At 47.6% G+C, this 142,162-nt stretch overlaps 4 protein-coding genes across 14 annotated transcripts in view; 3 read left to right on the plus strand and 1 right to left on the minus strand.

Annotated features, from left to right (window-relative positions):
• Window positions 1-9,332: 9,332 nt before the first annotated feature.
• NEDD4L (NEDD4 like E3 ubiquitin protein ligase) lies at window positions 9,333-91,098 on the minus strand. Of its 11 annotated transcripts, XM_084225671.1 has the most exons (32): window positions 90,987-91,098; window positions 66,587-66,660; window positions 57,397-57,478; window positions 55,247-55,285; window positions 53,782-53,835; window positions 33,965-34,015; window positions 32,774-32,835; window positions 32,555-32,657; window positions 32,168-32,334; window positions 31,166-31,298; window positions 30,479-30,655; window positions 29,143-29,217; window positions 27,668-27,727; window positions 27,143-27,274; window positions 26,563-26,682; window positions 25,724-25,921; window positions 25,247-25,324; window positions 23,829-23,883; window positions 23,683-23,739; window positions 19,906-19,964; window positions 18,536-18,601; window positions 17,843-18,072; window positions 17,100-17,221; window positions 16,261-16,331; window positions 16,063-16,158; window positions 14,900-14,973; window positions 13,829-13,889; window positions 13,470-13,529; window positions 12,887-12,994; window positions 12,475-12,571; window positions 12,124-12,196; window positions 9,333-11,185 (listed from the first exon to the last, which is right to left on the minus strand). In XM_084225671.1, the coding sequence occupies exons 1-32, from the start codon at window positions 91,032-91,034 to the stop codon at window positions 11,083-11,085; spliced, it is 2,985 nt and encodes a 994-aa protein (XP_084081797.1). In that variant the 5' UTR covers window positions 91,035-91,098; the 3' UTR covers window positions 9,333-11,082. The 11 variants fall into 11 exon arrangements, 10 of the variants coding, with proteins under 10 accessions (XP_084081797.1, XP_084081798.1, XP_084081793.1 ...); XM_084225672.1 differs by lacking the exon at window positions 23,683-23,739 and having other exon boundaries at window positions 9,334-11,185; window positions 90,987-91,097; XM_084225666.1 differs by lacking the exons at window positions 66,587-66,660; window positions 90,987-91,098 and adding an exon at window positions 64,299-64,315 and having other exon boundaries at window positions 9,335-11,185.
• Window positions 91,099-109,831: 18,733 nt separating this feature from the next.
• ATP8B1 (ATPase phospholipid transporting 8B1) lies at window positions 109,832-126,051 on the plus strand (the record flags this gene model as incomplete). Its single annotated transcript, XM_084225639.1, has 22 exons — window positions 109,832-109,852; window positions 109,959-110,055; window positions 113,108-113,166; window positions 113,469-113,661; window positions 115,835-115,932; window positions 116,243-116,356; window positions 116,846-116,944; window positions 119,051-119,241; window positions 119,325-119,533; window positions 119,953-119,996; window positions 120,143-120,299; window positions 120,881-121,069; window positions 121,294-121,406; window positions 121,638-121,802; window positions 121,898-122,009; window positions 122,193-122,268; window positions 122,376-122,508; window positions 122,745-123,009; window positions 123,590-123,813; window positions 124,218-124,301; window positions 124,564-124,813; window positions 125,678-126,051. 22 exons carry the CDS (start codon window positions 109,832-109,834, stop codon window positions 126,049-126,051), a joined length of 3,267 nt encoding a protein of 1,088 aa, XP_084081765.1.
• A 1,116-nt stretch (window positions 126,052-127,167) lies between these two features.
• On the plus strand, window positions 127,168-133,742 carry NARS1 (asparaginyl-tRNA synthetase 1). Its single transcript, XM_084225848.1, has 15 exons — window positions 127,168-127,225; window positions 127,844-127,926; window positions 128,110-128,175; window positions 128,281-128,373; window positions 128,535-128,624; window positions 128,774-128,852; window positions 129,189-129,259; window positions 129,515-129,601; window positions 130,470-130,691; window positions 130,794-130,993; window positions 131,151-131,286; window positions 131,882-131,995; window positions 132,434-132,565; window positions 132,752-132,883; window positions 133,014-133,742. Exons 1-15 carry the CDS (start codon window positions 127,183-127,185, stop codon window positions 133,143-133,145), a joined length of 1,680 nt encoding a protein of 559 aa, XP_084081974.1. The 5' UTR covers window positions 127,168-127,182; the 3' UTR covers window positions 133,146-133,742.
• Window positions 133,743-136,009: 2,267 nt separating this feature from the next.
• Window positions 136,010-142,162, plus strand: part of FECH (ferrochelatase) — a 13,198-nt gene continuing 7,045 nt past the window's right edge. The window contains exons 1-4 of the mRNA XM_084224999.1: window positions 136,010-136,089; window positions 138,760-138,865; window positions 140,001-140,120; window positions 140,462-140,610. Of these exons, the coding sequence (XP_084081125.1) occupies window positions 136,041-136,089; window positions 138,760-138,865; window positions 140,001-140,120; window positions 140,462-140,610 (424 nt within the window). The 5' untranslated portion in view covers window positions 136,010-136,040. The remainder of the gene's footprint in view (window positions 136,090-138,759; window positions 138,866-140,000; window positions 140,121-140,461; window positions 140,611-142,162) is intronic.

Raw genomic sequence — 142,162 nt, forward strand, 5'->3', positions numbered from 1 at the left:
CCCTGTGGAGCCTTGTGCTGCCCCGGGGGTTGTGGCACCGGCCTGCTTAACGGGGCCAGGGTGACCTGGCAGGCTGCTGCTTCTGGCCCCCGGGCAGTGAATGCTGCTGCCGATGCTCTGCTGGCATTAGAGAACAAAGAACGGCCTCTCCTCTCCCTCGCCGTGAAAACAGACACAGTCACTAACCTGCTGTTCCGTGTCCGCCTTTGTCCCGCACACCGTGGAGATGTCACTGGGCAAACGGGGCTGGCTGGGGCCGAGCTGGGCTTAAAAGGACACAGGTTCTTGTTGGGTGGGGAGGGGAGGAGTGCCCAGTTCTGTAAGGAAACATCTGGCTGTCTTTAACCACTAGGAACTGCATGCACGACCTGCCTGTGTAATCACATACCAGTTCAGCTCACCAGAGCTTGAAATCTATTGCCATAGCCTCACATGGTTTACCAGTTACACAATGTTGTCCCCAGAATACAGTTAAAGAAAAATTATTTTGAGAATTCCATTTTTTGTGTTTCATTTCTTACCGTTTCACAGTGTTAGTAGTATTAGTATTTGAGAAAGGAACTAGTTTGCTGGTTAAAATAATTTTCTCTCTCTCTTTTTTTTTTAATGGAGAAATGAGATCCAACAGTGAAAAACTTTTTTAAAAAAAACCCACAAAATAAGGGGAAGGGAGGAAAATTCTGTTTGATTTCCAGCAAATGCCCACTTTAAATATCTATGTATTGCTATTCTTATTTGGAGATATTGCTAAGGTGTTTCAGTAAATTTTTTTTTGGACCAAAGGTACCTGCTCTGTCAATCTGTATCAGTCTCGTCAGGGGTTATATGGCACAGCCACTGTAGAGCCTGTTAATGCTGTATGGGACCCCTCTTTTGCTCAATTATTAGTATCAGCTTGCTGTGTTTGGGAGTGTTTTTATTTTAAAAGCTAAAACTTTCTACTGGCTCTAAAACATTTTCCAGCCTCTTGGACTTTTTCTGTTGTATTGGATTTTCAACACATGCAATTCTTGTTTTAGTGATTTTGGTGAATGAATCTTTATTTTCATTAAATAGGAGGTAGAATGTGCCCATTTAAAGATCAAGAAACAATTAGTGAATTTCATGTCCAAGTGAAGACTCTTAAACTATGTAATTTGCCGTTGTTTCAACATCATTTGCTTCCAAGGCTTATTCAGGGATTCAGGTATTATTCTCTCTGCTTACCAAGAAAAAAGCCCAAGTTTTAATTAATGCCTGCAAGGATTAATTCTGTATGAACTGAAGTTTAGAAGCCACCTGCTGTTCCTAGAATACTCATGAAAACTTTGTTTTCTTCCTCAGAAGTTTATTATGACTAGAAAAAAACAAAACACCACATATACAAATCTGAATCTTTATCCACAGTGGGAAGTGAATTATTTCCTCCAGATATCAGCTGATGCTTTTCCAACTTATGTGAGAGCTTCCTCCCGCTGCCCAGGCGGCTGTGGAGCTGTCTTTGGCATGGGATGGGGTGGCCCTGGTCCCTGCCAGAGCCTCCAGCCGCGCTTGTGGCTGGAGCTGGGCTCTGGGAATGATCCCAGGAGACTGCCCCGGCTGTGGCTGTGCCGTGGGTGCTGTTCCCAGGGCTGGCACCTGGGCTGCTCTGTGCCCCGACACGGGCTGTGCCAGGTGGCACCTGCAATGGACAGCCCGTTGCACAGGAGGGGCCGGAGCTGTTGGATCGCAGCTGCTGGGGACACGTGGATGGAGATCCTTGGGGCCTGGCCGAGAGGGGCTCTGGGCCCTGACCATGGGCCAAGCCGGGCTGTGCTCAGCTTGGGGTGGCAGGGACACGGGGGTTTGGGTGTGGTGACACCTGCCTGCTGGTGGCACAGCTCATGTGTTGCCAGTGTACCTGGTGAATTAAGGTACCATCTGCCCATGGCTGGCATGTTGGAGCTATTTCACATATGTGAGCTGGAGCATGTTAAACATTAATCATTCATCTCAAGCCTCTGTGGGCGTGGGCCAGGGCTCTGCTTTACCTAGGTCAATGAACAAGACTCTGGGGCCATGTTTTAAGCTAAGTGGCTGTGTGGCAAGATTGTGTGTTTCACAATTCTTAAATGCTGGTAGAACGTTCCTGAGTGCTAGTGGAATGTCATGTCTGATTTTAATTTAGGATTGGTGAGTAACTTAACTAGACATGAGTACCATACTGCTGTGACTAGCAGTCTGGGAATTCCTGAAGTTTGTTGAGGATAATTTCTCATCACAAGTGCTCAGCGAACCAACTAGGAAAGGTGCTCTGCCGCAGGGGTTTGTGAATAGAGGACTCATGGCAGGAGTGATGGTTCTGGTCACAGTGACCATGAAATGGTTGGATTTAAATTTTCTGGTGTAGTTACAAAAAGCAGAGTTGTTGCCCTGGATTTCAAGAGAGCAAATTTAAGCTGCCAAATGGGGCCCAGAGTGCTGGCCAGGCTTTATTTAAACGTGCTGGAGAGGCAATGCCATTCAGGCAGAAGCCAGGTGGGTGGAGTAGGTTACCAGCTTGGCTGAACAGGGCCTACTGCTCTTAGCTCTCTGGAAGCCAGGCCAGGTGCCACAGGAAGAGGACAGCTGTGGTTTGCCAGCAGAGTGCTTGGGTCTCACTCCAAGTGCTCGTACTGTTCAATGCTGTTATCCAGGATCTGGGTGCAGGAGTGTGACACACCAGGAGTGAGTTTACTGAGGATGCTGAAGTGGGAGGTGCTGTGGGCTCAAGGGACCAGAGGCCTTGCAGAGGCATGTAGAGAGGTGGAACACTGGGCAGTCATCAGTGGCGGGAAATCTAACAGAAACAGCAGCACTGCTGGCAGGAGAATTGCTGGTGGTTTCTGCAGGGCCTGGATTTCACCAAGTATGTAGTAGTGCAGCACTTATTGTGTGAATTATAGGATTTTGCTGAAAAGCATAAAGATTAATGGCTGTACTTGCTGGGAGCATGGGATGGAGTTCTCTCGAAGTCAGGCAGTGGCAGCCACAGGTTTGTGAGAACTGGCTGACTCACCTTTACCCCAAACTGGGAATTTTTCATCAAATTAAGTTTTCCTGAAATGCATAATTTGACAAAATATTCCTACTTGGCTGAAATGGTAACTTAAAAAAAACTTCTATTTAATTTGTAACTGTATTTTTATTTAACTCCTGAAAGCTGGCATGAGTATGGCAGTTTGAATTAATGTTGCTTTTTAAGTGTTGTTAAAAGTCATGCTTTTATTTACATTAAGTCTTGGGGTTTCGTGGTTGGGATTTTTTTTTAAGTCAGCTTTAGATAGTACAGTTTGAGCATAAGAACAGGAGGAAGCTGAGTGAGGGTTGCTATGTATTGCTTATTTCCAGTCTCCATCTCCTGTTCTCTCTCTTTCCTCGCAGCCGCGGGGCACGGGGTGCCGGGCAATAATAAAGCCCAGAGGGCCGGAGCCCGGCGCCCCCGCCCTCGCTGGGGTCCCCACACGGGGCCGGACCCGCTCTACGGGTCCCCCCATTCCAGTTCAACACACTGCCCGACACTGCCGGGGCTCCGGCTTTCCCAACATCACACTGGGGGGGGTCGGGGCTGGGGTCAGGGAGGGCTCCCTCCTTAGGAGGGGGTCCTGGGGGGAGGGGGTGCGGATAAGTTGGGGAGGGCCCCCTCCTTCGGACCCCCCCCCTCCATAGGACAACCCCCCTTCCCGGGAGGGGGCTGGGGCAGGCCCCGTTCGGTGGAGGGGGTTCGGGGAAAGGGGGCGGAGCGGAAGGGGTCCAGTCCGACCCCCCCACCCCGGGACCCTCTCCTCAGCAGGGCGCCCCCGTGTGACGGGGGAAGCCCGAGCCCCGGCCGTGTCCCCTGCGTTCGCCCCGTGGCAACTGCATGGGGACACCGCCAAGGGGCTCCAGCGGGGTCGGGGGCGCCGGCCCTATGGGCTTTATTATTGTCCGGCACCCCCAGCCCCGCGGCTGCGGGAGGAAAAAGGAAAGGGGAGAACGGGAAGAGAGAAGGCATGGCAGGGGATGAGAAAGGACAGGGAGGGACGTCGGGCTGTGCAGGAAAGCGGGAGGGGAAGGGAAAGCCCGCGAGGGGGGAAGAGTAATTATAGCTCATTATGCTTAATTACTCTTTACCTAGTAATTAATTTTAAAATTAAGGAATAAAAAATTCATTACATTAATAATTAATAATTAGTAGCCGAGTTTAGCCGACAGTAGCCGAACCAATCCGAGTTTAGCCGAAGGGCCGATTATGGCCGAGTGTAGTCGAGCCGAGCCGAGTGTAGCCGAGCCGAGCCGAATTTTGCCGAACTAACCCGAGTTTAGCCGAACCAATCCGAGTTTAGCCGAAGAGCCGAGTATGGCCGAGTGTAGCCGAGCCGAGCCGAATTTAGCCGAACCAACCCGAGTTTAGCCGAAGGGCCGAGTATGGCCGAGTGTAGCCGAAGAGAGCCGAATTTAGCCGAACCAATCCGAGTTTAGCCGAAGAGCCGATTATGGCCGAGTTTAGCCGAACCAGTCCGAGTTTAGCCGAGTGCAGCCGAAGCGAGCCGAAGAGCCCTGTGGGGCGGGGCCCGGAGGCGGGCGGGGCGGGGACGGGGGGGTACCGGGGGCGCGGCTTCAGGTGCGGGTGCCGGGGCCGGCTCAGGTGCGCGGGGCCCCAGGGCGGCTGCGCGGGGCGGGGCCGAGGTGATTTAAGTCCCGGAAATCGCCTCACGCGCCATTTGCTCGGTCTGAGCGCGTTGCGGACGGGTGTCTCCTCTCCTGGATCCCCGGGCTGGGGAGCCCGGACAGGAGGTGCTGCGGGCTCCCCTCCTGTCCCCGCCTCTGCCTTTCCTTCTTCCTCCTCCTATCCCCTTCTTTCTCTGCCTTTCCCCCCTTTCCCTCTCCTTCCTAAAGCCCTCTCCTTTCCCTCCCATTTAGGCCCCCCTCCTTTCTTTCTTGTCACTTTCTTTCCTGTTCCCCTTTCCCTCTCCTCCTTTGTCGGTCGCCCCTCCTGTTCCCCGCTCTGCTCTTCCTTCCTCCTCCCCGTATTCCCATTCTTTCTCTCCTAAACCCGACCCCCTGTCCTGTCCCAACACCGGTACTCCCTTCTGTTCCCCCTCTCTCCCTCCTCTGTGCTCTCTCCCTCTTCCCCCCCTCGCGGGCTTTCCCTTCCCCTCCCGCTTTCCTGCACAGCCCGACGTCCCTCCCTGCCCTTTCTCATCCCCTGCCATGCCTTCTCTCTTCCCGTTCTCCCCTTTCCTTTTTCCTCCCGCAGCCGCGGGGCTGGGGGTGCCGGACAATAATAAAGCCCATAGGGCAGGCGCCCCCTACCCCGCTGGAGCCCCTTGGCGGTGTCCCCATGCAGTTGCCACGGGGCGAACGCAGGGGACACGGCCGGGGCTCGGGCTTCCCCCGTCACACGGGGGCGCCCTGCTGAGGAGAGGGTCCCGGGGTGGGGGGCTCCCTCATTAGGAGGGGGTCCTAGGGGGGGGGTGTTAGGAAGGGCCCCCTCACTAGGAGGGAGTCCTCGTTGGGGAGGTGTTAGGAAGGGCCCCCTCTTTAGGAGGGGGTCCTCGGGGTGGGGGGTTAGGAAGGGCCCCCTCTTTAGGAGGGGGTCCTCGGGGGGTGGTGTTAGGAAGGGCCCCCTCATTAGGAGGGGTCCTCGGGGAGGGGGGTTAGGAAGAGCCCCCTCTTTAGGAGGGGGTCCTCGGGGTGGGGGTTAGGAAGGGCCCCCTCTTTAGGAGGGGGTCCTCGAGGTGGGGGGTTAGGAAGGGCCCCCTCTTTAGGAGGGGGTCCTCGGGGTGGGGGGGGTTAGGAAGGGCCCCCTCTTTAGGAGGGGGTCCTCGAGGGTGGGGGGTAGGAAGGGCCCCCTCTTAGGAGGGGGTCCTCGGGGTGGGGGGTTAGGAAGGGCCCCCTCTTTAGGAGGGGGTCCTCGGGGTGGGGGGTTAGGAAAGCCCCCTCTTTAGGAGGGGGTCCTCAGGGTGGGGGGGTTAGGAAGGGCCCCTCTTTAGGAAGGGGTCCTCGGGGGGTAGTGTTAGGAAGGGCCCCCTCTTTAGGAGGGGGTCCTCGGGGTGGGGGGTTAGGAAGGGCCCCCTCTTTAGGAGGGGGTCCTCGGGGGTGGGGGGTAGTAAGGGCCCCCCTCTTTAGGAGGGGGTCCTCGGGGTGGGGGGTTAGGAAAGCCCCCTCTTTAGGAGGGGGGTCCTCAGGGTGGGGGGGTTAGGAAGGGCCCCCTCTTTAGGAAGGGGGTCCTCGGGGGGTAGTGTTAGGAAGGGCCCCCTCTTTAGGAGGGGGTCCTTGGGGGGGGGTTTAGGAAGGGCCCCCTCTTTAGGAGGGGGTCCCTCGGGGTGGGGGGTTAGGAAGGGCCCCCTCTTTAGGAGGGGGTCCTTGGGGGGGGGGGGGGGTTAGGAAGGGCCCCCTCCGGAGGAGGGGGTGTCCCGGGGAGGGGGGCGGGGCGGGCCCCCTCCGGAGGAGGGGGTCCGGGGGAGGGGGGCGGGGCGGGAGGGGGCCCACCCACCTCCAGGCCCCGCCCCCTCCCCCGGACTCCCTCCTCCGGAGGGGGGCCCGCCCCGGCCCCCTCCCGGGGACCCCCTCCTCCGGACTGGGGCGCCGGGGGGGGAGGGGGGGGGTGGGGGAGGGGGGGGGTGGGGTGGGGGGGGGGGTGGGAGGGGGGAGGGGGGGGGTGGGAGGGGGGGAGAAGCAGAGGGGCGTCACGTCACTGTGCTGCGTAAACAGACATTAAAGAGAGGAAAAAAAAAATTAACAGGCGAACGAACGGCAGCCCCCTTCCTGTCCCCGCCCCCCCCCCTCCCCACCCCCCCTCCCCTCCCACCCCACCCCCCCGGGCCCCAGTCCGGAGGAGGGGGTCCCCGGGAGGGGGCCGGGCGGGCCCCCCTCCGGAGGAGGGAGTCCGGGGGGAGGGGGCGGGGGCCTGGAGGGGGGTGGCCCCCTCCGCCCCGCCCCCCTCCCCGGGACCCCCTCCTCCGGAGGGGGCCCGCCCCGCCCCCCTCCCCGGAGACCCCCTCCTCCGGAGGGGGCCCTTCCTAACCCCCCACCCCGAGGACCCCCTCCTAAAGAGGGGGCCCTTCCTAACACCCCACCCCCCCCCCCCCCCCGAGGACCCCCCCCTCCTAAGGAGGGGAGGCCCTCCCTGACCCCAGCCCCGACCCCCCCACAGTGTGATGTTGGGAAAGCCGGAGCCCCGCAGTGTCGGGCAGTGTGTTGAACCTGGAATGGGGGGGACCCGTAGAGCGGGTCCGACCCCGTGTGGGGACCCCAGCGAGGGGCGGGGGCGCCGGGCTCCGGCCCTCTGGGCTTTATTATTGCCCGGCACCCCGTGCCCCGCGGCTGCGAGGAAAGAGAGAGAACAGGAGATGGAGACTGGAAATAGGGGGGCAGAGGGGGCTAGTCGAGGGGAGGATGAGGACAGAGGGCAGGTGGGGAGAGAAGAGGGCCGTGGGCGTGCAGGGCAGCAGGGGACGGGGCTGGGGGGAAGGCAGGGTGCAGGAAGGAAAGGAAGGATTGAAGGCAGGTTGAGGGGGAGGAGGAGGAAGGTGTGGGGGGGAAGGTATCATGGAAAGGGAGCAGGTGGAGCCGGGGTTGGGAAGGGAGAGTGGAGGAAGAAGGATTGAAGGCAGGTGGGGAGAGACTGGGGGGGGAAGGCGAGTAGGGAGAGAGGGCTTGAGAGGAGCCCGTTTGGGGAGGGAAGGAAGGGATGAATCAAGAGGGAGAGTATGGAGAAGTAGGGTAGGGGAATAGAGGGGTGGGAGTGGGGGAGGAGCGGTAGGGGGGGAGGGAGGGGAGGGCTAGGGGGGAGAGGGAGGGGGGGGGGTATTGGGGGGGGGGAGGGTGTAGGGGGTGGGGGAGGGGAGGAAGGGAGGGTAGAAAAGAGAGATATAAAGAAAAAGAGATATAAAAGAAATGAAACGCATTAGAAAAATATAGGGAAAAAGAAATAGAGCCCAGCCGGCCGCAGCCTCACTCACCAAGCGCCGAGGAGCAAATGGCTCCGCCGGCCCTCCCCGCAGTTTAAATCACCTAAGGCCCCGCCCCGCGCAGCCGCTCTGGGGCCCCACACACCTGTGCCGGCCCCGCCCGCCACACCTGTGCCGGCCCTGGCCCCCGGGGCCCCGCCCCGCCCGCGCCCGTAAATCCCGGCGGATCCGCACCCGCCCTGCTTTCTGCGGTGGCTGCTCGTCTTGGCATGTGCTGGGATCGCCGCTCGGCGTTACGCGAAAACTCGGACCAGGGGCTGCTCCCGGCGCTGCGCGGAGCCCGAGGCGCTCCCCTGGGGCCGGGATCTAGGCCCCGGGATTCGGGTCTATTGTGGAAGCTGGGCACAACCACCTCTTCCTCGGCGGTTGGTGTGTGAGTCCTGGGGCGGGACGATCGAGGCGGGACTGGGGCTGGGACCGGGAGCGGCATTGCCGCAGACGGGAAGAGCCACTCTAAGACGGGTGCTGGGACCAAGCCCCGCTCCGGCCGGCGCGGGGCTGGGGTCCCGCCGGGGGTCCGAGGCCGTGGGGAACCGGGTCTGTGCCGGTGCCGGGCCCGCCAGGAGGACGGTGCTTTTCCCTGGAACAGCCACTGGATCGCGCATGGAAGCGGGCGGGGCTCGGGGCCCGCCCGTGCCAGCCCCAGGACCCCACGGGCTCCCAAGGCCACCGCACCCCGGGGGACGCAGCGGAACGAGCGCGGCTGGATCGCCGCGGGCAGAAGGAACTGTTCCCCCCCGCCGCTCTCAACCGCGCCCAGGGTGATACCGGGGCCCTGCTCGGGCCGCTCCTCCGACACCTGGCGGGTGAGACCTGATGCTCTCCTTCCTCTCCCCCACTTTCTCTGCGGCTCGCTCTACCCAAGTTTGGGGGGAGAAAGGGGCAGAAAGAAAAGGAATACGGGGAGAAGGAAGGAGGGCTAGGTGGGCTGGGCGGTTTTGGGAGGCAGAGGGATGGGGGAGAAGGAAGAAGAATACGGGGAGGAGAAAGGAGTGGTAGGAGGGGGGGAGGAGCGTTGTTTTTGGGGGGGCCGAGGAAAGGGGGTGAAATAGAGAACGGAATATGGGGAGAAGGAAGGAGGGCTAGGTGGGGGTGGGGAAGGCGGGGAGGTTCTGGGGGTAGAGGGAAGGGGGAGAAAGAAAAGGAATTCGGGAAGAAAGGAGAGGGAGAGATGGGGAAGCCGAAGCCCCCAGGACTCACCTGGGAAGCCGGGACAAGGAGCTCCTATTCTGACCGCGCTCATAGTGAGCAAATGGCCGACGGGCAATTTCCGGGGGTTAAATCACCTCGGCCCCGCCCCGCGCACCTGTGTCGGGACCGCTCCTGAAGCCGCCTGGCCCCGCCCCTGACGTCGCCTGGGCCCTGCCTGCCGGGACTCTCCGGGGTTCCGCGTTAGAATCAGCTGTGCTTAATGTACAGGTCAGTGGGAATACCTGGATTTATCTCTTCTATCCCCAGAGCCAAGCAGTCAGTCTGGCATTCTTGTCTACTCTGATGCCAGTCACTGTCTTGTGTTCCAGCTCGCTCCTCAGATGGAAAAGGTCAGGCAGGAATGTCAGGAAGCATATTTAATAGAGAGGGAATCGTGGACTGCACTCAAGTACTGCCCTAATCTTCCTCAGGATGGGACCATAACTGCTGAATGCTACTGGCAGTGAGGCTTCTTCCCAGCTGGGTGATGCTGTATCCCAGGCTCTGCAGCGTGGCTGGATGCAGGTAAGGCTAGGGCTCAAAAACTGTTGGCAGTGAGGTGGAAGTTTGTTTTGGCAAGTGGTGTCATCTTGCTTGGATGCTGGGGAGCAGGCTGGGGCAGAGCTGCAGGTCAGTGGAACCAGCCCTGCTCCAGCAGTGCTGTCACCATGTTACTGCACTGGGGCAAGCACAAATCTGTCACCTTTAATCTGCCAGAAAACAGATGCAACTCAGACATTATAGATTAGGCATGCAACAGGTAACAAAATCGATTAGATAGCAGTGTATATTAAATAAATCTTTGTAAGTAAAAAAAGAAATCACAGAAACAATTACTGAGGAACATGTCTGCAGGCTCCAGTCTGGAGCTGGTGGGGTTTTCTCTTACACAGCAGCAGCCAAATTCACCATAGAAGGACATGTGTAGTGGGAAGGAGTAGAATCCCATTAACTTATGCTCAAACCAGGTTTGCCTTCCTGGCGGTACAGAAAGTACCTTCAGAGTCAGCGCTGTTAGAAATGAACAACCCCAGTGTTAATTAGGTTCATTAGCAAGTGCACACAAACAGGAGCCAGAACAGAGCTGTGTTCCAGAGTGCCAGATTTCATTTGGAATGCATCCATTGCAAACTGGAATGCAGAAAGGATGGCAAACGAATCACTGTACAGAGAGAATGACAGGGTTCAGCATGTTCTCCTAAAAGGGTTAAATGCCAGCCCCAGCCCAGATGCTTTGTAGCACATGTACAGCTTGGCAGTAACGAGGCAGTTTCAGTAGAACAGAGATCTGGACATGCTGTGTCAGGGCTCTGCTATGCCTTGACACTCTTCTAGTACTTATACAAAAATGCAACATCCAACCCATACTTCTGGATACAGAACAACAGTGATGTGCTTAATGAAGAGAGTTGCTTTTGAGAGACAGCCCGTGGAGAGAAAGCTTCCAACAGAGCTTTCTCCTACTCTCCTGGTTTAGGAACACAAGGCTCAACGTGCTTTGAAAAAAAAGTCTGGTATGAAATTAAGAAAAATGCTCATTTTTCCAAGTATATGATATTTAATTGTAATGAAATAAAATCTGAAAATGCTTAAATCAATTAAGAAGTAAACATGAAGTTGTAATACTATACCTGTAAAATGATTAATTCCGTTCATTGCCATTAGAAATTGTGTAAAATGTTTATTAAGGGCTTTGCCTACAGAGGCACAACATAAATAGAGTAAGTCCTGCTGAAATGTGATCAGTTCGCAACTGGTGCGGGAACATCAGCAAGGCCACCCCAGGTGACAGCCCCAGCCTCGGGGCTCGGCTCCCGCACTGCCGGGCTTTGCTCCAGAGCCAGCGCCAGGCAACTGCTGTGCCACGAGCTCTCGGAGTCCCTCGGGCAGGTGCCAAAGCCAGCAGAACGTGCTTGGAGAGGGAATGGCTGCTGCAAAGTTAATCCACCCCTTCAAACCCTTGGGCATTCTCCACAGCCATGAGGAGCTTCTCCCGCAGGTCCTCGAAAGATTCATACAGAGGTAAGTCTAGGCGATTAAAGCTGGAAGGGACAAAGCAAGGGTCACTCAAATTCACGGGAAAACAGAGTTTTAAAGAACTAGAAAAGATTAAATAATTAAGGGTCTTGATTAAGAATGCAGCTTGTGGTCCACAGCGTTCCCTGCATATTTCACACCTGCCCAGGGTGAGCTCTCCAGCTCTCTGTGTGCTGCCTTTCTTTGGAAAGCTGGAAGCAGGAATTTGGTAACAATCACTTTGGAGAGGAAAAAAGCCAACAGAAAGCCCTTCACTGTATTTAGATGATGGAAAACAATCTTTGTCAAAGGACTGATTTCTTGAAGCTCAGCAAAGATATTCTGGATTTAGAGCACAGATCCTTTGCTCTCTAGAGGGGAAAAAGATTAAACATCCAAGAGTAAATCTTCTGAAGGTAAAAGCTAGCAAAGAACTGGAACCCAAAGAGGATGGGTTGATTTTGCAGTGTGTTCAGGGTAGTATTGTTGTGTTTGGTAGGTTTTGTGCTTTTGTTTTCAGGTTTGTTTTTTTTTTTTTTTTTTTAATTAAAGATCATTATTCTATAGAATTATTAGTTTCACAGAAAGATTCCCCAGTCTGTACTGATAGTCTATTCAGCACCATTTTTCTTTAAAAAGCCACATTCCTGAAACGTAACAGAGCAAGACAAATTTGTACTGGATGCTTTCAAAGTTTGCAAAATTTATAAAAAACCAGGGTTAAATTATCTTATAATCTTACATTTTGAATTATCCAATGATTTATGGGCTTTTTATGGCTGGTGATGTTTGACTTGCTGTAGTTCATTACACACTTACTAGGATGTGGGAAATAAAATAATATCCTTCAGTTTCTCAGTTTATGAAGGCACTGGGCACCCACAGGATCAAATGCTGTTTGATGCATGGTCAGCAGCATGGCCCTTCTGGCAGGAGCAGCACTGGAATTTATGCTTTGACTTACCAGGTGTGAGCCCGGGGCAGCTTATCAGGACTTCCCCACTGCTCTATTGTAAACAGTTGAGGACCATTTGAACCTGGGTGAAAATGAAAACCATATGAAACAGAAACTGCTGGACACTACAGAGACTGCCTCAACATTATTTTTAACGTGAAATATGGCATCAGCTGTGGGCTGGATTCTTCACCTGTAACAGGTACATTAAAGCCACATGAATGTGGTTCTTTCTTTCCAAGCCCAGTGAGCTGGTTTCAGAGCTTGCACAATGCCAAGGAGGTCAGCTCAGAGATCAGCATTTCCAGCTGAGTGCCACATGTGGGTCAGAGGCTGGCTGGATTGCCGTGAGCAGCTCACCGTAAAGTTCAGCAAATCCGTTCATAGGCACGCGTGACGTCCCGGTCACAAACTGCAGGAGCCGGATCCGCTTCTCAGCATCCATCAGCAGAACAGCCTGTTGGCAAATGGACGCCGTCAGCCTCAGCCTCCTACCCCGGCCTGGATGGGCCCTAAGAGCAGCCCAAAGCCAGCAGGAATCACCTTTTGTGTGAGCCAACCCTCAGGACACAATGGATTGTCTATGCTCCAGGTGCCATCCATGGGCTGCTCCAGCAAGAGTTACACCTGCCCTCACTGAGCGAGATGGGAGCAGGTCCTGCCCCCCAGCACAATACCCCCCCTTCTTAGCAGTTTTCATGAAGAAAAATGATTGCATAAAAGGGCAATAACTTTCACTTACAGGACCAGTCAGAGGTGGTGCCAGTCTTACCTTCCAGAACCACTGGATAACAGGATGATTTGGGCAGTAACCATTTTTGTAGATGGTGTGTTGTCTCCAGTCATTGACATCTACATCACCAAGGCCACACATCAGTAACTGCAGGGAAACACAACGGTGGGATGTGAATGAGTGTGTGTTTCCCTGCGCTCACGGGGTGACAAGGTGTCACTGCCCCTCAGGGCTCTGACCTTCAGTCATCTATGCACATACAGGGGAGAGTCAGAGCTTCTTCACAGAGTATTCCAGTCACTGGAGAATCGCTGCACACCGCCATAATGTGACAGCAACTTCCACGTGCTTGGCTTAAATGTGACTGGCAGAGGCATGATGGCACTTATCCACTAAGCTACTTCCAGGCTTTAGAGGCACACCCTCAACCACTTCCCTGAGTGCAGTTCTTTGCATGTCATGAATAGATTCATTAATTAGGAAGAAACATCTAATTTCCAACTCTGAGCAAGACAGCTGTGTCTGCACATTCCCTAAGGGAGAGAGATGGATGACTGAAGAGCTCATGACACATGACACATCTGTCAGAGAACTGTCAGCTTGGGGCACCAAATTGACTCACCTCCAGTTCATTTTCATCAAAAATTTTAATTAGATCAATAGGAAGCAGTTCTGTGAATCCCTAAATAGAAAAAGAGCAAAGTTAAAACTCTCATCCCACATAAATCCTAATTAAAAACATCAATGACCAAATTACTTCAAGCTCAAATAATTAAACTTGAAAGAGCATGACCTTATTCTCATAAGGGAAAGATGACATATTCTTACACAAGATAAAATGAAAAAGCATAAAGGTAAGTATTCTATTTTCATTCCCTGACAAGCTCCCTGCTCCCTTTTCAGAGAAACCAGTGGGTAAGAAATCTGTGTTAGAAAAAAAAATCCCTACTTTTGTGAAAGAAAGGAGCTAAAGAGCCTCACCTCCAGAAAGGCATTCATTTGTTTCTGCACTCTGTTGACAAACCTCCACTGGATGACCAGGCTGCAGAAAGAAACAAAACCCCATCAGAAAAACAAACTCATTAGCAGGTCTCAGCCAAGTGTTCAGAGGTTTCAGCAACCCCAAGTGCTTTCACTTTGTCATTTACAAATTCAGCAACTTCAGGTAACTAAGCAGCTTTCACCCGTTGTTCCAATTTATTGGCTAGTGACTGATGGAATTTTGAAGAAACAAACCAAAAACCCCAGTGACTGTGACCAAATCACAGTGGGACTATTTTTGCTCCTGTAGGTACCTACGTGAGCAGACATTTTAATCTTCCAGAGCACTGAGTAATTAAAAATTCCCAGCAAAGTCTGCAAGCTCTGAGGAGAGCTGTCAGGACAGCATCTCACCTATAAATAAAGAAATAAACTGCAGCATCAAAGGGACACCTTGCTTTCAGTAGCAGTCAACCACAGCAGAAACACCTCACAGGTGCAAGCATAAAAAATCAGTTCCAAGCATGGAATTGGTCCAGGTCCAGGCACTGGAAATTAATTCCTAATTTCCATGAATGTATCAATTTTAATGACTTTCACCTTGGAAAAGGCCCTCATTTAAAATGCCAGCAGGTATAAGTGAATTCAGCATTTTACATCCTGGTAGGCAAAAGAACTGGGAAAGCTGAAAACAAAACCTAGTTTCAGATTTGGCCAATTTTTGCTAGGAATGCTGGCACTGGAATCCTGGCTCTGGTCTGTGACTGGCAGAGGAGGACAATGGGATGAGGGTCAGGCTGGAGAGCACATTCTGGCTCATCTGAACTTGAGCCAGATGTTGGAGATGCACATTTCCATGGGGGGGAATTTCAGGAGAACAAAAGATGTAATTTAATTTACTCTTTGTTCTTATGTCTGACTGGATATAACCAATGATAACAGTAAGATTTTTTTTTTTCCCAGTGATCCCTGATGCTCTTGTGCAGTACAAAGGACAGGAATTGCAGCAGGGTCAATTGTAAGTAGAATTGCTCCTTCTTACCCCCAGGCATGTTCCATAATGATACTTACTCAATGTATTCCCGCTTGTTTTCATTTGTTACCATGATTTCAGACCCATTGGGCTTCAGGTCCACTTGATATGTCTATATTTCAGAAGACCAAAATACCTCCTGTTATTTGAGGACATCTGGGACTTTCTCCCAGAACCCACTCTCCCTAAACAGCATTTTACAAGCAGTATCAGGAAATCATTAGTAAATTGATTTACACTTTTGAACAAATTTGCGCTGACAGAAGAGAAAACTGGCAGAGAGAGGCTGGCCATTTACTAATAATTTTATTCAAATTATTATTTATAATAATAAAATTATATATTTATATAAAATATAACCACTAAGTACGTACTTTACATATACAAAATTATAAGGTTTTATAATAAAAGAAGCTAAATCACATCTTGAAACTGCCAAAGCCAACCAGTATATTACAAAACCTCTCTATTCTGTGGCTTCAACACTCTCCCTAGTTCTCCATGTAATCCATAACCTTATGTTGCTTCAGGAAAAAGGCAGTACACACTGAAAAGTGGATCAGAATGTTTTTGACAGGACATTGAGTGCATAGTTTGAATTGTTGAAGTAAGTTTTTATAAAAGGCCCTATAGTCCCCAGGTCCAGTTGTACCTGGAGCCAGGATCCAGGTCTGAAGTAAACAAAGGGAAGACACTAAAAGGTCTTAGTGTCATAAAAGCCTCTAAGCTTTTAGGACATAAAAGCCTCTACGCAAATTAATTTAATGTCTACAACATTTTCATTTGTAATGGCAAAAGTTACCCATTGACTGTGACCCTTTTAAACCTGGCAGCTTCCTCCTGTCGTACCAGTTGCCGCTGTAACAGGCACGACAGAGAGGACCTCCCTGGCATCATTCTGCCACTCTCCTCTGAGAACACCTTCGACCTCAGAAAGCCAAGCAATCCCTGGGCTTGCACCATGTCCCCATAGACTGTGGGTCCCCTTTATTCCTCCTCCTTGCAAGTATTTTACTCAGCTACATATCCAGCTTGTCCCAGGGATGTTGTGGCTCCCTGGCAGGAATGTGGCACCCCCAGCCCCAGCTGGGAACACAGCGAGGTGAAGGCTGATCAGTGCATTCACCACACAAGACTCTGCTCAGTACTGAGGTACTTGTTGGCAAGAACCAGTTCTAAGATGTAAATAACCTTTACATACCTGTCCAAAGTTTTCCTCGTCTATGCAGAACATGAGATCCAGCTCTGTAGGGTCGTTTTCCAGGATCCACTTCAGAGAGTTGTAGTATTCGCTATCCTAGGGCAGATCACAATTAGGCAGTTTGAAAATGGGCAGTTAGTGCAGAGTTGTAGAAACCCAGGGCCTGTGAGCCCTGGCACGGGTTAAATGGAGTCTTACCACTGATTCCATGTCCTTCAGCGTTATGGGCTTGCCCAGCATCATCTTGTAGAAAGGTCTGATGAAGAAGCCTGCGCGAGAGAGGAGAGCATTACATGCCCTGCCCTGCACATTCCACAAAGGTATGACTGCTTGAGGGCACCACCCCTGGCATTTCCTCTTACCTCCTGACTGTAACAGTCCTGCAACTGCAACAGCATCACAGCAGCTCAGGTTTATTGAGGCACAGAAAGCCCAATTTTTCAGTGTCTGCAATTATCCACTAACTACCATATTCCACTGACTACCCTAATATTAATGGCAGAGAGAGCTGGCGAATTCAGCTCAGGGCACACTATCCCATTTAAAATCACTGCTCCTCTCTCCAAGGAGTTGCTTGAAAACCAGGCTGCTGAGCTTCCTCTGCTCAGGATTCCTCTGTTTCCTATTCTGCACCAGGGCTCAGGAAAATCTGATCAGTAATGTCTGCCTGGTGTGAGATTTCAAAATGCAGCAGAAATTGTAATCAAATCCTTCAGCAATAATTTTACATATCAAAATATGCTGCATTTGACCCCCCTAGTTTGGCTGCAGGTTTGCATGGGAATGACTGATACAAATTCCATGCTTCTCCTCCATGGACAGTGCTCATGCTGGTTCTAGAGTTTTAACCTGAGTGGAGAAAGGAGCAAAACTTTGTATGAAACCCACTTGTTGAGTAAGCCACCGTAATTTTGTGAATCACCATTTAAGTCTCAACAGTGCCAGTCTCAGACTGTCCCCAGAACCCAGGGCTCTCAAGCAGGTGCATTTCCTTCCCCAAAGCCCAGTGGCAGCAGCAGAGCAGGAGCAGGACTCACCGTCCAGCAGCTTCCCGTGGTACACGGCCAGGCCGGCCACCCGGCCAATGAACGTGAAGTAGGACAGATGGTCTTCGTTACAGAGACCTGAATTAGGATTAATCTGAAGTGTATAGTTGTCCCTTTTTTGGGGAAAGAAAAAAAATAGCTAAAGAACCAAGTCTTTAAATAAGCACATACTCAGATATGTTAATAAATAACCTGTGCTTAGGGGCATGTCCCTTCAACAGCGCCATGGGGCTGTGTCCAAGTCCTTTCCAGTCTGCCCCACCACGGAGCCACTGAGGGCTGAAGGACTGACCCAGCAGCAAACCAAACCCACTGTGAGCAAGAGATGCCCTCTCCCCTTGCACTAACGGATTGCTCCAAGATTTTAAAGCTGGGCAGGCCCCATTTTACAGTTCTGGGAGGCCACTGCTGTGTGAACGAGCAGCTGCATTCTGAGCAGTGCTGGAGCTCTGGGTGGCAGAGGAAAGGGGCTTTTCTGTGGCATTGGTCCCTTCACCATTACTGGCCTCAAAAAATGCAGTTTTGCTGCCCTGGATATTGTCTGAGCAGTGGAAATGTTTTCTAGGTTCTCAGGGAGAATTCCAGAGGCTCTCTGAAGGGCAGCAGGAACAGGGCTGTGGGGCTGCCCAGGGCACCCTGGGAAGGAGGAGCTATTTCTGCCCAGAGCAACTTTGCCTCTTATGCAAAATGTAAAGTATATCCCTTGAGAATACAAATACTTAATGGACACTTACGTTGCTGAGTATTCAAAGAGACCATAGTAAGGGTTAAACATCTCCTTGGACAAGAGAAAAAACCATTCTCTGGCCACACCTCCATAGTCAAGTCCTTTTTCTGACTCAAATTCAATCCAGAGCCTGGCTTTTAGTACATCGGGTCTCTTCACGGACATGATTCTTCTGTAGGACTCTTCAAAAATGTTATTTCTGTGTAATTTCATCTCAAATCTGTTGGGTATGTCAGCCTGTGTGAAAGAAGATTAGATTACCATTGTTAGTCTCAAGAAATAAGTCTTTGGGTAAATTACTGGTTGACAACAGCCCAGTGACAGCTCAGAAACCTGGTGTTCCAGTACCCCATGGTTTTATTTCCCAGTGCTCTCCCAATTCACAGGCTGAGAGCATGGGGGAAACTGGGCCAGTTCCAGAACAGTGCTGCAGACTTCTATGGTAAATATTTGATGAAAATGACAAGAAAAGTATCAAACGAACAAAACAAAAAAGGAGAAAGATTGACTGTGCTCTATTTTAAGGGCATTTGCATCTATCTAGAATGAGTCTTAAAGACTTAGAAAAGCTTTTTGTTGAGAAACCAATCAAATTCAAACTTTGCTTCATGATTTTGGCTCCTACTTGAGCCCCTGATGAGCAGCCCCCTGCAGTAACCTGGCAGGTGTGTCCTGCAGCCCCTGAGCTGATTCTACTCACAGGTTTCTTCAGCTTCTTGCGGAAATAGTCGTACTTCTGCTTGAACTCCCTGGAGTATGGCACTGCCTGTTGGGAGCAGTGGGAGGAGGTGTCATTCCTGCTACTCAGCACTTTGATACCCCACAGCATTCAAAAGGGATGTACAACCCACAGCCTGTGCTATGGGCTCCCCTGAACCCACCCATGAGGCACAGCAGCCAGGAGAGATTTAAAAATCCCACAATATGACATCATTTTACTCTGATCATTTTACTGATGATAATATGACTTTACTACAGCCATTAAATAATCTTTCTATGTGTTTCCTTTATTTAAACACTACATGAAATGCAATTGAAGTAATTCTGTTTGTCATGCCACCAGAAATATTATTGAAAGTGTTCAGATGGATCCTTAGTGCCTCTGTGAAATTGATTAGCTCCTGCTTTCCGTTATATACAACAAACAAACCACTGTCAGTTGCTCAAGCAGACTGTGATAATTTCATTTCCTTCAAACAAACTTTCTCAAATAGTCTCTCTCATTTATACTCTGCATTTCTGGGGAGAAGCCTATTAGCAATTTGCAGAGTGCTGTGTGTGAGGATCTCCAGTTTTAAATGCCTGATAAATGAGTAAATCCCTCCAAAACTAACTATGGTCAAAAAGTGACTACTATTGATATTATTACTAAGCAATTGGAATTTAACCATGCAGCAGGCTGATCTGCTGTGTCCTGAAACTCTCAAAGGTCCCAAGGACTTATGCAGAATAAAAAGGTACTCTTGGCACCAGGAAACATCTTGGGATTGGAAGTCTCATCACTCAGAATACCATAAAATGGCATAAATTGGCATAACCCAGCGAAAAAAGTCAAAGAATCACTCTTTGATATGTTTAAAATTTGATACTGAAGTAAAATGCTGTGTTTATTTTTTTCTAAGGCTGATATTCTGAAACCCCTGTTTATCTGCAGGAAGCTTTATGTCTCTTAAACTGAGAGACCCTTTTTTTTTTGGTCTTTTTTTTTTCACCCTTTGAATCTACATAGGCCCACCTCTCTCCTCCCAAGTGTAAAGAGCTTTTCATTGCCCACAGATCCCAAAATCAATAGAACGATGCATCAGCTCAGTAAAATCCTACTGTCAGTAATGACCCAGGCAATGGGGAAATAGGAGCACTTCTCCATGAGCACCCCAAACCCTGGACAATCTGGGAGACTGCCCAGAGCTTGGTGTGACATTCCCAGCTTTTTCTGACTTAGGATGTGGACTGGCAGAGCTCCTGCTCTCCAGGCTGCCCACCCCTGATCTGGGGAGCAGGCAGGGCCTGCTGCTGTTCCAGCTGTACCCAGTCTGGGCATTTCATGGAAGATCCCACAGCAGTACTTACTGGGCCTGTGATGGCTGGGTTCTGCAGCCTGGGGTCTTCCCACTGGGTAATTTTGTTATCTGCAAATAACAAAAGAAACGATCCCATGGCTTCTCTGGTACCACACTGTAAATTTCTCCCTAGCACTGCTCAGGTCTGTCAGGGTTAGCAAAGGCTTGTGTCTCCCCACCCTCCCCAGCTCCAACACACTGTTTAGTTGAAAACATCCACTCAAAAACACAGAACTACCCCAGAACCCAGGGAACTTGCACTGCTTTGATGGCAACATCTGCAGGAGTGAGTGAACATGTTCATTTGAACATGGGCTGGGATTGGAAAAGCACAGCCCGACAGGTAAAGGAACCCAGAACTTTTGGCAATGACACCCTAGGTTACTTTGGAAATTTTGCATAGACAGCTGAAGTATCGTACTTCTAGATTTGGAGGGAGTAACATTTTTCCTAGACTCTGATTTAATGAGAAGGTAAAGGGAGGCAGAACTGTCCTGTTTTGGTGCAAGAAAATCACCCAGTTATGACCAACGGAGATGCTGGCAGTGGCACAACACAGCCCAGTTCTTTCCATCTACAGCTTTGAAGAGCACCAGGAGGATGACAGGAAAGGTTCTACAGGACCATGGTGGGACTCCCCTTCCCTGCCTCCAGACAGCTGCTCCTCCCAAGATTCTGAACACAACAGAATCACAACAAAACAATGGTGTTGCAACAATAAGACAATGCTCCAAACCCCATCCCAGGTGCCACCTGCAGTGGCAAGGTGTTGGTCACCCTTGGCCTGCCACCCCTCTGTTTGATACAGACACTGCTCTAGGTTAGGAACTGGGTATCAGGAATCAAGATCGCATTTTCCACATCTCTAGAACTGGAAAAAGGGCTTTAAGTTTAAATCCGAAGCTGGTTTAAGAGGGACTGGGATCTGAAAGGTGTCATTCAGCAAATGTTAACTGGAGAAAATTCTAAATGATTGCACGTTTCAAGACACTTGATCTATTAGTTAATTTAATAGTAAAATACTATTTTATTTCCCTTCACACATTAGAGCTATTTATCACTTATAGGAATGCTGGAGGGCCGCCAGCCTGAGCTCCAGACCCCAGAGATGCATGGAGCAGAGCTGCTGCCAAGGTGGACACCCAGCCCCGCCCTATCTGTTTTCAACCCCTACACTGCAATTCCCTTCTACAAAGTTCTCTGGTCACCTTCTTGACACCAGCAGCCACAAACCAGAGTGCCAGTTTTCTGTGGAATCAGAGGTAACTCAAGTGGAAATGACTGACAGTGTGTCACCTCTTTGCTCTCTGTACTTCAGGGTGTGTGATGACACCAACGAATTTCAGTCTAACTTTCTTTTCAGAGTCTTACAGGGACCCCATATTAAAAATGGTGTTCCAAGGATACAAGGGTCTGGCATGAACCACCTCACCTGGAACTGTAACTCAGGATTCTCTGTCCTATCCCAAGTGGACGTGAATAACAAACTCATTATTTTTGAAGAACATTTTCAAAAGTCTCGACATTTTCAAAAGTTTCAAAAATTTGAGTCTTCCCACCAATACAAGTCTCGGTCATAAACCAGGCTCTCAGGCCTTTGAGGATTCCCTCTTCTCCCTGCCTTTCCAATGGGGCCACTATTTCCCTGAAGTTTGGCACCCCCTGCCAGATACAGAACTCTCACAGCCAGACATTCCCAGGTCTGACGGCATCAGAAGGGTTACTCCAGGCTGGATTTAGGCACTCCTGTCAATACATCACAGGGTGAGATAGCTCATGACCAGGTGATGGTATTTTTCATGCCCTTTTCAACCCAAGTTCTGCTAATTACTCCCATTCTGAGCAACACTTTGCAATTCTCTTTCCACAGCCTCTTCCTGCACACTGCAGTGGCCATTTGCCAGACTCACTCTGACTTCCCATCCCATTCCAGTGAGCCCCTCTCTCCTCCTCCCTGCCCTGCTGCTTCCTGCTGAACTAAGGAGTGCTTCCCCCTAATTCCTTGTGTAAATCACTGATGCATATTGTGACTATCACCATGTGCAGGTGGATGTGAACAGGCTTTGAGGAGAGCCCATTCAGTGTATTCATCCCCCCTGTCCATGAGTCACTGGTTCAGAAAATGGTTGCAGAATGGTTTTTCCCTTCTGATCCCTTCCAACAGGTAGACAGCACATTCCTGGGAGGCTCCCAGGAATGGCAGCAGTGTGCAGGGAACAGGAAACACCGGTGTCCATGGAAGGTAAGGGCCCAGAGAGCCAGGGAGAGGGGTTCACTGTCACACCCAGCCTCTGGCACCAGTAACACGGGTGTGCTGCATCAGTACTCAGTGCTCCTGGGCCCTGTGCACAGCAGAGGGGCTGAGCTGGGTGCAGGGGACTTCGGCACTTTCTTCCAGGGATGGGAAAAACATCTCAAAAATAGGACAAACAGCACTGCAGAACTATGCAGCAGAGGTACAAAACATAGCAGGGGAACAGGACATGACCAGCAGCTGACTCTGTCAGACTTGTCCTGCTGGTTTTGTGTCCTGGCCGTGGCACAGCCCCTGGCCCTCCAGGCCCCCCAGCCCAGCCACCACAGCAGTGCTGAGGCACCAGGCTAGGACCAAAGGGACATCTGCTGGAAACAGGCAGCATTACCAAAAGCTTCCCTGAACTTTTGTGAAAAATGCTATATATAAGAAGCTAAATCCACTCAGTTCAAAAGAGACTAGAGGGAGAATTCAGATGCACATAAATTTTGCTTCCTAACAAATTCTTTGAGGAATTCTAATTAATGTATGACTTTAACGTTCCATTTTAGAGACTAACACATGCTCAAATAGCTTTAGGAGATTGAAAAATTAAAGAGTCTTAAAAGATTGGGAGGCTCAGCAGTTACACGTATGTTTTAAATGGGACAGCTTTATCCTGTGACCCCTTAGTGGCAGCAGTTAAAAATCATTGGCCATAGTTATATTTCCAGATCTCTGTTGGGAAAAACAATTACAGAAGGGATAAAGGATAATAACTCTGTACTGAAGTTTGGAAGATGTTCATTGGGTGCTTGACAAGTGTATTATTTCTAATGTTTAGTTAAAAGTATTTATACCATTTCAAAATTGGTATTACTTTAAAGGCAGTCTTTTAATAATGACTTAATATTGTCATCTCTAAGGACGAGCGTGGCAGTCTGTGATACTGAGGGACAAACCTCATTCTGTCAAACATGGGTAAGTTTAGGTTTAACTCTGTGCACGCTCCTCTGATGGTTATGAGAGTTAGCTATGGCTGTGAAGAAATGTCTTATTATAAAAAGACCCAGCCCAGCCTTTGTGGGCTGCTTTGTTTCCAAACACCAACAAAACTCACACAGCAGTTCTGAGATGCTCTAGGAAGACAAATCTACAATGAAACATCACTTACACTAAAACTCCACTAACAGAACTGGAGAATATTAATGGGCTGGTGCAGTTTCACATGCTCTAAATAGGAAATAAGATCAGAATCAGCACTGCCACAGACCTGAAAGCAGAGGAAAGTACTTCTCAGTGCTAATTGCTCCACTGCCTATATGTGGAGCTGTGGCTACAGGATCTTTTCTCATCTTATTTTCTATTCCTAGTTTATATTTTAATTTATTAAGTGCAAATAAGCCATGGGATCATCAACAACAACAACAACAAATCCAAAATATCAACAAGAACAAAATAAACCACAGAGAGGAAATGTTAATGCTTCACAAGTCAGAGAGGGACAAAGCTTGATGAGCCAATTAAAGCAAGCTTCCAGTGAATGTACAGTACCGTAGGAGGGCACTAAGTCTCTGGTATCAATGTCTCCACATATCAACACCTGGCTTCCTAAATGAAGAGTAAAATCACAAAGCTTTCACTTCAATACTTAGTATCTCCCTTTTTCTATTTGCTCTAGTACCTGAGTGCTTACTTACTATGGTCTATATAAAATGTTCTTCCATCCAGGTGTATTCTTTCCTCCCAGCCAGGCTGGAAATGGGAAATAAAAACAAAGAAAAGAGAGAGTAGGTGAAATAGCATCAGTCTCACACAGCCTGAAGCAGTGCATTGCTCACACCTACTGGACTTGTCTCAAAGATGCTTATGAGGTAGGAAACCCCAAGTGACCAGATGCATAAATGGCAAGGCCACAAATCCACACAGACTCAGACCTCGCTCTTATATAGGTGACTGCATCCTGTGCAGGGAATATACTTTATAGTGGAAACCTCTTGCCTCAGGATTCCCACCAATTTCCTCTGTGAGCCAACAATCACAGGGAACACATGGCCCATCATGGCTCAGTTTGAAAGTTTCTGTTCCTGAAACCCACTTCTGAAAGCCATGTGGGTTATTTACTGTAAATGTGTAACCCAGGCTCCCTGTACAGTGGGATAAGAATGTCCTAACCTAGTCCTCAGTGCTTCCCTTTTCATCCCTTCCCTTTTCTCATGTCCCAAGCGCCTGCAGTGCAGAAAGGAGAGCGGATGGCAGGCTGTAGGGACAGGCAATGCTGGCCAGCCTGGGCTGCCAGAAAATACAGAGGAGAAATTATTTCACTTCAGTCTTGTTGGCAAAACCTGTGTTAAATTCTGTAGTCATCCCACCCTCGCTCCAAAGCAGGAGGTTTAACTGAGGTGAAATCTGTTACTAACAATCTGTTGCTAGTGATAGGTCAGGCTACCCTGGTTTCACTGCATGTTTCGCCCCTTGCAGTTAACAGAACAAATTGTAATTGGGCCTTCAGTGCCTCCAAGGCTAACACACACCCTGTGTACCTGGACAACTGCAAGAGCACGGCTGCTTCCTAAAGCCAAAGAGCATTCCTGCTGCTGTGACCAGGAATGTGTCAGCTTTCACACATACTCTCTACCTTTAAGGGCTGGGAGTATTTTAAAAACAAAGCAAAGCTCTGCATTTGACATGTCTGTAAATCCCCATTATACTTTGATTACAAGTATGACAAAACTTCTGACATTAAACTGATGATTTGCTCTGCAAAAGATGGAGGTTTCATTGAAAAATGAAAATTTATTCTGATTTCTGAATGCTAGAATATGCTGGTGCACTGATAGAGCTTGCTTGGCACAATCTGCTCTGTTTTTCCTAAGCAGTGATTATGATTATCTAAAAGCACAGTCAGACACAGCCCAGGTAAGAGTGTGCAAAGCTCAACACTTCAGTAGCACAGAAGAAGGCCATGAGTTAGAGCCTCCTGGGCTGGCTCTGGAAGGCCTGAGCAGGCCCCAGGGCACAGCAGGGCTCCAGAGCCTCCAAGAACAGCTGCAGCAGCCTGTGCCCAGAGCCCTGGGATAGGAGGTGTAGGTTAGAACACAGGCACAGCATCACTTACAGGAAGAGGGCCCAAATCATTGGGGTTCAGAGACGCTTTGGATCTCAAATGCACTGGAAACTTCAGCCGTGGATCCTCCTGGAACACAGGTATGCAACTGTAAATCCAACAGATCAAGACAGATCTACAAAGTCAAGCACACTTATCTGGAAATCCTCCCATGTTACAGTTATTCTTTTCTTTTTGGAGAATAAAACAAAACATGCCTTATTAGGATTTCTACAGTGCAATGAATTTTCCAGTGCTGAGCGATTTAGGGTGATGTAAGATCTGACTCCATTAAATGTTTGCTACATCCAGGGATATGCTTCAAAAACCACAGGTCTGTTCTTAGGATGCACTCTACAAGGGCTTTTACATCCACATGCACATTTTTGGCTCTTAAAAACACAAAGACAAGTGCCATGCTGAAATAGGGGCATGCAGCAGGAAGACAGAGATGGGACCGTGGCCCTGGGGCCTCGGCTGCGCCCTTACCCAGGTGGTGGTCTTGGTGTTGTGGTCGATGAAGAAGGGGCGGCCGTTCGGGGCGATGCGCATCTCCCAGCCCGGGGGCAGGAAGCTCTGGGCCCCCTTGTGCTGGGGCTTGGGGGAGTTGTAGGGGGACGGCTGTGGGGACTGGGGGTTGGACAGGGTGTCCTTCACTGCCCTGCGCACCGGAGAGTCCTTCATGCCCTGCGGAGAGGAAACGGCACCATTGCACACATGGCACTCGGGGCTGCAAAACCAAGCCAACCTGGCCTCACGGCAAATAGCTTTTCTTTCCACATAGAATTAATACCAGAATTAAATGCTGGGACTGATTTAGTAGAACTTAATTAGCTCTATCTGTGCCTTCTAACATGCCCAGTCTTTTGGTGTAAGGGACATGGTGTTCCGTGCCTTCTTCTACAATGACAATGTCCCCAGTATTTACACCTGACTGTACCTTCCTCTGCACCTGGACATGTCCACATTTCATTTTACCAAGGAAAAGACAAAACCAGTGTTTTGTGCTTCAGGGGCAATATATCTCATTTACAAGAAAGCCTGTAAGTGCAAGGCTGTGTGAGCCACAGCTCTTCAAACTCTTAAGCATGAAGAGGAAACCTGAAGAACTGGCTCTCTTCAGCACAGCCATGAGTAGCTGAGATGAGAGTTTGAACCACACCACCACAAGTCAAACACGCACAGGCTTTGACTGCGTAGGGAGCCACTTCAGCTATTCCTTAGCCACATCACAGCGAACATCAGTCCACAGCATTTGGAATTCCTTGGAAAGAGACTTAGAAGCAATGCAGTGAGGAGTGTGGGTGCAGGAGCGGCTGGGGGCTCACCTCAAGCGGCGCTGACAGGGTGACGGTGGGCGAGCTGAGGCTGCGGGGCCGCCGGATCTGCGGCTCACTCAGGTGGTTGCTGCTGCTCGTGCCCGGCCCCACCATGCCATCCTCGGCGAGCTGTGCAGAGCAAAGCCAGGTCACAATGTCACTAACACTGCCCACGCGCAGGACATGAAAAAACTGATGGCACTGCTATCATCACTACTGTTCTTAACCACATTTCCTTAAAGGCTATAAAGGGTATTTAATGTATCCACTGGAAAGGCCAAAAACCTATTCTATTAGTGGCTCGAGCCAACTTTCACATTTAATCCAAAAAACACATCTGCCTCCTTTTAAGAGCTCTTCTGCATCTCTGGAAATTCCTTCTCCTGCAGCAATCAACTTAACCCATGCCTTGACATAATTAAAAGAAGTAACCAAAACCATCCCAAATTATTGCAGCTTTTTATGATTCATCTGTATTGTCATGACAATGATTATGATATTTCCTTTCCATTTCAGATTTCTGGAAGCTGCCCCAGCTGAATGACTCTCAGGCAAGCCAAGTGCTGGCTCCCAGGAAGCAGCAGGGTACCTGCATGATGGGCCGTGTCCACGTTGTGGTCCGGTTGTTGTGGTTGACGTAGTAGGTCCGGCCCTTGGCATCCTTGCGCTCCTCCCAGCCCGAAGGCAAGCCCGGCGTGGTGTGCACGTAAGCCACAGAAGGCTGCTCAGGCAAGAAATCAGTGAATTCTTATTTTATAATAGATAAAAAACCTTTAAATTTTAAACTCTGTTGTTTGTAAAAAAAAAAAGGCAACTTGTTAACTTACACTCTTCTTAATCACAACAACCATATGGAAAAATTACTTAGTGCACAACTTTGTCATAATTCAATGTCACATCCATGTCCCTAAACCATGCCAGTATTTGAGTGCAATTGCAGTGTTTTGAGAAATGTTGAAAAAATTTGGGAAAAAAATATGTTAGTTTTCATTCAATAGCTGTATTTCATTCAACACATGGCTGCTTTAAAAAAAAAAAAAAGTTCCTCATTGTACAAGATCTAAATGTCCCCCCATTTTATTTAGAGATAGTGCTTGATAAAGAGTTTTATTACCGTTGGCTCCTCTCCCCCTGTGACAGTTGAAGAACGAGCTCTCCTAGAGGGACCATTCTGCTGTTAAATGATAATTAATGTTACACAGATTTACTGAAGAAGGTCACAGGTCACCGTCACATCTTTAGGAGCAAGGCATCAGACACATTTGCCAAAAGAGAGCAGTTAGATGGGTAATAGCAAATCTGGAAGTCATCAGTGACTGGTTACTAAGCCAGAATCCCAGAAGAGCGCTGGATTTAGGAAGAACGTGTACTCAGTTGCCAGAGGAGAAATGATCGTTAGCTCAGGAAGGATGAGATGTGGTTAAGCTCAGGTAAGGTGATGTTTAGGGCAATGCTCAGTGCTGCTGATTCGACCATGTGCTCAGGAAATCAGTGTCCCTCAAGAAGCAGGAGAAAGGCCCCCCTCTCTCTCCCCAGCCCAGCTGCCAGCCCACGCCCAGCCCCTGGCTCCAGCATGCTAAACACAGCAAGAAAGCAGCACAGCAGCCCTTGTTCCCCCTGCAGCCAGGCACAGAGCTGCACTGGGACCCACCCCAGAGCCAGGGACATGCTTCAGCTACACTAAATAACTGCTACAGCACGGGGGAAATCCAGCCAAGAGAAAAACCTCTGTGGTTTCTGGAAATGTTCACCCAAGAGCAGAGAAAACAAGTCACACAGACACACCAAACTTCTTGGTATGCACAGGTTTTCTATTTGGAGATTCACATGGGACATATTTATAACTTTTAAAAAATGAAGGAAAAAACTCTTGGAAGAAAAGTACAATCTTTTGAAAGATTCTTTTGCAATCTGACCCGTTTTATCAGAAGCACACCTTGCACGCTCCTATTTTACGTGGTCTCTGTGCCTACTGCTGAGAGGTGGCAGAGAGAACAAACCTGCCACCTCTGCAACCCTTGCATGGGGGCTGTAGCAGAGGCTTAATGTCAGCTGGAGCACAGTGTGCATGGTTCTGATAGGAGAGAGAAGCTTTGTTTACAAAACATCTTTGTATCTTTTCCTGTTTGAACAATCTCCTTAAATAAACCTGTAGAAGTCGCCTCCTTTTCACTACAACCGGGCAAAACACCAATCCTTTGGGATTTTAGACAGATTTTTTATAGTGCAAGTAAAATCACCTCATGGGCCACAGAAATATGTCTGCTATCAGAGTCCTGTGGCTGCTCCAGTTCCAGGTAGAGCTGGCTCTCCTGCCCTCTCCTCCCTTGGAGGAGTTTCTCCCCTGAGTGCACATAGGAGTGCAGTAACCTAAATTTCCATGGTAAGTAACTGAGGAGAGGGTGACTTGGCTCAGTCTCTAAACATTTTCCTGTCTCAGGAATGTCCTCCTTTTTTAGCTCACATCAATTTGGTTTGGGACAATCAGTGCCCACCTTGGTCACTGATCTGTGCCTGACTGGAACTGACCCAAGGCAAGCTGTTATTGAGAGAGAATGTGCACCCAAAAAGGAAGGAGCTCTGGCTCACCAGGGATAACTGGGACTGCTCAGCGACTGCATCTGTCACACTGCAGGACCTCAGTCGTGAAGAAGGTTCTCTTTGCTGCAAGGAAAAAAACAGAAAGATGTCTCCACGTCAGGCTGTCTTAAAACATGATGTTTATTCAGAAAAGTCAGTAATTACAGGTATTAACCTCTTTTTATCAAACAATTACCTACTTCTGTTTTACCACAGAGTGGTATATCCCATTTCTCTACTTGCTACATACTAAAAAAAAGGGCCCATCCATTTTCCTAAAAGAGAAATGCCAACATGAACAAACTCAAAAATTATTGAAAAAAAAAAGCATTAAGAAATATATCTAAAATCAAATACTATGGATGAGAGCTCTCTAAGACTTAAAAATTAATTTACTTAAAAATTTATGGTATTTCTTAAAAAAAAACCCAACCTGTTTCAATCTTCCTCTTTGCTGCTACCTTTTGAATTAGTTGTGTCTTTTCCCAAGACACATCCTTCATGACTGAACTAGAAACAAAACCCCTCTAAAGAAGCAGACACACATCACATCTGACACTACACTGTAATTCCTCCCCACCAGTCCAGCCGAGCACTCCAGGGCTGAGCAGTGTTTAGGAACAGCGCTGACACATCTGCAGTAAAACCAGTGGGTGCTACTAAAACTGCAGTTCTCAACACAAGCCCAAGTGCCTCTGCATGCAGATCCAGGAGAGCATCAGAGCTGTCACTGGCTGACCAACCTCCAGGTGACATTCCCATCAGGCAGAGACCAACTGCACTGGCTCTTTGGGAAAAATGCACCTAATCAAGATTATTTTTTATGAGAACAAGAGTATTTCTTATCTCTTGAACTGCAGAGGTATCTTGAGAGCATTGTACTAAGAATAAAAAATAAATAAGAGCATAATGCTCTGTTTAATATTTACAATTATTTTTGTAATCAAAGAGACAAAACATTCTCCCACTTGTACATGCATTATCCTGCTTTTTTAATGGCATCTCACTAATGGATAACACAGAGAGACCATTTTTTTGTTTTTCCCTTTCCTTTGGAAATTCCTAGCTTGATACCCTCAACTCTCATCTATTTTGTTTCACTAAAGGTCTAACAGTAGCAGAGTCTGAAGTTAAACTCACACAGAACTCTTGAAATCTGAACAGAGGAATTCTGTTGTCTGAGGCACTTTGCTTGCTGGTGAAGCTATTTTTTGGAAGGGAATTTTCACTACTTGTTCAGGTTTTCCTGAGCCTAGCAGTCACTCCCCATGCACGAAGTGATTCAGGTTATGCTAAAGAAATGCACATTTCTGCACTAGAGCTTTACGGATGACACGTTACATACAATCAAAGAGGCGAGTTGTTCCCCATTGGAATCAGGAGTGACCTGGAGTCTTCTGCTCAGCTCCTCAGACAGCTCCTGAGGACTGGTCCGGGACACCGGAGATGCAGGAGGAGGTGGCAGTGACAAGCTCAAGGAATCCCCACTGGCACCTGCCTCCTCTGAAATGGTTTCCCAAGGCTGACAAAAGAGAAGAAACTACGTTCAGGTTTTATACAGACTGAGTCTTCTTTCCCTTTGCCTTCTGTGTGATCATCTCACTGTGCCCAACACACAAACAACAGCTTCTCTTCACCCTAAATCAAGGCACTACAGAAAACTGAAGCACAGGGCAGCTGCAGCCAGTCCACTTCCCTTTTTTTTATAATTTATTCCACTGTGTAGAGCAGAATAGAAAAGTGTTTCTATCAGTGTATATAAGACAAGCAATTTGGAATGATAAATGTTTCTCCCAGCATTGACATGGGACTTAGTGCTGTCCATAGGCCACCAGGCAGCTGCAGCTGCACAGGACCCTGGCAGTGTGCCTCTGGCTGCACTGTCATTGTGCTGCTGGCATCTCCCCAAGGCAATGTCCACAAACGCTGTGTAAAACCACGACTCTGTGTGCTGTGTGGTAATTAGCTCACATGTGAGAAGCACAGCAGCTCCAAGTTTAGTCAGCTTCTCAAGCCCATGGCTTGGGCATACCTCAGGAATGTCTCCACTCTCCACAGGTTCTGGCTCCAAATCCTCGCTGATGTGGCGCCGAGAGCGGAAGCGCCTGTGAGCTGCCTCTTGGTTTATCTGTCTGATATTGTTATCTGACTCGGATCCCACGTCGCTGCAGCGGGGAACCCAGCACGGGAAGGAGAAAAGAACAAGAAAATAACCCAAGTTAAACTAAGCCTCCCATTTTGTCCATTGCCTTCAAAACCTCGGTAATGCTTTTGATTATTAAAATCATTATTCATGCATGTATCAAGCTTCATAATTAGGAGACTGTTTAATCCCTCAGTTGAAAAAAATAAAACTGGAAGCACTTCACAAATATCACAGAACACCAGGTTGGGAAGGACCTCAGGTGTCATCTGGTTCAACCTCTGCTGGCAGGGAAACCATGGCCTAGACAAGATGACCCAGCACTCTGTGGAGCCCAACCTTTAACATGCCCAGTGCAAGGGGGATCCAGCACCTCCTTGGACATGGTTTAGCAGTGGCCTTGGCAGTGCAGGTTAATACATGATCTCACTATAACTCCTAAAACTGCCAGTTATTCACACTCTGTAAAATGTAAGCTTGCCACAGCTTTCTAAATCTAATCTTGAGAAGATATTGCCACAGGCCTCTAGGAAAGCACATCCTGGGAATGAAGCCTATTCACAGAATAATAACCAGGATCTCAAAGCTAATCTGTTCAACTTCATTAGAACTAGAGTTAACTTTTTTCCTTAGCTCTTCAACAGCCTCTATAAACAAAGTAATTTACTCCTGTTAAATTACTTACTGATTATCTGTCTCCTAACATTCTAAGCTGCTTTGTTAATGCACTGCCTTCCCTGGCATCCCAGAGCTCCTGGAATTTCCCAGAATACTCTGTGTCTCTGTGATCTGCTGGGGGCAAGCAAGTCTCTTTCAGGCATAAACAAAGGTTTTCCTTTGTGCCCCGCGCCTCAGCCTGGCTCCCCATCCCACCCTGCCCCAGCTGCTTACATGAGGCTGGGCCGGTGCCACTGGGTGCTCCTGTTGTTGTGGTTCACGTAGTAGGTCCGCCCCAGGTTGTCCACCTTCTCCTCCCAGCCCGGGGGCAGCGGAGGAGGCGGCAGCTCCTCCTGCCGCTGAGATGCGGCATCGCTGGAATCCACCACGTCCCAGCCGTGCTTAGGAAGGAAGGAAAAAGACCTCTGTGGTTACCGTGTCTTTCAATGAGAAAAGAGCTAAATCCCCATCAGTTTGTTGAAGAGGGATTTCCAAAGGTGGCTGGGTGGTGGCTTGGTGCCAAAGAGAACCAACTGCCAACTCTGTTTCCAGGGCTTTATCCTTCAAGTGCAGCTGACTCTACAATTTTTCTTGAATCCTTCCTTGAGGATTCAGCCTTACCTCAGAGTCGTCCCTCTGATCACTATTTTCTTCCTCTTGGCCACCATTTTTGGGCATATACGCCATCTTCAGTCTCAAGAAACCCTTCACACGAGATTTGTGGCTACAAGACAGGGAGGTACATTACACTTAAGAACTCTTAAATAATTGCAAATAAAAAAATAATGAAGTAAGAAATGTTTTAAAGTCCTCAAATATTTTAAAGTTCCTTCCTCTCACCTTCTTGGTCTGAGGAGGAAATCCTTAAATGTGTACGGCCTCTCCATGGTTGGGTCTTCAGTCTATAAGCAGTGGAAAAAATGGTAAATTAAAGGGGCTTGCCCACAAGTCCAGCCACATAAAGAACATTCACACATCAGGCTGACAGATTACATCTCTGATTTCCACTGAATCCTAAGTTACCTAAAGCCTGGAATCTTGAAAACTTTCTATTCCTTGAGAATTTCAGCTTTCTAACCAAGTAAGTCACCTCCTTCACATGTGCAAGCACACAGCTGCTGTGGGCACAGCATTTGTCACCACAAGGAGTTCCTGATCCTCCCCTTGTAGCTTTCCACTGTTACAGTTTATACCCAACACACTCCAGATCAACCATAACACATACATCTATACAAGCATCACAGTGCAAGTCATTACAAAGCAATTTTTCTCCTACAATAACATCCATCAATAGCAAGAAGTGAAAACTGGACACAAAAAGCCAATTATGCTCAACTGACATAACTGGCATATGTTAAGATTAATATGCACAACATTTAAAAAATATTAGCTACATTCAGCCAATGTTAGTCATCCAAAACAGTATATGATATCAGAAGTGGTTGTACCAAGGCTAATGCAATCACTGTATATACATACACATATATATTTATTCCTATTTATAAATCTATAAATAGAAATTGCACTTAATTTAGCATCTAATTTTACAGCCCGTGCAGAACCCTGCCTACTGGGGGGAAACCAGACAACTTTTCAGAATTACAGAACCAGCTTTACACTGAATTCCTCTGTTAATTAAGAAACAGAAACAAACATTACCACCTTCAAACCAAACACCTCAAATGTCTATGGACAAAATTATTCAAACCCTGTGCCAATTACTTTCAATTGATTGCTATTGAACTCTTGGCAAAGAATTCAATTTCAGCTAAAATAATGAACAGATGACATGGTTCTGACAGCCTTATGGTTTTCCATGCATTTGCTGAAGGAAACCTGCTTTCATGAAGCTTCTTTTGCACAGAAGGTGCAGCGCTTCCATGCACCGCTGATGCATCTCCCTGTCCCTGCACAGGTGAGGCTTGGGTGTCCACAACAGTTTATTTTAAGCTCTGCTGGGAGCACTTGCTTTCAGAGAAAGTGCAATCAGCTGTACACAGCCCCAGGGGTTTCCAGAGATCTGGTGCTTACCGGGAGGTGACTGAGCGGCACATCCACCTGGCCCAGGAAGTCGTCTCTGGTCTGTGACACAGAAAGTAAACTTACATCAGAAAAGCAAAAATAATAAATATCAATCTAGTCACAATGAGACAAAAATAAAGATGGTTGAGTACCATTATTTTAGGAATTACTGGTTTCTACCCCCTTATTGTTGCCCATTATTTGTTGTTCTAATTCATTTATCTTAGCACAGTATTTCTCGTGACACTCCAAACAGGCTCCTGAGCCCACAGTACATGTGCTGGTGCTGACGCATTCTGCCTGGGGAAACCACCAAGACCAACCCAGGGCCCCCCCAGCACTGAGAAGCCCCAGGTGGTTTCCTGTTGAAGGGGGACATGTCCAAGCCTTCCTTCACGGACTGACAGTCCTACACCTACCCACAGTGGGAGCAGAGTGAATTCCAGCATTTGGGTCTGCGCTGGGAAATGCTGGCAGCAGCTGAGGCCAAAGGACGCTCGTGGCAGATGGGTGCTTGCTGTGGGACCTGGGCCCTGTGCTCGAGGGACACTTGGGACTCACTGGGGCAGGAACTGTCACCACCAAGCAGTTGTGTTCTTCCAAACCCAACGGGCTACCAGGGAACGCAGCTTCTGTTCAGATACTGTTTGTGACACCAGATATCAGCCCCAGTGATTCCCAAATAACCTGCTGCCTATTTATAACCACGCTATGCACGGAATTCCAGGAAGTGCATGCTGCTGCTGCACAGCCAAGTTTACATATTTCTCATAGTAGAGCATTAAGTTTAATATTAAAATTCATATTTTATATGATAATATCATAAGAATTCTGTTTCTACTACAAAGACAGGATGATGTTTCGTGTTCCCCACAGAATGGACACCTCCTGCCGTGCTGGATGCTATGGAACAACACAAAAAGCACTAAGGAGACTATGGTTTTTCCAATTTTAAGTAAAAAACAGGGAGTAGATTTTTCATTACAGAATTTTGACTATTAATCTTCTTCCTAGCAAATACTAGAAAACCCTGTTAGCATGCCCCATTTTTAGGGAATTAACACGTTTTCCCCTTAACACTGGCAAATCCCAAGTACTCGCCACCTCCTGCTTCAGTACAGTCACTCCAATAACAACTGCTCTGAAGAAAGTACACACCTATTGCTACATCTCTTCTTGCAGCTGTTAGCTCAAGAAAAATACAACTCATGGATACAGGAAATGTTCAGGTAGGTTAGAAACAGCCTCAAAGAACCTGAACCAACAAAATATGCTTGTAGCTTACAGTGGAACTGGAAACCCCTTAGTCCCAGGCAGCTCTGTAAGCAGAATTACTTCCTCATCTAATTCTGCATGCATATGGTCACCTTTGCCAGAACTAGGGCTCTTGTAAAACTGTCTTTATGTAACACTTGACTGTACACAAACATCTGTAAGAAAAGGGGGGAAAGCTTGTATATTAATATTAGTATTCAGTATTTTTGTCTGTGGAAAGGATTTTCTCTTGCAAGCCTCCACAGCTCTAAAATTTAGGCATTCTCACTTTGGGGCTTCCTGCTTCCAGCAAAGGCACCTCATGAGCCACAGGAACCTTTTCTACCGCCTTCTTTTTCCCATTTCTCATTATAATGATGCTGTTTGCGCTTTGCCCCTTTTTTTTTTTCCTATGTTCTCTGTATTCTTCACTCTGTCACCTATCATATTAGTAGCTAGATTTTCCAGTAGTTTTCAATGGCCTTTCCCTAAGCAGAAAGACAAAATAAATTCCAAAGCTCCAAGCCCCAGGAGGTACAAGGCTCCAGTACTATCTTGATTCTTCCTGGGAATCAAGGCTGAGAACAACCCTTCAAGATACATCTTCATGGACAAAGTACAGCTAGTGCTGAAAGGGGGGCTCCAGAGAAGGGGCTTGACCGGGGGGAAATTGCATCATCACTTGTCCTCATAATTGGTGCTTTTTATCAATTATGCTAATTTCCTAAAACCTATAAAGATGTACTCACCCCTGAGGAAGGGGTAGGCTTTTGTGGACATCTTTCCATAACTGCTCCTGAAGGCCTTCAAATAAAGATCTCCTTTTATATTACCTCCTTACTGAAATTATTTTCAGGTTAGGGAAAAAAACAACAATAACAGTGTCAGTTTTGAGAAACTCTCTGTCACTAAAATCCACAGAGCCACCCAAGGCACCAGCCTACTCAGCAGTGTATCACACTGCTAACTCCTGCTCCAGTCTGATCCCCCCCAGACAATGAGTAATCCCTTCTCCACCACAAAGGCACAGGATGCAGATGCTCACCTTGAGTAGGACTTTCCCAAGCAGAAGGAGTGACCCCTCAAATGCCATTGCTCCCTCAGTATTGCTCCTGTCCCACCTGGAACGTGGCCTCTGTGTGGGCAGCAGGACAAGCACAAACAGGCAGGGGTGGGGCAGGGCTCAGATGCTTTGTTAGAGTCTTACTGCAAAGCTCAAGTATAACAAAAGCTATCCCAAAATGTCCTAATTAGCCTTTAACACTCAGAGCGATTTTACCAGCTTCAGCATCCCCAGGTCCACCTGTTGGGTTGGTTTAACACATTTGTTGTGGAAGAGGAGAAAGTCAGTGTCCTATTTTCCAAGGAGCTCTTGAAATGAAAGGTAATCACTGCAGTGTTTTGGCAGACATAAACATCCGTCTGTTCAGGAAACCCAAATCTGTCCAACCACCTCACTCATTCATGCATTGATGCTGTGGGAAAGCAGCACCAGGCTCACACACACCAGGCATGGCAGGTGCCCTGAATCTTCCTGAGTGTGTGAGGGACACCCCTCACACCTGCACAGACACTGCAATGAAACCTGGTCATCACTGCATCCCAAGAACAGCCAACACCTCAGCTGTCCAGTGGAAGACAATGGAAAAAAACAAGGAAACACTTCATTAAGCGTACTCAGTAGTCAGTTGTCATCATATTGCAAAGCTCTCGTTCTTTCTCAGTGATTTCTCATGGACAGCTCCTCACAGCACTGCCTCCTTCTGCTTCACAGCCAACAAACTCCATCTCTCTCCTCAACCAGCTAAGCCACTCTTTTGTAGCACTCTTCTTATTGGACACAGCTGTGGCAGGCCTGTGTCTAATCTTTGGTGATTAGTACAGCTACACCTCCTCAGGTGTGAGACTACCTTCTACACTATATTTTCTTACATTCTATTCCTCCACAGTCAGTGACTGAAAAAGCTTCAAAAACCAACAGAACTACTTGGAAATTCTAACTTGTGCCAAACACCTCAGAATGTGAAACAACTCACTGTTCATCTTAGGAGACTGAGGTGACAAGGTGACACTCCCAAGCCAAATGTACATAAAAATTAGGCTGCAATTTGGTGCCTGTCCAAGCTGCAAGCCAGGAAGAAAAGCCTGGGATAAAACTGCAGCACCCTAAACCCCCTTAGTCTCCAAAGCAGCAGAGAAAGGAAAAGCATCCATCGACACTTCAGTGCAAACCAGAAGGTTTATCTGAGCCTCAGGATTGTATACACACACATCAGCTTTACTTGGAACCACACAAAAGTATGAATAAACTGTTGCGTTGATGCTCATTTCAATCACTGAAGCTTGTTGTTTTCCAGACGGGAAAGTGTCAATAGTTAACAGTTCAGCTGTTAGAGACTTGCTCATTTCAGCTCTGGAATAAAAGGTAAATATTACCTCACATGTGCACTCATAAAGTAGAACAGACGTTACAGTCAGGTAATAGCTGAGCACACGAGCAACTACCACGGGCAACTCAACTCCACTTAGCTTTATTCCAGCCTGAACAGAAGTCAGAAGTGGGAAAACAGCAGAGGTACAGCAGGTTAGTCAGGACTTTGACTAGAAGGTCACACAAACAATGTGAAGAACCTGCAGGAGGCAGCAGGTCTCACAGGGACTAAATACTATTAAGCCCCTCCAAACGTGTACACAAGCTGACACTCCCAGCACATGCAGCTCTCCCAAGGAAAGGCTCTACTGCTGCCATGCAGTACCAGGCCAAGCTGCAATGCTGTGTTTATGTGCTGCTTCCTTAGACCAGCATCATCAGAACAGCTCTCCCAGCAGCCGTGCTCCTGGACTTTTCCTACCTGTCTCCTAACCTGGACCAATACACCACGCTGTTATACAGCTGATCACCAACAATGCAGAACAAACTCCTGAAAGTGCCTAAAAATTTCCTAAGGTTAGGAATGACCCCAGCAAGGTTCCCATGGAAGGCCACTGTATGAAAACATGATCACCTTGGCCTGAGAACCAGCAAGAGCCACAAAGCACAGAGTCATGGCTCACCCAAACTGAGGCACTGGACAGAGTCAGTGACAAGCTGTGAAAAGAGGAACAGGCCCCCAGAACCTGTACTGCTGCCAGCTGCCAGCCAGGGCTGAGGCTGGAGCACTGTGGGTACAGAGCTCTCAGAGGTGCTTTGGTTCCCTGGCCAGACACCAGGCTGGGAAATAACACTCCACCCACCTGCAGTTCCCTTGGCATTTTGAGATGATCAGGATGTTCCCAGCTTCCTGACCTGAAAATTGTTGCGTACTATTTCTGGGCACTGTTTAAAGAGATGTCGCATTCCAACCCAGATATTGCTTCATTTCAGAGCAGGCAGAGATGATCCCTACAGTAAATTAAACTGGTTTTTAGTGGCCTTAAAGTAAACTAGAGTTCTCACCTTTCTCAGACCCCAACCACCCTGGGCCATGCTTCAGCACACAGCTATGTGTCTAAATTATTATGCAGGTGGAAACCCTGCTGAGGTTCAGAGCCCATCTTCTCTGGGCATTTATTCGAAATATATTACAGCCATGTTACTTCCAAACTTTTCAAATCACTGCAGCCCTGGTGGGCAACATGGAATATGATGAGAGTGGCTGTGAAGGGTGCTCATAGGAACAACACCATGTGGAACGTGTGCCAGCAGTGGTTTGGTGGGAAAGAGGAGAGAGGGACAGAGAACCCAGCCCCTGGCTTAAACCTGCTGCTCCTGACAGCTAAAGGCCAAAGGCACCGTGCAAGATGGGATAAACCCACTTGGCAATGCCAAATCCCAGGCTCTCAAGAGGGCATTCTCACCTCCACTGAGCACTCAGCAGCCCCTCTGGTAGAACAGAAGTGAAAAATTAAGCACTAATCAAGCCAATTTTCCTGATGTAGTACTTAAACCCAGCACTTGAGATGTGATGTGCCTTTGCTGCCAAGTCCTGAAAACTGCTCCAGGAGTGGTCCAGACTGTCTGGCTCAGACAGCACCACATTTCCCAGCACAAATACAAGAGCTGCACACAGCAACAGGAAAAAAAGAAGAGCAGAAAACACTGCTGCCTTCCCAGAGAGCTACAGGAAATCACCTGTCTCACCTGGAGAGAAAACTCTTCAGAACTGTACTTTTACTAAAACCTTAAATTGTTAGTTAGCCATCATTGATGTCTCTCTAGTCCTAAGGCTTATCAACTCCCTGATCTTATTCTCATGAATAAAGCTACAATGATACTTTTATGATATTCCTCTATCATTTGATTACATGATTACTAAAATTCTTAGCTGGAAAGTTTCAGCAATCTTTCTTTCTGAACTGCAATAAAACTCTCTTCATTTATATAAACTTTCAGAAATTCTGCCACTTGCCATTGTCACCACTTCTTTCTTAAGCGAAATATTTTCAGCAGCACCTCCCAAGCATAACTAAAATTCCACCTTTCATTTGCTAATAATGGCAACTGACTATACTTTTGCAGTGGATCTCTGCAATCTGGCTCTGATATTTTCACTGATATTTTCTTAATCAAGAATATTGCACTGTAACCACAGAAAAAAACCCTAATTGATTTGTGTGTGGGGGTGGGGGTTTTCCTATTCCAAATCTGTAAGTGCAGGTAGAATAAACAACACAAGTGGCTTATTTCTTAAAAAATGATCTGTTGTTCCTTCCCACCAGAGTAAACAAACACTGACTGCTCTTCCAGGCAGCTCAATACAAGAGTGTCAGATTACACTTTCCCTGTGCCTTCCCTCTCAACTTTCATTTTGTGGCCCAATTACTGCCCCGGGGTGTCAGTGCCACGCACGGAGCACAGGGAAGGACAAGGAGCTACACGAGGCTCCCAGGGTCACACACACCCCTCGCTCTCCAGCCTGCGACACCACAGAGCCAGGGAACATGCAGGCTGCTCCTGGCAGCCAAACCAGAGCTGAGATGAAGGAATCATGTTCTGAGCTGCAGTTTCCCAGATGAGGCAGTGGTGCTCCAGAATCAGCACAGCTGAGAGACAAATGTCTCCTTCCTGGCACACATGGTCAACCGCAACTGGATCAGTTCTTAAACGGATTAAGCAAATCGCAAGACATAAGCTCCAATTATTTAAATCCTGAATTATTTGTCTTGCACCGCCACTGCTTATTTAAACATAACAAAAACCACCAGGCACCTCTGCCAAAATCTGCTATACTCCTGGAACCCAGTAACAGCCAAGAACACTCCGGACAATGTCAGGGAAAAAAGAACCAGTTAAGCCTTACTCTGTTCATTACAGGAAAATGGCTTCCTACTGAGCTGCCCATTGTAATTAAAGGGTGACACATAGACCCTAAAGGAGGGCTGAAACAGGAGCTGCTCCTGCTCTCGGCTACCAAAGGCTCTCTACCTGCCATGGACAGAGCAAATGCCTGCTGCTATTACCATGGCTACATTACCAAGAGCCTCTGGAAACATGGGAATCCATTCCTCCTTAGACACTGAACAAACCAAATGCAGACAAAGTATAGGAGCAGCAATGGCAGGAAGAAGGAGCTGATGACCAAGACACTTAAAACAGGCCTGAGCTGTGAGAAGATGTGGAAAATCGGAACAGAATCAACGTACAGAAGTGAAAGAACAGGTAGAAAGTGTAGAACAAAATAAATGTGTTAGGACAGCCTCTGTAAGAAATGAAGGTATTACTGAAAAAAACCCTCTCAGAACAAAAATTAAACAATCTTCTTATGAAGCTTCATCGTAACTCCCCAAGAAAGAACAGTGAGGCACAATAGAATGGGCTCAAATTCCCAATGCAACAGTCAGTAAGCACCACTAACTTCCAAACATTCTGCACAATAATCTGCTCTGTGGAGTAACAGAAAAACCTGCTCTCTGCAATCCACGTAACTGCAGCCTGTATAATTAGCAGGCAAATAGTTCATTAATGCTGTCTTGCTGCAGACACCAGGAACCATGCAAACAACAGACCTCTTACTGTCTCCACTACCATTTCTTCTCTACACTAATCTACTTATCTACTTATCCTACCTTTTCCTTCTGCTCAGAGGAATGTCCTACTTTCTGTTTCTTTTTCTTATCAACAGCAGTTCAGATTTTTTGATATATTCAGACTTTTGGATTCCACTATATATCTGTCATGACCAATTTTTCTGTCTAAGTGCTTTCTTGGCAGAAAGCAGTTAAGAAATACAACCCTCAGAAAAGCCAAGTACTGTTAGAGTAGAAATGCTCTCCTGTGCTAGGGGGATTTATATTCCCCCTAAAGCTATTCCAGTGCTTCTAATATATCCTGGAGAACTGCAGCAACTGAGATCTGAAGGGCTTGAGATGCAGAATGTATCCAGCTCCTGCAAGTATGCTGGAAGATGAGCAACAGGATAGCTGGTTTTAACAGGAAGGTTAAAAGGTCATCACCTTCTAAAACACTTTCACCTCCTCCTGCAACTTGAAGAAAGAAAATAAATGTTCAGACTGTGACTTCTGCAAGACTTGAACAGAGACAAAACTGAAGAAATCCATAGATTCTCTCCCAAAACCTGTCAGAAATGGAACTGCTGTTTTAATAAATAGCTTGAGAAATAGAGGGATTAGGGGAGCATCACTTCCAGACGCATAACGTGTACATATTGTGCACAGACATGCTGAGTAAGCAAAACTGTGCACTTTGGAAATTTTCTAACTAATGATTCTTCTCTCTGCAGCTCTTCCATGATTCCAGTCAAATTTACTGGTATTCTTCATACAAATTAGAATAATTCTCAACTCAAGAACTCTGCAGCAAAGAACTGATCTTGAAGAACAATGAAATTTTAGTCATCCATCACACTGACGTAACATCCTTCATTACTGAGCACTATTCCTGAATATGCACACTGCTCATTGCAAAGCAGCACTAAAGTAATATATAATGACTCGTGGCAAAGCAAAAGTTCCCAGCAGAGACACTCATTTCTGCCATTCCACCCTCCCCTTATCCACACCATGCACTGGGCCATCAGCCATTCCCAACAGTTCGGAGCAGCCTCAAATGCCTGCAACAATCCCCCCCGTAACCCGAGCATGACAACCCAAGCTCAGGGGACCAGGCACAGTTTGGAACCAAATGTTTATCTGACCCCTCCAGAACCCCCAGTAAACCCTTGTGGGCACACCAGCTCACACTTGCACAAGCTATGATTCCCCTGCCAGTGTGGTGGCTGTGTCCAGCTCACACAGTTACAGCTCCCTGTGTGCCCAGCTGAACTCCCTCTCTCTGGGGAAGCTGAGGGTGCACATGTTTATCAGCAGCAGTCCAGAAAACTGCAGTTTAAGTTCACCTCAGTAATAACGTAGGGTCAGTTTAAAAATGGCATCCTAAGATTGCAGCAGTGCTGTGAAAACTCTGCTCTCCCCAAGAGCGTGTGAGTGCCCTATAGACTGCCAGGGATGACCAGAGCAGCCCCAGCCAGCGCCTTGGTGCAGCCCTGTTACATCAGGAGCATCACCAGACTTTTCTGGATCATGATGCAGTGCTTTAGCTATGTGGGCTGAGGTTAAACAACAGAGGAGCCGTGGCAGGGAAATCAAAGTTGTGAAAGGCTCTGCAGGCAGGGAAATGAGATTGCTGGAATGGAATCAGGGAAAGCACGCTGACATTTATTCAGCCTGAATTTTCCAAAGGTACTAAGTACGTTCTTTCAACTGGCTGATCCCAGCAGCACTTACACTCAAGAAGGCATTAGGCCTGGCAATATGTGACATCATATTTTTGCTTTAATGATTTTCCTAATGTTATGGAAAAAAACAAGATCCACTGTAAGAGTTCTAAGGCCACTTTTCTGTGACACGAGACTTTGTTCTACTGGGTGATAATCAGAATCCTGAGGGGAAATATGCCTGTGCACTGACCACTTCATGCTTAGGCCACTAACATGCTAATTAGTGGACATTAACTAACTCTACTCCTAATTTCTGCAAATTAATAATCATTTACACACACACATGTCCAAGCACTTTTTTCTTGCCGAGACCAAGAACTTTAACACCTGCTCAATTTTCAAGCCGCACATTTGTTTGTAATAGAAAGGAGAGCCGAGATGGTATTGACTAGTTAATGGGGATCAGTCACTAATATTTACTGCCAGATTTTTTATGGTGGGTAATTTAAATTGCAGTCAGTTGAAAATCCAGTGGGTAGCTGGTAATATGAACTCTCTGGGTGAAATTTCAAGAGCACAGAAAAAAGCTTGAAAAGTTTGTTCCATGCTTTATTTTTTAATTTATTTTGTTTGTATTCTGGAATTCTGCACAATGATTTGATTAGAGCAAAAACCAGAAAAGCCAGAACTCCAGCACTACTGGCTGCAAATGTCTGGTCAGAACGGCCAATCCCCATTAAATTTAGGAGCAGAACAAAAGGCAAGGAAGAGTTCTGGCCAGCTCCAAGCTCCCAGGAAGCCTCTGCAGGAGCCTGCCTGTGCTGGGAAGGGAACACACGGTGCCAACTCCCACATCAGCTCCGTGGAGAATGGAGCTGGCCCTGCCAACCGGCGGCTCCGCATTCTTCCCTCCCTCCTCTTCCCGCATCTGTTTTGGCTGCACCTGGCACAAGGAGCCCAAGTGATGTCACCTGCCCAAACAGGCCCTCTGGAACCCACTGCTGAGACACCAACAGTGCTCAGCACAGCCAGCTTGGCACCTGGGGGCACGAGGAACCCACAGCTCCGGCTGCCGTCCCCTCCTGGGCTCTCCCGAGCAGTGCCAGGCAACGTGACCGAGACATTTTACAGGGATCGGGTCCTACAGTGGGATAAAGGTGCATCCATTCAGGTCCTACAGTGGGATAAAGGTGCATCCATTCAGGTCCCACAGTGGGATAAAGGTGCATCCATTCAGGTCCTACAGTGGGATAAAGGTGCATCCATTCAGGTCCTACAGTGGGATAAAGGTGCATCCATTCAGGTCCTACAGTGGGATAAAGGTGCATCCATTCAGGTCCTACAGTGGGATAAAGGTGCATCCATTCAGGTCCTACAGTGGGATAAAGGTGCATGCATTCAGGTCCCACAGTGGGATCAAAGTGCATCCATTCAGGTCCCACAGTGGGATAAAGGTGCATCCATTCAGGTCCCACAGTGGGATAAAGGTGCATGCATTCAGGTCCCACAGTGAGATAAAGATGCATCCATTCAGGTCCTACAGTGGGATAAAGGTGCATCCATTCAGATCCCACAGTGGGATAAAGGTGCATCCATTCAGATCCCACAGTGGGATAAAGGTGCATCCATTCAGATCCCACAGTGGGATAAAGATGCACCTAGTCAATGGGAAAGGAAAGTATTTCACATTCTTACGTACAGGCTGTGCAAAGTTGGGCAGTTGGTTAATTACACTGAATTCACGGGATTTACAAGCTTAGACAGGGACAGCAACCAAAGCCCTGACAGGAACTTTTTTCTCCCCCCTCTTTTTCACTGAACCTTTGTGAAGGGACAACAAAATACCCAAACCCCAGCACAACACAATGTTAATTTCATACGGAAAAAACACTGTGAGGCTTACTGGGGGGATGGCAAGAGCAAGAGTAGATTGAATTCCATTCCCTCACTAAATATAAAGTGGGTAAGGTTTGCTTTCCTGTCAGACATTTGCACTGGGGCGCTGCTGCAAGGCCAAAAAGATATTAAAAAATCGTGACATCAGACCAAAACAAATCTGTTAAGACCAGTTCCCACAGTGCAATGTTTCCTGGAAGGTTTTCCCTACTCGGCCAGCATGCCATTCCCCACATCTGCAAACAACAAAACAAAATTGTATTTCACTTGCTCAGTTAAGATCAGGGATTTTTACACAGTAAATTAAAAACATGTAATAGACCTCATATAATGTCTCCACAAATTAACTGATTACTGAAAACCTCTTTTTCATACCTCATGTATTACCAAACCCTTTCAGAAATTGCTGGTATCCAGCCTCACATCAGAGACAAGGCAACTGCTCAAAAATGGAAATAGAATTTATTTCATTATGCAATTTTTATGCACAGACCTGACTCACAAAAGTATCCTTCGGCCCTGGATAACATCCAAGCTAATAATTAATTATGTTTTAAATTACTTGCAGTGTAATTTCTAATATTTCTCATTTTACCTGTTCTTTTTTAATGCTGTAGGTATGACTGCACATGACCGACTGGTGAGCAAAAAGGGCAGACACAAGAAGAGACTGACTATTCGATGGACACATGGTAAGAGACAGAAGCAATCACAGAGTCAGCATCAGATTTCTTTTCTAAAGTAAATCCCAAGCTGAAAGGGAAGCTGCAGCTTTCCACCAAAGCACTGACAGCTCTGGACTCACACCACAGCATAAACTGCAATTTTAATTTTATTTGAACAAGTCATCTCATTCCTTTGCCTTCAGCTCTGGAAGCTTCTCCTGCACACCCTTTAATTTTTTCATTCCTTTTGGAGACAAAAACCTGGCTGGTCATAATGCCAGTTTAATTAAGTTTTTTTCTGTACATAACTGCTGACTTTTGGAAGCTCCCAATGTCAAGCTGGTATTCATCCTGGACTTCAGATGAAGACATTACAGACAGTAATGTATTTTACAATGAGATTTAATCTGGAAGCTAACTAAACAGGATAGATTTGGCTTTGGAATAGCTGCTGAACTAAAAACCTCAGTTCACGTGTAGAACTTCTGTTTATGTGTACAAAACATGCACATTCTGAAACTCATCGTTACGTGACAGCTTTTCTCAAATAGAAAACCAGCTGAAGAGCACAAAAAGCAATCAACACTCTCTGCTTTCTTATCTGTAATTTTCTGTGGCCACATCTGCACCAAGGCAGCTCTGGCTGGCACCTGCAGCGTTAAACCCATGTCAGCATTTCCATTATAAATGCTCCACTTTAGAGATTGCTGTGTACCCAAACTCACATACAGATTTTCCATGCAGGAGCAAAGGGTTTATTACTGCTATTTTAAAAAGTGATACTATTTCCATCTTTGCTGCTCTGAGTTTTATTCTGGTTTCTTCACAGAGAAGTACCAACAGATATAGTTTTCAAGGAGAAAAAGAAAAATGCCTGACACAAAATTCAGAATCCCAGGAAGCTCTGGGAATGTGGAGGGATGAGGTAAAAAGACAACACTGCCAATTCTTGACTCTCTGAAAACGACTAAAAGTTACGGATGTGTGTCTTAATTCTGCAAGCTAATTTACACTACTTGCCATGAACTGTTTGTCCCCCACTCAGAGGGAGAGAAGAAAAAAAACCAAATTTTTTCAGATCCTCAGTACTTGGTGCCTTGAAAACCAGCTCCTGCTCTGCCCAGGTCTGAGTGTGCCCACCTGCCCCCTCCCCAGTGGCCAGAGGGCTTCAGAACAGGCCTGCAAGCTGATGGACACCAGAATCAAGAATCAAGGTGATTTCCTGTTGAGAAGAACTGATTTTGTCCTTAACAGAAAAGCTAGAGACCCAAGGAATGGAATTCATCAACCTCTACCTGCAGCTGTCAGCAAAGTCCTTATCTGCAGAGAGCAGAGGCTTTCCAGATGGCCATCTGCACTCCTTGCAGAGCACGTGGAGAGCCAGGAAATTCACAGCACTATTCATTTGAACCATTTAAACCTCCAGCTAAGGCCATATGAATTACTTCCTAGAAATGCCTGTTAAGAGTCCAGGTAGCAATCCCTGAAGCAGGAGCAACATTTATTCCAAAATGATTTCTAAGAAAGGAGAGGAAGAGCTGAGCTGTGAGAAATGCAGGCTTGCCAAACCCAGAGGTGCTGCTTCTGTTTGTTTACTAAATATAATTCAGTCCTACTCCTGCAACACTTTGTTAGGGCAGGCTGGTTTTTGCTCACACAGATGCCTTTGTCAGCTCCCTCCAGCAGTTGTCCAATACATTTTTGAAGTGTTTCCCACAAATCCAGCTCTGCACTCACAGCCCCCAATGATAAACAACAGCAGTATGTGGGATATGCACAGTGCACAGACATTCTATTGCACAGCATATAAAATATCAGAGCAGGCAAAAGAATTTGCAACAAGGCTTCCAAATAAAATTTTTCAGAGCTTGACATGAGCTCAGCCTTTACTTAATATTTTACCCTGTCTGGTAATGAAAGACATCCTGCCTGCCCCAAAGCACTTGTCTAAAAGAGCAGATATTTGAAAGGTCACAACCACTCGGAGCAGCAGGACTGCAGACGCCCGCTCGGATGTTTGCTCTGAGATAAATCAGGCTGTAGCAGCTGCTGCTCCCAGCCCCGGCCCAGGCCCTATATCAATCACATGCACATAAACTTCTTGCACTGGGACACACCACAATTATTTTTCTTTCGCACTGTCAACTACAAACCATGGCAACCTCTCCCCTCAGCTCAGGAGATGAGCTATTTCAGGCACTCCCTTACTCACACGGTAGATCTTTCAAACAAACTTCTGTGGGACAGATTAAAAATGGCACCTTAACAAGTAACGTTCTGTGGTCAAAAAATGCAACAAAACTCACACCAAAACGCTTCCATCCCCCACACTTCCCCTGGCATCCTGCCCAGTCCATCACCTCTACCCACAGTATTTCTGGATTTACTACAAGGATGAGAAACACCACAAAAAATGTTTAAGTTTCAGTTAGTTCTTTTCCTTTGAGAGTTTCTGCCCTGCAGGATGCAGTGCCATGTGGGCTGGGCACCTCCGTGCCTGCCATGCTGCACAGCTGCCTCAATCCATTCCTCACGGTCACTCAAACCAAGAGCACAGAGGAACAAAGTTCCTCATTCTCCTCTGGGAACACTGAAGCATGTCCTTGGGATGAGAACTGTTACTACGGGGGGGATGAAAGCAGGGACTTTGAGGGGAGATGCTTTAGGAAAATGAGAACTGCTGCACAGACCCCAGGGCACATCACTGTAAACCTCTGCTGCCTCTGTGCTACGTCTGACACCCCACAGCTACTTATAGAACTGGCTGTAGTGGGTCTCCATGAACAGCTGATCTTGGAAAGGAGCAAGGGATAATAAAGAGGAAAGGGAAAATCAGAAATACTTTTTTCTGCTCCCTTACGTGTCCTGGAACCAAACCTGTACCAGGAAGGGATTTCTTTCTATTTTACGCTTTCAAGAGCTCCTGGAAAGAAGGTTGACAAAACACAGAGGCCAAAAGCTTTTCCATGGGAAAGCTGCAGAGCCAGCCCTGGCCTTGCTGCAGGGAGCAGCTGTCCCTGTGCTGCATTTCAGTGCCTGAGAGCACAGGAGCCATGGAGCCTGAAATCTCCTCAGCGCCCGTGCCACAGCTGGAGCCAGAGCTCGCTCTGCTAAATACAGCATCCCCGAGCTGGGAACTCGAGTGGGCCGTGTTGGATTGCACAGCAAAGCAATTTAAGCAAATGACTAATCCAAACCCTTCAGTTTCATTCCTACTTTGGGCTTTGAAAAAGTGGCTGAAAAACATCAACCATCAATCCTCACCTGCTGTAACAAAGCAAACCCAGAAGATTAATTCTGCCATCGTAACACCAAATCGAGACAAATCCAAACAACAAGACTGTTTACTGAGTTGTGCCAAGCCACTTGCACTTGGACTTGGATCAGGACTTGTGGCATACAAAAGGCATGACATGTTTTTCACTTCCAGAAGGAAGAAAGAAAAATTACTATAAGATTACTATAAGAAATTACTAAAAAAGATTATTTTTCCCCCAGACTTCCTGGTACCTTAACTAAGTCAGTACTTTGACTGAAATTACTCTAAGATTCCCAGAGTCTTAACAACTATTTCATTGTAATACACATTTTAGAAGTGTGTAGAGGTACACGTGTGTCCATTACACTTAGAAAGTGCCAAAGTATTTGTTTTTAAAACCAGAGTGCACAAAGAGTTCTTCTCGCAAGATCTCAGCCAACTAAACTAACAGGAACATTTAATTTGCTATTTGAATGGTCTGATTTAAAAAAATCTTTCCAACTGACGTAACAGTGAATTAAGAAACATGTGACAGTAAGATCTGAAAATATTACACTGGATGTAATCATAACTGAGAGCAAAGTTAGATTAGATTAGAAATAAAGCTGATCTGTGGCTTGCTCCACAGAAAGGCAGAACATTCCAGCACTACCAATGGAAGTGCTGCAGTTGGCTGCAGCCTGGCAGCCTTTGTAAGGCAATCTGTGTTACTTTACCAGCACAGCACGCCCAGCATCATACTTACTGCGGTGCCGGCTGCCGCAGGACACGGGGTGCCACGACCCTCCTTACCAACACCCTGACTTTGTTCTTCCGGCCCACGCGTGACAAGAATCCTGAAGTGCTGCTGCCTCATGTTTTGATCTGGTCTGATTTTAAACAAGCATCCCTGCCCTTGAGGCATCCGTTCTACTGAATTGCTTCTAGGTATTTCTGCCCTGTTCCTGCTGTTTCCAGGCAGCTCCGAATTCAGCCCATCACCTGTGGGGCTAATTCCTTCTGCTGGTGGCTGGACAGGGTAGGAAGTACTCCTTTCCAGCCGTATCCGAGGGTACCTGACCAATCTGTCCCCTTTTGTTCCGGTAAAGCCAAAGTTACCTCCACCTCCTGCGCCCGCACTGCTTGTCTGTGGCTGCTGTAACTGGAGAACAAAGAACTTTTTCCCTGAATTTGCTGACAGATCTGGCACATGCTGCAAGGACCAGCGCCGGGGTTCAGAGGTGGGAGCACTATTTGCAGCCTCAGGACCAAAGGGAAGTAGAGTAACTTGAGGCACCTCAGCACTTGAAGCCCGATGCTGAATCCTCACTCCACTTATATTTAAACCTGAAGCCGCTTCACTTGTTTCTTCTCGTTGGGCAGCCGGCGGAGCCTCCTCGCTCTGGGGATTAGCACTACAAAACATTCTACGGTTACAGCAAACAGTTCCATCTGTCTGCTGCCCTAACTCTTCCAGCAGCCTGGGTGAAGAACTTTCAGCAGTCACCTGCGGAGCGCTCAGAGAAGAGCGCTTTTCAGCAGGGGATGCGTAACGCTCCCTGAAGTCTGAGAATTTCCAGGGGAGCGTCTCCTCCGGAGAGTCCGGGGCCGCGCACTCGTCGGCGCAGCCGTCGGCAGCCTTGCGCTGCAGCGAGATCTGCATGGACGAGCTCCTGGTGGGGCGCGCGTCGACGCCGTTCAGCAGCTGCGGGATAAACATGGATGTGCTCCTCTTCAAGGAGCCCACTTCGTGCAGACCTCCATCGCCGCCATCGTCCGCTCCGTGCCGCGAGAACGCGTGAGGGCTGCTTCTTCTCGGCAAGGTGTGGAATGCCATGAAAAAGTCATCTTCTCTCTCCCGGGCGAGGATCTCCGATTCGGGGGCTGTGTTGCTTCTCCCAGAGCCAAAATGAAACCGCAGCCGATGGGCCATGGTTTTACAGAGAGGAGAAAAGGAGAGGGAGAACAGCAACAATTCAGGCACTGCCAGAAGTTAGAAACCAAAGACATAAACTCTGAGAAAAAGTGTCCCATCTGCCAAACGGTTAGCACTGCAGCCCTGGGAGCGACAGATAGCAGAAATAGCCCAAGTGGCAAGCGGCATTCCAGGCATGATTGGGCAGGAGCAGTCAGCGCTCCTACACACACGGTGACATAGGGTAGGATGGTGGGAGTCACGTGGCCTGGTTCCCCCTCTCCAATGTAAGTGTGTGTGAGGAGTTTGTTTTTTCCTTTTTTTTTTTTTTTTTTTTGTAATGCCAGCAAGAGCCTGAAACAGCACCTTCCCAGCTGCTCCTTTTCCATCAGGGAGGAGCGGCCCCAGCGGGAGAGCTCTCGCAGCTGACGGAGGCAGCGAATACACTCAGCACTGCTATAAATCTAAACCACATCAGATTCACAGGGCACACTTGGAGAAAGCACTTGCTTCGGCAAATATAACTACAACAAAGCACTTCCATTTTGTGTTAAAAGTTTAAGTCAACACCACACGCAAATGAAGAAAATTCTTTCAAGCATAACACTTTGGTGTGTTATAGCTCTGGGCTGTCATGGCAGGACAGGAATAAATACAACACGGTTATGCTTTCAATGTTAACCATGCCCATAACACAATTAAACAACAAACTTTTGCCTTTAAAAATCCCCAACAGCAATATAACCTGCAGTTCCCTTTGAGCAACTACAAATTACAAACAAAGCAATCGTACAAATGGCAAAGATCTCTCACACAGTAAAACCAGAAGAAACATGCAGGAGAGCAAGATGGAAAGCTCCTTTTCCAGATTTACCAGGCAGTACAGGTGAGGGAAAAGCGGAGCTGGGTGTTGCATGTCCGTTTGTACCGATTTGTCTCAGACCCTGCACAGAACTGCCTGCTCCTGGCTGGCCTCCAGCGAGGGAGTCAGCAATGCCACCACGCGTGGCACTGCCAGCACAGAGTACAGTTACACCCCCTGAGAGCCAGAAGAGCTCAGGAGGACAGGCAGACAGGATACACCAGAATGTGAACCAACCACCCTAAATCAGCTCTGCTACAACAAAGATACTCAGTGCCCTGAGGGCACTCACACATGAAGGGTGCCCACACTTCTCAGCACATCCCAGAAAAGAAGCTCTGGTTAACCAGAAGCGCAGCTCCATCTCAGGGCCTGGACAGCTGTTCCCTGTGAGAACTGGAAAGCCTAAATCTTGTCAACAGCTCTGAAAACCGTATGTGGCGGGTCAGTCCCCTGCCATCTGAACTCTGCTTGCAAGCAGCTTGCTTTCAAAAGCCAGAAAATTACCAATCCCAAGAGCAATGGCAGCTCAAACTGATCAAACTGCCAGCAGCCAACACAATCCCACAATTTTTTATATGGATTATGAGACACAAAAAAAATGTGAACAGCTTCCACACAACAATGGTCCTGGAGACTGCCTTGTTAAAGCACAGGTGTTGGTATTATCTGATTTTTCAGCTAAAACATGTTACTCAATAACAGTCTCTGCATCCAAAATGAGGCTCCATCACATTGACTCTGTTGAGATTGGGGAATAGAAGGGCAAAGACACCTGCAGAGACAGAGTGTGCTTTGGTAATTTGGGAAGAAGAAGGAACAAAGTCCTTCCAATAAAAGCCATTTAAGTATTGACAATAAGTATATGAGAGTAAAGCCAAAATAATCAGTTCAGTGTCTCCTCATCCAGTAAACACAACTTGATGGAAACCTGCTATTCCAAACCCCCCAAAGAAGTCTCCTTGCCATAGAACTCCTGCAAGGAAAGCCATGGCTCCTAACCCCAGGCGCTGCCTTGGCCAGGAGGTTCCAAGCCCAAGGACAGACTGACTGTGGAGGCAGGACCAGAAGGAGAATACACACAAATTGGTTCAACAATAAAAAGTGCTGAAACTGCCAGGGTAAGGCTAGTACTGCACACCCAAACTCAAAAATCCAAAGCAGTATGTCTGAAATGAGTATCCCAAACCTGTCATTTCCCAGCTGTCACTGCATACGAGCTTTTTCTCTAACCCACCTCCCTGCTCCTGTGGCACCTTTTCCTTCCAATGGCACATGGCAGTTTGAGTAGGGCAAGTGGTCATTATGATCATTATATACAAATAAATATGCTCCTGGTCAGCCACTGTAGAGGCACAGTGCCACTGGTTCACCAACTTACTTCCTCCTGAGGAAAGATCCAGTCATTCAGCTGCCAAGTCATCTTTCTCCCCAGATTACAGCTTGTGTGGTTTCCTTTGCTCTTTATTTATTAGGAAGACAGAAGGAAAGAACCTATTTGTTGAAGACAGATGCTTTTACACTGTCTTTTTTTAATGAAAGTATCTTTGCAACTCTGATCCTAATCTTCAGAAAGTAAACAAGGTTAGTAAAGGCTGTATTGCCCCCAACCCAGAAAATGTTAATTCCTGATCTCATGAACAGAGATAGTGTTACAATGTTCAAAAGGCAAGAGCCATCCACCAGTGTGCCACTGCACTGGCACGTTTAACCCCAGATGTACAGAGGGACACAGACACTTTTCCCATGGATCAGAACTGTAACAGAAGCTATAACAGCAGCAGTCAGATGGTGAAAGCCTCCTCCAGAAAAGCTACTGCATCAGCCAAACACGGTGTAAGACAAAACCCACTAACACCACGTGAGTGTTGAGGCAGAGATGAAACCCAAGGGAGCACCATCCTGCCATGACCTCACACCTTCACACATGCACTGTGCGCACAAGGTGCAGCTCTGTAAGCTGATGCACCTTCCCAAGCAAGATGCAGAAGCATTAAAGGACTGGAAAGCAACATTAACGTGATAAAGCAGCTGCTTTATCAGCAACTAAAAGGGTCAGGACTTTATTGGTTTGAAGTGGAGAGGCCTGCAGAAGAACAGAGTGAGGGTTTTGCTGTCAGAAGGGCTGGGTGAGGAGAACCGTTTCGGTCTGACCCAGAAGAACACTACTTTAGTGCCCTTCTAGTCCCAGACTCAAATGGTTTTTACGCCTCTATTTGTGTTTCTTGGCACGCTCACTGAAACAACTGTCTGAAGACACCTCTAGGCTGTGTTGTGTTTCTATCAGCTGCAGCACACAGAGCCTTGTGATTAGTGTAACACAACTAAGACAAGCACTCACCAGTCTGTTTTCATCAAACACCTCGAACAGGAGCCGATGGTTGGTTGGGTTTACCTGTGAGAAAATCCAAATGTCACTGCAAGTTCAGGAGCTGGACAATAACAATCAGGGTACTAGCTCAGGCAGCAACCAAACCAAGGTAATTAGGACAGGACTAAGAGGTCTAATGTAAATCTTTACTTGAACTGGAACACCAGAACCTTACTGCAACTGGGAAGAGCCTGGCAGTTGACATGAAAGCTTTTATTTGCTGTGCTCAGTTACTGCATTTCCCCAGCAGAGGAACCCAGTCCCAGGCTGCACAGACTATCAGGACTCCCTGACTGACTGACTGATTTACGAGGAGCAAGAGTTTTGCTGCATTTCCTTTAGAAATTCATATTCAGGTATGTTTCTGACTGTCTATTGCTCGCCATCTCTAGCACATTTAGCAAGCACCCTTGGAACATCCAGCAGAAATCTCCCCAACACCTGAAAACAGCAAATATACCTCCAGAAAATTATTGATTTAAACTGAAGAAGAAAGACTGCCAACATTTAAAAGGACAAAATCAAACATAAAAAGAACTCTGTGAGGAAGACAAAACAGCTGCTATTAAACAACAACAAGTTTTATAGTGTTTAATCCAGCTGATATATTTTTTCAGAAAATCTTTGCAAACCGGGTTACTATGACCAGCCTGTTTAATTAAGAAAATTTAAAAATGATATACCACAATTCTGTGGGCTGGAAATGGACTTTGCAGTTTTGTGAAAACCAGACAACTGTGACACACAGAATAGGGTCTAAATTACTTTACAGCTCCCATTATTGCTGAGAACATTCAAGATGTTTTAACAGAGCATCTGTGAACTATACCAGAGGTATTGCAGCAGGGTTGTGCATTCCCTTTCCCTGAGATTTTAGATCTGTATTACTCAGCTGCAAACCCCAGAAAAGCTGTTTGATGCTTGTGTCCCAAAAGCATTCCCTATGGAACATTCCACTGGTGGCACTGCTGTCCCAGAGCTCCCCATCCTGGCAGCAGCTCCCGACAGACATCCGCAGAACTCCCAGCCGAACAATCCGTCACATCAGCCCTCAGCAGTACTCGAGATTAAGGCTCGAAACCCCCTGAAATTCTGCCTGACCTGCTTCTGCGGGAGCTACAGCTGCACTGAAAGTCAGAAGTCAATTGTTCTTTGGAAAAATATTGTCTGCAACTGAGTAGCAAAGTTACTGCCCTTCACAATTATATAATTGCAGGTTGGGAAACAGTTTCTAAGGAACCCAGAGCCAATTCCGGCTGAGCATTCCATCCCCACAGAAACACAACAGCAAGTACACCAGGGCAAGCAGGTCTTTGGAGTAAACATATCAACAAATAGAAAATAAGATTAGTTGTACAATGTATTTGATAAACAAACAGAAAACAAGATTAGCTGTGCATGTTCTAATAATGACCACAAATAAAGAGAAACTTACTCTGAAGTAAAACTCTTCATTCCATTTAGGGTTCAGTGTCTGTAAAAGAAATAACAATATTTACATCTAATGTTTAGGTTTTCTGATGTGAATTACAAAAACATACATGCAAGTGACAGTTTTCTAGGGAAATAACAGAGAAAGAAAAGCATGTAATAAAAGAAATTGAAAAATATATTGCCAACTAGAAATTCTCTATTGAGTTTTAACCAAATGTGGGAGGATATTTGAGTCAGATGATCCTAAAATAGACATTAAATATAAATAGAATTTGATGATTAAAAGACAAATCATTGAGAACCTATAGAAATAAAATCTGAAGACATTTCCTTCTCAAGATTCATTTAAACCCAGACGAATTTTTAAACACAAAGGTAACTTTGGGGCTACAAGAATATGCTCGGATTTATACTGTGAAATAAACAGAAAAATTTTAAAAACAAACAAACAAAAAAAAACCCAAAAAACCAAACCAAAACAAAAAAAGGTTACTCCTTGGAATAGGTAAGGTATTCTTCCAATGTCCTCCCAGCCCAAGGATTTTAATTTTAACAACCTGACTAAAATGCACAGAATGAACGTGCATATAGATTGCCAGCTGAAGTGAGCTCAAGCATGACATAATAAATTCACAAAAAAGAGATGAGAACTACAAACAGTAATTTGGGCAATTCTAGCTTGGGTAAGTATAAAAACAATTGGACAATATGTCCAATGTTTTTGTGCTCATGCCAAATCATTCCCTCATGCTCTCACACAGCAGAGATTTACGGGCAGAGCTGACAGGAAAAATTGGCTTTACACCCACAAAAATTCTGTTCTAGCAGAGAAGGGGAATCTTGGCTGTTTATCTTACTCCTTGCTATAGATCCAAGAGAGTCCTCATATGCAGGACATGGGGGCTGACTGTAATGCATCTCTCTACAAACTGGGAATACAGGAGCTCATGGCAGAGCAGGAAATACTTCTTGAAAGAAAAGACCACTGTAAAGGGCAGGTGAATCAATCACAGGAAGAGAAGGGATGGGCTTGTGGGCAGAGAGAAACGTTCAGCTGTTTTCCCTGAAGGAGCACAAGGTATTCAGTAAAACATAAATTAAAATGAAGCAATAAGGAAAACAATGTTACATTTTAACCACTTGTATTCATCAAATGCTACTGCTGTGGCAAGAGAAGGTACATACAATTTACCAAACAAAGCACTGGCTTAACATGGGTTTGGAGGGCACTACTGCCCATTGATAATCCATTCATTCCAAATTCTGCTTAACCACAGAGTTCAGGGAAATCTGATGGACAAGGCAGCAGAGTCTTTGGTAAATGCCTGGTAACTCACAGAAATCTGTCCCACCTTTACAGGCCCCACTCTTAGTGGGCAGAGCCAAAAAGTACAAACTTATCTTAGTGCCAGCAAAGGAGAAGGAACTGCAGAAATGGCTCCATACAGGACATGAGCAGGGAAACAATAACAAAAACTCAACCTCAAGAAGAGCTACATCCTAAAAAGGGCAAGTGCTGCACACATAAAGGACTGCCAGGAGTCAAGCTGAGCTAGACCTTCCTCGGGTATTCAAAAAAGGGTTTTCATTCAACCCTACACAGAAAAGGAGGACATGGAGAGAAATGATGCTCCTGAACACTGGAGCTCAATGGGGAGACTGGGCGTTATCATAGATGGGAGATATTTTTAATATTCCATATGGGAAAGGTAGAAGTCTTTGGAGCTCAGCACAGTCAAGGTGAAGAAATTGAAGAAACTGGATAATCTTCATCTGAACTTTTAAATTCCAGCAGGTATTTAAAGAACACATTGACCACATTATAGGATCAAAGCCAGCAAACAGCACATCCAGCTTTGCCTGCTTCAGAGAGAACCTTTTCAGCAGGGCATTCCAAAACACAGCTCCAAAACGAAGCACAAAGCATTAAGCAAACCTTACAGCTGCATTAACTATGGAGGGAGATAAACTGAAACAAAAAGACACACTGAGGTGCAGCCACTTGTTCTCAGATTCTGCTTAGGAGACAACCCCATTATCCAGCTGCTAGACATGTAGTGCTAGACAATTAGTGCTGCATTATGTTATACAATTGTGTTCCAGTGTTCTTAATCCTTCCAAGCCATGGAATTAGAAAGAGTATATACATACCTTTTTGATAGTTTTTGTCTGCACAAGAGCAAGTTCTCTGTTCTCATCTGCTACATACAAGGAAAGTTTCACATACGGGTCACTGCAAAAGAAGACATCAGATTTAATGTCCTACAATCGTACAGCCAGAGAGCACTGTTAAATGAGAAGGAACTTCTCATTTAACTGGGGAACAACAGCATCTCCAAACACTTTAGTGGAATTGTCTTCAGTGAAAGCTCAGAACTCTGGTAAGCTACTGACACATTGAAAATGAGTGTTTCAATGTTAAACCCTGCCCATAGCAGCAGAGATCATTCCCTGCAGCTCTGTCCCTGCTGGAGGCAAGAACCGTCTGCTCCCACACAGCTCCTGCCTACAGGCATGCCCGTGGCACTCCATTAAAACCAGGGAAAAATGGGAGCCGCGGGGTTTGGAAAAGACTGGCTGCAGCTAACCCCTGGAGGCTAACACAAGTGCAACAGGAAGTATTTGGAAGCAGTGGTTACAATTGTTTTGAACCATAAAACCAAGCTGCACAGTATCAGCAGTGATTCAGCCAGACAGGGCAGAGAGCAACCTGCTCTAGTAGAAGCTGCTCCTGCCCTCAGCAGAGGGTGGAACTGGATGGTCCTTAAGGCCCCTTTCAATGTAAACCATTCCATGGTTCTGTGCTCTAAGCTGGGAGAAAGAGCATCCTGCAGGAACAGATGAACTTCACGCAGGTACAACGTCAGGAGGTGGAACCAGAGCAGAGCTTCTGCTTGAAGGGGGGAAATGGGTGCCTGAGTAAAACCAGGACCCTGACCTGTTCTTATGCTTCCCTCTCAAGGCTGCAACACACTCTGCTGGATGGTGACCCAAGGTTTCTTGAAAGCATCAATGAGAGACACTCACAATACCATCAGACACTCAGATTTACCAACCAAGGCAATGAACTGCTGATACTTTTTGAATTTAAGGAACTATTTCGTGACAGTATCACTACAGAACAACCAGCACTTGCACGTTCATTATACTGGATGTTCCATGTATTGAATACAAAATGCCACAAAGGTGGAAACAAGAATAAACAACACATCTTGTGGGATTGATTATTCCTATTAGTAGATGCACAGAAATGCATCCACCTACTCTGCAATTAAGCTGAGCATTAAGCACCAAGGTTTAGAAGAAAGCAAAGCATCATTGTGATTATAAAGAAATGCTGGTGCTGCTTTGAATTGCCTAATGTACTGTACTAATATTTACAGGTATCCTCCCAGACTTGGGTTATCAATCCATACTTGGGCAATGTCCTTTTCAGGAACGCTTAGAAATACTGCAATTTTTTAGTGCTAAAATACCCTGGAACAATCTTCTGCCTACAGAAAATGAAAACTGTGGCACAGTGGCAAAGGTTATTTTTAAAATCTATTTCTATTTTAAAAAACTAGAGAATAATCAAGTTTATTACAAATTTCAGTACGGAAATTTTGCTTTTACTGAACAAACTACTGACATCTCTGCCTGCTCTAAAAGCAGGACAGAGTGAGTCAGACTGAGCTGAGCAGGCAAGCTCTTGGTCCTGAAGGTGAAGTTGGAGTTTACCCAAATGACTGGATATTTGAGACTGTTTACTTACATGCATTTATTTACTCAAATCGAACTGGAGAGCAAGGAAAGCTGACACTGCCCCAAGTGAAACTGTCTCACACAGCCCTGCACCGCAGCCACCTGCTCTGTCCCCCAAGTTGCCCAGCCCCAGTGGCAGACCAGATCTGCACGGAGCTTGCACAGGAACACAGCACAGAAGGGGATTTAAAAGGGCATGCTGGAAAAGCTTAGGAGTGTAAGTGACACTGGATGAGCAGAACGAAGCCCTTCCACTCACACAGATAACATCATGTATCTGACATATGGAACTAACAGTTCTGCACCTTGCTAGGAAAGCTCGCTGCAGAGGTCACTTGGAGGAAAAGTACTGGGTTTGCCTGGGGAAGAGGATAAAGGATTCAATGTGGAAAAGTTGCAAAACAGAAAACTACAAGTAGAAAATTTCTCTACATCAATTTTTACACTAGTACCAGTGCTAAAATGCCATCTTAATGAAACCTGCAGCACAACTAATTGGCAGTCATGGCCTGCTAGGAATCTGTTAATGTAGGAAATATCCAAGTGGAATCTACATGGTGTTCTGGTAGAATCACTGTAAGAGCAGAGAAAATGGATACAGGAAATGAACTGCAAGCCTGGAGCCTGGGGACACTACAGATGGCCAGCCCATCCCCAGAGTTCCACTGGCAGCACTCAAACAGGGACACCAACACAGGGGCACGACAGACTGACGGAGAGCCGCCCAATGCAGCACAAGAGGTGACCCGAGGGAAGCCACAGTGATAACAACCTACATTTAGGACAACAAAGAGAAATTTCAAAGCATCAAGTCGTGTTTAAAAGAAAAATGAGCCCAGTCACCATCATCTGTGACTGGAGATGAAGGGGAGTTGATTTGTGGACACCTATCTAAAATGCTCCTCGCTACAAAACTGAAAATTTTTAGAAGCACCAAATCTCATCTACCCAAACACGATTGGCCAAAACCTACAGAGAACATCAGCGGCTGCCAAGATCAGGAGAGCCTTGAAACTGATAACAGTTCTCTAGAGAATAAAAGGGAATCCTACGACAACTATGCTAATAATCAAAGTTATATTAATCATAATCACAACCTAGTACAAAGAAAGTTTGGCAGGACAGCCATCAAAACAATCTGAGGCTTTAAGAAATTCTTTTCCTGACCTCAGGAATCCCTCAGACATCCAGGATTAGCTATTTGCCATGGTTTTGTCAACTTGCAGTATTTGGCATTTTCTTAAAGCTCAAGCAACTGTAGATATATAATTATCATCTTTCATTTGAATCTCAGCATGAAAAGGCAAGCTTCCAGCTCTTCTTCTGGAGGACAACAAAAGCACTGATGACTTAAGAACTCCAGCAACAAATCTTGAGGAAGATCAGTCTCCTTTAAAAATCACATTACTTTAGAGCAGTGTGAAACTGGGGCCCATGAACAGTGTCCCATTTGTTCACTTGAGTCTGGAATCACATTTGCTCTATACTTCTGAAACAGTTTTGAAAGCAAGTCTCAAACTAGCTTTTGCCAGTGACATGATGTATTATTTACTTATTTTAAGCTCTAAAAGAAGGGGGTGGAGAGCACAGGCACATGTAAAAGAACAATGGAACTACTAAGGCCTACATGGCTCTATTTTTATTTTAAAAGCTAAAACCGCCTCCCCACATATAAAATTTAGTAACACTTGTTATGCAAGTGCGTGAATGCCAGGCTTGTCACATGCAGGCAAACTTTGCATTTCAAAATAGCCCGACTAGTTTCCTTTGGAACAGTCTTGCACAAGATAATTTTGCTTCTGTAAGAAATACAGATCCATTCCCTTTGTGCTGCCCCTTTTCTGCCTCACATATCTGAAAGAACTGATCAGCAGCTCCTGTAATTCTGGCTGCAGAAATACCAGCACACTCCAACATGAAGAAGGCAGAGAAGCCTTCTTCTCAAAGCCACATCCCAGCCTGATTCTTTCCCTGGTCTTGAGGAGACCAGTATTTGGCTATCAGCTAATCTTCATCCATCCCCTTTTCCCAGCCCCTCACTCCATCCAACCTAGCTGCACTCTCCTCAGTGCACCCCTATTGAGCCCTTCAGGCATGTGTCTCCTCGTACTCCTAAGTCAGAGAAGCTGAATGTTTTAAAAATCCCCAAAATGAGCACCTTCAGATTTCTGTCAGGAACAGCAGAAGACCTCAGGCCACCTCCTCCCACGGGACTGGGATGGCTGAGGGCTCTGGGTTTGCCTTTGGGGATCCCTCTACCCGTGGGGAGGTTTGGAGGCAGATGTGCCCAGTACTCAGCGCTGCAGGGACCAACCTGCTGCACACAGACACTCTGGCAAACTTGCAGACTGAGGGCTGTACGAGGGGAAATGTGCTTTCACACACAACATGCCTTCAAAAACACCCCTTACAAACTCAGATCAGTAACATACACTGTCCTCAAAAACATTCATCTCACAGAGTCTCCACAAAATTATGGGACCTCTTGGATAGCAGTTAACATCAAGGCTGAAAAGCAGGTTATGCTTGGCAAAAGGAAATTCTGTGAACCTGGAAATGTTTTTCAGAATCATTTAATCATACTTAAAGAAACTCTGGCTGTGCATGCACTTAGTGGAGCTTTAAAAATTCCAAATTTTTTTTTTACTCCTAAGTTTTGCTTAGTCACTTTTAGATCCAAAGAGATGAGGGAAACGAATTCCCAAAACATGCATCATCAAAGAAGGTTAGAATTATAATGAGACACTTCTAACCAAGCTGTATGGAGAGCAGTAAAAACAATGTTCTAAGGCAGAGCCTCTTACAGTCGCTGTCATTTTATCCCAATAACCATTCCTGGTGACTTTCCCCACTGCTGCACAGTAAGGAGAAGTACAATAAGAATACACAGCAATTAACTACAAAGAATACTCCAGAGCACACTGGCTGTGTTTGCTCCCTGGTTTTATTTTAGCACAAGCCTTCTGGGTTTCATCTTTCTGCCTGTACTGAGTAACATCCATTAGGAGTTTTTCTCAAAGAGAAGGAAGATTTTGACCTCCCTGTCATACAAGTCTCAGGTCCTGTGACACAAAGTGTCCAATCACACAAGGATAAAGTAAACATCAGCTTCCAAAAAGAAAACAAAACCTTACCTTACCGTTCACCACAAAGCCAAACTTGCAATCCATTGTGCCTAAGCATCCCAAAATCTCTTTCCTCCATACCAAATCTCAGAGTCCTTTTACAGACCTCCCATTTCGCTTCTAGTGTTTTATTTTGCAAAGAAAGGCTCACACTTCCGACTCTACAAGAAATTAGCAAGGCTTTACCAAAGAGCTGCTAGAGATAATGACTCACATCACAGACAGCTGCGAAGAAGTGCCTGTGGGTGAAAAAAGGAGTTAAAAATTATACCTCAAACCCCACCTCCAATGTCTCCACCATCCCTTACCATGTTATGTTTTCATAAGGAGTAACGAGATGGATTCCTTTTGTATTCCTGCTCTCTTGGAAGTCTCCCAGAGCATAAAGAATATTTTAATCTTCCAAAACAGATGGAAGTGTAATTATGGGGTTTTTTCCTCCCTTAGGCCATTTTTTTTTTGCAAAGGTTAAATGAATGCTCTAACAGAACATGCATACATCAGCCCCTGGAGCTGAGGGGCTGATGTATGCATAGATCTTCCTATGCCATTTCACACTCCCAAAATATCTTAACAAGTTCCAAAATCCAGCGGGGGTGGGGAAGGAGAGAGAGAACTCCATGACACCTGGGTTTTGGAAGAGAAAAGCTCAGCACAGTAGTTCTGCCTTAATTATTTAAGACCAAAATATTTTCCTTAGATGATTTCATTGACATGCCCCTTTTTTCTTTTAAAGATACCAGATTCAGGTAAACTCACAGACCACAGCAGATAGCAGGCAGGTGAGAAAGCTGAGGAGCTGAATGCAGAAGCTTCCTTTCTTCAAGTAACAAGAAACATTCTACATTTCTGTATTTGTACAAATTTTCCATTAAGCAACTATCTGATGAGAATTATTTTTCACTATGACATTATAACTGTCAGGAATTATTACCAACTCCTCTTATTAAGTAGCAAGACCACATCCTCGAAAAAGCAGCATTTCTCCATTTAAAGCTCCTGAAATATATACCCAGTGCATCCTAAAGAGCATAACATGTAGAAATGGGTAAAAAGCTGCTGATTTTGGTGAAAAACCTGAAAGCCTAATTTGGTCGGAAGCCATCAGGTACCGGTTCGCGGCGGAAGCTACGGAAACGCTCTGGTGCCATCTGCTGCCAGGCACAGCCCCGGGCTCACACACCCGCACCCATGTAAAGGATGCACTGATAACCTGTGCCCACACCTGGCAGCCCAATATTCATTTCACACATCTGTATGAGCATCAGCCTTACGGTTTCACAAACAAAACTATCGATTATCCAGCATATTTCTGCCGAGCAGCCCTTCATCTCTACCACACTGGCCACACCTGCAGACAAGACCTCCTTCCCAAGCAGGCACACACAGCTGGCTCTGCAGCCAGCAGTGACTGCTCATCTCAGCATCTGCCCACGGCTGCTCCCTGCACCCCACGGCTTTTATGGGCGCACACTTCATTCTCCAGGGAAAGCATGAGCCACGTGTGCTTGCTGCTTTCTCTCCCTTCCCACACTGTTAATAACATTTCATTTCCACTATACAGGAAAAACATCCACTGCAAATCAGCTAGAAAAAGGAAAAAGCAACAACAGAGTATGAACTCTCCCCTACTTGAGCAGCTGCCCTCTAGTCAAGTGGCTCTGGGAATTCGGTCACAGGTCTGTTCCACCTCAGGGGCCTCCCTCGGCCAGGACGCACACAGCACTCTCCCTCTGGCACTGATACAAGTGCTGAAGAGGCATTCAGGAGCCAGATTATGTTTTTAAATTGTTTGATTCATTTATGATAGCACCTCCCTTCAATGGCTTTGTCTCTGCTTGTCAGGGAAGCCATCGGTACGAGAAGGGGAACAGGCTGTCAGCCAATCCAGTTCAAAGGCAGCGCACGTGCTGGAGGAGATAGCTCCAGGGGTACGGCCATCACCACAGTTTTTCCAATAGTTAAAACCAGACATACCATAATTCAAATGGGACTAGAAAAGTGATAGCAGACTTAAAAGAATAGGCACAGGGTAAACATCTGCCACCTTTGTCACCTGCAAAGCCACAGCCACATGTGCTCTCCTCCCATCATGAACCACAGTAACAGGACACACATGAATTAAAGAATTCAGCCACATTTCAAGCAGCCTTGCTCACAAAAGGATTATACAGCATGACTTACAATCCTATCAGCAGCCTGAAGCCTGCCTTCCCCAGCTCCATCATGGATCCTGGACACATGAAATCAAACCAGAAAAAGGGCTTTTCAGAAAAGAGCAGGTAAAGGCAATAAACCCAGAGGCAACCCATAACTAACTCCTATGCCATTAGAAACACAGCTCCCTGACAATGAAAAACATCTGCAATTTTAACTGAAAAGCACCTTACATTTTCAACTTCCAGACAGCCGCAATTTTCACTTAGCTCATGATTTAGAAGGCAAAATACAGTGGCTAAGACACCCCATCAGCTGTACCTTTACGGGACACACACAATCTGAGTTCAGCCACTACTTGGATTCTTGTATGAAATTTATTAAGACACTTCAATTAAGAAGTTGGAAGGAAATAAATGTCAAACGTTCACACGTGCAAGCTGACACTAAATTCACAAAATCCCAATCTGCAGTATCTACAGTTCACCATCGATACACATCACAGACTTGTAATTTTACATGGCAAAATATAAGGCAGGTTACAGATGCCCACTTACATATACACTAACCAGCCCCTTTTGCCCACCTCCACTGCACCTATGCAGATGAAATGCCCCACATTTAACCATCACCTCGGGGTGCTCACACTTACCCTAAGCAACTCTACATTCTAGTTGCTTCGTGTCATTGCAACTTAATTTCATAAATTTCTGAACTATTAGGAGACTCATAGGAAGCTATGAGGTTGGAAAAACCCTCCAAGATCATTGAGTCCAGCATAAATCCACGTCCCCAACTGCTACATCTAAATGGCTTTTAAATCCCTCCAGGGATGGGGACTCCACCACTGCCCTGGGCAGCAGTGCCGGGGCTGGGGAGCCCTTTTGGGAAAGACATTTTTCCTAATACCCAACCTAAACCTCCCCTGGCACAACCTGAGGCCCTTTCCTCTTGTCCTGCCCCTTGTTCCCTGGAAGCAGAGCCTGACCCCACCTGGCAGCACTTTCCTGTCAGGGTGTTATGGAGGGCAAGGTAGTCTCCCCTGAGTGTCCTGAGATATCCTTACTTGCTATTAAAATGATTTCCTAAGTCAAAAAGAAGCCCGAAAAAGGCAAACTCAAGAGCATTGAGATTTCTTTACTGTTACAATCCTCAGAAGAAAAGTACAAGTTTCTCCAGTGCTCTACGCTGTAAGAGACCTTCCTTAGATTTAACCAAGAAGGAAATGGCTTTCAGACTCTGCAAGGCCACAGGCAGTTTTAAAATGGTAAAAGTTAATTGAAAACGGGCAGGACAACCCACTGAGATGCAAAACACAATGTACACCTTGTAGCCAATCCTTCACAGTCAGGCAGGAACACAGTAACTGTTCTGCTCCAGTCTGAAGCCCTGCACAGCTCCACCACGAAAGAGGCACAGCAGCTGCTGGGGCCGCAGCTCTGCAATGCCAACGTGTTTTTAAATGACTGTACATTAACTCATGAAAGATTCAAACTAATTTAAAAACACTTGTAGGGAATATGTTTTTAACTCTTTTTTAATGGAAATCCTACTGGCTTGAGACCAATTTCCTAAAATACATTAACGGCCACATCAATAGGATTCAGTACTAATCACACTTGGATTTAACTTCATGCATTTTGAAAGATGAAAGTTATGTTGCTTATGGTCAGCATCAAAAACTGTTCTTCAAAACAACACATTTGGAGAAAGAAAATAAAAAAGCTTTGGCATACCATATTCTGCACACAGCTACCAAAGGAACGCTTGTTGCAAATTTCACCCAAAATACTAAAGTTGATTAAACTTTTAATTGCTGCTTTCGTGTAGTTTTAAGCTAGATACACAAGCTAATGAACAATTTGTAAGCGTCATTAAATAAATACAGGAAAACCCACAGGGAGGCTCATTCATACATTAAGAAATTAGTCATTTCAATAAAAGCTAAAATTGGATACCACTAATTTCAAACAGATAAAACCCTTCTAAGTAGATTGGAACATTTGCAATAGAGCACTTTGTCATGCTTAGGCTTAAGAGAGCAGGAATGTCAAGCCTGAATTAACCTTCAGAAAAAGAAAATTACTGGGTTTGGGTTCATTTTAGCTTCAGAACCAGCTTGTCCCCTAGCTATTACCTAGTGGGGTCTGCAAGCCTGGGCCTTGAGCTGCTTCCTGTGCTGGCAGAGGAAGGAGAGGGCAGGAGCAGCCAAAGCTTCATGAGCAGCTGTGCCAGCGCACGCCCGGCACCTGCAAGGCCCTCGCCCTGCCCAGCTGATCATGTTCCAAGGATCACAGGCACTGCACAACACCCACCTGGCTCCAAAGATGTCCTTCTTCGCCAGATCGATGCCAGAAACCACCTTCACTCTGAGGACTCGAGACTCCTCCTGCGACAGAAAAGAAATGGGTTAATGTTTATTCTCTATGCCATTTTGCAGATCAGCAGCTGGCAAGAGGTTAGCAGATAGTAGGAGTCTCTCCTAGGGAGGATTTGGAAAAGAACCGCCTCTTGGAAGGCTTATCTGAATCCAACCATGAGCTGTATTTGACTCCAGTCAGAGCTGTTAAGAGTTCAATAAAGGCAGAGCAGAAGTAGATAACAGTAATAACAGCATAACAATAATAGCAATAAAAGTAGAAGAGTATTTGCTGAACAGGGCCATTTCACATCCTGAGTGATCCATATGCCACAAATTCATTCTGCATTGACACTGAAGCTCTTCAAGCACAAGGGAAATTATTCATAACATTTCAGTAATGAGAGATGCCTGTAGTGTAAAAATTCAGGATGCGCAGTTAAAAATAAATACTTCCAAGTGAATTTTTTAAGCACATACACCTTGGTGTACGTGGAGAGCTCAAAATCAGCGTTCACTGACAGATGGCAAGTCCTGCAGATGCACATCACTGGAGCATCAGCCTGATGCTCGGTTTATCACTTCACTGCATGAAGCGCCCGAGGAGCATCAGTAAAAATGGCCTTTTTTCACTTTGTTTTTTTCACTGTGTTTGAGCAACAGGAAGAGGCCACCAAAATGAAACCTGGAAAGTCTTCTACAGAAACAGGTTTTGCAGTCCCCCATATCAGTGATACCTTCTCTCCTCTGATAAGCCTCCCAGAGCTGCAAGATACTGGATTCAATTACAGTAACTTGAGACTCTGTTCCTTGAAGCCTGTTCAGAAAACAATTACACCTTCCCACAGGTTTCTCCTGGTCTGTTTGCTTTAGGCAGCTGATAGCCAGACACAGCTTTGTGTCAGCTGTCTTGGCACAGATTTTTGCAACTGTGAGGAAGGTCAGGAGCAGCCCCAAAGTAAAGCCATACCCAGGCAGCCCAACTCACCCCTCTGGAAGGAGGCACAGACAGGGGATCAGAAAACAACAGTCCCATTGAACCTGTCTGCAGGGCAAGTTCCACCCTGGCACATGTCCTGCCCGAGGAGCTGGGCTGCAGCAAAACAACACTTGAGACACAAACCCTTCCTGTAAACCTGGCGTTTGGTATTGTCCCCAGCAGTACTTTCTAATGAGGGAACAGGATTTTTCCCCCAAAAGAGCCCAAAGCTTACCTGAGAGGCGACAAAACAGCACGTGAAAAAGAACAAAGAACTCACATTAGTGATATTTCCTACGTACCACGTGCCTGGTTTTCTAGAGCAGTTTTAATATACAAAAGGCAATGAACTTGCAAATTGTGATAGATAATTCCTTCAATAAGAGAAGAGAGCATAGGAAAAAAACAAGCAGAAACTCAGACTGTTCAGACCTCACTGAAGTAGAACTACAGGGGAAGTTCCAATAGTGGTTTCTATCTGAGTGCTACTCAGATTCCCTCTAGCAAAGTCCAACATCAACTTTGCTAGAGTGGCATCTTCCTCCTCCTGAGGGCACCCCTGCATATTAACTGATTCAAAAGAAATCAAAGAAAAACACAAACAAATAAACAATCCCCCCAAAATCTTTGAAAGAGAAAAAAATGCAAGAGGAGGTCCCACAGCTGGAAGATCCCTAATTCAGTTCTGCAAGATACAAAAGATGATGTTCCAGATGATCTAAACAGATGCTTAAAAACATACCTGAAGGGTCACATCCACTTTAAGGATCCCAGAAGCTATGACCCTGTTCCCTCCTGCCAGAAGGCTACTAGCCTCTCCTCAGTATTCCAATTTAACTAGCAGAACAAGTGCTTTTCCACGTTTGCTTCAATTTTCATATGCATGAAATATGCATACACATATATGTCATGTTTAAAAAAAAAAATTAAACCACTTCCTCAGTTAGGGATGAGGTCTACCATATGTATTAACTTTTGCTGACTCCTTGTATTGCAATTTCGTTCTTTATTTCCAAGTGTGCTCTGTCTAGGTAAAAAAGGAGTTAAATTATTACAGAAACCGTGAGGTGATCTCACCTCATTGTCCACCAAAAAATCAGATAAAGGATTGCTTGGCTGGGCACAGCCTGAGACTCCCAGAGTACCAATTACCTGATGCAGGTTTCCACCCAGCCCTCTCTGAAAAGACTCTACAAGAAAATTGGGATTTTGGTCGGTTTTTGTTATAAACCAAGGGCACAATGCCAGAGATCACTAACCACAGAAAAATTCTGTGTGAGAAGGTCCAGGATCCAAACCCCAAATAATAAAGGGATCCCCAGCACAAGTAGAGAATGGGATGGGATAAGGAGACAGATTGGGAGGATTAAGAAGTGGGGATCTGACATGGCAGACAATGAGGCTGAAGGATAACAAGCATACAGCTGGAGTCCTAATTTTCAAGTAAACAAACAAGAGCCAGCAAAGCAGGGTAACCAGGCTGATCAGAGACACAGCACAGCTCTGAGGGACTCGAGTCAGGGAAGCAGGTACACACACGGCAGGAGCAAGGCTCCCTGGGGAGGAGCCACATGGAGGGAAATGAGGGCTTCCTCCAGCACCCGTGGCTGACCGACTACAGACACCCTGCTGCACTCTAAAAAAGCACTTGCTTAATTAGCCCGGCCGTATCTTAAAAAGGAAAGAGATGCCAGAAGCAATGGTGCAACCGTGAGCTCTCTCAGCTGAACAGCTTCGGGTCCCACATGAACTGACACTGCTGCGCACACACAGACTCCAACAGTCCAGACCACAACCCAATCCACACAGAAACTGCAGAGCACAATTTACTGGCAGTTAAGTACCCTGACTGAAAGACTTCCATCAGTGATCGATCACCTAACAAATTCTTAGAGTCATTTCCCAACACAAACTCCCATCTTCTGGCAAGACCATCTGATATCCTTTGAGTCGGCAAGCAGTGGAGGCAACTGCACACTACAGTTGGGATACTCCAGTTTTGGGATACTCCCTGCCTTCTCCTGCACCCAAGAGGCCAGCACCCACCCTCATCTGCTTATCATCCCACCCCATCCTTCCATGAGCAGCCAAATTCTCCTCCTTGCAACATCACAGAGATCAGGATGCAGGAAACAGCAACCTGGGAACAGTTAAGGGGAGACAAGTCTTCAGAAGCCACTTGTCACTTGAGTTGCCATTTGCCAACGAGAATCTTTGGTTCTGCCCAGAGTTGAAACTACAGAGCAGAAAGAAATACTTGTCTGGTGATGAGACTAAACTATATTCACCTGGGCAGGAAGCGAACACCAGACTGCAATTTTTGTGTTCCACTGAATTCCCTGTGTTTTGTATAGCACATATCCTAAGCTGCTTTTTGAAGCACAGTTTGAAAGAGAAGTTCAGCTCACCCCACAGAGACATTTTCCTATCCTATTTCAACCTTGCCTGGAGCACACTGAGCCTGGAAGGGGCTCCAGGTGCTGCCTCTCCCTACCCCGGATGGCTCCTGCTTCCCCAGGCCAGGCTGTGCTCAGAGCAGCCTCAGAACTGATGCTGCAGTTCCATTCCTGCCTGGCTCGGGTTTGGCACCTACAGTGCACAACACAAGCAGGGATTCAAGGAAGTGCTGTCCTGAGCACTGTGACTCAATCCACTGGCTGCTGGGAACACGAGGCTGTGTGTGCAGCTGGGGATGGTGGTGGAGCTGGAGCATTTTGGCAGCATTTTGCAGGGACATTCCAGCAGCTGTCCCTGCCCACGCTCCTGTCCTGTCCCCAAACACGGCCTCCCCAGCTGCTGCAGCAGCCTGTCCTGAAGGGCCTGGTTACCTATTAGTGCTGAGCTCCACTGCGCCGCACGTCCACACTGACTTCTGCTTTGTCCAATCATTAACATGAAGTTTACATATTCCTGCCTTCCCAAAACATGTCAAAGGTTACAGAGTTCTCCTCTCTGCTGAAGGATAACCTCTACACAGTTTGTGTTCTCTTAGCTGCAGTTCACAGTGCCATTTCGGAGGACTCAGCTTACTTACGTGGAACTAAGCTGTGGAACTGGAAGCCTATTATAGATCAAAACCCAGACTTCATCAACAGTGAACAAACCTCAATTCACCTCAAAAAAGACGAAGGAAAACAGATGTATTTCCAGATTTAGCAGACTTTTGTATGTATATTTATCTGTATTATTCACATTTTGTTAGTTCTTTGTTAAACACACACCATATTCACTTTCTCCACTTGCTCTGGAAAGCCAAGTAATTTCTTAGACCCATTAAAGTACTCACATAAAGAAAACTTACTAAGTTCTCCCCTTGGATTAGTAAAATACCCTGGAGCTGGGGAGTTTAGAGAAGAGCTGTGACAGCAAAGAGAAAGAATGAGGGCCAAACACAGTGTCCCGAGCTGCCTTCTCCCCCACAGGCATGGTGAAATGCTGCCCTTTCAAAGGGTGATCCAGGAGACACAGCTCAGCCAGCACCAGCTTCACCGACATAGAAGTGCTGTAAAACCAACCTGAACAAGCTTTGCAATACACATCCGTGTGTTCTGAATGCACAGAAAAGAAAGCCACACCAATCCAGCCTGATGTAAGAAAGAAAGCTGCATATGTCAACTTCCAACAGGACAAACAATCCCATGACACACGTAGCGTACGCATTAAGAGAACAGCCTGAAAATAACAATCGATGGGGGTATAAAATTAGAAGGTTGACTCGTTTAAATGAACAGACAAGTGTGAAAGGCACAATGGCCGGATCAATGCGAACCAATATTTGAACAGCTGTCACGCAGACCAGGAAGATTAAACATTTAACGTGTTTTTCCAAAGGTATATAAAAGCGTCTCCGAGTGAAAGAGCCCGAGGCGGGCAGGTTTATGCCCCTCTGTTCTGAGCCGCCCAGCCCGTGAGGACGCCAGGCTGTCCCCCCGCAGTCACAGCACAGCCTTCACTCGGCACTGAGCGCCGCACTTACCGCCGACCCCCGCGCCAAGAGCTCCGCCAGGCACCGCTGCTCGCCCGCCGTCTCCGCCCGCACACACGGAAGTTCAGCAACGGCGGCAATAAAGGACCATCGCCACGGCAACCAGGGGAAAGGCCAGCGAGCTTGGGTTTCACCTGCAGAGAGCTTCACCTGAGTCACGGTGGGGGAGTGTCGGTCGGGTTCACTTTGGCTACTTTTTTTCCTTCTCTCTCTGTAAAGACATTTTTGATTCCAACCCACGATAGGCACCAGAGAGGTAAATTTCCACTAACTGCCAGGAAAGAAACCAGATCCCACTGGAATGTTACCTGCCCATAGAGACTCTGTGAATCCAGTTTCATCCACTGAACACCTCATCTCTAGTTTCATTATACCTCAAAGTTTGCAAAACATAACATACTGAAAGATAACAGATCTTTAAGTCAGTGTTTTGATGGCAAAACAAATCCAAATGGAAAAGACAACAAACCTTTAATTCAATGTTTTAACTGTGGCACCTCTGGTTTCCTGAATGAAAACTCACACACAGAGCCCTGCATGCTACACACCCACAAATCACCCAAACACACACCGCTCCTAATTCTCCCCATTTGTGGGGGATAAATCAACCAGGATCTTCAGTTCCAAAGCCAAATCCACTATGTGTCACCTACTTAAGGGCAGTGTTGGCCACAGCAAGCCTAATAACCATGTTAGGCTTCTCCTAAATCTCCCAGCAACTGAAACCAAGTTCAGTGGCAGAAGAGTTGAGCTGATTCTTACTTTGATTTGGTTGATTGAACCAATCCACTTATAGCTGAGTGGAAAAAAAAAGTGCTTTAGGAAGGTATTCCACATCACCCTCCTGCAGAGAGTATTCCCAAATTGGTTTATCCTCTTCTGACTGGCAGCTCCCTAATATCAAACAATGCTGGGAAGCCCAAGAGGGAGAATCCAAGTGGGGTGCCCTGTCTGGTGGGCTGTCACCATCACCCCCAGGGAAGGCAGCTGAGAGCACCCCAAGGAAACAGCTCGATCTCTGATCACAGTGACTTTCTAAAGGCCATAGCAACAGAATGTGGAAAGCTTCCTTATAATTCCTGCAATATCTTACTAATCTTGAAATTGTCAGTGGCAATTTTGCCAACAGTGTTTGATAAAATCTCAGTTGTGCAATGGAAACAAAACCATGCACCAGGGCTATGACCCAAATCTCCACTCTCCTCTGCAAGTTCAGCACAGAAAACAAACTTAAAAGGTCACTTGGTTACAACTCATCTGGCTCAAGCAGGGGCATTAAAATCTCCTTTCAGCTTCACCACAAGCAGCCTAGGAACCCAATTCAGAACTTTGTTCTTGCATGTGTTCATCACACTCCTCACCAAATCCAAGAGTAAATAAAACTGTGCCTTTTCTTACCCACTGAGTTCTCAACCCTCGCTGCAGGATTCAATGTATTTGCAAAAACCCCATTATTTTCTCCACAGATTGCAAAATTAGAGCAACTAAACCTAAAAGCTTTTGGAGAAAAGAAGGCTATGCAGTTTGGATCATAAAGACCCCCTCTCTGAAATGCATTGGTCAGTTCATGGGGCATACTTGGTCCTCCAGAGCGCTCCTAGCCAAGCAAGGATTCTCACACAGAAGGAATCACAAGATGAAGCAAACACCAGTTAAGCATTAAAAGAACTGCAGAGTTTGGAGAACTGTGGTATTCAAAAGCTCATACAACAGAAAAATAGTAAATGTTTTACAATAGTGATTTAGGTCCTATTTCAGACCTCTAAAGAAAAGGGACTATATTCATGTTTTCCTTGGCTGGAATGGCATACTCAGCAGAAAAAAACACCAGGCAGAATTTCATCAAGGCACCAGTTTGTCTTAGAGGGATACTATAACGATGCTGCTCTTCCAAGGGGACAAGCCAGAAGAAAAGGGCACACAAAACTGGAATGAGCAAGTTAGAACACAGACACCAGGAGTGGCGCATACGGATCAAAGGTACCCGCACATCAGTGACAGCGCATGGGACTGGGAGTCCAGACACCCAGCCCAATGCCAAAAGCACACCATTAACAAACAGGCTCAAACCACAGTGCTGCCCTCCTGAAAATCTGCTTACAAGGTATTTTTACTACGTGTTTTAAAAAACTAAGTGTTCCAAGTGAATTGTGATCTATTTTTATAGAAACCCACTGAACTCCATGCAGTTAGATATACTCCAGCAATTTTAGCGAGCGTGTTGAACCAGGCCACCTGTGAGCTTTGGAAATACCTAAGAGGATGCAAAAGAACTTCCATTTAATGCACCTGCTGTAACACACAAGACTTTTTTCTCTTTATTTACCTTTCAGACCTGTTTATATCATTGAAAGAATTCATGTAAGCAAAAAATTGTTTCCTGCACAACCTCATTGATACTCATGCAGTGTCTCATGCAGCAATCACAGAATCATTACAGCGGGGTGAGACCTCCAAGATCACCAAGCCCAACCTTCAACCCGATACCACAATGCCCACTAACATCCTAAGGGCAGGAAGGTACATTTGCTCAATCATCTGTACATGCCATGCATTTACACTCTAGGAAATTCTCTTTCCAAAGGAAACCTTGATCTGCTTTTCTCTAGGCAAGACAAGACGAGTGTTTAGTCTTTGGTGAGAGCAGAGAAAAAGAAAAGCACTTGGTACATGTTGCTATTAAAAACCTGAACAAAGCTTTGACTTGGAATAACTGGTGCATTTGCAGCAATCTGTGACCTGACAGTGACTCTCCTATATGGACTTAGCTTCAAAAAGGAAAAAAAAAAATGCAGTGAAACCAGTCCCACCCAAAAAATCCCACCCAATCTTGATATTGAATGACAGACCAGCACCAAGACCATCTGCATCCAAACTGAACATTTACTGTGAATTTCAACAGAAAATCTGACAGAACTTCTTTTCCTTCCCTCTGGGAATACAAAACCCAAACTGATTAATTAAAACATCAAGGTTTTATTTAAACAAGTACCCCACTTTCTGACATGCACAAACTACCATAAAACAAAGGAACGATGGTTCTCTGTGTAGGATTTTGCCAGTGTCAGGACACTGGCCCTGACACTGGCAAAAGAACAAGGCACGCTGGTTTAATTTCAAATCCTCATTATCCTCAGGTCAGGGCCCACATGGATCCATTACTTTCCAGCAGTACTTCAAAACTTACTAGGCAAAAGAGAATCACTAAAAAGCCATGTCCCCAGTGGATGTCTGACAACCCTGTGCAGTAACAAGAAAGGGTCTGAATTCCCAATTAGCAGCCTGCAGCAAGGACTCACAGAAGGACCTGACAGGAGTCAGGTCCTTTCAAAGCAGCTGCTCTAGAACAACACAAAGATTTTTACCTTTCACTAAATGAACATCTGATACATTTATACTTAATTATTAAAAAAAAAATTAAACATCTTGAACTGGTGTTTTTTGATCTCATGAAATGCATTAGTCCCTTAACATTCAAACTTTTTAAAAGTGAAAAATTATGCCTTACACTTAATACAATAATCTCAATTTTTTCCTGTGTAAAATGGCATACAAATCCAGTGCAACGCTGTACTTTAGACAAACAGTTCCCACAAAAATCCACTAATGTATCCAAAAGCCTCCATCAGTGCTCAGCAGACACACCCACTCCCCGCCCGAATTCAGCAGCGATGTTACTCTGGTTAATGCCATTCCCAACTCAGGGCCAGGCCAGGCGGGGCTTGGAGCAATCTGGGCTAGTGGAAGGTGTGGCAGAGCAGACACAGCTCCTGTATATAATAGGGGAAGTGGAGCTGCGTTCACTCCACTAGCCCAGCTAGTTGCCAACAGATCACACAAACATGTTTATGTAACCACAATCTATATTCTTGTTAGATATTTAATGATTCCAGACCATAAACCATCAGCGGCTGCACTGTTTAATGACAAAACACACATTCAATAAAACCGTAATCCAACAATAAACTGTGATTGGAGGCTCATTTCTAACCCAGATAACTCCAGAGATTGATTCCACGGCACACACCCACAGCCCAGAACTGCACCACAGGCTGTTTCACCTGGAGAAAAATGGGACAGGGAGCTCCTTAAACAGGCTTTGCTGGAAAAATCTTGAGAGAAGGAAAACTATGCCAACTGACACAAAAATGCCAGTGTCATTCTTAAAACCTGAAATACCTCTGAACTTTTCCGTCTCAGAAAGACACAAGGCTCAGGTACCCTGGGTGATGGACACTCAGCCAGCAGGGACACGCCAGGCTGGGAGAAGTGTTTGCCAGAGGGAAGAGCTGGCTACACCGCAACTACTTTGGGACACCAGAGCCCACAAGTCATCTCTCCTAACAGCCCATGGAGTGCCTGATGTGAGGCAGTGCTCTTGTTACTGCTCCACAGAGGCTGGAAAAATGGATTTACTTGTGCCTCAATGGGCAAAGGGTGCTGGGGACAGAAGCAGAGAGGCTGAAGGAGGTAGGTTTGCTCAGACTGCAGTAACTCCTAATTCCTAAGGATCACAGCCTGACATGAGCAGGGAATTCAGCCTGTACTTTTCACTTTTTAGCTGTTGTAATAGCTTACCTGCAGCAGCTTTAGCTCAGAGCAGAAGTTGGGAATGTCAGTTTTCAGAGACACTTCATTTTCTGACACAGTTTGTTTTGTTGCATGAATCATCCTATTATCCAACCAGAAATTAAATTAGATCTTCCAGCTCTTGGCGGCAGTTAATAATTAATGTTACCGTATGAGTTTCCAACCTCCCCTGGTGAAAAAATTCTTCCAAACACATTAACATTTCAGTGAGTGGTGTTGCCAGTCACTCCAGCAGTTCACTCCTTTGGCTTCTCTTCTTCATCTTGATCAAGTTTCTTTTTTTAAAGGAATAACAAGTCATAGCCTCTAGCAGTACCTCTTGTCCATTAAGGCTTTGCTCCCCAGGAATTTCACACTTGGAGGAAGAATCACTCCATTACAGCCTCTGCCCAGATTAGGGGAGAAAAAACAGCCACTTAAACCAGTGAAAAGGCCAAATCAATAGAGAAGGGATCTGCTCCCACCAGAAACATCTCATGTCAGACATTTGGATCCTGGTTGTAGTCCTGGTGTTTCCAACCTACTTGCACACTATGTTCTACCTCCTTCTCCTCCTTCCTTTCCTACTCCCTTTTTATTACAGCAGCCCTTCACAAAGCTTTGACTCTTTTTGTTCATTATGAGTATTTATTTGTCATATAAATGGATAGCCTAGGGCTAGCAGGCTCTTCTATCTGAGAGCTGGTGTTTCACAAAGAATAAGAAAACTGTTCAGTTACTAATCCAGGCTTAAGGCTGACTAGATTTTGGCAACTGAGCAGGAGCAAGCACAGCGCCTCCTGGCTGGAAAGACAAATCTTCTTCACTTCTTCTCCAGTGCATCCACTGACATACAGAGATATGTTATCAACAGCCAAAGATGAGAACACAATTTAAGTTCATGTGAAAAATAACTGGAGTGAAAAAAAACATATTAACAAGAACATGCCCAATGCAGGAGACTGAGTAATTCAGCTGCAGAAGCTCTCTCCTATGTATACGTGCATAGAAGGAGCTTTTGAGGAGGAAAAGTAGGTACTATCTTAATTTAAAGGCATTTTCTTTTTTTAATGGGATATGCTTGTCTTTCACACACTATAAAAGAACAGATTCTAAAGAAAAACAAAGACAGTGATAGTGATACTGAGTGCTTTTTCAGTTTGTAACTGTAATATATTGATGGTGGAAGGTTTGGAAGGGTTTCAGGGAGGGTTGGAGTGTTGCTTGCATTGGTTATTGGATTTGGAGTGGCCATTTGTTTTGTTTTTTGGTTGTACTAATTGTTTATGGGAAAATCCTTCAAAGTTTGTGAAATTCTATCAATAAATGGATTGTTGCTGGACCAAGCTCAGAGATTAGCTCAGTCACTCGTTCCCAAAATGGTACTTGACACTGACTAGACTAAGAAACACTCATTAAAATATTCACCACTCATTATCTAAAACAAAGGCTGCACTTTGTGTCCTGCCAGGCATTCTGGATGCAAACTGGGGCTCGATGCCCCAAACAAAAGGCACATTCAGAATCCATGTTTTGCAGAAGCGCTGCAATAGGGTCAGTCATTCAGCATCCCAGAGCAGGACCTTGTCCCAGGGAAACACAGATGCATGTTCCTCCAAGAGGCAGAACAGGAAGGGAGCAGAGGCACAGCAGTGCTGAATTCCTCAGGCAAGTCACAGGCAGTGGCTCAGCTTCCACAGCAACCGGCAGCGTAAAGAAACTATTGCTTCTATCTGCTTATTCCTGACCCTGTATCACGTTGCTACCTGCAGAGATGATGAGGTACACACAGGACTGGTTGCTCCTGACACCACAAGGACTTTTAGAGAGCTCAGTCAACAACCTTGGGAATAAAGAACAGGATTTTTCTTCCAAGAACACAAATGCATATTACAGCAACTGAAGTACAGCAGTGAAAAGCTCTTGGTGGTGGGGGGGGGGGGGGGGGGGGTCACACAAATTAACACAAGTCTGAAGAACAAACTCGGTTTCCTCCAGGCAGGTTTAAATGAAGTCTCATCCCCTTCCAGAAATAACAAGATGATTTACACAAAATCCAATCCTGCTGCTAAAGGGTGACCATGCTGTACAAAGCATAGGGAGAAAATCAGCTTGGAGCTGCAGAGCCCAAACTGCAATGGCACAGAACTGCTTCCTTTCACGGGCTCCCACTGGACATAGGCTGGGGCTCCACTGACACTAAGAAAAATCTCCTTAGTGTCATTGAAACAGCAGGGATGTTCCAGTCTGAGTGGCATCACTCCAAGGACTGACGCAACATTAATGGCCAGTTTGACAGGGGAGAAGGGCTTAAACCTCTCCCGAAAACTGCAGGGAGTACCCCTCTGAAAGCACAGACTGCAACCAGAGATCAGAGATGAAATCCAAAGGTCAAGAACTGCCCCCGTTGCTGAGCACAAGCCACTCACAGCAAAGACCTCCACGCTGGCTCTTCAGCCCCTCCTCGCTCTTGAGTTTAACACTGAGCCCCAGGGACAGAAGTGAGAGGACACCAACCATATCCACAGGAAACACAAGACCCAGGTAAATGCCAGAGCAAGAGGAATTCAGGAAGCCCCAATAAGAGCAGTAAACAGCTCTTATCACACAGAAGTCCTGAATTTTCAGACATAGCACGCTCACAGGGTACACAAACGCACACAACGTGTTCCTCCTGACCAGCTGTCTTCCGGACCAAAAGCCAGCTGTGGGAGGCAGAGAGTTCTGCCACCTCTGGTCTCCAGGACAGGGACAGTGCCCCAGCCCTTGGGGTCAGCCTATCCCCATGGCAGCCTGAGCACCCAACACCCCAGAAACAAGCCAGCAGGAGATGCCTTGGGGAGCCACACCAGCCCCAGGACACAGGTAGAGCCTGTTTGACCCCCTGATGGCAGCCACCCCAGGTCACACATCCAGCAACACCTGTGTGACAACCCCAGTGTCCACCAGCCCTAGTGTGTGATTCCAGGCTGGGGGATCAGCCACAGCACTGCCTCACCTTCCCAAAGAACATCAGGAGATGCAAGTGCTAAACAACCAAAACCAGCCTGTTTCCACAGCAACAGTTAAGCACTGACACACAGAGCTCCTGTAGCACATTCCAACCTTATCAAAGGCTATCTATTGGCACGTGTGCTCCAGCCTGCAGTGACACCGGGCTGGGAACCCCAAATTCACTTCCCAAATGCTACAGTTCTGGTGTCCAGCATGCAGAGGTGACCAGAAGTACTGAGTGCTTAGTGATCTCCCTCAATGGCTGCAGCAGCCATTTCGGCCCTCACCTCTGACCTCCCTCTCCCACAGGATCTACTTCCTGTCCAAATTTTGGGAATTTGAAACAACAACTTCACCCCCCGTAGGGCACAGACACTTGAAACTGCTGGGAGCTTGTGGCATGCACTGGCCCAGGGTACAGGTACCTACACCAAATTACAGATGGTCATCTCTCACTGGAGTGAAATGAAGAAACACAAATGCAGGTACAAGTAGCTCAAAACTGAACTGACCATACCCTATATAAAATGACAGCAGCACAAGGGATTAAAGGTAAATTCTCATTATGTCAGCAGCATGAAGAAACTACTCAGGGTTTTGCTAAATCAATTCAAGCAGTGTTAACAGGTTATTTCTTTAATAATAATGTCAATCAAAACAGTGACTAAAGCTGTGACTGAAATGTTTTAAAATATGCAGAGTTCCAAGCCAAATTTTGGACAACATTCCAAGAAAAAAAAGTGATATGGGTAGGCACATGATACGAGAAGGTGAGCACAGGACTTGAAAACACATTAGCTACAAACTCCAGCATCTTAACTCTGTAGACTTTGAGGCCAGTCACTAACAGTTGTGAAGGGCCCATGGTTTCAACAGCTTCCAAAGGGGCTCTTGTCAGGATCTTGCATTAGGAGCATGCAGGAACATGGTGACAAATGACAGGGCAGGTAATCCACACCCAGCCTGTAACCATTTAGCACAGTCTGGTTTACAATGTTTGACTTTCAAACTACAACAGAAACTAGTTAAGACAAAACCAAAACCTGACTGCAGCTTGATTTGGCACAACCTCTAGTACAGCTGCAGGATATCCCTGGAAAAAACAACTCTGACCTTGCTCCCAGCCTGGTCAGACCTGCCCAGAACAGCACCTGCAGGACAAGGGGGATCTGCTGGCCTCTGCTGCAACCACCTGTCCCATTCTGGGGTTCCAGAGCACCACAGCCACCACCCTTGGGATGCAGCTGGACCTAAAACAGGGATAAGTAAAATCTCAGCCTCAACACAGGGGAGGAAAATGCAACATATTCTTTATCATGCTAATTAGAACACAGAATGAGAAGGCAGCGTCTGGATAAGAGAGGTAACAGAAGCATCAGGATAATCCACTTTGTACAAAAAAGAAAATTTGGAAAAAATATCTATAGTGCTACCTTAGAAAGAGAACAATCCATTCAGGTTCACTACCTGTTATCTCTCCTAAAGGCCCCCATCCTGCTCTGGTTTCCAAACCTTCAGCCAGCCTCCCTGGTGGCCAGGGGAAGTCTGTCCCTGTTCCTGCCCAGCTCTCAGGTCGCTGCACCTCCAGGGAGCACCCAGCGGCACTGCTGGAATCCTGATGTCATAGCCACAACCAGAGAGCAGCTTCTGAGGAAGGAAAACACACCTCTGGCACTCTCAGGCTACCCGTGCCATGGGAACAGCTAGGTTTTAACGAGAATGCTCTCGTCTCCTACAAGTCTCTTAGCAAGCATGACAGGTAGGAGAGGATCAACCCCAGAACTGTGGGCGAGAAACGGGACCGGAGCCATCCGAGGCAAGGACGGCATAGAAGAAACCAGCTCTCCTGCTGGGCTGTAGCTGCCAGGAGGCGCTGCCGACAGAGCAGGCAGGAAACAAGATTCATCCCCACTCACCGCGCTCCCAACGCGCCCCTGCTCCAGCAGCAGGGACAGCGAGTCATCAGCACGGACACTGTCAGGATACAGGTGCGTCACCGCATTGTTGGGGACAGCCTATCCTGCGCCAGGGAAAACCACACTGCAAGGCTCCCTCCCACAGGGAACAGAAAGGAGAAATGCCTCCTCGGGCCACGGTAGCAGGAGCGGTGTTATTCACACACAGTCCGTGCCAGGCATGCACAGGAATTTACCTGACTCTCAGGACTCAGTGTTTTTCTATGGACACTGGAAAAAAGGAATAAAATAGTAAATGACCAAACTTGACCAGATGGGACTGAAACAAGCCAAACAGCCAGCAAGGATAAATGCAGAGGTCTTCCTGGCACCCAGCTGTGCCTCCAGCACTTAATCCTAACGACACAAGTGCAGGCTGTGCAAGGAACATGCCCCTCACTGTGGCACACAGCACCTAAGCTGCCCAACTCACCACTCCAAGGATCGAATCGGGCAGTTCTCCATCTCAAGTGTCCACCCACCCAGTGGGATGGGCGTAAACTTTAGCACTAATACTGCCTTTTAACAAAGGGGTGGGGGGGAAGGCACATGTGGAGATACGAAGTGAGGCAGGGAGCTGATCTTGAACCCTGAACAGTGACACCATTTCCTCAGCCATAAAATGGAGCCGCATCTATGCTACTGCTATATGATCTCAGTTCACTAAAGCAAGGCCTGTCCAAGACAGAACATTTTCAAGTTCTTTCAGCTTAGTTGTTACAAACAATAGCCAACATTTTATAATACCTCAAACATCACTGTACCAAGAGCAGAGGTTAAAGAAGCACATCCATTGTTCATCGCTGCACAGCAAAGCTGTTGCTTTCTTAATAAGGCTGAATCAGCACAAGCACAAACTCTGTACTCACAGTTTTGTCCACTCACCACTTCTCCCTCTTACCACTCCCTTCACCACAAACAGTAGGAATGGTCAACTCAAGAAATCTTTAAAGAAAGGTTAAAAACTCCACTTCTTTGTTAAGAAATTAATCTATTTAATATTCTGCTTTTAGACAAACTTGTCAGAGACTTCATCAGGGGCAGGATTCTAGCCAAAGCTCTGGATTCATGACACCCACAGCCACAAAAGAGCAGGTGCCCTACCCTCCCTTCACACACACCCTCCACCACCACCCCAGCAGCTCGTGCCACGTACCTCTGACTTCCACCAGCTTTCCAGAAGTTATTGCAATTCCAGACATTACTGCAGTTCAACAGCCCTCCAAAGACATAGGACACTGTCCACAAGTGGCCCCAGGGTGTACAAGAGAAAGTTGCACCCCTCTTTCAGCAGTGCAAATCCACTTGATTTGTGTCAGCTGCTCCAGAAGCCATCAGCCTCAACTCCCTCTGTGCAAGTACAGGGTGCCAGGTGCAAGTAAACTGTCCTGGGATCAACCACTGACACCAGCACCACCTGAAGATCCTTAGCACAGACCAAACACAGCACCACCTGAAGGTCCTCAGCACATATCAAAAACCACCAACTGATGGTCCTCAGCACATATTAAATACCAGCACCAGCTAAAGGACCCAGGCACATATTAAATACCAGCAGAAGGTCCTTAGCACATATCAAGCACAGCACCAGCTGAAGGACCCAGGCACATATTAAATACCAGCATCAGCTGAAGGTCCTTAGCACATATTAAATACCAGCAGAAGGTCCTTAGCACATATCAAGCACAGCACCAGCTGAAGGACCCAGGCACATATTAAATACCAGCATCAGCTGAAGGTCCTTAGCACATATTAAATACCAGCAGAAGGTCCTTAGCACATATCAAGCACAGCACCAGCTGAAGGACCCAGGCACATATTAAATACCAGCACCAGCTGAAGGTCCTTAGCACATATCAAGCACAGCACCACCTGAAGGTCCTCAACAAGCACCACCTGAAGGTCCTTAGTACATATTAAATACCAGCACCAGCTGAAGGACCCAAGCACATAACCAGCACCAGCTGAAGGTCCTTAGCACATACTAAACACAGCACCAGCTGAAGGTCCTCAGCACAGCACAAACACCCAACTGTGCCACAAGGGCCCAGTGCTAAGGAGGCAGTCACAAGAGGCAGCCCTGTACTACACCCAATCCATAAATCCACATTTGGTTCATTTGAATAAATCAGGCTGAAGTACCTCTGATGGGAGTAGCCAGTACAATCTCATTTCCAGGCACCTGGGCTTTCTCCATCACCAATGGTCTCAGCTTGGCCACCTCTTTCCCACTCCAAAACCCAACACTTCTGTGGGGACTTCCACATGGCTTCAACAGCAGCATGCTCCAAACCTTACATCCAGTGCCACCAGGAAGAGGCCAAAAGCAGATTTTCCCCACCACACCCATTTCCAAACAGACCATCCACGAGGGAGCCACCCCAGGACATGTCCTGCACACTACTCATCACGCCCATCTCTACAAAATCCTGCCATGAATTCAGTGTGATCATCTACATAACATAGAGATGCTTAAGGACAGTCCGACTTTGAACTGCTTTCAATTAAAACCAACAAAGATTACAGGAACATACTTCCACCCTCAAGCCAGGATTATTCAACACTAGGATCTGCCAAAGGAGAGCGGACGGCACAGTTGTGCTCCCCGTTCCAAATCATTCTGCTTCTCTCCAGCAGATAAACTACATGGAAACAGGAAAACCTGACTGGCGCTGGCAGGACGCCAATGCAGCCACACTGATCCGTGCAGTGAGGCACAAAAACAAGATGCTATGGCTAAATGGCAAAGCCCAACTCATTCATGAAATGATTCTTCAGAATAGCCAGTGTTCTCACAACTGGAGATGTTTATTTTGATTACAGAAAAGGTTCCTATATCCTAGAAATAAGGATTCTGACAAACACCTACAGCCTGCAAGCACGCAGGAATTATGGTCAAATGGAGGGAAGAAAAAAAAGAACAGTTACAATATACACACCAAGACTGTTGCCCAGTCAAGACATCACCTAGCAGACACAATACATCTCAATGCATTCCATAATCCATCTCAGAAATCAAGTTTCTGGATTTATTTTGTTGGGGCTTTGAGTTGTTTTTTATAGGTTGGCTTATTTTTAACTATTTTAACTGCAACTAGCTTCCAGGCCTGTGCAATTTAGCCACTGCACATCTCTTATTTTAAAATTAATCACTAGTTCTCTACAGAAAACAATCCCTTTCCTAAGGATTTGGTTTTCTTCTTTCTGGCAGGGGAGAAGAAAAGACAGCGGGAGTAGGGGAAGGGAACACTCCAGCACTAGAAACTGGGCAGCTTAAGAACCCCATGCTGGAAAAAGTTGGCATGACAGTGTGTTGAATACTTCTGAAAGCCACAGTTCCAGTCCCAGGTAAGCCCTGTCAGGTGTTAGTACTGACCTGGCAGCAGCTCTAGTCCTGAGCTGAACACAGCAGCAGTAAAACCACATTCCTTTCTCCCAGTGCTCATGTTAGGAGTCACCCAACCTGTGCCACATTCCTACCCAGCCTACCCAAAATAACAGTGTACACAAGATTACACTGCACTTCTTTCTGCAAGGGGACAGAGCTGCCCAGCAGCACTTCTACTGCTACAGTAAAACCCTCCTATTCAACACAATGAAACATTTAAAAGGAAGTAGCAGTGAAAGCAAAAGATGGAGAAAATTTATGGAAGGTAATGAGATTTCTCTGTTCACCAACACCAAAATTTAATTGTCATTAAATCAAGCAACTTCTGCACATTGTTATCCCATCTATGACTTTCTGTTGACTGAAGCTGTTGGATAAACCAGGCCTCACTGCTATTACAAAGCCTGGAAGTTTCCAGCTTGCTCAGAAAGTCCCAGTTTATATTGCAGAGTTTAATTAAGCAAAGGTCTTGGCCCCATCCAATGTTCTGGGTCTGAGAGGTTGTCAAGTCGGCCCAATCCAGCAGAAATCAGTGAGCTGCCAACAGGCTGCACCCACAGCACCACCTCCGATGTGGCCTCTGGATCCTAAAGCACCTGTGCAGGCAGTGCACCTCGCACCAGGAGCTGTGTTCGGTTCAGAAAGGAAAGGTATTATATAACACAAAACCTTTCACTGGCTGGAGACACATCTCCAGCCTAGAAGCTGCAAGGGTGAATTCTGCCCACAACATCCTAAGATGTAACACTGATTCCCTTCTGACAGATAAGCTCATTCAGCACTCATATCATGCCTGGTGATATTTTCAAAACAAAACACAAAAAATCCCGTCAGAAATCTGTTAACTATAACTCCCAGTGCAAGCTGTGCCCCGGGAGTGAGGTGGCTGCTCATCAACAGGTGTGGAGCTCACAGTCCATGTTTGCTTCCGAGGAAAATGGCCTCTGTGCAGGAGCAGAGGAAAACCACGAGTTTCCATTTCCCATTACACAGCGCCCTCCAACGGCCAGCCCTTCACACGAAACGCAAGGAAGGCTTATCCCCCTTCGCAAAGGCAGCAGCGGAACCATATGGGCTGCACTACCTGCATGCCACCCTCAGAGGACAGAACAACAGCCAGGGGAGACAGAGCCATCTCTGGATGGGGGGTATAGCTAAAACTAACATTCCTTGTCTCCCTCAGACCCTCATGGTACTACAAGCCTCTTCAATGTCTTTACATTCTTTTTATAATAAAACTAGAATTTATTTAGTGTCAGCACTAGTGACCAAAACATGCCGATAACTCATCAAAAGTTGGTTTAAAATGCAGGCTGTTATAAAAATCTATTGACCTCCTGAGAACCACAGCCTATTTTGATATTCTGCCACACAAGCAGATATGCAAGCCCTGTCATTTATTAAATGCTTCCTTGCCTGGATTTTTTAATCATCATTTAAGGTTTACATGCTAGCCCTGAAGCCAGTGCACTTAGTCTGTGAAAACAATTCAGGGTCAATAAAAAAGTCACTATTCTGAATTGCTTATTGCTAAGACACTGTCAGTGCTGTGACCAAGGGAGGCCCTTCTCACACTCAGATGGCAGAGTGAGGCTTTTATGTAACTGGAATATTCAGAGCAGAAACAACAGAGCTCTCATTTAAAGGGTCTGTGCTCAGTGGTGGTGACGAAGGGTGCATCTTCTGAAGGAACTCAAGGGTTTTTTCACATAAAGCTTCCAGGTTTCAAGAACACAGTGGACTGGGCTAGGCTGGGTGAGAGCTCATGGGGCCAGGGTGCATCCCTGGGCAGACTGGCCCCCCCACACTGTCCCTTTCCACCTCACAGCTGAGGAGCCACAGCCGCCCACAAGCAGCTTCTCCAGGACATCAGTGCCCTGGTCCTTCATCCAGCACTCTTCCAGTGCCACAGCACCCGGAGCTCCAGTACTGCTCCAGTTGCTGAGCTGGGAGCCAGCACTATGAAGGGACATGGCTCTGGAACCCCTTCCCAGCACCAGTCTTGGTAGGGGCTCCCTGGGGACAGCCAGGGCTCAGGAAACACCTCTGGCCGTGCCAGCACAGCGCAGAAGCCGGGTGAGCTGCAAGGTACAGCCTCACCACCGAGACCACACAACAGGAAACGTCATCTGAAATCTAACTGCAACCATCTACAACACTGACACTGCCCAAACAACGCAGCATTGCCATTACTTCCAAAGCCTGCAGTTTGCTTGCAAAGTAGAGACACCCGGGCCTGAACTCCCACATGTCACTGCTGTCACCAAGCCCAAGGAGGGAGGGAAAATCGCAGTCCTTTTCCTCCCCAGTAAATCCTGCTGATTATGAGCAATAACACCTTCTTGAGGCCTTTGCAGCCCCATCTCATGGATCTGTTAACATGACACTCGAGTACCAGGAAAGAGACACCCTCAAGGGAGATCATTCCAGAGCAACAAATCCATCAGGAACATGTAAACACGAGGCACAAAAGCCAACCTCCCATATGCCTCAGTCTGAAACAGTTTGCACAGACAGTTTATCCATCACAGCACAAGCTACATTTCACCACAACACCACTGTGGAAAATCTTGGCTTATTCCTTACCTTGATGCCAGATCCAGTACAGGTGAGCCTGTGCTCTACAGGAATCCATCCTGCCCATAGCAACCATTTCCAGCACACTCAGAGATGGGTTTGTTTCCCTTTCCCCAAATTGTGTCTCAGTAAAGCAAAGCACCACACAGGCTCCTGAGATCCTGAAATCCTTCAGGATTCACTCTTCAGGTACAAGGCTTTGCCCAGCACAGCACACCAGAACTGAGATGAAAGGTTAGGCTACGGTGACAACACACACAGAATTATTTATCTTGAGGCATATGGGATTGTATCTCACACATCAAGATATTTTCAGGAACATAAGATCCTTTTGACAATTTCTAAGGCATGACAAAGTGCCATCTCAGTAGGAAGCTTCTAATTCCAATTGACTCAATCACAAGTCACAGAAGTTGAATAGAACTTAAAAGGAGAAGAATGCTGGAACTGCAGAGAGCAGTTTCACATATGAACCTCCTTTTCGCCTAATATTTTAAAGTTTAAAAAGACATTCTTCAAGTATCTTTTTTTCTGAAGTTACATTTTTTATTAAAGCAAACAAGTTCCAAGGAGCTGCAAGTTTTGCTTCCATCCAAGGACACTAAGAAAGCAAAATGTTTGTGGATTTGTGTGGGCAACATCTGACTCTCAAGAAACCCAAACTGAAAAAAACAAGAGGTTCACTTCATTCATAAATATTTTCCATTACAAAGGGCTGTAAGTTTTTATATACACTGATACTTAGAGATTGCATGAAAGCATCTAAGCTTCCAGGAGCCTGTGTAAATACTATTTCAGAGAATCACAAAGAGGCCAAGGTTGGCATGAGCCTCTGAAGGTCACCTGGCCCACCCCCTGCTTAAGCCAGAGCTGGCTGCCCAGGCCTGTGTCCCAATGGTCCCAAACAGCCCCACGGACGGAGCTCCAACAGCCTCTGAGCAGTCTGGCCCAGCGCTGAGGTCATCCCGACAGCGAAAAATTGGCAGGGTATGAATCTGATTTACAACTCACTTTAACTAATTAATATAAAAACTTTACAGTTCAGGTTTACAAGGAGGCTGATCTATGAACACATCATCTGCCATGAAAAACTGCAATTGCTGGCTCATCCCCTGTGACTCAGTGATCCACAAATCCCCAAAAGGCCTAGTGTTCGAACACCTGTCAGAGTCCTTGGGCAAAGGGGAACCATATTCACATGGAAGGCAGCCCTGTGCGCAGGGATGAGTGCAGGCCCACAGTCTGCAGACACGCTGGCACACGCAGCCCAGGCCTGCTCCACGCCTACCACACACATCAGCTGTGCAAGCAGAGGGAAGCCTGTGCCTCTGGTCTGTAGAAGAGATTGCTGCTTCTCTCTCTGGAGAGCCACTCAGCAAGTCCGGCTCGCATGTAAATCACTGCATTTTCCAATCAGCAAATGTGCCAGGAGTGGAAGCATTGCGCGAGGCCAACTCAAAGCCCTCCAAAACCCATCTACAACAGATCTGCGAAGTGCATTTCAAACCCAGGCAGGAACAAAGGAAATGAATAGGCTGAATATGTCCATGTACGTAACTCAGCCTCTCACGGCTCTCTCACAGCTAATAGAGCTCTGCTTTCCAAAAAATGATGAGCCAAGTCCAGGCCAATGCTAGCAGGAAGTCATTACCCACAGGCCAGCATGCAGAGAACTGTCAGGATACCTTCCTCAGCCCACTTGAGCTTTACCTTCACTAGAGCTTTCATACAGCCACCTTCCTGAGAGAGACCATCCTCCACTCCTCCATGGTCTCCTCTGCCATTACTAGACTCAACAGCAGGTCAGGCTCTCAGGGTCATAAAACTACAGCCCAACAGCCTCTAAGTATCACCTGCACCCTTCTCCATGCCACCCCTCCCTCAGACCCTTCTCCCTCTTTCTTCCATTCTATTTCCATTTGTGGATTCCCACTGTAGTTTTAGATGGTCACTGCTCTTCCTGAGAAGCGTCCAGCATCAGCAGATGCACAGCAAAGCAAGAGACAAAGCACAGTCTGCTGTCCCTCAGGCAGTGTGGCTGTGGTCATCACTGCAGCTGTGACATCGGTCACTGCTTAGAGACCGGAGCCTTTCTTTTCCCAGCATCTCCGTTTTTTAAGAGCTTGGTTTTACCTCAGGAGATGACCGACAAACACATCTTCTTGCCCACTGCTCCACAGGCCAAGTCCCCAGCATCTGCTGGGGCTGAGCATCACAGCAGGAACAGCTCCTACTATCCCGAGATCCCTCCACCTCCAAGCCAAGGTGAGAGAGCCAGCAGATTTCTCCCTGTATCCATTTCTCTTTAGCATTCTGTGCAAGTACCAGCATATGTCGAGGCAGGAGGCAGGGACAAAAGACACAGCCAAGCGCACGCACAACAGAAAAGGCAGCAGCCAAGCTCCAGCATGATGTTCTCAGCCACCTCCCTGGGACCTGGCAGGGGGGCTCCAGGTTTCTCTTTTCCTCACAGATCACACTTGCTAACATAAGCACAAAAGCACCTCCAATCAAATGTCTTGGGATGCCCATGCTGGGACAGCAAACCCCACTGCCTTTAGTTGTTCCCTAAGCCTGTGCAAACCCCCCAGCAGCCCAGCAGCAGGCAAGATCACCACAGGCCCCCTGGAGCCCAGGACCGGACAGGATTACTGGAGGCCCCCCAGCAGCCCCAGAGCAAGCAGGGCCCTGCAGATGGCCCAGCTACCTGCAGGGTGAGGCAATGCACCGGAGCTGGCCCAAAGCTGCTTGGGGACTGGTGCCAGCCACCGCTGTGCTCATGCGAAGGCTTATGGAAACAGCCAGAGAAGAGAAGGTTCTCCTCTGCTGTTGTGCTCGCTATCTACATCACCCAACACTCCTGCAACGCCCTCTCCTCTCCCCTACCTTCACACACACGCAGAGCATTTGCAATCACTCTGCTCTCAGCTTTATAATTTAACAACAGAATGACACCCCCCCTTACCAAAACACCCACTCCTGCCCAGGAACCTCCTTCCCAATGAGAATCAAACATTACAGTCATCCAGACCCGGCGCTGCTGAAATATACCAGGTAAGAAACACTGTCAGTTTCAGAAGGCAGAAGATGTTTTTAATGTTTCTTCTACACCACAGACAGACTGACACATCACCCGTTGTGTTCAGCCCCACAAAACCGGAAGCAATGCTGTTGTAATTACTATTCACTCCTGTAAAAATAAAAGATATACATGCGCTCCTAACAGCCGATACCCTGAAACCACAGCCCAGTAATGCAGCCTTGCCCATTGCTGATGCTCTATGACACTGACTCCTAAGAAAAGGAGCACCTGACCAAGGCAATTAAACAAAAAGGGCATTAAGTAAGATTTTTAACATTCACCTAAAGTAAACTGGACCACTCTCCTAATGCCTGTATGATTTGCTTGATTCTGCAGAAGACATCGGCTGATAAAGGCGGCGGCACACGGTGATTAGTTATCGCGGGTCCTACCCCGCTTATCAGCTCCATCTGCATTGGGGCCAGGCTGTGTCTGACACAGTACCCGGCGCACGGGCCCGGCGGCTGCTCCGCTCCGGCCCCACGGCCGCTCCCTGGGGACACCGGCAGCGCTGCGGGGAGAAGGCGGAGAGGGGCGGCCGCCCCCGCCCGCAGCACCGCCGGCCGCGGCTCTTTGTTCGCCGCCGGCCCCACCGAGGCACCCGTGGGCTCTGGGCGGCCGCACCTGCCTAGGGCGCTGGCAGCGCTCCCCGGGCCGGGCCGCCCCCGAGCAAGTGGCCGCTGCGGGAGGGGCGCGAAGCCGAGGGGCGGGCAACGCTTGCCCTCCCGGACCGACCGTCGACCTTCGCCCAGCTCCCGAATCCCAGCCGCCGCTCCCGCCGACGGGGCCCCGGCACACCCCAACCCAGCCCGTCCTCGCCGACCCACCTCGTCCTCCGAGAGCCCGTACACCGGTTCCGCCGCCGCGGTCGCCATGGAGCCGCTCCCGGGCCCGCCGAGCTGCCCGCCGCCGCCTTCGCCCCCGCCGCCGCCGCCTTCTCCTGCTGCCGCCGCTGGCCCGCGGGCGGCGGAAGACGCCGGGAGCCGAGCCCGGCGGAAAGGGGCCGGGGGCGGGGCCGCCGGGGGCCGCCCGCGCTGCCGCCGCCGCCGCGGGCCGGGGCTGAGCGCGGCCGCAGGGACGGGGAGCGCCGGCGGGGCGGGGAGAGCGCCGGCCCGGCCCAACGGCGGCGGGCGGGGCGCGGCACAAAGCGCGGGAGGAGCCGCGCTCCGCGTCCCGCTTCGCTCCGCGTCCCGCACCGCCCTGAGGGACGGGCGTGAGGGGGCGCGAGGAGCCGTGAGGGGGCGCGAGGAGCGGGCACGCGGAGGGGGGGGTGAGAAAAGGGGGCGCGTGAGGGGGCGCGTGAGGGGGCGCGAGGGACCCGTGCGCTCGTGAGGGGGCACGTGAGGGGTCGCGAGGAGCAGGCGCGCGGAGAAAGGGGGGCGCGAGGGATGCGCGCGGAGCTGGCGCGCGGGGGCAGCGGGCGCGTGTTACTGGCGCCCTCCAGCGGACGGGAACGGCGCCGCTGGGCCCCGACTGCGAGAGCGCTCCCAGGGCGGGACCGGGCCGTGTCCCGGGATGTGTCCCCGCGCGGGACCGGGCCGTCTCCCGGGATGTGTCCCGGTGTGGGCCCGCGATGGGCAGAAGCGAAGCCCCCGCTGCTCGCGGCTCTCCGGAGCAATCCGAGGTGGTCGCTCACTGTGGCATTTCTCCCCTCACCATCACGGGTTTTAGGGTAACAAAACACTGTGGGCACTTGGAGTGAGGGCACTTGTGGGCACAATCAAGTCCCGCTTTAGCTCTGAATGAGCTTTTGATTTGCTTTGTGCCCCTGAGCCGGCTCGCCCGCCAGCCGTGCCCCTCCCTGTGCTAATCTCCCATTTATGATCTCTCGGTGTCTCCTGGCAGTACGGTGGTGCTTAAGTGGAAGCTGTTGAGGGAGTTCCATGGCAGCGGTGCCCAGACACGTTTATGCTCTGCCACATTTACCTTTACGTGCACAATGTGTTACCAAAGACACGTGGGGCTACTGGCACGGGACACACCTGTCACCACAGCCCAACACAGGGCTGTTCTGGGCACTTCAGACAAGTGCCACTGGCTCTGGCTTCAGCAGCCTGCCTCTGTGTGCTCAGCTGCTTTGTGCCTCTTTCTGTTTCACGGAGTCAAGCAGAAAGGGAAAAAGGAGATCCCTTTTTCTGGAGAGATCCCACAGCAGTCTGTAGGCCAGAAAGTGTTTTTCCAGCCTTTCCAAAGCCCTTTCTGGGGCAGGAAGGATGTGACCTCTGCCCAGGCAGCAGTGCCTCGGAGCTGAGCACGAGCTGATAAAGTCCAGCCTGGGGAGACATCAGCCTTTGCACTGCCCCGGGTCCCTCCTGGCCATAAAGTACACGTGGTGCAGGCAGGGCAGGGCTGGCAGGGGCTTCCCTAGCAGCACGGCCAAACTCAGCTGTGCTCACGCCCACAGCCCTTGGATGGTGGAGCCCACAGGAGCTCCTGGCACCAGGCTCACCCCACATTCTCTTGCCAAGATGCATTCCCTTTGATTCCTCATTGTTCCGAGCTCAGCAGATCATTCCCAACTCTGGATGTAGCTTTGCCCCCCTGCTTTACACTCACCTACTTGGTTGCTTTAATAGAAGCATCTCTGCACCTCTCATCCCCTGGATACCACAGAAAACCAGGATTTCAGGAGTCCTTTCATTCAGTCCATAAACAAACCTCAGTTCTTTGCCTCCCATATCTTTTTGTGCTGACACCAGGAGTTGGAAACCATCAGGAACCTGCATGCTCCTATCCAAGAGTGTTGGTTTCTGAAGGGCAGAATGAAAAAGAAACAGTTGTTGTAATTCAACATCTGTAACTGGACTGTGATCCCAGCACGGTAAAGATGGTGATACATGGAAATCTCACAATTCACATCTTTTCTGCAGCCCATGTTCATATCCCACTGAAATCACATCCATGGCTTTTTCCTTGCACCTCACAGCACTTGGGCTGCTGGTGGTGTACAGTCAGCCAGCATTCCCACCAACAGGTGCTCCCCAGGGAAAGGTACACCTGTACAGGAGCAGGATGGAAGCATCTCTGAGGCCAGAGCAGAAAATTAGCACCACTAACAGCTCAGTTGGATTGCAAAGCTTTAGTATCAAATCCAGGCTGAAAATTACTTGTTTGTTTGCCTGTGCATGTTACATGCATAATTCCTCTTTGGAATTGTGTTTGCAGTAATAGATGGCCCTGGAGAGATGTAATTCATGTGATAATGCCGACATCAGAAATCTCCAGGTGCAGCTCAGATGATTTATAACTGGCCTCTTTATAGAACCAAGCCCCATGAATTATTTACAATTTTCTGAGAAAAATAGATTTAGTCTGTCTTAGGGCTGGCAGTTCTCCATCCACCTGTGCAGGAGGGGGAGCAGTGGCAGCGGGGGATGCAGCACCCCTGCATGGAGGAGCAGCAGCCGTCCCCACACAGCAGGGGCCGGAGGGGGACATGGGGACAGTGTGAAGTGATGGCTCCCTAGGCCACATCTCCAGGGGCTGCTTCACTGCTTCCCGAGAAACTCCAGGCATCCCTGAGACAAAAACGTTACCTGAACATTGCAGTGTGTTTCACAAGGAGGCTTGAGGAGCTGCCAGTGAAACCCCTGGTGAAACACCAAAGCCCAGCCATCCCCATTCCTTGCAGGCACTCTGCACTGCCAAAGCTCAGCCATTTCCAGCATTTGAGGCTGTTCTTTGTTTCCCTGCTGGACTTAACTGTACCAGCTGTTACCCAAATATTGGGAGATGCCACTTAGAAGGTCACTGTAACATGCCAGTAGAGAGACTTTACACTGTAAATCCCTCGTACTTTTAATCATCTACTGACAGCAGACACAAAGAGAATCCAAATAAACCATGATCTTCCCAAATACAGATGGTTTGGATTTTAGAGAATTGGCTTGAACAGATTAATAGAGCCCTGACCTAAGCAGAAAATGCTCTTTAGGAAATGAGCTGGATACTTCCAGCTCACCAAACAGCATTATGAGAGCAAACTGCTGCCAGAGGCTGCCCAGAATGACTTGCTTTTTGCTGTTCAATTTATTATTTATTTATTCTCAACAGCTCTGGTGAAATACAAAATGGGGGTGCAGAGGTGAAAACCACCCAGACAAGGCTCCCTTTGGTTTGATGTGGCACCAGCTGCACACGGAGTTTGGTGATTCCTGTAGCTTTTAAATGATTACTGTACTTCAGTGACTGCCAAGGGGTATTTAAAATGTTCTATTCATACTCTATTACTCATTCCAGTGAACTTAACAAATCATAAAAGTATAGTGGCAAGGTACAGATTTTATCTGATTGGTTCTTACATCGTGGTTTAAAACAGGATTTCATGATTTCTGCAGAGGAGGAAATAAAATCTGCATCACATTGGGCTGAAATGAGGCTGTGTACAGACACACCTCAGCATCGTTCAATATTTAATGGTGTTACTTAACAATTTTTTGCTGAAAAAAGGCTTTTCCCACTGCAAAGCTTCTCGCTAGTGATGACTTTTCTGCTTCCTTCTGGAAAAATTTCATAAGAAATGTTAATATTTTATCAGGTTGCTGTTGGACTAACATAATTGCCTCTGTGTTCTCAGTATATACCTTCCTTGAAGCATTATTGAAATGGCTGAGGGCTGAGCATGGTTCAGGACACAGAAAACTAGTAAAAGATTAACTATTTTAAAATATGTTATTATTTTATAATGTATTATTGAGAATGTCATAGAAAACTCATCAAAGCTATAAGCCAAGTTGAATCAAGCTCCCACAAAACATAAATTGTTAATTGTTGCTCAGTTCCCAGTGACAATATAACACTGCAGACACGAGCAAGGAAAGAAAGATTAACCCTGGAGAGGTCGAGAGAAGCCCTGTGTTTCTGTCAGTAACTGGCAGTTTACAGGAAAGGAAAAACCCAACATTTTGGGGCTATTTAAAGAGTAATAATAGAATTGCATGAGGTGTGGTGCCACAAGGCTTTGGACAGGGGCTGCTAATTGTTCTGGAAGGCCTTTGATATAGGCAGTGGCCTCTTTTCCAGACAATTCCTTCCAGCTCAGTCTCCCAAAATGGAAGTTCTGGATAGTGTGGGAGTGGAGGGGCCAGGTCCCCAGGGAGCAGTGCCACTGGCAGAGGCCAGCTGGGCACTGCTGTCACAGGGCAGGGGCTTTTCTTTCAACACAGTACTTAACCTGAGGATGTTTTACCTTGCTTAGCCCATGAGCAATCCAAATACCATGAGATTTGTTCTGTGGACTCCTGCTTTCACTTGGATTTCACATTCTGTCTGAGTTAATACACCTTGGGTTCGTGGGGATGCTTGTGGTACTGAGAATCACAGGCAGGCATCCCTGGGGAGGACAGCAAAAGAGAGAAAGAGGAAAAGTGAAATGAAACCTGAAGCATTTATGGAAGTAAAGTTGCTGAGATTCACCCTGTGTCAGGCTCACTGAGCAGTGTGTGAGTGACACTCACTGTCTGGGGGGGTGGCAGGGAGGGAGAGCATCCAGCAGACCCGGGGTTGATCCTTGGGGCTAGAGCCAGCCTCAGGAGCTTTCCACAGCTTCCATGGGGATGCAGGTGTTCAGGTGAGTCACGTGGGCCTGAGTCAGGCCAGAGCCTCTAATCTTTGGGGCATCTCCCAAGCAATGCTGTCCCTCCTGTTCCACCACACCACAAACCACTGCAGGGACAGGAGCTCTCCCTAGTGCTCCGGGGCTGCTCACCCCATGAGGGAGGAAAAACCCCAGACCTAAAAGACTGGTGCAATTAACATTCAGGCTTATCATGCTTGGTCTCTTGTCTCTGGAACTGGCCAGAGTGGAAAATTACCTCCTTCTGTTGGCCTCTATAATTCTGTCATTTGATTTCTCCTGGTTCTTATATGATGGTACATAGGGAGTAAGTATCAGCTGTCCATCTTCTCCAGAGATCTGTGCTTTTACAGGCCCATAACCCTCTCCTTCACTCCCTTTCCTGCTGCATATCTGTAGCACATCCAGTCCCTCCAAGATCCCCAGCTTTCCTTCACCTGTGAGAGCTTTCAAACAATCCATTTCAGTTCTAAGCAGTGCCTTTGCAATCCTCATCCTCTTTTCCTCCCCTCCCAGCCTGTTACAGTGTGGTTCTTTGGGAGTAAGAGCCATGACAAACACCACCCAGAGACGACAGACCTGCACCTTCCTGTAAAGCACTTTTTGGCTGCAGATTTGGTACTTGCAGCATTGGGCTACCCCACCAAACATGGCTTTTCTTAGCTCACATCCTGCTAAAGCTGGTGTGCCACCTGAAGAGCTGTGAACACCCCAACACAGGCCAAGGTTGCCTGCATTGCTCATTCTACGAAGGATTATCAATAGGAAATTTGCATTAAATCCCTCTCTGCAGGCAAACTGGAGAGCTCTGGGAAGGAGCCCAGCTTTTGTAAATCCTCTATCATTCCTGCTGCAAACTGTAATCAGCCCAGCCACCCCACCCATCCCACTGGAATTCCAAATCAGCATGCATACCTCCTTTCAGGGTGGAGATTTCTCCTGCACTTTGGGTTTCGTAACCGAGTGTTTGGGTTGCAGTTGACAATCATTTCTCCTGTGTCTGCAGGGCACAGAATGGCTTCTCCCATTCCAAATGCCAGGTGCTTCACAGTAGCTTGGTGGAGGTTTAACCAAGTTAGGACAAGTCCTCCTCCTCTGGGGAGGTTTTGGAAGCACGAGGACAGATTTTCTCACAATGGGCTATCCCTACTTTTAATGTCATCTTTTTAAAGGAGAATTTGTTCCCTTACCTCAAATCCAGACAGCCTCAGGATTTTTGCTTCTTGTAGAATCGAAGGCAGGTCAAACTCACAGTCCCACCTGAGCATGTCTGAAGGAGAAATAGGAGTGACCACCAAGACATGACCTTTAGACCCTTTAAAGTGTGACAAGCATACAATGAATTAACAGCCAAACTGCTTCAGTGGGGTTTGGCAAGAGATCTCAGCCCCCCATCTTTGTTCCTGTCCAAAAGAGAGAGGCTTGATATCCCTCTCTCAAAAGCAGCCATGAGCTTTACCATTTCTGTGCCTTCATTTCAGTTGTGTGAATTCAGACAAAACTGACAGGTGTTCCTGAAAACTGGTGTAGGAAGCTTTCAACCATTTCCATACAGGCCTATAAAGATTTTGGGGAAAAGTGTCTTTTTGTGGTTTCCTTCATGTGATGTCCCCAAATAAAATCAAATCCAATCTTTTAAGAAATACTTGCTCTATAATTAAACATGCTCATTAGAAGAAGGATAATAATAACCTGGAGACCCTGGAAGATCCTTGGGCACAGAAAGCAACAGCATGCCTCTTAATGGGGTGGAAGATTCGGCTCCAAGCCCATGAAGTGCTTGCCAGGATGTGGCACCCATCCCATCAACTCACACTGAGGCATTTGGATATTGCTGTTCAATGAGCTGCTTGGTTCCATTTGGGTTTGTGTTGGTTTTTAAACTTTCTGTGCATTCAACCCAAGCCAACTATTGTGGCACAATTTATTGACCGAACTTCCCAAGGAGCTTTAACCCACAGGACACTGCAGAAGTGGGTAGTGCCAGAAATAAAACTGCAAAATCTTAATGTGTAAGTGTTTCACTAGGATTTCTGTGAGTGTGACTGCAGCAGGAGAATGAATCAGTTGTCTGTGCTTAGTGGAATGATCTTTATAAACAGTTCACTTGCAGGCTGAGTGGCATACTATGAAAGCAGCCATGTGCAAGACAGCCAGAATATTTTCCCCTATTCTCTTATGCTGTTTGTGTAACTTCAACCCAAGCTGCCCAACATTTCCCCTGAGACTGGGGATGGTTTGGAAATGCAGGGCCTCTCTCCAAAACACAGATTTCAAACACTCTAATTGCTTAGGATTAACAGTACGAGAGAGTTCTGGTGTGGGATGAGGAGTGCCAGTAAAGAAAATCCCTATTCCCAAACACTCCTGGAAGTACCAGTGTCAGCCTGCCTGGGAGCCCAGCGAGGCCCTTCCCCTTGGCTGTAAGGCCACGTGGCATCCCCTGGCTGCACAGGCTGAGCGCCACAGAGCAGGGAAGAAGAGGAGGGAACAGACAAAACCCAGCAGAAGGAAACAAGAGGGATTAGTTAGAGGAGAACTGGGAGGGGAGTAGTGAGCAAAAGGGTGAGTAGGAGGAAAATCAATCTGAGCTGTAGGCGGGTAAGAGGTACATAAAGCCACGAAGATGGCACCAGATTAGAGTCGTGAGTCAAGCACTAAAGCATGAAACAAATCTACAAAGGGTATCCCAGGCTCTTCTAATTCACACAAAAACTTGGGGAAGTAACCCCTCTGCCAGAGGCCTGTTACACAAAACCAATACTCATCATGGACAGTAAGTAACGCTCAAAGGTGAGTCATGGAGCTGATGCACATGTGTGGGGTCAAGAGGTGGCACAGGTTCCAATTGGCCCCAAATACAAGGACATAATAGAATGGGATTAAGAATTTTGCAAAAATGTAAAAACTGAGATTACTTTGAAAGCAATTACTTACCCTGAAAAAGGAGGAGTTGGTATGGTTTATACTTACAGCGCCAGCTTAGGCTCTGAAGAGGAATCAGTTCATTCCACCCAGCCTCTGAATTACACTCATGGACATTTCTCCTCAATCAACCACACACGTAGTAGAGACACTTACCCTGAAAAACCAAAAATGGCCAGTATCAGATTACACAAAACTGTGATATTTCCTCTTGCTGTAAAACCTTATCTGCCTTACTATTTAATTCTGTAAGGTTACACTTCATAGCACCCTCTAAACTTCTAGCAGCCATGGATGAAACTCAGTGCTGAACTGGCTGAACATCATGTGGAGATGTTCTCCTTGTTCTTCCATGTTCATCTCCATCTGGTACACTGGGAAGGGGAGCCAGAAGGACGCAGTGAGTGACACCTCCTCTTGCCAGAAGACACTGCAGGCAACAGAACATGCTCTCCAGGGTTGGGATCACATACCTCATGTACTCAAACCACCCTCACAAGAGCAAACTCCTTCTCTGGTACAGAAAGATCCAGAGGTGAATCTTCATCAGCAAGGAAGACGTACAGATCTGTCAAAAACACCATCTGAGGCTATCTGAAGTTCAGAAGATTGGCATTTTTGTGCCAGACAAACATGTTTTGCATTTCTCTCCATAAATTCTGAGCACAGTAGTTTCTGCTGACACTCATGGGGATGGCAACACATGGCAGAGGGAAGCTGGGGACAGCACAGCTCCATCCACCTGAGTGAGGCTCCTTGGAGCTTCTCTGGCAAGACAACAATTTGCAGGAGTTCTGAGAGCAAGAATAGGAAACAGTAATCAACCAGAACCTAAATGTGTTGTTTATCTGAAGGTACAGGGTGAACACTGCAGGGAACCCGCTGCCCAGCCTCCCTAAACAAGAGTCAGGAACAGTTCTCCAGGGACGTGTTAAATTATTCTAGAGTAAGGCTGATAGCTGGCATCTGTGTGAGCCTGTGCAGCTACTTTTCTTGCTGAGTGGGAGGAGGATTAGTGGAGAGAGAAAAAAGACATCAGGGAAGGTGTTCTGTGTTGTCAAAAGCTGCAGCACGTGTAACTCCGTGGGTGGCTGCACATCCTCACGGAGTCCCCATGGATTGTGGTGGGCTCTGCCTCTCCTCATCAGCCAGAGCTGGGGGCACCCTCCTGTGGGCACACACCTATAACACAAACATACTGTGGATTTGGTTTGGTCCAAACAGCAGCACTTCTGAAGAAGCTGCATCAATTTAATGCAGATGTGGCTACATCAAGATTGCTGACATTTTTATAGACCAACACACACAAATCACATTTACCAGCAAATCACATTTACCAGCAATCCAGTGCTTAGGCATTTCCACTCTGCTTACTTTGGAAGTTTAATCAAATGAATGCTATCACCATCTAACATCATTAATCAGCCATTTTAAGCGGTAATGGGGGCTTCAAGTAGGATGAGTGAGTGAAATTCTAGTTAGCATATGCTTCTCTGCATATTAATTTTAAGTCTTGAATAGAATCATAAAATATCCTGAGTTGGAAGGGATCCACAGGGATCAGCAAAGTCCAACTCCCAAAGTCCAAGGAGAGGGCAACCTCTCCTTGCCCTCGTTCTGTTTCAAATCAATCTTTGCCACAGCTCCACATGAGCTCTGATCAGTGATTCCTTTCCTGGAATACTTTCCCCTTGACTTCAGGCTTCAAGCCACATCTATAAGGAACAGCATTTCAACTTCCATAAGGCACCTTCCTTGGTGCAAAGACCAAAGGAATTTCTTTTTCCTGTGTATGTGGAGCCTGCAAAAGAACCATGGGAGCTCTAAGCCAGGAAAAGAAGAAAAGGATAAAGAGATGCTGTGACAAGTTATATATATGTATATATCCATATATGTATATCTATACATAGAGTGTGGCCACTTTATTTATTGTAATGCCTCTATTATAGATATATACATATACACACACACATCCATAGCCATTGGTACAGGCCCAGTCATGAACACATTACATAAAATGACATTGTGAGGTGGCTAAAAGCAGCAACTTCCCTCAAAAACAAACAAACTGACTCACTTTCACATGTCTCTGGTAAAATAACAATCCACATAACCTAGTGTTCCTTTTCGGTCTCAAACCGCTGCTTCCCTGCCCAGACACGCCACCCATGTGGTGAGAGAGCAATTGTAGGGCAGAATAATCCATTAGGAGCATCTGGATGCATACCCTGCAGCCACAATTTGTCTTTGGTGTTCTTACTTTCTTCTCCTTAATTGTATTCCTTGCCTGCTGCTGTGTGAGCAGTATTTCAGTGGAATCACTTCACTAGGACATATCACTTGGAGTTGCTTCAGAGATGATTTAATCTTTGTACAGTGCTTTGAATTCATAAGTAATATTATTGCTATGCACCTTGCTCTCTCCTGGAGGATTCCCCTACTACTGAGAATGTTCATGGAATTACAGCTAGAATTGCCTGGCAGACTGGTTTCTCCCATCTTTTTTTTTTTTTTGCATGCCAGCCAGTCAGGAGAACAGCAATGTGCACTATCTGGGATAACATCCCAAAGTAAACGCCCTCACAAAGGGCTCTGAGTAATGTTGTAGTAATTCCTGATCACAGAAGTGCCTCCAGGGAAACATGAGATGGATTCCCTCTTCAAACCACAGAAAATAATAGCAGGGTTTTGTTGCTGCTCTAGTCAAGCCAACACACATTCCCTTCCCTCAGAAAGTATGAAAGCAGCAAATTGCCCCAAATGGGTCTGGTTTTGTGCAGACAACAATGCAAGTCATAAAATCAATAATATCCCAAAACAATTGCCCAGAGCTGAACAATGGGATACACTGGGTGAAAGCTAAGCAGAAATAATGCTCCCTTAAGGAAAGACTCCTCACAAATCACAGAAGGCGGGATGCAGCAAGGAAGTGACAGCCAGAAAAGCCAGAATTTTGATTTGTGGCAACTCAGACTCATAGGAAGCAAAAAAAGGAAAAAGAAACAGAAAATAAACCTTCTGCTGTAAGAAAAAAAAAAAAACCAACAAACAAAACCCCTAAAAAACAAACCAAAACAAAACCAAAACCCACCACCACAAGAAAACAAACCAAAACAAACAAAAAAATCCCAAACAAACAAAATACAAGAAAAAGAGGATTTCCTAAGTGTACTCTGATGGGAACATTTCCATGTTCAAAAGGGTCCAGAGACCAATCTGTGAGCAAAACTCACCTTCCCACTGAAATTCCAAGTGAGAACCTGAGAACGAATGAAGTGTTTGAGCACTGCAAGGCTTCAGGATTAAATCAGACCCTCAGCTCTTCTGGGGAAAGGAAATTCAGAAAGGAGATACGATGGAAACAGGCACAGAACTCGGGTCAGTGACTTTTAGTTCCTCAGTCTTATCCCTCATTTCCAAATAGCCCTGCAAGACCACGTGTATATTCTACTACCCTGAATGCATCACTGCACCGGCAGCATTTGTCATTTCCCAGATCCCAGAAACTCCATTCTCTCGGAACCTAATCCTGAATGACAGCATGTAGATCTCACGCTTTCAGTGCATTGTTTTAGAGCCAAATGTGCTCCGTCAGGAACGCAGCAAGGCTGGAAGCAGCAGCTCGGTCCGTGCTGTGCCGCAGAGCTCACGGCTGGAATTCAGCGGTGTGCTTCCCCATCTGTTGGCAGAAGCGAGGAGTAACACTGGAGCTCCTCAGAAAACAGATTTGGATCCAGATGGAGCCAAGGGCCCCATTCTGTGTCAGCCCCTGATTTCACAACTTGTGGAAAAGAGCTGTTCTGCACATGGGAAACATCCCTGCCATGCTTGGAGGAGAGGTTTTACAGAAACATGGCCTTGTATAAAATCCATGGACTTGACGGGTCACAGCCAGAAAGAGGAGTGCACAGGAAACATTTTTTGAGTAGCTGGAGTAGGAAAAATCTCCACACCTGCATGTCCTTGCCATGAAATTTGTGGTAGGGTTTTGGTATGTCTGAAAGCACGAGAGGATCCCTTATCCAGGGCACAACGAGGCACGCTGCAAGTGCAGCCACTGCTCTCTCTTTGTGGAATTCTCTGCTGGGCTGCACTAACCCCAACTGTGGTAATTAACAATTCAGTTGGAATGGAGCCTGATTTAAAGCTGAGCTCTCTCCAGCAAGTGCCAGACGTGAGGCAGGAAAGTACCTGGGCAGAGAAAAGCTCCCTGGAGAAACCTGTACCCAAACACACGAGTGTCCTGCTAATGTTCCCGTTCTTAGAAGAGCTTCTGAGGTTCTGGCACAACGTGCACCCCCCTTTAATTGATCCAGGGACCATATTCCATCTGAAATTTCTCACACTGCTGTGTGAGGAGGCACTAGGGCACAGGTATCCCTCTGCCAAGGGTTATCTCTGCAGCTGTGGCTGCTATTGATTTGTTGATTCCTTCTCTCTCAGATATTGATGTTAGGAAACTGAAACTTCCAAAAGGTCTGGGCTCAGCCTTCTTGACACTGAAACAGGGCTTTAGCCTAGGAGGACCTCTAATCTATCAATTTTGTCTGAAAGTTTTTAATTTAAATGAGGAGGGAAAACATTTTAATATAGAAAGGCACAATTCTTTTGGCATGCAGAATTGCCACCATTTATTTTCTGCCTACAAACTATACAAGCTGCAGCATCTGACCTTTCCTCAAATTAATAATTTTCAAATTACCATCTAAATTACTTTTGATTTCAGATTAGCTGAAAGGTATAGAGAATTAAACTCTTTCCCCCCATTTGGATTAATTGATAGAGAAAACAATGAAAAGATGAACAGGGAGAGGATTGATTAGAAAGACAATCTGCATTATCCCCTGGTTTCTGCATATTAGGAAATGAGTCAAATAAGAATGTGAATAAATAGGTTAATAGGTGTGTTCAGAACTGCTTAAATACAGAATTACTGATATGTATAACTCTCTCTACACAGTTGTGTCCCAAACCCTCACAAAATGAGACAAACAGATGATGGGAAGGAGAGAAGGAGCAGTGGGACAGAAAGGAATGTATTTTTTACTAGGGCATGTTGCTATTTTGGGGTGAAGGAACACGAGTGAAAAGTGAGACTGAGGAATAAAGGAGAGGATGGAGGAGAAAAGTCCAGAGGCAGAACTGGAAATACCTGCTGGAATTGACCAAGAGCAGGGTCTGAGAGGGGCAGCGGCGGATGCTCCTCCTCATGGTCCCGGCGTAGGGAACAGCTGCTGTTTCCCTCAGACACAGATCCCTACGAAGTGTAAAACCAATATTTGGGCCGGGCCATTAGTCACTGTTAAGGGGCCCTTTTATCTCCAGTAATCTCCTTCCCGACAGTGTGTCCCACAGACCAGGGTTTGCATGCAGCAGCCTTGTGAATACTGATGTCGAAGCCAAATATTCAGCCCTGGACAGGAATTAATGTCCTGCCCAGAGTGGGAACCTCTGCTGCTTTGTTCGGCCAAAATGTTCCTGATTTTAATTAACTTTGGTTTTATTCTGGTGTGAGGAGTTTGAGGCAGGCAGAAAAACAGAAAAGTGCTGAAAGACACAGCTCTGGAACTCAGCATCACATTTTTGGTCTAGAAAAACCAAGTCTGTTTGAACAAGACTTTTCTGGCACAGGAAAATTGAATATTGTTGCTGCTGAAAAAGAAACCAAGTGATCTCTGCAACACCTGCCAGTCCAAAACAAAGATCACTTTTAGTACAGAGGAGCAGCCCATCATCACTTTAAGGGACAGAATTTTCCAGATTTTTATACTTAATCAGATCAGTAAGCATATCTGCATTCCACTTGCCCTAAACTGCATTATTTGTGAACAAATGTGCATATGGCAGAACAGCACTACTGTCATCCCTAAATATGACCGCTTTATCTGTTAATTAATTTATCTGCTTATTAATGAGCAAAACCATCGGTTAACAGTACCACTCCTGAGCATCCCCGAACTCTCCAGTCCTTCCTCAAAAGGATTTGGGAACCAGGAGTCCATTCGGAGCATTTAAAAAGCCAAAAGGTTTAAATCCTGTAGCCCTTCCAAAGCTCTCTAATGCTGTCCTGTCCAGCGAACGAGGAGCGATAAAGCAGCCCTGTCATTTAGAACCACATCAGGATGGAGGTCCCAGCTACCACCAGAGCAGGGCTGGACCCGCACCTCCGCACCTCCCGCGGGTGCCAGCACCCCCGGCCCCGCACGGCAGCTTCTCCCGCGGGTGCCAACGGCGCCCGGAGGGTCCCGCCGGCCCCGAGCCCCAGCGGGGAGGCGGCGGCGGGAGCGGCCCCGCTGTGCCGGGCCGGCCCTGGCGGCCCCTCCCTGCTCCCCTGCGGCCCCGCCTTGCTCCCCTGCTCCCCGCCCGCAGAACCGGGGGAACCCGTCCGGCCGGTCTGGCGGCGGCTCCCGGGGAGCCGGGGCGGGCGCGGGGCCGGCGGGGCTCGGGAGGCGCTGGGCGAGCGAGCGGGACCCCGCGGGCGCAGGTGAGGCCGGGGCCGGGGGCTCCTGGCCGGCTGCCGGAGAGGGGCCGCGGGGCTCGGGGCGGTGGCGCGGGGGGCGCGGTGCATCCTCACCGCCGGGGCCGTCCAGCGCCACCTCCGCGGGTGCCGCGCTCGGTGCGGGCCGGGGGTCGGGGCGGGCTCTGTCCCGGCCCGCCCCGTCGCACAGGTGGGGCCGGAGCTGACCCCGGGCACACCCGGAACGCCTTCCCTGCTTTTCTCTTTCCTTCCCAGAACATCCCCTGCTCGGAGCGAGGACCCGACGCGTTGTTTTGGAGGGTTTAACCCCGCGGGAATCAGCGTCCCCCTCGCTCCCACCCGCGGGGTGTGCGGCCGGGGATGGTCGAACTTAGCGCGGAGTCTCTCCGGTCCGAAGTTTAAAGACGGCGCAGGAGTTTGCTGGAAGGTGAGCTAAGGCAGCTTGGCTGTCGCCGGTCTCCCGAGCCCCCCGGGCACTGACTCCAGCTCGTGGCCCTGGGCTGGTTGCCCTACTCCCTGCTTTCCCCCCCGCATACCTGTGTACGATGAGAGCAGCCTTCAGGGCTGCGGGGTGATTACCCATTAGTCACTGTTTATACAGTCATCAGAGCAGCAATAGGTTTCTGCATTAAGGAGCCGTAATTCTAAAATTACTGGGCAAGTTACTTGTGAGGTCAGTGACTTGCTTGGAAAACAAAACAAAACAAATGCGGTGTCTTGGTTCTGTTAGCTCGTGTTTCGCGCCTATAGCTTAAAGAGCATCCCTTCCTGGGAGTCGGGATGGAGCTGTGCTGAATGGTACAGCTAATGGAGCATTTCCCCGCTGGCTCGGGTGTCAGCAGGAGCACTTAGAAACCCAAGAGGCCAAACAGCACGGGAGCTCTGGCAGGGACCGTGCTGAGTAACGGCAGGGACGGTGATGAGTAACGGCCGGGGTGCGGTGTCTGGTCTCCTGGCTGAGGGGTGTTTGTTTGGCTGTGGAGAGCGGGGCCGCTGGGATTTGGGGTGACAGCCTGGCCCTTGAACAGTTCCCCCCTGTGTGGCTGCTGCTGGAGTGAGGCCCTGGATTAACTCCCTCTAAGTGTCTGTGCTGCATCAGGTTGCTCAAGTTTCTGTTTGGTCGTGAGTTTTGATTTGTCTTTGTCCTCAAAGCCTGGTTTAGGAGTATCTGGCCATTTTTGAAGTTTCCTTGTCAGCTTCTGCACTGGTGGTCACCTTAGATTCTGGTTGTTTTCATACCTGTCCCAGCCCTCTGTTTGTCTCTGTGTTAACTTGTAGCTATTGTAGAGATTATTTTCAGTAATTTCTAAACTATTCTCCCTTAATTCTGTCATAAAGACAGCATGTGAATGTTCTGGAGCTTTGCTTTGGAGTTTGGGATGGTGAATGGCAAAAGGTGCTTGCACTGAAGCTATGTTAAAATGAGCTGGAATTTATTTCTCTGCTCTCTTGTTGGTGTGGCTGTTGTTTGAGGGCCAGAGCTTGAAGTGTTGCCTGCTCTCAAATGTGGAAAGGGGGTTGGTTGTTGTTGTTTCAGATCCAGATCCGAGGGGTTTTGATGTTCTTCCTGGCTTTGTCAGGCCTCTTTTAAATGAGTTGCTTTGTGCAGCTGTAATTGAATGCAGGACGTTGGCCAGGAGCTTCTGAAACCCAACCCTGGCTCTGTCAGTGACTTACCCAGTGGCCTTGGGCAAATCACTTAACCTCTCTGTTTCTGTGCTTGTCGGGGTGAAGGGCATGTTCTCATTCCAGACCCATGCTCTGAGCCCTCCTCGGCAGGTGCCCAGCTCTGTGACAGCGCTGCTTTTTGGCCAGCTTACAGAATCCCTCTGGAACATGTGCTGGTTTTCCCCATGCGTTCTGATAGAAACTTGAAATGTGTTTTTCATTTGACAATTTGACAATCAATGGTGATAGGAGAGATGTACTAATGACTTTACAAACAGGGTGTGGGTGTTAATATCTTTAAAAGGTCTCTGCCAACCTCAAGCCACAAGTTTATCACAGAGCCCAGACACCTTAGGGTAATACGACAAATGGCTCCATGCAAAGCCTAAGAAATTTTGCAAGGCAAATAAATATCACGATTTTTCTACAGAATAGTTTTTTGTTATTGTGTGCACACAATGTGGAATCAGCCAATAAACCATTTTCTACATTGTTTCATTGCAGATGGAGCCTGATTTGAAGATGAACGCGGGATCCTCTGTGAGTGGCCGGTGCCAGCCTCTGTGATGCAGTCTGGGCTTCAGTCACACACTCCAATAGATAAAGGTCAGTTTAGGAAAATGGCTTCAGTGTCTACTGCAGATGCTGCCAGAAGAGGTGTGTTAATAGCATCTCCAATCTTGGTAGTAGGAAGTAACCTTTATTTAGTCCAGTTAAAAATACCTGCTGGTTTTGATGGTGATGATGATTGCTAGGAAAAAAACTCTCTATGAAGTTCCAAAAATCTTCTGCTCCAAACAATGCAGTTTAGGCATGCACAACAAGAATTATTTTTCCCTCTATTAACTTCATTATGTGCTGTTGTATAACATACAACCTCGAGACCAAGGTAACACCCTCTAAAAGGCAGGCTGAAACCCCTTCAGAGAGGGCTGGAACCTGCAGCTTGAGCAAAGGTTACCAACCCTCTTATCTTCTGCAAAGATAGCTTACCTTGCCTTGGACTTTAAATGACAGAGCTCTGCAGATCTATTAATGAGAAATCCTAGGGCAGATAATGGGGAAATGATGATTTGGTTTGTGCAATGGCCCATCTTCAGCCCTTTCTGTGTAACCTCAGGCAGCTGGCCTGTATGCTGTGGGTCTCTTTCTCGGAGTGATTTTCTGTTAAATTCTTGGTGTCTAGTTAATCTCTTCCCTGTGTCAGATCCTGTTGGCTCATCAGGATAAATGAGTTATATTGGAAAGTCCTTCATACTTATTTTCATACAAGTTTTAATAAGTGGCTACACCGGGGAGTGTAGCCTCTGCTTTCTATTTTAATTTTTTTCCCCAAGATGGGACTTGAACATTTGTCAGCAGCACGGAACTGTACCCTCTCTCCTCCCTCTAAGGGTTTCAGGGTCTTGGTGGCTCAGCTTGCTTGAAGAGGTCTGCAGTGTGTTCAGGGGAGGAACTGTCAGCTCCCTGCAGCCTGGTTTGGCATGAGCAGCTTTTTTAAGTAAGATTTTCAGAGCTTGGTGGTGCCAGTGTTACAGTTTTACTGTGGTGTTTGCCTCCTGATGGTGCAGGTAATCGGGGTTATTAGGGCATTGGGAGAGGGACAGGGTTAGTTCCTTGCAAAGGAAAGATCTGGGGGTGTTGCAAGGTTGGCTGCATACAATAGCAATTTAAAAGTCTCTTGGAACTGGAATTAGTCCTTAATCCTCAGAGTTTGTACAGCCTCCAAAGCAGTAGTAAGTGCCTGTGTTAAGGTACTGTTGTGAATCAAATAGATACACTGTGTATTTAAAAATGATGTGTGTAAAATGAGGGGCTGGGTGCCCAGCAGCACTCGGTGGTGCAGCTCCTCTGGGGCCTGTCACTTGCAGAACAGGAGCCCCAAGGACTCCTCACCTTGCAGGGAGAGCTGGAGTCCTTGGTGCTTCCCTTGTGCGCAGATTTCGGCTATGATACATTGTGTCTCGGATATGACACGTTGTGCTCTCCTGAGTAGTGTGGGTGCATCACTTCCCCACGAGCATTTTATCTGCAGCCATACTGGAATCCCTCTGATTTTAACCTCGTGGGGTGATTCTGAGTCAGCACGTATTGGCAGGCTCCAGTGGGAGCTGTTTCCAGGGTCACAGTGCAGGGAGGGGAGTAGGGTCAGGACCTGGGTTTCATTACCCTACACTCTCGAGCCTCAGCTGGCTCAAAGTACATACCTGAACTCCTGAGCTCACCTTTCTCTGGGGCATCCCAGCAGCTGGGCTTTACCTTTCTTAGGGTGCGTGGGACAGCCAGTGTGTTTGAGAACAAATGACTAAGGGAAATCATTCCCTTCAAGATATCATTTTTGTGTGTTCAATTACTGTTAAGTAGTCATTCAAGGAAGTAACTGGAGCTGTTGTGTGTGAACTAGATCTATAAATTGATCAGCTTTAAGCATGTAATTTACATGGCAATCTATCTGAAGCTTAATACTGTTTGGAGTGAAGGTTATTTCCTTGGCCCATTTGTGCTGATTCATGCTGTTTTAGCTGCTGTTTTCTTTTCCTCTCAAAATGTCATAAAGATTACCTGGAAGGTTTTAGCTGTTCAGAAGACACTGTCTATCAGCCTGTCCAAGCACTTGTTACCAGTCACATTTCACATCTGCTGTGAGTAATCAGTGGTACATCTCATTTATTGGAAGCAAATCCGGTTTATGATTTGCTGGTTTCCCTGTAGCAGCTCTGGTTCCAGGGAGATGAGTTGCTGAACACATTTTTAATGAAGGCCCATACTCTGCCAAAGTCTTAGGCTGGGATCCCTGAGGGGAGAGCAGAAATGCAATATCCTGCTGCTTGAAGCCTTGGCTTCTGGCCATGCTTGGGGGGTGTTAAAAATAACTCCAGGAGCATTAACTGGTACCAGTTGGGTCATTATTGGGCTGAGGGTAGATCACGACCTGAGAGTGGATGCTGGGCTGTCTTTGCAATTCCAAATTTCAGGTCTCAAGTGCTGTTACAGCCATCCCTTAGTCCTGTGCCCCTGGATGAAAGATGGGTCTGAAACCTCTCAGGGTATGAGCTGGGATATGGACTCGAGCCCCTTGAATACAGGTGTCTGCTCTGGTGGAGCCATGCAGGTGCTGTGTGGACTCTGATTTCTCCTTTGGGTGCTCTCCAGGGTGGCAGCCCCAAGAGTGCCCTCTCAGGTGCTGTTCCCTACCAGGCTGTCTTTGTCCATGTTCCCATTTGGGCTCTGACTCTCCGTTACTGGCGAGGTGAGCAGCGTGGGACAGCTGAAGATGGCAGAATAATTACTGCTGTCTCTTAGGGAAAATGTAATTGGAGTGATCATACATCTGCCAGCAGGTCCCTGTGGGAACCCCACCCCAGAGGTTGATGGCAGACATGGCTTTCTGCTGCAGTTTGGGGAGTTTGCATTCAGCCCTCCTGTAAGCAGGTTTTGTTTTGCAATGCTGGGTGCTCCAGTAACACCTAGTGAAGAAATAAATCTTACGTCTGTGAGGCTCAGGCTTTGCATTTAAGTGCTTTTTTAAATGCCAAGTTAAATTGGTGGAACATCTTGCTGTAGATGTTTTGTCCTATTTAAACTCCAGAGACCTGAAGCAGTTCAAAAGGGTCTCTGAGTTACTTTTCGTACTATTTGAGTTTGCTTTATGATTCTTGCTTAAAATACTGATCTTGTTGTGTGGCCAGGTTTGAGCAGCTGTTGAGCTTGGCACTGCCAGAGTGTGTGAGGTAGTGCAGAATATGGTGCCAAGGACAGGAACATGCAGGGTGTGGGCTGTGCACAGGCTGTGGTGGCCAGCAGGTGTGTAATGGTGAGGCTTGTAGGTCTTTATATCCATAATAAACACAAAATAACAGCTTTAGTGGCATTTTAATCCTTTTCCTATACATGTCCCTTGTTCTAGATGGATTCCTTAACTTTCAGGCCACACTAGGGATGACCCAATTTGCAAGAAGTCACCCCAGGTTCTTGCAGCAGTGTCATATGCAGTGACTCTCCAGAGAAGAATTTAGAATAAGTTTGCTTTGGGTTGTTGTTTACTGCCTTGAAACAAATGCAGTAAGTGGAGTTTTTACAAGGTTTAATTTATTCCCAATTATCTGGTGCTTGCCTTGAGGCAGAAGTAGACATAAAACATGAGTTACTGAAGCACTGTGGAATTTGCCCTTTTAGTAAATAAAGTGGATCAGGTATATTTTGATCTCCTTTATCTCCCCATGTATCCATCCTGTTGTTGGATCAGCAGGATTTTCTGCTGGATGGCAGAACTGGGAGCTGGGCACTGCTCCCCACCACGCAGGCAGTGGGAGCTGAAGCTTTCTCTAGACTGAAGTGGTTGATGTGAGGTTTTCTGAGCTGAAACTGGTCTGAAACAGTGTGAAAGCCCCTGTTGTCAAGTCAGGAACTAGAGAATGAGGGCTGTGCAGCCAAGAACCAGCTTTTTAAAGTGTTCTCTGAGTATTTGATCAAGCAGTATTTAACAACCATGTTGTTCCATCTCAGGCCCTCCATGAACTGTTCCACAGTCCTCAGAATAGTGACCAAAAGCAGTAGTGGCCCCTCTCTTCTTGCCATGTTAGTTCCCCTTGAGTTTCTGCTGGGTGCTTCCTGCATCCAGGTTCTGCTGGGTGTGGGCTCCCCTCTCTTACCTGCTGCCTCGGGCTTAGTTGGCATCTCTGCTGCTCCATGCTGTCGGTTCCTCCCATCTCCCCTTTCACATCGTGGTCCCTCCCCACCTTCCTCTGCAACGGCGCTGCCGTCCCAGACAGCCCTTTTCCTCCAGACCAGGTGTCAAGAAACTTAACTCTAAAGCAATTTGTTATCCTGTCAGGGGAGGACTCCTTTGCCCCGGCTCCCACAGCAGCTCTCATCTCTCTCCCAACTGCGGGAGCTTTTCTGCAGGCTCCCAGCCAGCCCCGGGCACAATTCCATTGCCTCCTGCAGCATGCTAATGGTGTGCCCGCAGCACAGAGCACTTGTGCTGCCTACAGGGTAGCACTTAATGAGATCTCCTCTCTTAACGAGGTTTTCCAGGGCAGTTTAGTTCTCTGAGGAGGCAAAGTGACTACAGTTAATTTAACCTTACCCCAGATCTGTTCCCAGTGAGCGTTTCAGGATCGAAGGCTGCTGCTGGTGGCATTGTAGGAATTGCCATGCAGGCACACATCTGTAATGGAGAACAAAAGCAGCGTGATTTTGACATCTCATCTACCCCTTCGCATGACTAATTAGTTCATTAATCATTAAGCAGTTAATCAGTAAAATTTAATAGACTAACAGCTGAATCTCTGTGTGCCAGAGATATGAGCTTGTTTCAGTTGTTGTAGAGTGACAGCCGGTCAGAGATCTGGCATTTTGTGTTCTAGGGACTGTGTGTGGGAGGAACTCATTCCCCCCAGGAGTCCCCACAAGAGATGTTAGGTGTTAGGACAGAAAGAATTAAAGCACGGAAAAGAGGAGAAATAAACCAGAATATCACAGTGAGGTATTCAGGGGCCTGAATTGGAGCTTGAAGTGTATTTCCTAACTCCAAGGCTATTTAGGAAAACGTGATCTGTCACAGAGGTCTCAGGGTAGTGACCAGCTGTCATATTCCTGGGTAATTCCATCAGGGAGAAGCCTCCAACAGCTTGAGTGGGTCTTGGGAGAAGTTGTGGATTCCTGTGCACTCAGCCTGGTGGGTTTGTTGTGTTTTGTGGGCTGTCAGTCTGTGCTGGGTGGGCCCTGCAGCGCTGTGGCTCGGGAACATGGCCTGCCTTGGGCTCCCTGCCAGCAGCCTGCCACTCGAGTAGCACAGTCTGTGCTCATGGAATATTTATCTCCTTCTTCTAGCAGATATTAGGGAGGGGAGACAATTCAGCTTTGCAAAACCAGAAGCTGAGGGGGATGTCAGTTTGGTGCCAGCCCTGCTGGGTACTGAGTTTGTTCGCAAAGGCAATGCCGAGGTGGTGAGGCAGGTCAGGGGGCAAGCTGGGAATTGGTGTGTAGTTCAGGATTGGGATCACAGCCAGTGATGGCTGGAGACATCCAGTCGGAGCACAGCTGAAGGGCATATGGGCATGGCCACAGCTCAGCTCATCCCTCCTCTGATACAGCTCAGGGCTGTGCCAAAATGCATCTCCTGGTGTCCTCGGGTGTTTGGACAGCGAGATGTGGGGTCTTGCAGTGGCAAACACCGATATTCAGCCATGGGAAGAGAGGGGAAGCGAGGCTGGGTTGGGTGAGGCTGGGCAGGCAGGCATGGAGGATCAGCTGTGTGACCAGAGCCCTGGATGTCTGACCTGGTGCTTTGTGCCCAGTTCTGTGTCCCACTGTGGCCAAGCAGGGCTCCAGCTCCTGTGGCTCCTCAGGGCATGACGTAATGGCCCCTGGGAGACGCGTTAGTGCACTCCCCAGTTCCTACGGCCTGTGTCGGGAGCACACGGTGTTCCTGGGCTCCAGTGGGTAATTACACGTAGCAGAACAGCAATGAAGGGCTGGCTGGGACAAGAGCTGCCCACTGGTCCTGCTCGGTGCTGGAAAACCAAGCCCGTGTCCTGTGTTTTCTGGGGTTTCAGATGTGGAGTTTGGTGACCAGCACCAGCAGAGTAAAACTGGAGATGTGGTTTCTAGCACTTGCTAGGTGAGCCCTTGTCCCTAACTTGTCCAACATGCTGGCAGGGTGCTAGCAGCATGATCTCAGAAAGGGATTCAGAGACCACCTTCGAGGAGGATTCCCAGCCCAACGATGAGGTGGTGCCGTACAGCGACGACGAAACGGAGGACGAGCTGGACGGTCGGCAGCCTGGGGCTCAACCGGGACCCAACCAAAGCAGCAGGGACACCGAGGAGAGCAGAGAGCCTGGCAAAAAAGGTAACAGCACCTTGACTCGAGAGCCTGGCAAAAAAGGTAACAGCACCTTGACCTGAGAGCCTGGCAAAAAAGGTAACAGCACCATGACCCTGCTTTGGGCAGTGCACAATGCTGGATGCAGATGCTGAGCCTCAGGGACCGATTGGACTTCTGTGTTTATTTGTTGGGTAAGGTTTGGAATAGCTTATCTGACTCTGGAGGAGTAAATTGATGGCAGTTCAGTTTAACAAATGTCAGAATGAAACTCAGCTTCATTCCAACCTGCAGCCCAGTTCTGTGCCACTGCTCCTTGCGCAAAGATAATGAGCTGCATGGTGACCTCCTGTTAATTAAGGCAGGCCCTGGATGTACATGGCCTGTGCTCTGGGAACCTTTCAGACAGACCTTCGGCTACTTGGTTTCCCAGTCCTCTGGAAATGGGCTCCAGCATAAACATTTTGCTGTGCTCAGTGTTTTCCCTGGATTTCTGCTTGTGCAGAGATTTCCACCTCACTGCTCATTTTATAGCCTGATGAGTTTCCTAAAAGGTAAAAGGTGAGTAGGAGGAGTTCAAAGGTGCCGGCAGGTACAGCCTGTGGCTGCTGCCAGCGTAACAACCTCAGTGGGAGGAGCCTTTCCGGCATCCCTGCTCTGAACCTCTACCCAAGAAACATCTGTAGCTCTCCTAAATTCCCTTTCTCATGCTGCAATGAGAGTATTTTCAATGTACCAGAGCCTGTGTAATTTATACAGATTTTTTCCTGTTTGTGTGGGAACAGTTGATCAGCTCTCATTTCATAACCACCTGTTACGTGCTGTCATTTTACAAGCACCCGTCACATGTTTAGTTTAAGGTTTTTTTTATGATGACATCGTTTAAAGTTGATGAATTACCAAAGCAGCTTGCCAAATATTAGGTGTTAGTACCACACTTCAATTTTGAGGAGCTTCCTTCCTGCAGGTTTTACCTCAGACCTAATTTGTCAGTTTTCGATCAGTTTTATCAACACTGCAATGTTTTTGGAACGTGTTAAAGAAATGTTTATGTAGACTTTATATTTTTCTTTATGCCCTGTCATTTTGACAAACTTAGTAACTTTCTAAATTCATGCATATAATATTTAACTCAAAACATGCTTCCTCAAGATAAATATTTCTCTGTTATCTTCTGGGCTTGTAACCAAGGTGTTGGAAATGAAAGTTGTGTAGTCACAGGAAAAGTCCAGATATGTCAGTGTGGAATTTGCTCTATGGTGGGTGGGGGAAAAAAAAAGCCTTTGCAGTTGGATTTGGGTTTTGAAGTGTTAGTCACAGCCGTGCCCACGCCTCTGCCGCCGGGAGTTTCACCCTGTCCGTGGTGAAGAGGATCTCATGAAACCAGGAAGAGCAGCCACTAGGGACAGTCCCTGTGGGCTGCAGGAGAGGGGAGATGCTTGGCCGGTGAGTCAGGAGAGCTGCATTTCCAAATCCTGCCTGCGTCATCCTTCCGCGGCAGGCAGAGCTGCGGGAGCTGGCTTCCAAACCTGAGGAAGGAGTTCCTGGGCTGTGGGCAGGGCCCGAGTGCGTGGCTGTGGGACCAGGGTGTCTGTGCTGCAGGCTGAGCGAACGGGAGCTGAAGGGCCCGCGAGGGAAAGCCTGTGAAAGAGCGGGCACAGAAAATTGTGATGGATGCAATTCCTGTTCCTGAGTTTTCTCACAATCGAACAAAACTGGTGGCTGAAGAAATAAAATGAGCGCTTCAGATCTGTATTTTCTAATGGGTGGGAATGAAGACCGCGGTACAGTGTGGTTAAATCAATTAATTTCCTTCAAAAGGTGAACTGACCTCATTCATTTCCAGCAAGACATACCCGGGTTGGAGTGCTTAGCACTTCACAGGCCTCACAGAGGCAAACCAGAAGAGGGGAGAGAAGGGAATTTAGCATGAATAAATGTTACTCTGCAGGTGTCCCACTGAACTTTCAAATGTTAAGCAAGCTTCCCCCTACCTCTGAATGTACGTGAATTGCTAATAAAGACAAACAGCCTGGAAATGTCTTGAGAAGGTTTCTTTAAGGATATGTATTATAAAGCAGGTACCAGCCTTGCTTCAGTCGAAAGTACCTTTAAAATATGGATTTGAGAGAAAACCTGAAAGTGGCAGATTTGTTCCCTCATGTTTGTAACACTTTTCTACTCTTTTTCTCCCTTCCAGACTGCAGCTGGCAAGTTAAAGCAAACGACCAGCGTTTCTATGACCAGCCAGGCTTCAAGAGAACAATCTTCCTGTGCTTCAAGCAAAGCAAATATGCGGTAAGTTGTCATATCCCAATGAGGTGCTAATTGTCTGGTGAATGCTTCCTTAATCCCGATAAGATCTTTGGAATGGCTGGTGAGTGGTGTAAAAGCCACGTTCTCAATTCCTCGTTCTCAATTCCTCGGTGTTTCCAGCAGAGGGGAGGGAAGAATAATTGGGTTGGGATTTTGGAATGGAAAATCAAACGTCTATCAAGAGACGTGTTTAAGGTGAGATAGAAAATTAGGAACTTAAAAATATGCACTGTACATTTGTGTTGGAAGGGGAAGCTCTGCTGTGTGACTGATGTTTGGGTTTCTCCCACAGGGAAATGCAATTAAGACATACAAGTACAACCCCATCACTTTTCTACCTCTGAATCTGTTTGAACAATTCAAGAGAGCAGCCAACTTCTATTTCCTTGTTCTTCTCATACTGCAGGTAAGCAAGATGGAGAGTACTCACTGTGAAGGGAGCTCAATAATATTTGTGACACAATTCAGTGCTGTCCTGCCAGGGAATTGAGGGGCACTATCTGAACTGCTGCAGAGACGAAGCCCATCATAACAGAAACCTGCAACAAATCCGGATGAGCTATGGCAGGCTTCTGGGATGAGCTAGTTGCACAGAATAAGAACGAACTCATTGCAGAGCTCATGAATTTAGTGAGGAAAAGATGTTTCTTGAGTTCATCTCGTCAATCAGAAGCACCACCAGACTCTACGAGCCAGTGCAGTTGTTAAAGGGAAGCTGATTCCTAAGTAGTGTAACAGCCAAACTCTTCCCACAGACTTTTGTTCATTTTCACAACCTGACTTAAAATTCTCTCTGATGTGTTGTTTTTTTCTCGAGTCAAGTCACTGTGAAGTGTCTCTGATTTAAATTTTATTGATGATCCTGTACTGACCTGATTTTATTGGTCTTTTGTAGTCGATTCCTGAAATAAGTACCCTGTCATGGTACACAACTCTGGTGCCCTTGCTCTTGGTGCTGGGAATAACTGCAGTCAAAGACCTGGTGGATGACATTGTAAGAACCATGTTCTGTTAATACAAAAGCAAAACCCTCCCAGTGCAGCTCATGTCTCCTGTTGTGACACAGGGCAGGCAGTACATTGTTTGCTCTGGTTTCAGGCTCGTCACAGGATGGACAATGAGGTCAATAACAGGACATGTGATGTCATCAAGGATGGAAGGTTTGTGTTTTCCCCTCTGAGCTCTGTAAGGGATGATCGTGTCCCTGTTGCTAAGCTTTGCCACAGATGTGAAGCTGTAGATGATAGGAAAGGCTCAGCTCTGTTCTCTACTGTCTGTCTGAAAACCTAGTTGAAGCTGGAAGAGAATTGCTTAAAGGAGTAATTTAAAGTTAATTCTCCAGGACTAAATCTGTGCTAGGAGCAACTTCTTTGGAGAGAAGGACAGGGATTCATAACTAGGTGAAGTGGGAAGAGGAGAAGGTAAGTTGGCTTCTGAGCTGTAGACCCCAATTAAATTGCAGTTTCTGAGAAGCAAACCCACAGCACACCAAAAGGTCATTTTTTTCCCTAAGGGAAGTTCAGTATTAGAAGATTTATAGAGTGCATTGTGTTCTAGATTCAAAGAAATAATTATTAAACTATCTTTTGGTATTAGGTTCAAAGCCACTAAATGGAAAGATATTAAAGTTGGTGATGTCGTTCGTCTGAAGAAAAATACTTTTGTTCCTGTAAGTTCCTTTTGTTCCTGCTTCAGATACATTTGTTTCGTGTTTCAAGAGAGCTCTGTAGGAATTTTTACCTGGCTTTATTGATGTCTATTTATTTGTTTTCTAGGCTGATATTTTGCTGCTGTCCAGCTCAGAACCAAACAGTCTGTGCTATGTGGAGACAGCTGAACTAGATGGGTAAGGTTCTACTTAAGGATGTCTTGGAGCTAATTTGGGCTGAGTAGGAAAAGAGCAAGGATTGTGCATGTTAGAGTCTGCTTGTTAAGCCACACCTGGGGAACTGTATCCAGCAATTCAAGAATCATTAAAACTTGTCCCCTGGAGTGCTACAGACACATCAAAAGTGTTGGAGAATGTGACATAGGAAGAAAGGGGGAGGAAGGACATGGATTTATTTTTTACTTTAGTATATGTTGCCCAGACAAGTAGTGGTACCTTAATTTAATTGTGTTTAAACTTCTCTCCTGTATCCACGGTTTTAACAAAATCACCTTTTTGTCCTTTCTTCTTAGTGAGACTAACTTAAAATTCAAAATGGCCCTAGAGGTGACACACAGACACCTTCAGGAAGAAAGTGCCCTGGCTGACTTTGATGGTTGGTACAGTTCTACACCTAACCCTGTTAGAACCTAGCTCAAGTCGTTTGCAAGTCAATAAAAGTAAAGCAAAGCTACTTTGATGGTGAGTACAAGTCAATGCATTTGGATTTAACTTGTACATTAAACACATTCTCCTCCAAATTTTCTAGGTCTGGTTGAATGTGAAGAGCCCAACAACCGACTGGATAAGTTTACAGGAACGTTATCCTGGAGAAACTCAAATTATTCGCTGGATGCTGATAAGATTTTGTTGCGTGGATGTAAGATCAGGAACACGGACTTCTGCCATGGAATGGTCATATTTGCAGGTGCGTAATATTTCCCAAAGCACACCTGTAGAGTGAAAAAGAATCTTCATCCTATAGACACCAACTGTATTTCATGTCCCAGTTTGGTAAAACTGTAATACTGACGTGTATTTGCTTATCCTATCTTTCCCTTTCTTTAATTTTTCACTCTTTATTTTTAGGTGCTGACACAAAAATAATGAAAAATAGTGGAAAGACAAGATTTAAAAGGACAAAAATTGACTCCCTTATGAACTACATGGTTTATACTGTAAGCCTTTTTTTAAAAATTCACATTTTAAGTGAATAGTGAACGTGAAGTTAGGCAGCTTCTTCCATTGTGTATGCAATAAATATGTTTCAACTTTTTCCTGGCCTGCTGACCTGGGATGGAGTAGGAGGAAATCTGCAATGTGCCTTTGTGGGAAATGTTTGCTCCATTTCTCCTCACAAATATCTGTCATATTCTGTTAGGAACATGGGGATTTGGGATTTAAGTCGAGCAGATGTTTCTGAAGTGTGAGAGGCCTTTCTGTGCCCTGCAGATCATCGTGGTCCTTATCCTGCTGTCGGCTGGGCTGGCCATCGGACACACCTACTGGGAGCAGCAGATTGCCAACTCCTCCTGGTACCTCTACGATGCCCAGGACTCCAGCCCCGCCTACCGGGGCTTCCTCAACTTCTGGGGATACATCATTGTCCTCAACACCATGGTGCCCATCTCCCTCTATGTGAGGTAGGGCAGTACCTGAGGAGGTGCCATTGGCTGGAAATGGGAGCTGCAGCTGGGAGTGAGAACCTTCTTTCTCTTTCATTCAGCGTGGAAGTGATTCGCTTTGGCCAAAGCTATTTCATCAACTGGGACCTGCAGATGTACTACCCCGAGAAAGACACGGCTGCCAAGGCCAGGACCACCACGCTGAACGAGCAGCTGGGCCAAATCCAGTACATCTTCTCTGACAAGACTGGAACCCTCACACAGAACATCATGACCTTTAAAAAGTGTTGCATAAATGGGCAAAGATACGGTAAGTTGTGCAGAGGAGGGGGAGGAGGAATTTTAATACCTGTTGGAGGTCAGGTACATACAACTTCTCTTAGTTCCAGCTGAACTTCCACAATTTAGACCTGGCACTGGGTAAAGCATTGTTGGGGTTTTCCCACTTATGAACTGGAGATAAAGGAACTTTGGTGGGAACATCTCAGCTTTCAGAAAAACTGCAAATTGGTAATTTGCACAATTTTTTGTACAGATTTACTTTCACTAGAAATGCTTTGGGGACAAAGCCAAGAAACAGACAAGGAAATTTTAGTGTGAGCAGCAGTTTGTCCTTTTCCTTTCCTTCCAGTGGCAGGGCAGTACATGTTGTAGTCTGTTTTACTTTGTGGTAGGCTGTAAAAGCTTTGTTGTGCCTGGTGCCCCTGAGTGTGGGTGCTTGCCTTGCAGGGGACTGCCGGGATGCAGCAGGGCAGCTCCAGAGCCACGCAGAGGTAGGTCCATCCCAAATCCATCCCAAATCTATCCCAGGTCCATCCCAGCCACCACAGCGTCCCGTCCACGGGACGGAGAGATGCGGGTGGGCACAAAGCAACGGCACCTTGGTGACTCAGACTCTCTTCCCCTGTTGTCTAAGCAGCAAGTTGATTTCAGCTGGAATGTGTACGCAGATGGAAAGTTCTTATTCTATGATCACTATCTGATAGAGCAAATAAAGTCTGGAAAGGAGCCAGAAATCCAGAAGTTCTTTTTTCTGCTTGCTATTTGTCACACAGTCATGGCTGACATTTCTGATGGTGAGTGTGGGTTTTGCTTAGTTTGTTTTCCTTGTGTAGCAGAAAACAATAATTCAAATCCATTCCACAAGGGAGACATCTGCAACTAATGCTGATACCATAAGGGAGGAGTGTTAGGCTGCCCTTTTAAATTAAACAAAACTAAATGTAGAGATGATCAGCTATTGAATTCGTGAATTAACGAATTGGAAGATTCAATTACAACATGGAATATGAATATTTCTTTACTCCTATCTTTGTGAAATCTCCATGAAACCAACAGTGTCCTGTCCTTTCTTGTTCCTAATGTTTTTGGGGTTGTTTCCACTCATTGTATTGGTGTCTCTGGCCAAGGATTTGTCTTTTGGAGCTTCTTTTGAAAATATTTAAATGACTGGATTGAGAAATTAGGATGTTGAGGTAGAAAACATGGAGTTTTGCTTTAGTGTGTGAAGGGAAGCAGGCTGAGGACCGATCCTGTTTGGGAAGTATGTGTAACAGACTGGGGGGGTCATAGTCCCTGCTCTCGGTGTGCCCTGCTGGCAGGTGCTGCAGCAGTGTCCAGCTGCACCCTCAGCTGTATCCTGGCTGCAATCTTTCAGGTCAGCTCCACTACCAGGCAGCATCCCCAGACGAGGGGGCCCTGGTGACGGCGGCGCGGAACTTCGGGTATGTGTTCCTCTCCCGAACACAGAACACCATCACCATCAGCGAGATGGGCGTCGAGAGGACCTACGATGTCCTGGCCATCCTGGATTTCAACAGCGACAGGAAGAGGATGTCTGTCATTGGTAAGCTGATTGCCACCGGCCTGCGTGGAGAAGGTCACTTGTTTAGGGGTGAAAAGGGATGTGCGAAGGAAGCTGGGGTCAAGAATTACCAGTCCTGAGGAGCGTTTGAGCCCACTGAAGAAGAAGCACCATCTGGTCCTTTGGTACTTTGCAGCAGGCTGAAGAATCCAATCTGAAATGATTCCTTTATGTAAGGGTGCCACCTCTGCTGTTTCCCTCCGCAGTAAGAGAGTCCGGTGGCAACATCAGGCTGTATTGCAAAGGGGCTGATACGGTGATTTTCGAGCGGCTGCACCCCAGGAATGTCAAGAGAGAAGCCACAGAAGAGGCGCTTGATGTATGTTTGTATTTTGTATGCTCTTTTTAAAACAAAAATTGTTTCTTTCTGACAATAATGTTATTAATTTCCTTTTCCTAAGCTATTAATACAAATGGAAACCTGCAATTGGTTCTGAAAGTTGGACTTGTTCTGTCAAACTTGTCAAATGCTCATGTTCTTACCCTCATGTTTGGATTGCAAATGAAGAGTTTTCTTTTGTGGATATGTGTGGTTTTAATTATTTTTCAGGTCTTTGCAAATGAAACTCTCAGGACACTCTGCCTGTGCTATAGAGACATAAGCCAGGATGAATTTGAAGTGTGGAATAAAAAGTTTATGGAGGCCAGTTTAGCTACAAGTCATCGGGATGAAGCTCTGGACAAAGTGTATGAGGAAATAGAAAAAAACTTGATTGTAAGGAGCTGTACATTTTTAGTACATTTCAATTCTTACATTAAAAGAAACAGCTTTCAATGCTACTAACCACCTGTATTTCAAATGCCTTCCAGCTGCTTGGTGCAACAGCTATTGAAGACAAACTACAGGATGGAGTTCCAGAAACTATCTCCAGACTCTCCAAAGCAGACATTAAAATCTGGGTGCTTACTGGCGACAAAAAAGGTGGGGTTGCTTACAGCCAAACAGCTAAAAACAGGAGGATGTTCTCCTGTTCATCTGCACTGTGGCATTGAAAGGGAATTCTCAGAAATTACTTAAGAGCACTTGTGGTGCTTCTGGCTGCTCCTAACAATTACTTGAGGCAGTACTTTCAGTAAATACTTCCCTCTCTTAATTTTTTTGTAGAAACTGCTGAAAATATTGGATTTTCTTGTGAACTCTTAACAGAGGAAACGGCCATCTGCTATGGAGAAGATACCAGGCAAGTGAAAGCACAGAGGAGTTAGTTTTCAGGATTTTCAGTCTGGGATTTACCTAGCTTAAAGTTTATCCTTGACTTTTCAGTACAGTTTTTCCCTCTTTTTCCAGTGCTCTCCTTCAAACGCGGCTGGAAAACCAGAAGAACAGTGGTGGATCCAGTCCACATTCCTCTCTCAGAATGAACGAGCCATTCTTCCAGGGCAGCAGAGACCGGGCTCTAATCATCACTGGCTCCTGGCTGGTATGTACAAAGGCTGTTCTCCCGAGTGTTTCGGGATTTTGGGGCACCACCAGCCCACAGTGTCTCTCACTGAGGACTTTGTTCCTTTGTCTGCTCGAGCGTGCCAGAAATGGATGCTGGGAGCATAATGACCTCAGGTGTGTTGTTAGGCAGTGCCTGGAATAGGACTGGAAATGGTGCAGAAGAAAATATAGTAAGTTTTATTTTTTTCACAGAATGAAATCCTGCTGGAGAAGAAAAAGAAGAAAAAGAAACTTAAACTGAAATTCCCCAGAACAGCAGAAGAGAAGAAAAAACAAACTGAGAAAAGGAGAAGGGCAGAGGCCTACAAGGAGCAGCAGCAGAAGAACTTTGTTGATCTGGCCTGCGAGTGCAGGGCTGTGATCTGCTGCCGTGTGACACCCAAGCAGAAGGCCATGGTGGTGGAGCTGGTGAAGAAGTACAAGAAGGCCATCACCCTGGCCATCGGGGACGGGGCCAATGATGTGAACATGATCAAAAGTAAGGCAGCTGTCAAACTCTCCTGCTAGGACAGATCTCCTCTGGCCTGCTCCTGCGGTCTCTCCACTGTCCCTCTCTGTCAGAAGACTCTTCCATCTGCTTTGCTGCCGTGGGCCTTTTAGCTTCTGTGCCTGTTTCCCTTTCTGAGGAAGCACTTTAGGAAATGGTTAGTGGTTTTTCCTGATCTATTTTTTTTTTTCTGTAGACATTCCCTGAGCAGAAATCTGTTCTCATGCTGTGTGTTACAGAAGTGTAATATAAAGACCAAAGCTTGTCTGCCTCTGCTTGGTGGCATTAGCCATCCCAGATTGTACCTGCTCTGCTTCCCAAGAGGTGCAAGTGAGGAAAAAATGTCTAGGATAGGGTTTACATCCCAAGGGTGTTTGTAAACTGCCTGGCCAGTTTGTTCAGGACTTTACTCACTCTGTCTCATCGCTTGGTTCTCCTTTGGTCAAATTTCCCAGGTGCATTCTGACAGAACAAGCACTGAGAGACAGTCCAGGTGACAGTAGAAATGGCCCTGGTCATGTTCCTGTCCCTCTGTCCAACCTAGTGTGTGGTGTTTGTCTCCCTCACCCAGCTGCCCACATTGGAGTTGGGATCAGTGGCCAGGAGGGCATGCAGGCTGTCATGTCGAGTGACTACTCCTTCGGACAGTTCCGCTACCTCCAGCGGCTGCTGCTGGTCCACGGGCGCTGGTCGTACATCAGGATGTGCAAGTTTCTGAGATACTTCTTCTACAAAAATTTTGCTTTCACGCTGGTCCACATCTGGTACTCGTTCTTCAATGGCTTCTCTGCCCAGGTAGGAAGGTGTGCTCATGTGGGATAACAATAAGCAGATGCTTCTGTCAGTGTGGAACAGCAAAGGCTTAATCTGGGAAGTGTCAGGAATGTGAAGTTGTCACCAGTGCAAGAGGATGTGATGAGTACTGAGTGAGTTGGTTACAAGCAGTTAGGTACGATTCCAGAGCACTAAAGTCAGGATCGTTGTTGTACAGGGAGGAAGATTTGGAAGGAGTGGGGCAGCTTAACACAGACTAAAGAGCTTCAGCAGAGCCTTGAGCCGAGGTGCTGCTGTCTTTGGGTGAACACTGAGACAGGGAACTTAAAACTGTAGTAGAGCACATGTGAGTTTTCTCAGGAACTGGAGGGGAAGGATGTAATAAAATGAAATCACCAAGTCCTGCAATTCCCCCTGTGTTGCAGACAGCCTACGAGGACTGGTTCATCACACTGTACAACGTGCTGTATTCCAGCCTCCCGGTCCTGCTCGTTGGCTTGCTTGACCAGGTATCCCCATGTTACAACAGATGAATCCAAAGGCACCTATCACCACGTCCTTAAGTTACACTGGTTTTCCATGAAACAAGAGGGGTTTTTTGTGGCTTGTAAGAATGTCTTCCTTTTGCATTACTCTGTGCAAATCCCTGCTTTTGGAAAGAGAAAGGGGTCTGTCCCTTTGGGACACTGTATAGTTCAGCTTCTCACTCTCCAAAGCTCGGGCTGAGAACAACAATTCACAGCTTGCTTTTTCTTTTTCCTCTTTATTAAGGATGTGAGCGACAAACTGAGTCTTCGGTTCCCCAGACTTTATGTTTTGGGTCAGAGAGATTTACTTTTCAACTACAAGAAGTTCTTTATAAGTTTGCTCCATGGAGCTCTAACTTCACTGATCATCTTCTTCATCCCGTACGGAGCCTACCTTAAATCTATGGGACAAGATGGAGAAGCCCCTGCAGATTATCAGTCCTTTGCTGTCACAGCAGCATCCTCTCTGATATTTGTTGTCAATTTTCAGGCAAGTAAGCTTGGTGCCCTGAGCTCTGGTGTTCTGAGAACACTTTCTGCTCACTGTTCAAATTTCTCTACTAGAAAAGTAACAACATGTAAGAAGTAGTTGACATTATTTGGAATTAAGAAACTCATTTGGCACTTTTGTTTGCTTTTAGATTGGCCTGGATACATCTTACTGGACTTTTGTTAATGCTTTTTCAGTATTTGGGAGTATTGCACTTTACTTTGGGATCACATTTGACTTTCACAGTGCCGGAATCCATGTTCTCTTCCCTTCTGGCTTTCAGTTCACAGGTCAGTCCTGGTGCTTTGTGGTTCTCAGTCCTGTCTGATGTAGCTTTGTCATAAATTAACTTTGGCTCCTTTTATTCCCAGGAACTGCTCCGAATGCTCTGCGGCAGCCATACCTTTGGCTTACCATGATTTTATCCATTGCCATTTGCTTACTGCCTGTAGTGGCACAGCGCTTTCTGTCCATGACAATCTGGCCTTCGGAGAGCGATAAAGTGAGTGAAATCTATTTGGGTGAATGTGGCAGGTGTTTATTTACAGGGGCTGGTGTCAGTGCTAAGGTGTGGGCTAGTGGAAGGTGTCCCTGCCCATGGCAGGGGGTGGGACGAGATGGGCATTAAGGTCCCTTCCAACCCAAGCCACTCTGGGATTTTATGATAATGTTAGAGACAAGTAAGTGATGGTGCCCTTCAGAGAGCAACACAAGCCTGGCTTGGGTCCTGTTGGTGGAGGAGTGGCTGCAGGGCTGGCCTGAGGCAGCAGCTCAGTGGGGGCTGTTTCCTCCTGTGCCTGGCTGAGATCTGGTGGTGCCATGGAGACCCCATGAGGCAGCTGAGGGCCCCAGTTTGGGTTTCGTTTAGGCTGGCCTGGAGTTCCAGAGTTACATGTCAAGAGTGTAGGGGATAGATTTGGCTACTTCTGCTCTGCCTTGAGGCAGCACACTGCTATGAAAACAGATCAGCTGTGGCGATGCTACCTAATGCACGAGCCGCGGTGTGTTGTGCAGATCCAGAGGAACCGTCGGAAGTACCTGCTGGAGGAGCAGCAGTGGAAGCGGCGGCAGAGCGCGTTCCGCCGCGGTGTGTCCGCCCGCCGCTCCGCCTACGCCTTCTCGCACCAGCGCGGCTACGCCGACCTGATCGCCTCGGGGCGCAGCATCCGCAAGCGGCGCGCCCCGCTGGACGCCGTGCTGGCCCCCGGCCCGGGCTCCGGGGACACGCGGGACACCAGCTGAGGGACTGCCTGCTGGCCAGGGGCTGGTTGTCACAGCGACTGCACAAAACTGTTCTGGGCGAACTCAGGATCTTGTTTAACCACCTGGCATGAGGATGTGAAGATTTTTATGTCTCATCACAGAGGTTTCTGGGTTTGAACTCCTAGGAGCACAGAAGAGCTAAGAGTTCTCCGTGGAACTACTGATCCTTGTGTGAGTGCTCTGTATGACAGCGAAGGATACACGTGCTGGGAGTGGAAACCAGCAGTGTCCATTTTTAGTGATGCCTGGAATTGCAGACTTTTCACTTTTTAATACTATGCTGGTATAAAACTGTATCTACATTTCATCCTTGTCATTGAAAGCGATTTCACTTGTGTGCTCCATTTCATTAACTGCTCAGACATGATGGCACATGGGGTGCTTGGCCCTGGAGAGGGCCCTGGATGCTCCCATCGAGCTGTCACAGCGGAGCTGGGATGTCTTTGGTGATAAAACTCCAGCCAGTGTCAGATTGGATTACCAATGAGGATAGATCTCAGCTCTGGAAGCTGCCCCTGGAGCTGGCACAAGCTATTCATTTCAGTTCTGGACACAGTCAGTGATGGATAACTAGAAATCAGGCACTTTCATTGGAATGTATTTCAGTTGCTGGTGCCTCAGTTCTTACAGTGTAAAAGGTGGTTTTATGAGTCTCTTTACATTTGCACATTCTTTACTCGAGTTGAGGTGTTTGAGTGTTTCACTTTTATCTACTTCCCCCTCCCGAACTAAAGCTAATTATTGAAATGGTTTTCGAGAGGTGTTTGAATGTTTCACTTTTATCTACTTCCCCTTCCCGAAGTAAAGCTAATTATTGAAATGGTTTTAGAGTAAAAACAATGACCTACAGTTCTCATTCAATGGAATGTACATTTCAAACGTGTAATGCAAATAAATATTCGATAGTGTACTTCCTTGCCATGAGTCCGGGGCTTAGACCGGACCGTGCCGACGTGTCAGCGCCTGGCGGGCAGGAGCGGCCGGCCGTGCCGCGCCCGTGTGCGGCAGGGAAGGGAGCGGAAGGGCAGGGCGGGGCGGGGCTGGCCGGCTGACGCAAGGCGGCGGCGCGTTGGCTCAGCCCGCCCGTGATGCAGTTCCTGCGCCGCGGCCATGGCGGGGGACGTGCTGGGCAGGACGGCGGCGCTGGCCCTCGGTGAGAGCCCGGGGGCCCGGCCCCGCATCCCGCACCCCGGCCCCCCATCCCCTGATCCTCGCACCCCCCGCCGGTGGCGGTGTCCCGGCGGGCCCGGCAGCGCTGCGCTGGGGAGGCGCACCGGGAGCGGCCGCAGCGCCGGGCCGGCCCGAGCCGGGCCCGAGCCGGGCACGGGAGGGGTCGCTGCGCTTCTCATTTCGGTTCCGGCCAGGGCCGAGCCGAGCGCTGCCCTGGCTGGTCCCCAGGCCCCGTCTCCCTGCTTACCTGCTCAAAGCCGTGTCCGGGAAGGGCTGCTCCTTCTGGGTCCCGATGTGCAGCCGGTGGCTCCCGAGGCTTCGGTACCTCGGGAACCCTTGAGATTTTAGCGAACGCACTGCATGGATTGGTTTTTTAAATGAAATATATGATATAATTCTTATCTTGAGTGACCAGGTGGCGCGTTTGAAGGTTTATCACTGCTGATAACCATCAAGATTCGGTATAATAGAAGGGGTTGTGTTGGAAAGGACCTTTAACGATCACCTCTTCCAGCCCCCTGCAGTGACACACATCCGTGTGTGTCCATTTTCTTTCTCATAATTTTTTTGAGTAATTGCCCGTATTTGTCATGTATCCCAGAAGAGCTGTATGTGTCTGAACGAGAGGGCAATGACTCCACCGGTGATGGAACGCAAAAGAAACCATTCAAGACCGTCTTGAAGGTGAGTGTGGAAAACACGTGCTTTGTTTGGCAATGTGGAGTGTGTTCTGGGGCAAGTGATGGCCCTTGTATTTTTAAATGTGAGTTTCATACCTGTTTTTGCAACCTGAGCAGGAGCAAGGTGCCTGCTTAGGCTCTATAAGGATGATTTAGGTTCATTTGGTTATTTTTTCCCGCTTTTTAGGCATTGATGACAGCAGGAAAAGAGCCATTTCCTACAATTTATGTGGATTCCCAAAAAGAAAATGAGGTGCTGTGGCATGAAGGGTTTCCTAGTGGGAATTATTTACTGCATCTTGGTGTGGAGGAACAAAGTGTAATCTGCTGTCTCTTGCTCTCTCTTTGAATTCTTTAGAGATGGGCCATCATTTCCAAATCACAGATGAAGAATGTCAAAAAGCTATGGCACAGGGAGCAGATGAAAAATGAAGCTAAGGAGAAGAAGGAGGTAGGTTGCAAAAGGAACAGAGCACCATGGCTTTCAGTGTTATCATCATTCCTGCCCCTCTGAAAAAGCTGCAGGTTGTTCCTCACTGGTGTCATTGTTTCCCATGTTATTTACAACTGGCCTGGTTACAGCTATTTAATAAGTAACTTTATTAAAACCAGGCAGAAGATCTCTTGAGAAGAGAGAAGAACCTGGAGGAAGCCAAGAAGGTTGTTATCAAGAATGATCCCAGCCTTCCAGAGCCCAAGTGTGTGAGTATGATCCTGTGCCTTGGCACATGGTCTGTGCTAGGGCATCTGGTCAGCACAGAGATTGTGCTGCTCTGGGGTGGGGTCTGGATGAACCCTAAGAGGTGGTGAACCATTCCCCTATTTAATGGCTTTTATTCCCTGCCTCACAGGTGAAGATCAATGCTCTGGAGGCTTACAGAGGGCAGAGAGTGAAGATTTTTGGCTGGATTCACAGGTTACGGAGGCAAGGTAAAGCACAAGCATTGTTAAGCCTGTGCAGGGAGATAAAACAACAGTGGCCTTCAAAATTTGGACACAGAATGAATTTGACAGGACCTGGTCTCAAATTTTTAAACCAGTCAGGTGCCTTCTTTGGTTGATCTCAGTGATCACTGCAACACTGACCGTTTCCCCTAATGTGTGGACATACAGACATTTTTTAGTTCAAATCCTATGGAATGTTCGGTTTGGAGGGTAGTCCTGCAGAATTTCCTCAACTTCTGTGTTTTAAACTTGTCCTGCCAAATGAGGAACTAACCAGCACCTGCTCATAGTGAAACAAATTTCTTCCTCTCTTTTAACTAGGGAAAAATCTGATGTTTATTGTCCTGAGAGATGGCACAGGGTTTCTTCAGTGCGTTCTTTCTGATGAGCTGGTAAGTTGTGATGATTGTGTTCTGTCATTAATGGAAGAGTTCATAACCTCATCTGGTTTTCACTTATGTAGGTGTTTTTAAGTTCTCCTCAACCTGCTGACTCAGTTGTGTTACTGTTAAATCGTATGTCACTGCAGTTTGTCAGTGTGAGAGCTGTTTGGAAGTGACTGTGTGCTAACCTGTGGCTCCAGTGGATGCTGTAGGAAAGTGAGGAATAAAATCTGGCTCACCTGTGCCTCTGTCTGTCTTCTGCAGTGCCAGTGCTACAACGGGCTGGTGCTGTCCACGGAGAGCAGCGTGGTGGTGTACGGCACGCTGAACCTCCTGCCCCAGGGCAAGCAGGTACAGGAGCTCCTCGGCTTCTCCTCCTCCCTCACTTGTCACCGGTGTCCTGAGGGAGGCACAAGCAGAGGTGGGAGGAACCATTGGAATATTTCAGAGGGAATTAGGGCTAGAGGAAGAACAAAGCTCCCAAAGCTGTACTGTCCAGTGTGAGACAGATGAACTGTGGGACTGTTCTGCTTCTGCCTGAAACGATTTCCCACTGATAGACAACTCCTAGACTGTAACATGGAGAGCTATGTTAAGTAAATGGCATGATTTCACTTTCCTTAACAGGTTTATTCAGTTTTTATTTTGTGAGGCTAAGAATTTTTTCACATCTCTTTTACTGAGGTGTGTTTGTAGGCTGGAGCCGAGGTTAGGTAATGTGAACCCCCACTATCACAATTTGGTAAAGATCTGTGGGTTAGCCTTTGAAAATGGCAGTGAACCAAAATGGTTTTAGTTCAACTTAGAGGTTGAACTCCAAATGCCATTTGTCAGGGGTGGAAGGCGGCTGTGACCACACGGGGGAGCTAGTGAGAGCAGAACTCGGTCACAGACGGTTTGGGTGGAAGGACCCTATGGCCCATCCGGTGCCACCCCGTGCCGTGGGCAGGGACACCTCCCGCTATCCCAGATTGTTCCAGGCCCCGTCCAGCCTGGCCTTGGACACTGCCAGGGGTGAGGCAGCCACAACTGCTTGGGGCAACCTGTGCCAGGGCCTCACCACCCTCACAGGGAAGAGTTCCTAATTTCCCATCTACCCTACCCTCAGTCTGTGGGAAGCCATTCCCCCTTGTCCCATCACTCCAAGCCCTTGTGAAAAGACATCCAAGGGGCAAGCAGTGGACCTTTTCCCCAGTGTGGGTTTCTCTCCCATTGGCAGGCTCCAGGAGGCCACGAGCTGAGCTGTGATTACTGGGAGCTCATCGGCCTGGCCCCGGCAGGAGGGGCTGACAATCTGCTCAACGAGGACTCAGAGGTGGATGTGCAGCTCAACAACAGGCACATGATGATTCGAGGTGAGAACATGTCCAAAATCTTCAAGGTGCGCTCCATGGTCGTGCAGGCCTTCAGGGATCACTTCTTTGCCAACGGATACTATGAAGTAAGTGTGTGTTCCCTGGTCAGCACGTGACTGCTCTAGTGCCCTGATTCAGCCATGTGCTCAGTTCTTCACTCAAGCAGTGACAGCCCTGCTCTCCTACAGGTCACACCACCTACCTTAGTGCAGACGCAGGTGGAGGGAGGCTCCACCCTGTTCAAGCTGGATTACTTTGGTGAAGAGGCATACCTGACCCAGTCATCCCAGCTCTACTTGGAGACCTGCCTGCCAGCTCTGGGAGATGTCTTTTGTATTGCTCAGTCCTACAGAGCTGAGCAGTCCAGGACCCGGAGGCACTTGGCAGAGTATGGACGGTCGTCCTTGTTTCTTTTTAAAAAGCTTGGTTTCCTTTATGGTGTGGGAGTAAAAGGGGTTGGGTTGCGGGTTTTTTAGATGAGTTTGTTTCATAGCTAAAGATGTGTTGCTTGTATGCGACTTTGTAATGGTGTGGCTTTGTTCCAGGTACACTCACATCGAAGCTGAATGTCCTTTTATAAGTTTTGAGGATTTGTTGGACCGTCTGGAGAACTTGGTGTGTGATGTCGTAGACAGAGTCTTGAAATCACCTGCAGCGAGTTTACTGTACGACCTCAACCCGGTAGGCAGCAGCAAGGGGGATCAGCTAAGAAAATAGCCTTAAGCCTTTCCTACTCAGCACATTCCTTTGGGAGATACAGGGCATGGCAGTGAGCTTACTTACTATTTGTAATGGCAAGAAGACTATTAAACATAATAAGAATGAAAAAACTGCAAGGCTGGTAAAGACCAAAGCAGGGAACTGTGGGGGAAGATGTTCCCTGCTAGCGTGCTGCAGAAGCCATCAGTGTGCCAGGATTTATGGAAGTGTGTGCTGTGCTAGTGGAATAAAACCCTCCATCCCAGAGATTGGATATCTACCAGCTGGTGCTTGCTGATGGAGCATGAGGGAGTGATGAAACAAGTGGTGTTTCAGTTCCTCCCTTGGAACCTGGAGCCTAAAGCTCTGGAAATACTTCATTATCTTTCCTCTCAGGATTTACTGGGCTTGAGATGGTTGTGTTTGGTTCTAGCTTTATAGTACTGAGCTTAATTTGTTCATTTAAGTGATAATTTGATGGTATGTGAGCTGGGAAGGGTCGTGGACGTGCTGATCAGCTAGAAAAGTATCCCTTTTAAAATGGTGCTCCTGCACCTGTCTTTGCTCTTATCCCCAGGGTTTCCAGCCCCCCAAACGTCCCTTCCGACGCATGAACTATGCTGAAGCCATTGAGTGGCTGAAGGAACATGATGTGAAGAAGGAAGATGGCACTTACTATGAGTTTGGGGAGGTATATTCTGCTGGGAGCTGCATTCCTGTAGGAATGCAGCTGTGGGTTGGGATTTGACCTGATGTCCTTCAACATTGGGATAAAAACCTGTGTTGTCACCTGTCATCAATTCCCTGGCCACACTTCTCCAGCATGTGAGACAGTTGTTTGAAGGAGCTCAGGAGAACTTGACAGCATAGCCAGGAATTTTTTTCCCCCTCAGTTTTCTGTCTTGTATCTTGGGGAGACTTAGATTTTAATGGAACAGATTTTTTTTTCCCAGACACGTGGGGTTTTATTTCTTCTAAAATAAGTTTGCTATAAGAATTTAGGTACATTAGGATGAAAGTGTGGACATGTGCAGTGTGAAACTGTCTCATTTCATGCCCACTTCACGTAGGACTTGTGTATGGGCATAGCTTTGGTGCTGAATAAGAATAAAGCCTGCTCTCACCCTAGGACATTCCTGAAGCTCCTGAGAGACTGATGACAGACACCATTAACGAGCCCATCCTGCTGTGCCGCTTCCCTGCAGAGATCAAGTCCTTCTACATGCAGCGCTGCAGCGACGACTCGCGCCTCACCGAGTCTGTGAGTCCTTTTACCTGCTGGGGTAGCTTGGAGCAGTGGGGATGTGTGAGGGCATGGGTGCTCCAGGAATCCCTGTAGGAATCCCTTGGAGAATCCCTGCTGGGTTTTGTTGTGGCCGTCTGGGCCGTGTCTGGTGCCCTCTGCGGTGCCTCAGCTGTGAGCGGGCCCTGCTGTGGTGTGCTGCAGGTGGACGTGCTGATGCCCAACGTGGGTGAGATCGTGGGCGGTTCCATGCGCATTTGGGACAGCGAGGAGCTGCTCGAGGGCTACAAGAGAGAGGGCATCGATCCCACGCCCTACTACTGGTACACGGATCAGGTCAGTACAGCACCCCTGTGCTGGGCTCAGGTGGGACCTGGGGCTTCTCCCCTCCTACAGGGCTTTTTGTTTCTGGTGGTGTTACTGCAACTTACTAGAAATGTGTACTATCTCTCCTTGGATTTCACAGAGAAAATATGGTACGTGCCCTCATGGAGGATACGGTTTGGGATTGGAGCGGTTCCTGACCTGGATTCTGAACAGACACCATATCCGAGATGTCTGTCTCTATCCACGCTTTGTCCAGCGCTGCAAACCTTAGCCATCCTTGGGAAAAACTGCTGGAAAACTGAGCAGCTGGTGCTTGGGAAAGAATGATACATGCTGCTGTACTACAGCCTGCCTGACAACAAGACTTCTGCAACCTGTTGCTAATTCAAATACCAGTTTAGGATGTGAAAAGGAAAAAAAAAAACAAAACTTCTTTTTTAAAACAAAATACTAGTAATTAACTGGAAAAAACCTTAGAAAAATTGTTTAGGTGCATTTATGCTCGAGTCATCACAAAACAAAGATCCCGATAAGTTGTCATTTAGAAAACAAGATACACTTCTGCTTTTAATTTCTGTGACTTAAAATATGCTGGGCATTTGATCATTTTATTTTTAAATTTGCTTTAATTTTAATCTCTTTTCTCTTGGGGTTTCTTGTTGGGGAAGTCAGGAGTTCAAGCTCTTGAAATTCCCTAAGAGTGCCCTGTGAGAACAGTATGGAGAGGCACGAACAAAGGATAAAAACAGGAATAAGTACCTTGAGCACTGCACGTTTTTAGTTCCTGCTGATTTTAGTGGGGGTTCTCGGAGTTGATTCAGTAGCAGGGTGTGTAGTACCATGCACGGGACTCCCCTGTGAGAGGGGCGGGTTGGGTCTGGGGCTTTGGGGTTTTTTCAGATTATTTATTGCTCAGCGGTGCTGAGGTTGGTGAGGCAGGCTTTGCTCCCTTTCCCAAGAGCTGTGGGTGGAGCTGCCGTGGGTCCATGCACGCCCAGCTGGATGTGTCTGATGGCTCCTGGGCCGGGGGGTTGTGGTGCCTTTTGCTCCCTGTTTGCAACCAGAAGTGGCTGAGACCCGGAGGAATAGCAACTGAAACACATTGGGTTTTCAGACTGTAGTCCCAGCAGGGCTTTCCCATGTCACGCTGAGGTGTGTTCATAGAGCAGCTCCCTGTCCCTTGTGCTACTGCAGCTGAGCAGCTCCCCTGGCTGTAACAAACTTATCAGATAGGGATAATGAAATGCTTCACGTGTTGAGTCATCGGTATCGTTTCTAGTCATAAAACAATTCCTTTACCAGAGAGAAGAAAAAGGTAGGTGCATCATTTGCCACCTGCACTGAGACTTGGGCTGCATTTGCCATTCACTCCTGGAATTGTTGAGCTGTGGATACCCACATTTTTGTAATAAGTGATTGGTTTTCTTCATCTTGCATGTTATATAAACTGGTCTAAATCAGCAACCAATAAATTATGGCAACAGAAGCTAGTGTGCAAGACTACTTTAATGCCTGTTCCTTTTAATCTGTGGAGCTTGCTGCTTGATATAGTGTGGACAAAAACCCACTTACCCAAGTGCAGTAAATGTATCCCAATAACTGGCATGAGCTTTTTTCCCATTTTAAACAAAATTCCCACTAATTAACTTAAAAGCATGAATTTTTCTCATTTGGAGGGACCACCTCAGCTGCCCAGTGAAATGTGCTGGAGAGAATCAATGTGGTGCTAAGGTTGCTGAGGCAGCAGTGCAGGGGGGAGCAGCTTGGACTTCTGGCACCAGGTAAAGACTATATAAAATACTTTCCTTTTAGTGCCTGAAGTGATGGGAAGGCAGAAGTGTCAGGAAAAGATGCTTCTAGAAAAACATCTTTTGTTTGGGATGAGTTCTCAGTCCTTAAACCTGACAGGGCTGAGCTGCTTTGTAAAGGTTAAAGGCCTCCTTATCAGGGGAGCTGCTCGAGGAAGGCCTGAGGACTTAAGAAGTGCTCATGGAAGAGGCAGATCAGATAAGGAGCTTAAAAGGTGACCAGATGAAAGATGCTGTGGAACTTACCAGAGACTGCTGTGCAATTCCCTCGGCAGCTGATGGAGAGAGGTGGGGTGGGATCTGGGAAAGATGCTGCAGCTGCTTGGAACACGAGAACCTGCATTTATTTTTATTGGACAGGGAAAACAAGCCTGCAGAAGAGAAGAAAATGTGTAATCAGACCTTGGATCTCATCCTCACTTTCATTTTCCTTCACAGTATCTCCAGAAAGTCAGATTGGTAATTGGATTAGGAACTGGTTAGCTGGGCGGGCAGCACTGGTTTCAGGACCTTTCAGCCGTGTCCCTTGCAGCTTTGGGATGACTATCCTTTAGCTTTGATTAGGTTACCACTCCTGACAGGCACTATTTTATATTTATTAAATGTTAAAGTTTACCTGGCCTCACTTTGTAAGGCACTTTTGAGGAGACTGTGGTGCTGCCAGCCTTTGGCACCGAGGGCTGGCTCTGCCCTCGGTCTGCTGAGACGTGGGATGCAAGCCACCCACATGTGCAGGATAAGTGCTGTGGTGTTTGTTCCTTTGTGTTTAAATCGCAGTATCATTATCATAGAATCATCAAGTCCAACCACCAACTTAGCCCTACCTCTGGAATTCCTAAACCACTAAACCGCATCACCCAGTGCCAGATCCGGATGCCTTTTAAACACCTCCAGGGATGGTGACTCCACCACCTCCCTGGGCAGCCTTTTCCAGTGCCTGAATTCCAGTGCCTCAGTTTCTACCGGGAATGGAGGTTACCAGCTGAGCCCCGTGCTCCCGCACCTTTGTGTCTAACGGGACGCAGAACCGAACACTCATCTCTCATGAGGCGCCCGCTAAGAAAGCCCACATGATTTTTTACAATAAGATTTTAAATATATTTTTAGAAGATTTTGTGGTTTTAAAACGTTTTGCAGTTCAGAGCGTCACTTCAAACCGGGGATCACTCGCCTTTATTCCGTAGGACTCCACAGGGGCTGGGAGGGGAGCCGGGGCAGCGCCCCCCACGGCACACCGCCCCGGGACCGCCGCCTGCTCTCCCCGGACCGCCCCCTCTGCCCTGCGGGTGCCGGGGCGGTGCCGGGGCGGTGCCGGGGGCGGTGTAAGGCGGGGGGCGGCGGCGGGGCTGTCTGAGGGAATGCGGGCGGCCAAGATGGCTGCCGCTGCCGCCGCTGCCGGGCGTCACCGTGAGTGCGAGGGCGCCGCCGCGATGGCGGGAACGGGGGCCGGGGGCGGCGGGCGGCCTGAGGGCTGGCCGGACATCGCGGGCGCTGCGCGGGCGGGAGCGCCGCGGCCCCGCCGGCGCGGCGTTACACAACGCTTGAGAGACGCCTTTCATAACGCTGACCGCGCTGGGGCCGGCGGGGCCGAGGGGCCGGCGGGCTTCCCGGGGCTGCGGGAGGGCTTCCCGGGGCTGCGCGCGGTGATGGCGGCTTCCCGCCGCTGCGCTGAGGGGGCCGCGGGCGCGGGGTCTCCGCGGGCCCCCCGCAGGGCTCTGTCCGGCCGAGGCCAGCGCGCCCCGGCCCCGGCCGGCCGCAGCCCCGCCGCGCTGTGCGCGGCTTTTCTGTGCGGTTCTGTCTGCTGCCCGCCGCGAACTGCGCTCTGAGCCGGCCGCTCTCCTGCGCGGTTCTGTCTGCTGCCCGCCGGGAAGGAACTGCGCTCTGAGCCGGCCGCTCTGCTGTCTGCCTGAAGGCGTTCGTGCGGAGACGCTGCCGGTGCCGGTCGCTGCCGGCGCGGTGCGAGCTGTGTCCCTGCCCTTACACACCCGGGTGCTCACCTTAGGCTTTGATACCGTAGTGCCGCTTCTAAAACATCTGAAAGAACACTTTTATCAATGCTCCATCTACCTGGGACCGTACTCGTTGCACGTCTCATTCTGCGCTGTGTCTTTCATGATGCAGGTGGAAACGTGCCTAACCTCACCCTAAGTCAGACACTTGCAGGATGTCCTGAGTTGGAAGGGACTCCTGGTCATTGATTCAGCTCCTGGCCCTGCACAGGACACCCCAGCAATGCCCTCTGCCTGAGAGCGTTATCCAAGTGCTCCTCTGGCAGCCTCGGGGCTGTGACCATTCCCTGGGGAGCCTGGTCATGCCCAACCACCCTCTGGGCCAAGAACAAAAGTTCTTACAGTGCAAAGCAGCCATTGAAACTTCCCTTTTTGTTGTTCTCTATCATTGGCATACAGTGCCAGCACCTCAGAAAGTAATAACCCCAGAACTGGAAGTAAAAAATTATTATTTGAAAAGGACCTTTCAGGTGTCAGCAATGCTTGAAGTTCTTTAGTTTGCAGCCTTTTGTATCAGTGCAGACACAGGCATCCACAGCTAGGCACTCGTAATCCCGAGTAAGAGGCAGGATTTGCAGGATACGTTTTGTTGCCATTGATTTCAGCAGGTTTTGAGGCCGTTCAGCATCTGTTCAGGAGGTTATTAGCGAACTGTGAGCTGTAAGATGCGCTTCCCAGCGGGTGGGTCGGCTGCTGAGGAGCTCTGTGCTGTTGGGGCTCAATTGCTGCTGAGCTCCTGTGGTCTGACAGGGGAAATGTCGCACTGAACAATTGCCGGAGAGACGGGGATGCAGAATTTAACCTTATTTTTTTTTCACCATGGGCAATTCACACTATTTCTGTGCTTAAAGAATACCATGTAATGACGATGAACTCCCAAGGAGAACGAAGTGTGCCTTTGAAAAGGCAGGCTGGAACCAGCATTGAATTGTATGGAACTGTATGGAATGGGTTGGCAGGAGCCTTAAGGATAATCTAGTTGTGTTCAGCTGCAGAGCCCCTGACATAAGGAGATGCTGGAGTGAGTCCAGAGAAAGCCACGGAGATGCTCCAGGGCTGGGGCCCCTCTGCTCTGGAGCCAGCCTGGGAGAGCTGGGGGTGTTTAGCGTGGAGAAGAGAAGGATCCAGGGAGACTCAGAGCCCTTTCCCGTGGCTAAAGGGGCTCCAGAGGAGCTGGAGAGGGAGGGGGATGTGTGCAGACTTGTAAAATCCTGGGGTCTGTGTGATGCTGAAGTCCAGATTAATAGCATCACCTGGCTGGGTAGTGAGAAAGAAGGTGGCCCAGGTCTGCAGGTACATGGATTCTGGAGTTGCTGCTTGGTGTTCAAACAGGAGCAGATGTCTAACTTACACTGTAGACATGGTATGGAAATCCTGTCCTGTCTGGGATTAGCCCAGGTGTGTCTGACCCACGAGGAGTGACACAGTCTGACACATATTCCTCAGGGTCAGCCCCTTGTTTCTGCCCTGTTGTCACCGGTTATTTTGGAGTTATGACTGGAACTCAGATTAGCAAGGCTTTGGTTTGGGTTTTGGTCACTGCCTGGTACCTGCAGAGCTGTAAGTGCAGAGTGTTCAAGGGAAGGCAGAAGCTTGCAGGATTTCCTGACTGCCTTCGATTGCAGACCTGGAGCCGGAGTGAGAGCTGCCCGTGCTGGAGCGGGTCTGTTCGGTGTGCCTGGGGGAGCTGCCCGTGCTGGAGCGGGTCTGTTCGGTGTGCCTGGGGGAGCTGCCCGTGCTGGAGCGGGTCTGTTCGATGTGCCTGGGGGAGCTGCCCGTGCTGGAGCGGGTCTGTTCGGTGTGCCTGGGGGAGCTGCCCGTGCTGGAGCGGGTCTGTTCGGTGTGCCTGGGGGAGCTGCCCGTGCTGGAGCGGGTCTGTTCGGTGTGCCTGGAGGGGCTGCCCGTGCTGGAGCGGGTCTGTTCGGTGTGCCTGGGGGAGCTGCCCGTGCTGGAGCGGGTCTGTTCGGTGTGCCTGGGGGAGCTGCCCGTGCTGGAGCGGGTCTGTTTGGTGCGCCTGGGGGATCAGCAGTGCCTGCCCCCAGATGAGCAGGGCTGTGTCTCTCCGCAGTGCTGAGGAGCTGCAGCCAGCTGCGGGTGCCGCTGCGATGGAGAGGCCAGGCCACGGCGGCGGCAGTGACGGAGAGCGCCCAGCCGCGGGAGCAGCCCCAGGAGCGGTGAGTGAGTGTGTGTGTGCGGTGTGTGTGTGTGTGCGGTGGGTGTGTATGTGCGGTGTGTGTGTGTGTGTGTGTGTGTGTGTGCGCGGGCTCTGCCCGTCCCGATAGCCGCGGGCAGCCCGGGCTGGGCTGCTCTGAGCGTGTGTGATTGTCTATCTGCCTGCCTGCACTCACCCGGCTGGGCAGGGACAGCCTGGCTCCTGCACAGCCCCTGAGCCGGGCCCATGTCAGGGCTGAGGCACTGCAGAAACAGCGCAAGGACATTCGTTATCATCATTGTTCATTATCATCCTGCTTCCTGGGTTGCATTCAGCAGCCTTCTGATACACACTCCAGCAGAAAGGGAAGGGAAGCTGAGGTCCTGAAACATTGGGGCAGGCCTGGGCTCCTCTCAGTGCCCTGTTGTGAGACTTTGGCCCTAACAAAAGGGCAAAGCTCCCTGTGCAACCTGAACCATCTGCTGGGGAAGTGAGGTCCTGGTCTCTGGGCTCCCTTGGGCAGGGGAAACAATTCCATAGGGAAATTGGGTGAGAGTTGTGATCAGCAGCCATTCTGTAAATGCTGATATCACCATCTGTGCTGCTGTGCCCTGTGGGACATTATCCTTACCACAGCGTGCCAGACCTGCACCCGGGTAGAAAACCCATTCTGGAAAAACCCAACCCAAACACAACTGGCTCTGCAATGAATTCGTGTGTAGAAAGGCTTCTTGCTGCTGTCACTGCTGCAGGAGATGAGATGTGTCCCCACAGTAATGAAGACAAAGACTTGTGTGAGTGGCTCATCTGCTTTCTGGGAAAGCTGCTGCTTGGTTTGGTTGGAATGCACAGCTGAGACCCTGTTTTATAACCTCCCTTAGAGCCAGCAGCTGTGAGACAGCTTTCTTAGTGTGCTTCCAGCTAAAGTTTGGGTTACAAAGTGGTTTCCTTTTAAAAAAACAAAGATCATGTAGATACTTGTGTCTGGCTATTCCTGTTTCCAGCGAAAGTGTTTACATAAGCAGGAGGAGCCTTGGGATAGGAGCTGCCTTTGCAAAAGGCAAATGTGGGAGGATGAAAAAACTGGTTGTCTTGTTATCGTAATAAAAATACAAGCAGTGGGTCACTAGGATTTGAAATGTCCCTTGCTTCCCTAGGAAGCCTAAAACAGGAATCTTGATGTTGAACATGGGAGGACCGGAGCGGCTGGATGACGTCCACGATTTCCTGCTGCGTCTCTTCCTGGACAGAGATCTGATGACCCTTCCCGTTCAAAAGTGAGGAGCACTGGGATCTCCTGTGGTACAGGCGGTGTTGGGTGTTGCTGTAAATATTGAGCTCCCATATTTACTTCTGTGGGGAGCAGCACTCTCTAAGAGTGCTTCATCCTGGGAGCAGTCAGTGCAGGGGACAGTGCTGGAACGCTCTGGATTGGGCGTGCCCTGGCTGTTCTCTTTTAACTGCAGACCGAGGTGTGGGAAGGGTGGTGGAATAGAGCATCAAACAGGCCATGCTGCTTGGCTGCAATTTGCAGATTGCCAGGGCAAACCCTGCAGCAGCAGAGCTGGGGGAGGGGTGTTTGGGCTGGCTGCTAACGGGTCCCTCTCCAACGCTGCAGTAAGCTGGCCCCGCTGATCGCCAAGCGCCGCACGCCCAAGATCCAGGAGCAGTACAGCAGGATCGGCGGGGGCTCCCCCATCAAGAAGTGGACGGCGGTGCAGGGAGAGGGCATGGTGAAGCTGCTGGACAGCATGTCTCCTCGCACTGGTACTGCTCTGCTCAGCCCCCCACGGGTTGCTTTTGCTCTCTGTCTTGGGACCGCTTGCTTGCGAAGCAGCTTTGGCTGCTTGGTTTTCCTTGTGGGGCAGTGTGTATTTCCTCCCTGCTGGGAGGAAATCCCAAGGCAGAGATAGTGCGGAAGGGATTCCATTCATTGTAAGGTTGTTACGGAAGGCTGGGCTCGGGGAGCCACCTCTGTCTCTCCTGTGATCATGGGAAGATGGCTGTGGCAGACTGAGTGTGTTATTTTCAGGTGTCCAAAGGCAGGTGCCAGGAGTGTCCCTTGGTGTGTGGCACTGCTAGGCACTGTGCCTTGCCCTGTGAGCCCTGCTTGAGCCTGAGGAAGTCTGCACTGAGGACAATTGGCTGAGGCTTAGAGGGGAAGAAAGGGGAATGTATTTCATGAGAACCACTAAGGCAGGTGTGGGAGGGGGGGTTCAGGGTGGTGTTCTCAGCAGCTGCTTCAGGGCTGAGAGGAGGACATCTGGAGAAAAGACAAGGCTTTGTAGATGAGCAGTGCAGGGCACGGCTGAGCGATAGCAGCGAGCCCCACCCGGGGACACTGCAGGAGATAAGGCTGGGCAGCTTGGCCAGCGTGGAAGGAGATGCTCTCTTTGCCAGTCCTGTATGATGGAAAACCTTCAAACATGAATACAGCCTCCTTCCCCTGTCTCTGTGTCACAGAATCCCTCGCAGCAGGGAGTGCTGGTATGGGATAGCATCACTGTGATGGAAAATGGGTGCAGACGCTTCTGTGAATGTCCTTTCATGCAGGGCTGTTTTGCATCTCTTTGTGTCACCTGCCTCAGGCTTGGCTAGAAAAGGGCTAGAGGAAAAGGACTGCTAAAGGGTCTGGAAGGTTTACAGCAATGTTCTTGGTAGGCTAGAACCAAATTTGGCTAGAACCAAATTTATTTCATCTATTCCAAATGTGGTGTGTCACTGGTGCCTTCACTCAGGTGATGTTCAGTCCTTTCTGCACAGATGTGACTCCCTAGCTTAGTTTGAGCTGTGGTCTCTGCAGGTACAGAGAGAGCTGTGGTCTCTTGCAGGTCTCTGCAAGTCAGAGCCTGAGGCCTGCTGTGTCATCCAAGGCAGGAATGCTCTTGGGGCAGGAGCCCTGAAGGGTCAGCCTGGCAGGAGGTTCTGCAGATAAGGCTTGGAAGGTTTATCTGCTTTTCCCAGTATCCCGCTCCCACTTGCCTTTGTTTGGTGACCACTCTCTGTGCAGTCACACCCTTCTCTGGGCACCTCTCCCACCTGATAAGTCCTTGGGAGGCTTCTTTTTTACTTGACAGCAGCTGCAGTTTAACAATAGAAAGTGCTGAGCACTGCCAGCCATTTCCTTCAGCATCCCAAGTGACCGTGCAGAGCACTGTGTTCCTTCAGAAAGGCTGGGAACAGGTGGATGTGCTTGCAGACAGCATTTGGGAATATGGCGTGTAGCACTTTGGGAGTGCTGAGCCCTCTGAATGAGTAACTGGCAGGAGGTGCTGGCACCATGGGAAATGTGGCAAAAAGAAATAACTTTTAGGGTCAT

The sequence above is a fragment of the Fringilla coelebs genome (assembly GCF_963513975.1).
Source record: "Fringilla coelebs genome assembly, chromosome: Z".
NCBI classification, from domain to species: Eukaryota; Metazoa; Chordata; class Aves; order Passeriformes; family Fringillidae; genus Fringilla; species Fringilla coelebs.

What these genes read in the sequence shown, in the direction of transcription:
- NARS1 (XM_084225848.1), top strand. Translation starts at nt 127,183, where the DNA reads ATGGCGGGGGACGTGCTGGGCAGGACGGCGGCGCTGGCCCTCG. An exon ending in TCACAGGTTACGGAGGCAAG is followed by an intron (nt 128,853 to 129,188) that starts GTAAAGCACAAG and finishes TCTTTTAACTAG; the next exon opens with GGAAAAATCTGATGTTTATT. An exon ending in TTGCCAACGGATACTATGAA is followed by an intron (nt 130,692 to 130,793) that starts GTAAGTGTGTGT and finishes GCTCTCCTACAG; the next exon opens with GTCACACCACCTACCTTAGT.
- NEDD4L (XM_084225664.1), bottom strand. Translation starts at nt 51,494, where the DNA reads ATGCAACACCCAGCTCCGCTTTTCCCTCACCTGTACTGCCTGGTAAAT. An exon ending in AGAGTGGAGACATTCCTGAG is followed by an intron (nt 30,656 to 31,165) that starts GTATGCCCAAGC and finishes CTCTTTTGTCAG; the next exon opens with CCTTGGGAAACCATTTCAGA. An exon ending in AGACTTAGTGCCCTCCTACG is followed by an intron (nt 19,965 to 23,682) that starts GTACTGTACATT and finishes TGTTATTTGCAG; the next exon opens with ATAACAAAATTACCCAGTGG.